Source organism: Solea solea, chromosome 7 (genome assembly GCF_958295425.1).
Source record: "Solea solea chromosome 7, fSolSol10.1, whole genome shotgun sequence".
NCBI lineage: Eukaryota > Metazoa > Chordata > Actinopteri > Pleuronectiformes > Soleidae > Solea > Solea solea.
In genome coordinates, this window is record NC_081140.1 from 13,656,637 (window position 1) to 13,800,815 (window position 144,179).

Here is a 144,179-nt window from a genome sequence, read left to right on the forward strand (position 1 = left end):
GTTGACAACAAGTCTTTAAAACATGAGTTCATGTTCAACAGATTGGTACTCTGGAGACCTTTAAAATCCAAATGAAGCAATACAGCCAACCCTACAGAAAAATGAGTCAAACCAGCACCTAATAGCAGAGTAAAGGCAAAATAATAGGTGACAGATCTAAATGGAAAGAGGGTACTCTTTGAAAAGAGCAACAAAACAACCCTAAATCTAGCAGACAATCAGTCTGATCCAGAAGTGTTTTTTTTCCATGATAACTAAGGGAGTTAGTCAGGACAACAGCATTATTATCTGAATCTCTTTTGTCATGACAATATTTGACCATGCTCTCCTCAATAACTGGACCCACCTGACCTTCACACACGGATAGGGTGGTGTGATTTGACAAACCGGATGAATGAAAGGAAATCTACGGGAAAAATGGTCCACTTCTTACTTGATTTCTGTCGCGAGTAAACATTTTACTGAGAATCAATCTCAATTTTCAGCTCCTCTTCAATAGGACGTGATGCCAATTTTAAAAACTATGTTCCTGTTTGGATGAAAATAGATAAAGAATGGCACATTTGAGTGGGGACACATTCAAGTGATTGACTGCTGTAACATCGAACAGGTGCCTGTTTGCAGGTGACATCTGTGAAATTCTCTACTCGCCTCGCCTCACAACGGCACGACAAGGTTGCATCTCCACTACAAAAAAGTACCTACTTCATGTGGGCGGTGTCATCACTGCACGGCTGAGTGAAACTGCGGTGACTTTGTTTTGTACGCGACACACACACACACACAGGAGTGACTAGTGACTTTACACCAGACTTCTATTGTTTAGGTTTGTTAGGTAGTTTTAACTTATGTACAATTTGGTGCTGTTCGGCTTGATTTATGTCCACACGTCTCCACAGACGTACAGCCTCTTACTCCACAGACTACAGTGGCAGCGGTCTGTGATGCCGATGACGGCACTGTCCCTAAATACAACACTCCAGTTTAAAAGACTCCTGTTAAATATAGAGGTTTCCCTGGTAGTTGTTGGAGATTAACCCACGTTTTTACGATTGTTAAGTAGTTTTAAGTGATCTACAGTTCGGCGCTGTTCGGCCAATCATCGCATAGTACCTACTACTAAGCACGCTTGGAACCTTGCCGGAGCAGGTACTAAAAATAGTACCTGGTACCAGGTACTATGCTTGTGGAAACGTTACTTAAACTGTGCCGTGGCGAGTAGAGCCGGTGGAAATGCGCCATTAGCCAGTCATGAGTTGCCACTTGTTGCAAACAAGTCTGAAAATGCAGAGGTGGTTGGAGACTCTACACTGTACGATCTACTGTGCATAACAACAATATGATAAAGAGGCAAAAAATGGCTCACAATGAAGCTGTGCATGCAATCTTCCCTTAATTTCTTTAATCATTTTGTTATTTTTCTTAACTTCTTAACTTAATTGTTGTGTTTGGACTTGGAACCTGTCCCTGAAAATGTCCTAAAATGGAAAGGTTGTTGACTATTCAACCCTCATAATAGCTGCTATTATTTATTGATAAGGATGAATATCTGCACAGGGGAGAGAGATAAAGCTCATTGCACTGTAGATAAAGGTCATGAAAGGCTAGTGACTTCTCCCACTGCTCACAGTCGGTGCTCAGTCTGAGAGTGAGAGAGAGAGAGAGCGGGGGAGTGAAAAAGGAAGATGGAGGGAGAGATAGAGGTGGAGTTACTGTCACATATAACGAAGGAGATGGTGGGCATTGGAGAGAAGAGAAGTTGGAAGGGAGGAATGAATGAAAGAAGGGGAGGTTAAAGGGGGGGATAAATGGAGCTCTTAAAAGGGACTTGAGAAATGGAGGGAGAGATTTAGTAAACCAAAAGAGAAAAAAAATGGGAGGAGTTTAAGAGAGAGTGCTGATTTCACGCAGAAGACCACTGACGGATGGTTGGCATTTAGCTTCCCACTACCTCCGGAAATAACTAATTAAGCATGGTCTGCTGTGCGTGTGTGGAAGCTGACGTGTTGGTGCGGGAGGACACTGCGAGGAACTGTGAGGGAGAATAGGTGCATTCATTTCAATCACAAATGTCCTGATGCTTGTAATTCTGTTCAGCTTATTTCAGTTATTTGCTAAAAGCCGTTTCCTTAAAATGGTTGTTTTTTTTGTCATAGCATTTTCAAAGGAGCATGTGTGAAGATGATAGATTCGGCTCTTTTAAGGTGCTTTATAGAAACAAACAGGGCTGTTTTCTGCTTAGGTCGGTTCACACTTTTATTGAACACTGAGGTCATTGAATGATGTCTTGAAAAAGTGCGATGTGATAAAAAAAAAAAAAAAAAACATGGACAACCAAGAGCAGACAGTTTTGCAATTTCAAAATTGACTCACAGGAGAGGGTTAAACTTTTGTTGCTCGCGCCTTACACATCAGATTTAGTTTTGATTACTTCTCCCATCCATTCCACCTTTTATATTGTCAGACTGTCGCCCCTGAAATAAATTTTCATGTGCCCTTTGCTTCTTTGCATGCACTGCACATAGTTTCTCTAATGCCACTGAGCCTGAGAGCTGTGGGATTGCTTTTATGGAAGTATTCCAACACTTTTATTGCCAGCCAATGGTGTATAACCTCCATGCAAGTGCCGAGATTGTTTTGGAAGGGTATTCTAATATTTTTCGCCCCTCTCTTTTCAGTGTCCAATCTTTTGCTCATCTAAAAGTATCTCAGTGAAGCAAGGTGTGCTGATCAAATAAGTAAAAGTGGAAAAAGTTGAAATAAAAATACTGATCATGTTTGAACTTGGGCTTTTCAAAAACAACCTTAACACATGTTCCCAATGGAGTCAAGTTTCTTCTTTATTATATTTGATTCTTTTTGATTTCATATACAGTATGGATACATTTCCTTTGTACTCTTTTTGTACGTCTCATTTGCATATTGTATATTCCTTTTCATTGGAATATTTGTAAATTATATCTGGCTTTTTTCAACCAAAAGTATGTTATGAGATAAGTGTAAGGTGCTTTTACAGATTCATTTACAAGCCAATGTTTCCCTTCATCTTTGCATTTATTATTTATCTTGCAGTTTTGGTAGTTAGTGATTGTATTTAGTTTGTGGCCAAAGAAGAGAAAAGGGTCCCACACTACACATATCAGTGGCAGCAGAGGAGAGGAACTACCGGTTTGTCACAGCGGTCACTTGGTCAGTGAGTCTGTGGCGTCTCAGCATTCCCCTCCTAATTGACTTGTTCTATTCTATCCTTTTCTAATATTTCATGCACAAATAAAGAACCACGTCCAGAATATTATAGTTACATTAGTTTAGATGCTCACTCTCTGTATTTTAACACAGTATGTGAGTTTATGTGAGTCCGCTCACCTTACCCAAACTTATTTGATTTAACACCCATATTTTAGTCATCACACGTAATATGAAAACACCAATGAAAGCATCAGATTGCCTCTTAGAAAGACCCACTGTTTACTTAAAAAACAGATTAGCTCACACTGTGGCTGTGAGAACAGAGCATTTGTATGACACTCAATATTCAGAACAGTTTCACCGACAGGAATGGCCCCTTGGCTAGATAATACAGGACAGTTTAATGTTGACAGTATTTATGTTGAACATTATGTTTGTCACGTTCGTAGAGTTAAACCACAAGCTTTCCTCTTAAATATATTGCCTCCTCTAACCTACTTGGTATGGCTCCTTTTAGCTTTTTTTTTCTTTTTTTTATCCTGTTTAATTTTATGGAGGTTTGCCAGTGAGCCAAACAAGAGATGCAGCTGAGTGAAGAAATGAATCGGGAGTGTCTTTAGTGGATGATGCTTAATGTTGCACCTAAGAGCAGCTCCTTAGAGGCCACGCAATCTTTTCGTGAATACTCAGATATGCAAATGTGCAGTCACTCGGCTGTGGAGCCAAGTAGACAAGCTAATGGACCGATATCACAGGGCTCCTGTGTGTATTGATACTTTGCATTTAGAAGCGCAGTGCAGATGCAGGTACACCTTGAGCAAACATTAGCTTGTGTCGTTTTGCATTCATCCAAAAGGATTTTAGGATAAATGCATCCCGTGATGTCTCTTTCTACGGGACAGACTTACAGTTTCTGCTCTGAACTCAGAGGCAGAGTCAGAGTGTGGAAACAAGAATAGAGACATAGAGTCAATTGAGAAATGAAGAGATGAAATAGGGCTCTTGAGGCAAATGGCAGAGTGACAAAGTGCTTTTGAGATGGAGAAAATGTCAGACACTGCAGAGAAAAAGAGCCAGCTATAATTTCACTAGACCTACTAGACCCCACCCACAGCCTGAAGCTTAACCTTTACCAGCTAATGCCTAACCTTAACCTTAACCTTACCATAATACAAATCTTAGCCCTGAACTTAACCAGTTCTTCGGAAAGGAGGTTCTCTCTCTAGTGTTGTAGTCAAGACCACCTAAACCGAGACCATGTCGAGACCAAGACCACAGTGTATCAAGACCTAGACAAGACCAAGACTTTGAGGGGTCGAGACCGAGACAAGACCAAGACTTTGAGGGGCAGAATTTACACGTTTTGCTGTTTTCTTTTGGAGGTATTTATGCCCAAAAAGTCTTTGTGGTTCAGGTAACCAAAGTTTATTATAGATGAGTTGGCTGACATCTTCTCACGGCCTCTTCTCCTGTCACTCACATGCACTTTTGTGGGGGGCGTGTGAAAGGGGGCGGGAGGGGTGACAGCCGTTAACGGTGACAAAAATTTCAAATGATAAATGAGTCTAGTTATTGGTTGTACCCGAAGCAATACGATTTACACAAACTCACAGTACTAATATTAACAAGTTAATCCAAAAATGCACAGGCAATTTATTGATATCCCCACAGTTGTGGTCTTGACCGGTCTTGAAATAAAATCCCGAGTCCGCTTTGTCCGAGACCGAGACAAGACCGAGTAAAAATGCAGTAGATTCCGAGACGAGACCAAGACCTTCAAAAAGTGGACCGATCTTGAGTACTACAACACTATCTCTCTCATTAGGACCAGGTTTTGGTCTCCATGAGTTTTACGGAGATTTTTGATTATCAGGTGAGACGACCAATGCTAGAACCTCTGGAGTCAGTGATGAGTTAAGTTGAAAGATTTTATTGAAGACAGCTCAGATCCGAGTAGAACTTAGACAATGCCTGACATCTGAACAGTGAGGCATCGTCGCAGATTCTGGCGAGCAGCGTGCCAGGTCTGATACATATAGTTTGTAAGACTTGAGGTAGTATCTGGTCCAGAAGCCTGGCGCCTTGGTATCTAGGGAGGGAACCTTGAAAGGCGCCTAGTTTGTGTCTTATCCTACTGAATTTTAGAATTTTCTCTCGCAATGAAGACTACTGGTCCTGATAAGGTTAGTGTTTATGCCAGAAAAGATCCTGAAGAGGCAACAAATACAAGCACACACACAGAGCTAGAGAGAAAACCTTCACTTTTAACCCTGTCACTGCTGTGTTTGAAGTAGCTCGTCATATTCCAGGAGGAGGGTCAGAGAACTTGCATCACACATACAACTACAAGAAGCAAGATATCGCAGCTAGGGCTCTATATCAACATATTATAAGGTGTGCATGGCCTTCTAGGATGACTTAAATATTGTTTCATGTTCCAGTTTGACTTACTGAACCACTCAACGCCCTCCCTTTCCCACCCAAAGCCCACTATTTCATTTTAGTTTAATCTCTTTGCTTTTAATTGATGCCCCAGTCAGAACAAGGGCCTTTCTTCATCGAGTTTGCATGTTCTCCCCGTGTGTGCTTGTTTTTTTCTCCGGGTTCTCCGGCTTCCACCCACAGTCCAAAGACATGCAATATGGGAAATAGGTAAATTGGACACTATAAATTGACCATAGGTGTGAGAGTGAGAGTGAGAGAGAATGGTTGTTTGTCTCTATATTTGGCCCCGAGATGAACTGGCAAACTGACCCCGCCTTATCGCTCTATTTCAGCTGAGATTGGCACAGCACCCGCCGCGACCCTCCTGTGGAGGATAAAGCGGTAGAAAATGGATGGATAAATATGTATATAAGCCTTTTTATTTTTTCTCTTGTTATTTGTTTAATTTCTCTGCTAATTTGTAGTCAGGAGACACACACACACACGTGTTGAGGTCTGTGTTTAATGCAGACATGCATTTCTGCTGTTTGCAGAGAAAACAAACAAGTGTTTCATTATTCATGTTGATTAGGCAAAAGGCTCTGTTTCTGTGTTCCACTAACAAGCCAAAGAGGAGGACAGGAACAGAGTGAGGACTGCATTTGTCTTCATTCCATCAGCACATTCATAGACACACACACACACACACACACATACAGTAGAGTAAAAAAGACACACAAATGCGACCAATTATGGATAAATGCTTACTATTCATAAATGACATCCTACATTGTTGCACTGGATTGTTCATTTGTCTTCATTTTGTGAGATTTTCAAACTGTCTCACTTTAAGCTGCATGTTCTCAGGTATAGTGTTTAGTAAATACATGAGCAGTTATGTGACGTCCAAAACCAACTGGTGACACACATTACTGATGATTTAGTTGTATCTCAAGATTCTGTGTGAAATATACATGTTTTATTTTCTATTTCTAAGACACATGATGGATTATATTTAAATCTTTGTAAAAAAAACCAACAACAATATATTCTACTTTCCCTTTGACATTAAACTGTACTTTTTACTTCCTTGTGATAATTTTTTAAATGCACTTTTAATACCATTTCATCAATGTCGTGAAGCAATATTCATTTAGAAATCTCCAAAACCCACTTCTGAGCAACTGTAGTTGTAGTTCCAAACAGCAAGATGTTTGGAAAATATACACGTTTTTATGTATTATATATGGAGTAAGTCACACATGTGCAAGTCTCAATCAAGTATGGTCAAGCAAGTCAGGTCGAGTCCCTGCTTTAAATCAAGCAAGTAACAAGTGAAGTCGTATGAATTCAGAAGATGAAGATGATTTCCCTCAACCTTTATTATTCAACATCAATAAAATGAAAGTAAATAAAACTACAGAGCCTAAAAGGTAAAGAATATTGACATTAGGTCTACATTAAAAAAATGGAAATTAATTTCTAATATTTGGCAAGTTTCACACACTTATTATAACCAACTTTTGGCCCACTGAGACGTTGTATTGTATTGTATTAAGTCACGTGACTCGAGTTCCCCACTGCTGGTTCACTGGTATAAACTGGATGATCATAGATTACATGAAATGTTATTAAAGTGAGAGAGGGGAAGCATTTGTATTTAGGTAAGGTCTCCAGGATGTGATATATTGTAGGAATAAATCTACATGAAATCAAATAATCAAAATAAATAAATAAATAAAACCAAATGTTAATTTGCAGTAATAAAATATTTATTGCAAGTGTAGAGAGTGTGTGAGAGTCTCCTTGCTGCATGTTGATTGATAATCCTAAGAAGTGAATGTGCAGTTTTTCTTTTCAGAGTTTTATATGTAGACTTGAGACTATAGACAGCTATACATAGCGCCTTTTTATCACTGCCCTATATACACTAAATGCACCTCCACCCACACACATGTATGCACACGGGGGAAATGTCTGTTGGGTTGAAAAGCAGACATTTGGACCACTTCCCCTCTCTTGAATATTCATGAGCACCTGCTTTCTACCAAACACTCAGGAGATCAGCAACACAGCATTAGCACAGGAATGTGCCTTCGTACTTTAATGTGTGTGTGTGTGTGTGTGTGTGCATCTGTGTGAGGACCAAGTTCTGTGAAAGATGGAGAAAACCGTTTCAACACCTAGTTTTATGTCTTTTAAGATAAAGTGATTTCAAAATCTATTCCTGTGCGACTCCAGAGGAAATGTTATAGCAGAAGACTGGGGCTTTACCTATGCCAGAAACACAAAAATGACATACAATTAATTAACCTTTAGGAAACCATATTTTTGGTTCTTTCTGGTTCTGTCCACTTTTTTTTGGATGATGTTGATATTAAAATAATATATGACTTTATTATTTTAACAGTTATATATTACAGTTATTATATAACAGTTACCCCTGTGCATTATGGGTAGTATAATGTGATGTGTAATATGCATAATCTGGAACAGATAAACATTAAAGGAGGCACTAAGGAGGCTCATTAGACATTTATTGAATACCAAGAGTCGTGATAGTCAAGCTGTTCTTGTCTATAAGAGTATTGTGGTGTTGGCTGTGTGAGAGTAAAGCTGCTATTTCGGATGTTATATGTTGTACATGTTTGGGTTTATATTAGATGTTTACTGTAATATCATAAGAAAAGTAGTAACAGAAAAGCAGAAAAAAGTATGTTTTATCCTTTGCTTACCAATATTTAAGGAACATTTCCAACAGTCTGATTAGTAAACATCACCCTCCGTGCTATTTTTTAATGCGATGTCACTTCAGATGTTCCGACTTCCTGACATATTCACTAAGTTGTGGGATGTTTTGCTCCAACAGTCATTAATTCACAAATGTATGTTATCTGTGTGCGGCAGCTGTGCTGGCTTCAGTTATCAGACGTTTAACTGCCATGTTGCCCATTTTAAGCTGTGATTTGCTGACAAGGCATGTTTTTAAAAATCCTAAATTATTCAATTATTATTATTACTCAAAAGGGACGCTACACCTATTTATCTGTGTAATTGTTTTTGAAAGGCCTGTGTTAGTTATGACCTTTGTGTACAATCATGATGAGATTTTGTCACGTTAAAGGTTCGGGATTCCGGCATTTCATGATAAATACAAATGTGCGTACAATGGCATGTACTGATACTGGAAGTAACATGAAACCAACACTCATGTCGTGAGGACATAACATGTGATCTATGCACACACACACATACACACACACACACACACAGCACAGGTCATCCAGCTGACACATAAGCCTTGATATTGACACCCACCTCCCCCCTTCGAATCCAATATGTCTTTGGCAAATTCTCTCCACACACACACACACACACACACACACACAAACGCGCACACACACACACACACACACACACACACACACACACACACACACACACACTAAAAGAGAGAGAGAGAGAGCTGTATACAATGACTGTGGTTAAGGTTATTATTAAGGGACACACATGTATGAGGGTGGTGTGGGTGTGATAGGGGGCATAGGGGACATATTTTTTGTTAGCAAGGAGGTGGATGATTTTTTTTATTTGAAATGCAGTTTTTAACTAAAAGACTAAAGATTTGAGCAGATGCTTAGAAGGTCAGGCTAAATCACACAGGAGTTAAAACTGTGAAGGGGTTGAAAGGGGAATTTGAAGAGATGGAAAGACTTTAATTGAATCATTGTAATCACAACAATCTTCAGATATTGTAGATCCTAGAAGTAAAATTCTTACATACTTTTATTTTAACAATCAGACAAATAATAGATACAGCAAATATGATGTTTCGTTTCATTCCCTGTCCCAAAGGATTGACAATTTGAATAGCATATACATATATATCAATAACATTTAATCCTTGTCCTGGAATGAAACATAAGGTAATGTTATTTGTTATTTGAGTAATGTAAGTTGCTAGCATTTCAACACAACAACATACAGTAGCTACTAGATCAGTTTGCATGACAGCATGCTGCAGTCTTTATATCGCTTGATACAATCAGCTAATAGTATAGATTACAGGGGTCTGATTTAGAGTTAATTGCTGCTTAAGGTGAAACACACAGAGTTTCATGAAGGCATTCTGTATAACCTACATGTGAGAGACAAACAAATCTGTAATTGTATCAACATTGTCAGTGAAAACTGAAAAGACATCAGGTAAATGATATTGTACAAATTACACTTACTGTCAGACAACTCAAGTTTGAATGTTAGACATGCTGGTGTGCAGGTGGCGCTACAAGCACGAGCAGTAACACCAGCATAGGGTAGCAGAGATGGGAGAGATGGGAAATTATGCAGCTTAAATACCCCCCCAAATTAAGAGGGAGTGGAGTGTATGAGAGGCGTGTCTTTTGGATATTAAAATGCAGCTTGAGTCGACCGCCTGAACTAGCTCACAGGCTCGCATCATTAAATGTTTGTCCTCTATAATTATTAAAGTGGTTATTAAAATATGGAGACTGGACTAAATGACATATGCAGTATTCATAATGGTAAGTTTAAGCATTTAAGTTACTTGAGTGGAATGTACTTGCATACTCAGCCAGAAAGAAACGACAGCACAGTGAATGTGCCACTTTGAACTCATAACAGAGCTGAGTCATGCAAAGGACATTAAATTATGTTCCTAATTTTAGTACAGGAAAAAAAAAAAGCTTTGAATAAATTCATGCCGAAGGTGAAAAGAGAAACATCAGGGAGATGGAAAGAAAAGCAAAAGCAGGGTGGATCATCACACTAGCAGGGAGGGAAAAGGGATGAAGGCAGAGGTTTTTGACCACTACATTAGCCTCTGTGCTTGTCTCTCTCCAGCACCATTAGCATATCATTAGAAAACATCTGAACTCACAGATGTTGGACTCTTAGCCTGGCAGGCGTGCTGAGAATCCAACACACTAACACGCATACACACACACCCATCATAGGCTCAGGTCTGTACATGCACGCACACACACACAGATAGACGTGGTGTGAACTCCCAGATGTTTTGTGTTGGCTCATGGCAGGATCAGAGAAGAGGAGAATGGAGCTGGCACAGATCTAACTGAGAGAACTGGCCCGGGAAATGCAGAAGAGGTTCCGTGTGCATCCAATCAGTAACAGCATATTTAAGTACAGTATATTAAAAAACACGAGCCAAAGTCTGCGTATGCATGTATGCTTTTATGTAAGCACAAATCAGGGCTCGGCTCTTGCATTTGTTTTTAAATGGACATCTGTTTTCAGAAAGCTAGGTAGTTGGGCACTTGCTGAAAAGTTCTTTTTTTCATGTTGTTTACAATGGCAGGGCCTGCCATCTTGTTTATATGCTTATTGTCAGGCTGTGTAAATCTCAAAAGGGAAAATCAAAATTTAAGTTAAAAAAAAAAATAAAAATTTGGTATGAGAAAAGTGAATGTATTTGAGAAGCACAAATACATTCACTTGTGTTTAGCTCTGTATTTATACACATAGGTAAGCATTCTTTGGCTTTATTGCACATTTGTGTATCAGTGTGAATACGTGTTCATACACTCATATTATCATGGCGGTTAATAGCCATCTGCCAGCCTGTGGAGACTGAGCTGTCTCTGCTCTGTCAAGCAGTCTGTATTTAGCCTCCCTTGCGAGAACCTGAGCAGATCATTTAGACAAGGTGAAGATGCAGGACCAACGCACAAGGGTGTAATCATTATCTGACAGGCACACAGGGATGGTATTTAATCGTTTTGGCAACTAGCCCGGCAAAGGCGTCTGTCAGCTTCATACCATCTCTGCAAGGATTGATCAAAAACAAACAACATGAAGATCATGTAAGGTGTGGTGCAGAAGGTGTTTTTTTTTTTTATTTATATAAGTGAAATTTTCTTTCCCGTACTTGCGCGACGGTTTGAGCTAGTGGAAAAGTTTTTTACGGTAATTTCACTCACACTGTTGTAGGAAGCCGGTGCATCAGTGTCTTTGTCACCAGAGAGAGGAGAGAGTTGGAAAAAACACCTGTACATAGTTTCCATTTTGTGGCCTGTGTTTGGACATTGAGACAAAGACTCAAACAAATGTCATTTTAAATGTGTTTTACACTGTTCACATTTCAAAGTTAACACGCAACATCTGGTGTCTGTGTACATCTTAAAATAAGCATAAAAGAATTCCAGACGGACATTTTGAGGCTTAGGTGTTAAAGGGTTAAATATTTGTATTTCACACGTTTTCACAAATTTGCCAAGTTAAGAGGATCATTTTGGGATTTATGGTGAAAGTGAAATTTAGGTGACAAAACCTGAGAAATAAAAATGAGAGTTAAAAATATACTGCTGGGATAAATGAAAAATGAAGAAATAGAGAATGCAGTTTACACTTTAATGGGTAGAATCTTAGTATTATACAATGTGTTTACAGAGATAGACAAAGGTCTCAGTCGAGTGTTTGGCAATAAACACCTGACACCCACATTTATACTTGAGTGCAGCTCGCTGAGTTCTCTCCATGAGCTCCAGTACTTTAATATTTGCCATTTTCAGGGACAGAGCTCTTTGTGCAAGCATAATGTTGTAGAGATCCTAGAGAGGCTTATACATGCATATGTATAGTTGCTTTTAGTGTATGTGCCATTGCTTCACATAACATATAGTATGTCATTTCATGTACAAGCAGTAATCCCCAGTCCATACAGGCAAATGCTACAGTAGAGAGCCTTTCAACTATAGAAGTACTATAAAAAAAACAACAACATTGTTAGCTCCTTGTCTGGTTTAGCTGTTTTTCTTTGAGGTTTCCATTTTATTGATCATTTTGTTGATTGAAAAACCTTTTATTCTCGTTTTGCGTGCACTGGGAAGACCAGCGCCCACCCACAAATAATAAAAACATCATTCAAGCTTATTATTATTCTATAAATCAATGTTCAGATAGCCAGAATATGTGTATACTAACATAAAAACTGAAAATAGACAGAAATATAGTTGATTAGATCAAAAGTTAAAGAAATTGGAGTCATAATTTGCTCATGAAATGACTAATTCAGTGGAGTTAAACTGTACTGTTGTAGATTTATATTTTTTATTTACTTTTACACCAATATATTTGTTCGTAGAGCCAGGAGGAGGATTTCCTCTTTGACAGGTCTTTGACATATTTCTTTTTCTTCTCATAATTCCCAAACAAGAGACATTTGAAAATGTAAAGATGAGAGATCAGAGAATCACACTTAACACATTCTGTGCCTCTTTAAGTAGAGTCTTTCCAAGGTTATTTTGAATTCATTCTATTCATTTGTGCTATGGCTCATGATGTGTATGTCAAAACACAACATTACTAACACCGCCTATCTCCATCTGTCATCCGCTGTACATCTAACCCTCGCAGTTGGCCTTGAGACATCAGCCTGAAACCACAGGGACGAGATAAAGTGTGAGCCATGTTTTAAAAAAAACCCAGACACATGGGAAAAGAAAAACAAGAAAGAAGGAATACCCTTAGCAACTGGCAGGATTGTGTGTGTAAAACATAAACAAGCTAAAATCAAGTCAAAGTATTGTCCATGTGTCTATCCATCCATCCATCCATCTCCATGTCAGCTTTCATCCTGGCATCTTGTCATCACTCCTGATTGAAACGTTACAAGAATAGCCATCACCCTCACCACTTTCATCTCTGGTTATTCATCCGTCCATTCTTCTCTTTCCTGATTCCCTGGGTGTGATGACTCATCAATCTAAATGTCTTCCTTCTCCCCATGACCTCGTCCATCCTCGCCTCATCATACTCTTCAGCTCTATCCTCCACCTCTTCCATACGCTCCTTGTCTTCTGATTTTTGACTGCATTCCTTCAGCCCTCCTTCCCTTCCTTAACCCTCGTGCATTTCCCTCAGCACATCATTATCATGATCCACTAACCCTTTCGTTATCATTCCTTCACCTTTATCTTTTCATCTCATTTTGCCTTTCTTCCCAACTCAACCCACTGCACCAATCCATATTTTCCTTCCTCCTTATTTCTGCTAAAGCATATCTTTTTTTGCCATACCCTCAAGAGTCAATGCTTACGTTCGCTTGACGTCTCTCCCTCTGCATAAGCCCACCAGCTATCTTGTATCTTATTGGAAACAGACAAAAGGAACATTAGCAGATACAAATCAATTGATGGTGTTACATTGTGAGGTTGCAGCTGGGGACTCATCACATTACTCTGAGTAAGGTGAGGATCAATGCAAGTCAATGGCGACGAGCACATTTATAACATGCCACAGCAACAGTTCAGCCCCCGTGACTTCGGGTTGATTTTGTCATTGGGACGACGGATGGAATATTTTAACAGTGATGACCAGAAGGCAGAGGGCACGCCACCGAGTCATGGAGGTGGTTTTTTTCATTGTTATGCAAATCCTTGTCCCTCCTCGTTGGGAACATTTTAATTATATAGCTGCAACTTTCATTAATTAGGTCAAAATACAGCGTTCTTTTTTTACCATTTCTATTAGACACTAATGGCCTCTGTGTTTCGGAAAGACCATTTAAAATCTGAGCACAAATAAAGAAAGAAATCATTGTCACATGCTCGGCAAGGCTGCAACACTATCCCACACGTCCTCATGTTTCCTAAATCCTTTAGGGGCTTTGAAAGTGTTTGCAGATCACGCTCATGATTGACTGAATGAGCCCGCTCATTAGGGTTACAGACTCACAGAGCACCTCTGTGCCGATAAACTGTGACATGTATGTTTTGAATCCGTGTACACACACGATTGCACATTGTCACATTGTCACATTTTCATTTTCAATAAGTGATTTTTTTCTTGGACTGACACAATGGCCAACCAAAGCTTCTGATTTTGGTCTGGTTTCAGAGGAAATCTTTGCTGGTTTAGGAGCTTAACAAGCAAGGAATTTCCTGCCTCAGTGGTGAAAGGTTTTTGCCACTGTTTCATGATCCAACCAGGTTTGGCAAAGTCTTAAAGGCAGTTGAGATGCTGGCATTGGCCCCGATGAGCCATGAATACGGTCATGTTTGAATTCCAGCCAGAAGAGATTTGGCATTGGTCTCGTTAATTTGTTCTCCAAACACGCACTGTTGCAGTGCCATATGGACTGTAATCTTAGTCTAATTAAACCCATTTTGCACCATGAAATTGGGCAAGAGAGTACAGAAATGAATGGTTTAATGTGATTGACCAAGAAATATTCAGTTGAAAGGTAGAAATTCCCTCATTAAATCACTTCCATGATGCCAGTCTTCACTCAGTGTGGTTTGTGCAGAACACAGAGCTCGCATCAGACTGCCAGTGTCCACATGCCTATAGGCCTCTGCTTTGATAGGCCTTTATTACCAAGGTGTGACTATGATCTAAGTAAGTGACTTTGGCCAATTCAGACAGAGAATGCCTGTGGGGGAAATGGGTGTATAGAAGAATGGATAGAGGTAAAATGAATACAGATCTATTGATTCAAGGTTCTGTGAGGTATTGGTAAAACAGCAATATAGTTTTTTCACTGCGTGCCACCAATGGCTTGGTATAAAAGTATTGCTGTGGAGTATTTTTGAATTCATGCCATCACTGAATTGACTAATCATCCTATAGTTTACACTCGAGCCCATGAGGCTTTTAGAAGCTGCCTTTTACCCGAGCTTTACGACGTGTTGTTGGAGTCCTCTCTCACATGACCTTCTACCTTTGAAATACAATGTTCGAATTCTCTGCATTTTCCTGTCGGAAATAAACGTGTATTTCTAAGAGGACATGTATAATATATGTGTGCAGAATGGCTGAAATCGTGAAGCAGCGTACACTGCAAACACTTCCTGTATTCTGTCGCCTGATATGGATGCTATGCATGTTTCTTATGCATGTTATTCAGAAGGGTTTTTTAATGATTAGTTGTATGGAGTGCTTAAATATGCTTGATGAGCCACCCTGTTGCCCTTTAAAACTGAAATATAACATTTTTTTTGTCTTAAATGTACCATTTTTAATGTTAAAAAAGCAATATAAAATTGCAACATCTGCCTTTGTATCATATCTTTGATTTCACTACATTATATTATCCTGGTGGCAAAGAGCCAACCCAGCCGAAGACACAAAGGAAATGAATTATTTTGTATGCAAAACATTCGCCTGATATCTACCTGATAACACCAGCTCGGATGGAAAACACTGCATGAGCCGTATCATGCAAGTAAAGGTTTAACAAAGTAACTGCTGTGTACACTGGTTTTAATGAAATCCATTCTAAAACAACAATAACACTATAGAAACTTACTTTGTCATTTTAATTACCATCGCTTGATGGCTTGACAAAGTCAAAATTCACTGATCTGCCTCGACTTACTGGTTTTGATGTTGTTGTTTGATCCGTGTGTACACCTGCGCTTTGTTTGTTGTAGCTCATTATTCAAGCTTGTGTGATTCTCTTACAGCCCTCAGCACAATTATTTGGCCCACTCACTGTAAAAAAGCCTCAGTTCCCAAGTTGGACAAGCATGAATTACCTCACAGTTAAGACGCAGCCGTACAAGATATTATCATACTCGGTGTGCATTCAAAAATAAGTAAGAGAACGGAGTGAATGGACTCCAGTTTGTTCATTTTGTTCATTTTGTTTATTTATTCATTTCCATTTGCAGCAGTTGTGAGATAAAGACACACTATAGTGCTTTATCATTATCAAAACAGTCACACACATAAATGTTTTGTTGATGCCGCACTCTTCGTCCACGTTAAATGCAACTCAGAGTGCTTTACATAAAACACCGCCACCCAGCCCACCCACTCACACATTTACCCACCCAGAAACATTCACATACCTCAGTATATCCAACTGAGACATAAAGACTTGAATGGATCATGCATGACAAAGGAGCTGAGGAAACACCAGAGGGGGATTTATAGATAGATAAATATCTAATCCTAAAAAGGGTGATCTAAAAATATATATATATATATATCAAAAGATGAAAAATGAAAAGACACATACAAACAAATGACATAAAATGGGATAGGTTAAAAAGCAAATCAGAAGGGCAGAGAACATTAAGAGCTTTATAAAGAAAAAAAAAGTGGCTTATGAAACAAAAGCACATACTCTGACAATGTTCTTAAGGTGATAAAAAAATAATCTTAGTAATATTTCTAATGTGTGGATCAAATTGAGAATTCAAAAATAAATGTTTTAGTTGGATTCTAAGCCAGGGCTTTCAGTTTTGCATTCACTTGGTCTCTGTGGGCTTTGGTACGATGAGTTAAACTTGAAGAAAGCCATCCTTGACAGTCGGCCCTGGGTCATCAGGAGACACAGCCGTGTAAAGATGTGTCATCTGCGTAGCTATGGAAATTGTTGCCATGTCTCCTAAAGATGTAAAGATTATAAAGAGTCGGGCCTAAAATGGATCCCTATACTGTATATGCTACACTGCAGTTCAATCTATAGCTCTGAGAAAATGACTCACTTATGTTTACAATCGAATTTCTCTCAGTAAGACAGGATGGAAACCAGTTACCTGTTACTAACTTGACAGATGTTAACTCAGTGCTTCGATTAACCTGGAAACCATCATTTAAAGTGAAAAACAGTTAGAGCAGGCTGCATTGTGAATTCAAAAGTCCAAGCCCCTTCCTTCAGACTTCCCTCCAGAGCAAAGGATAGCCCTTTTTCTTAGTGGCTTTTCCCAAAAACCACCTTTCGTTCGCGACCAACACCTGTTGTTGTCACCTTTTCTGCCATAACGTTGCTGCAACCTGTCTTCTCCGCATGCATGCGCGATTAGTGCACAAAGAGGTATACGTGCATGGGGGGAGAGGGGGGGAGATGGCAGTTTGATTGATGCATCACGATCCAATTCATTTGTTCGGGCTGTTCAATATGATTGGACTGTGTTTTTACAGGCTTGTCCGTTCCACAGCTGACTGACATTTTTCATTTTTGTGACAATGCATTCATTCATTGGTTACGATCGGGGTTGTGAAGAGGATTTTAAGCAATACAGTAAAAAAAATGCTCCAGAAAATGATCTACCACAACTACCTTTAACTGATTTTTCAGGGGTTTATGGGTGGCAGTTTTCAAGGCAGTTCAAGGCAAAACATCCATCTGAAGAGAGTCATTTACAATATTAAGTGTATTATATTCTAAAGAGCTACTGAACTGATTTTAAAAATGATAATGCATTAGGATCTAAATCGCAGAGTGTTAATGCTGCATAACCATCAGAATCTTCTGGGCGGATTTATCAGGGGTGACGACAGGTATGACACGGTGCTTGCATGCTGTGAATTATATTGTGAATAAGGCCTGGCTCTGTATCTGCAGGACAATGATATTATATTTCCTTGGTAGTCAAAAGCTTTCCTAATTTCCTGTTACAGCCTGTTTTCTGGTGTAAATATCTGGCGGATTTTCTTTTTTACCCTCCATCTGATGAAATATAAGACTTTAATAACAAATACATAAATGTATACAAGGAAAAACATGAAACCGGTATTCAAAAAAATGAAGTTTGTAAATGCACTTTTGGGTGAAAAAATGTCTTTCAAATCGAGATGTCTTTTAACTCGAAGGTTGTGGGTCTGATTCCCGGCTCCGCTAGTCTACATGCCGATGTGTCCTTGGTCAGGACACTTAACCCCACGTTGCTCCTGATGGCTGTGCCGGCAGTGGTGAGTGGGTATGAAAGATGAGTGACAGAAAATGTGCTGCACATAGGTGCGCTGTATGTAAGTGTGAGTGAATGGGTGTGAATGGGTGAATGGCAGTGTACAGCAGCTTTGAGTGGTCATCAGAACTAGAAAAGTGCTATATAAATACCAACCATTTATGTGTATATGTGTAAGTGTTTTACAGTAAATAAATAACAACATACAAAGTGTAGTAAACACACAAGTTATAATCAGCTGATTAATTAAAAGTAATGAGCAGTAATAATCGGTCACCTGAACATCAAGTGTACATGTTTACAACATCTGAATTACTACAATTACCCAACTGTTATGATATTGTATATTTGAGGCACACACATGAATATCCCATGAATGCCAGTCCTGTCAGTCTGCAAAGGTGATTTAACTAATTAGCAAACCTTCAATTAAGAGAGAAGTAGCTAATGAGTGCGGCCTCCTGGTGTGGTGTTTGTTTTCAGAAATACCTGCACACTCTGTGCTCTCTGTGTATGCAGAACTCAGTGTGAGAACAGTGTGGAGCCTGTTTCCCCCCTCTCACCCCCTCACCCTGCTGCCAGCATGTATCACAGTTTGATTTCAGCACCATGGACAGAGTCTCTCAGTCTGCTGAGGAAAAGGGAAGTTTAAAAAGCACTGAAGTGATAAAAGAAGTGCTCTGTTGTTTAAAAGCAGCAAAGTCCTCATCAAGACATCAACACGTGTCTATAGTACGTTATTGTGTCTTCCACCAATAGTTAACACAATGATCAATGTGACCCTGTTCCTGAAGACATGTCTCTAAAGCTCTAAGTATTTCGTTCACTCACTGCATTATCTGCTATTTGGTTCATAAAATCAACTTAAAAACCGTCACTGTATTATGGAATCTCGTTTTATGATTATTCAGCACCCCTGTCTAGAAATAAAAAAAACAAAAATGCTATGAAAACTGTAGGAAACGTTGAACTCGCCCTTTCCCCAGCCTGTGTGATTTATGTTCTGCAGTGGACCGGGGAAACCCCCTAAGAGATGGACAGACCGCATCTTTCACTGGGACAACCGTGAAGCATCCCTTTCGTTTTGCCATCTGTACAAATGAAAGTGTGCTCTCCACCGTGTAACTACGCTCGATCCCCAGACCGTCTGTCAATTTTACCGACCTGCTATCGGCAGCATAGATAAAATGATTCCGGGAGGAATTACGACTACAACATAATGAACTCTAACAGAATAGAGTTCAAGCTGTGATTCTTTTTCCCCCTTTATTCTCAGTTTTATGTTCTCGTTTAAAGCAGCACAAAACAGCTCACTGTTCTTTGCTTCTTCTTCTTTTCTTTTTTTTTTATCTGTGTCGTTGAGTGATCGCACTTTATTTCTTGACCATCTCTTCCACCCCCCACCACCCCTTCCCCTGCATGACCAGATGTTTGCGCTCATAAGGTCGTGATGTTGAAATAACGGTGATTTCTAGCGGATCCCAAGGGCGCCATCATCACTGTCCTGCGGCTGTAGGTGGCCCGATGTCCCCTCTGTCTGTCAGCTGTCCTGCATGCTGCTGCTGTTGCTGCTGCTGTGGCGGGACAAACACGAGTGGAGTGAACCAATGCGCCAGGACGTTTACGCGCAGGCAGAGAGTCTCTGTCACTCTCACTTTAATCACCAAGAAAACGGATCAAATCACTATTCGTCACTTCAAACACTGATAGTGAAATACTCATGTATTCATTGCCTTCTTTTTTTTGCGCAAAAACGGAGATTTCTGTTCAACACACCATGGTGTGGGGGAGTGGAGACTGATGGAATACTGAGAGGTTCAATATTCCGTCAAGTGCAGACGAAGACCACTACTGCGGATCATCATTTGCGCGCAAAGACGCACGCACAATCCATCTCTGAAGGGCTTTTCCTCCTAGTCCGAGTTGACCAAGCATTATCAGCAAGAATTCAGTGTTACAGCAAGTTAGAGACGACAGGCTGGGAAACCAGTGATGAGGAGGGAGGAAAGCGACACACATCATCTCAATGAGAAAGAGAGAGAGAGAGAGAGATACATGTGTGAGTGGCAGAGCGAGAGAGGGGGTGAGAAAAAAGAGAAGGAGAGAGACGGGGATGCGCATGTCCAGTTCCTCCATGCAGACTGTTTTTTCAGTTCGCCAATCACTCTCTCTCTCTCTCCCTCCCTTTCTCTCTCCCTCTCTCGCTCTCGTATGTGCAAGTGCACCGGGCGCTTACTTCTCTTCTGAGCGGGCACTGCAGGGGAAGAAACGAACGAACCCACCATGGAATAGGAATAACTGCTGGACAAAACGGGGAAAGACAGCCTCTTTCATCTTTATTCTTTATTCTTTATTCCCCCCTTCTTTTCCCTGACACCCCCTTTTTCTCTTTTTTTCTCGCATCCCCCCTGTTTGCCTCTCTCAATGTCTCTCAACAGTTTCTGAAGGGATTGAAGGAAAAGGCAAAAAAAAAAAAAAAAAAAAATGAGGATTATTATTTTGTCTTGGCACTTTCTCTGGGTGCTTTCCGCCCTTTGGGAGGTGGCGACGGGGGCTTTCCCCAGCTCAGTGCAGATAGGTAAGTTGGATGATTACTGATTTTACGCACGGACGCTCAGATGTAACACACTGCAACGAATATCAGTGGGTTTATAGCAAACAGTCACAGAGAAGAGGGGGGAGTGCACCGGGACCACTGAGGCACCACAACACAGATGCCAAACTCAATAAATGGATGCAAAGATTATAGATCAGAGCACATAATTATAAAACATCTCCCCTCGTTAATGTTCTCTTCTCTTCACCCTCATCCTTTATTTATTTCATTTCAATTATTTTGTATCCCAGATATTTCACACCTCATGTCACCCGTTTGGTTTGAAAATGCACAGTAACTCTTTTACTTCATCTATGCTGTATGAGTGGATTCTGGACTCATGGGTGTTTTAGACCCTTGTTGCCTTCTAGTCTTCTTTTTTTCACTGTTTAGGTACTGCAGTACTCTCTCTCTCTCCCTCTCCCTCTCTCTTTCTCTCTCTCAGTGCTGGGGAAACCTGTTTTTTTTGTCCATCTCATATATAAAGTTTGCAGTATCCAAGACCTTGATCACCGTTGGTTTGCTCAGTGCCTGTGGACCATGTACATAAAATATCTCTCCCTACCCCCCCACCCCCACCCCATCTCTCTGTCCTGCACACACACAGATACACAAACCTACAAGCATGTGTGTGTTAATGAATGCACTGCATCACTCCGTGTGGGGGGCAGCTGGGAGGTCCTATAATGAAATTCAGCTCCTTGACTCTGTCTCCCTACAGCTGCCAATAAACTTAATGCTAAATGTTTTCCTCATTCTCTCCCCCTCTCTCCCTCACACACACACACACAAACACATAAAACATAAACATACATTCACATGCATGTACAGCATGCGGGTGCTCACTGATACACGGGCATGCACATGTCATGTGTGCACACAGTGAACATGTATATGCGTGCACATACATAATGTACTGTACAAAGCATACGCGCTCATGCAGAAGAACACACACATTCATACTTTATGTGCCACGCTCGCTTGTCTGTGTCTGTTAAACACTCACACACGTCTACTCCATCGTTCTCTCGGCTCTCAGGCAGTTCACTTGAGGAGTTATTTGCATATCTGCATTGCACACGAGTCTAATATCAGTGGAGGCAGAGGCGACGTCTTTTTGGTCTCTGTGTGTATGTGTGTGTATGTGAGACGGCGAGCAACACAGATTAAAAATGTTAGTGGAATTTCTTTGAGCGCCTGGTGCAGTATGGGACATGGCCATGTCTGTCAATGTGTGTGTGTGTGTGTGTGTGCACTCTGAGGTGGAATTCTAACCTAAAACAGGATGACTGGATTAGATCTGCAAGCCTTAACAGGAGACAGTGAGGCTACTGTTTAATGCAAATTGCGCTTTTGAACATTCACAATACATGCTCAATATGCGAGGTCTCTGTGTGTATACGCGATTTGCTTCGTATCGTGCTGTGATCTACACAGAGAAAGCAAAGGCAGACACTTAGCATGAATCAAAACACTTGCAGTACACATACACATACAGATAAGTGACATGCCTAGACTTGACAACCTGCATGGTAATCTTAGTCTGACTAAATTAAACTCACATCGCACCAGACATCAGTTTACCGTTCTGTCAGTCAAGTATTGGCAGAGCAAACACACGTTCATTTACACAAACACAACAATTTAACCCAACAGGCTAGTGTTGAAGCCGATGATGACCTTTATTCAGGGATACAGGTGGTCTTGTCATGCTTCAGGTCTCATTAAGGATCAAATGTTGCTTCTGTCATTTTTGACCAAACAGTGCCTGAACTTTTGTGCATTATTCTGTGTCTAATCACTGCACTGATTTCTCTGGCAGGCCACCTCTCCTGGACTATGTCACACATTCAATATCCAGTTAAACATGTGTTATTTGTGTATTATTAGTTCCAGCAGGATTTGCCATTCTTCTTTTTTACCATGTTGCTTCTCTCCTTACCTCCTCCTCTAACTCTTTGAACTCTTTAATGTCACATTCACTGCTTCTTATCATCGTTTCTCTTTCCTTTCATTCTTCTTCCATCAGGAGGACAATATTGAGGGGTATTCTCATTTTAAAGGCCAACTGACACTTAGCACTCACCTCCCACTCCCTTTCTTTTCCATGACCCGTGCTCCTCCTTTATTTAGCCAACATTTTTGATCTGGCTTCCCTCCTCTGATTTCTTTTATCACCTCTCCAGCTCATTATCTCTTTGACTGCTTTCCTGTCAGCTCGGTTGTTTCTCTTGTATTCTCTCTCTTTGTCTTTCTTCAGTTTCATCATTGAAATGAACAGTGTGGGTATCTGTGTGTGTTTGTAGTCATGTTTATGAGTTTAAGAGAAGGAGGATGTGCTGAAAGACAAATTATCTCTTGTGACAAAGCTAATGAAGATCTTCTCTTCCTCCCTCTGTTTCCCTCCACCCTCCCTTCTTATCTTTCTTCTTCCTGACTCCCATACTACCCCCTCTGCCCTACAATAACTCACTTCCTTTACTCTCCATCATGTTCCTCTCCTTCTTGCCCTCTCTCTCTTTGTCTCCCTCTCCAGGCGGGTTGTTCATTAGGAATACAGATCAGGAGTATACAGCATTTCGACTAGCTATCTTCCTTCACAACACCAGCCCTAATGCCACAGAAGCTCCTTTTAACCTGGTCCCGCATGTCGACAACATAGAGACAGCCAACAGCTTTGCTGTCACCAACGCATGTAAGTTTAAATGTGTGTGTGTGCGTGAAAGTGATGCTCAAATCTATCTATCCCTCTCTCTTGCTCTGATGTTAGTTTCTCAGTCTCTGTCTCTGCTCTCCTCCCCAATGCTATTGAATAAGAAATGTTTTTATGGAGCTGAACGTCTTCTTGCACTTTCATCACGTTACAGCAGTTGTAACTGTGGTCGTCAACAAAATGTTTTCTTGGAATACGGAGTTTGATGCTGTTATTTAAAGTCAGTGTCACTATTCATCCCATTTGCAAGAAAGATAATGTTACCTATCACAAAACTCAGCAGCCTATTACAGCCATAAAATGAGTCTCAGAACTGTTCCAGACAGTGGTGGAAATGAGTCCTTTGTGTTCACAGCACAGGGGAACTGTTGGTACTTGTGTGTCTTCTCTGTTTTTTTTGTCTTTTTTTTGAAGGTTGACAGGTAATCTTTCACCATCCCTGTTTGTCCGCTGAGAAGTGAGATCAATCCTTCATATTCCCTCTCAACCCGGAAGCCTTTGAGGAGGTCTTTGTGATGTTTGCACTGGCAAGTCAGTGGGCTGCTGTGGGCAGCTAGCAGAAGTGCTCACCATGCAGTAGGCGCCTGTGTGTTCAAATTGACAAAGCATCACAGAATGAGACAGATTTATCACAGTGACCATTATTGTTATTATGATTGTACAGGTGTTGTTATTCTTGCTGGCATCTTTGCCTGTCACATTTATACCGGTGTACGTTGGGTCAGCTGCAAGGTTGTCAGCCAGGGGTGCCAGGGATGCAGTGGCTAGATGGGGACGTCTACATGTCACCCCTGTAGCTAACCCAATTAATAACCCAATCCCTCTTGTGTAGCCACAACCCAAATCTAGCCTTCTCCACCTTTTCTGCCAGCTCTTTAATGGCCCTCTGTGAGTTCGCCCCTGTAGTATCTGCTGCACAGAGCAGTAAGATTGCTGTCTAGGCCACAAAACCCTTAAAACTGACTTCCACAGGGTGGATAGTTTCATAGCAGCCAGCCAATTCGCACTCTTCTGCCAGCTCAGAGTACTTGAGGCTCTTGGCCTCATGTGCTGGTGGTCCTCCGTCCCAAGGAACTGTGAGATCGATGCTGGGGACACTCTTGGCAGATGTGGACCACATCACAACATCTGTTCTGAGGGTTGTTTGTGTGATCTCAGCGAGGAAAACAAGCTCCCTCCCCAGATCAACATGCATTTCACGTAATTTGCCAGGTGTGAGCAGGACAGAGATGTGGTCTATCCCGCTGCTATCTTCTGTTGGTCCTGGCTTCACCAAGGCAGCGTGTTGCTGCGGTTGGTTTGAAGAATTGTTAGCCCCAACTCTGCGCTTCTCTGAACAGCTCTGCCAACTTCTGTGTCAGTGCAGCTTTTCCATCCTGACAGGATGTGCTGCAAGCCACTGTTGCTGCTGGTGCTGCTGCTGCTGCTGCTGCTGCTGCTGCTGCAAAGTGTGTGCTTCTCCTTCCTCCCAAACCACTGAGAGAAACATTACGGGGCATGGAAGAGTCTTGATCAGGTAGATCTCCTGTTCTATCCATGTGACCTCCTCCAGAACTATTATCTTCCTCTGCTCCCTTGGGTTTGGGCCATAAGGGAGTTGCTTTGTAGAATTTCACTGTTCAGCCTCCTCGGCTTTCTTGCACGCTTCCCACAATTTCTTTGTATTGCAGCCTGCTGAAGGCCTGTGTTCTTCACTTGTGACCTGTTCAGACATCTACCTCTGCGCTCCTTATCAGCTGTTTCTTAGACTCTCTCAGCTCCATAACTAGTCGGGTCTTCTCCTGTTAGTATCAGAGAATGATGGGTTTAATTAGGTACTGTAGGGCATTTTTTTCTCAAAGAGGCCAGAGTCAGAGAAGCAGCAGGTTAGACCTACCCACTTTATGATTTCAGGCCTCCTACCAATTGCCTGGCTCCAATAAGGATTACCTCAACAGTGTGTAATTTTGCTCACAGTGTCTGAAATCCATTTTCAAAATGACTACAACAGTGCATACGTATCTCTGACATAGTTTACAATAGTTATTGATCTGATTTGTGTTAGATCATGAACATTGAAAGAATAAAAATATCCAACCATATCATGCTGGGGCATTTTTTGCAAGCAAAATGAGATGTAGTTCTGATTTTAACAACATCCTCTCGTCCTGCCTTCTGATTTTGGATATACACTTATGCTCTCTTTTTGCACTGTGCTGAGCATTTCTTCACAATGACCTAGCTTTATTTTCCCTATGATGATACGATTTTTTTTTAGCACTTTGCCTGCACTAACCCCAACCTTACTGAAAATGAGTTAACTGATCGTATTATTATTCTCTTAACTCCCAGGACCACTGAATGTCCTGTCTCTTGCATCATGTTCCCGGGTTGCCGAGCTGCAACTGTCTGTGTCTTCACTTGACAGAACAAGATTTGCTTTCTGACATCGTCTCTGTGACACTGGCAAAAGTTGCAGTACTCCAAATGCCTTTAATGTGATTAGATGCATCTGTGTGTGTGTGTGTGTGTGCATGTGAGTGTTTTCCCCAGTGTGTTTATGTTCAAGATGGCAACAGTCTCTACAGGACACCCTGCAATTCTCTAGCTCATCTACTTCCCGGTGAGAGGAGTGTGTGCAATAATGTCACTGCATGAGATGCAATGAATGATGATCGACCTCTTTTTTTAATGTTAGTCAGGAAGTTGTTTCTGAAATCAAAAAGTGAAGTATTAGAGTTGCGAGTATGTGATGGTCATGTTGATTAACAAAAAGCAGAATGTGAATATGGGAATTAGCATACTCAGCTGATGTTATAATATTTCTCCAAAAATATCAAGGTGTGTGGTGTATTCAGTGCGGCGTGCTTGTATTGTCCTGACAAGTCAAATCTCCCTCAAGACTATCATGTCATGTTGTTTCATGACGTTTTGTGCGGTCTTATTTTAGCGACATTTTCAAGCTATAGTGTAATATTTTACCCCCTCACCTCATTAAACTTTAACAATTGTAACTTCTAGCATGACCAAACTCAATACAGTACAATACAAAGCAATACTTCTCCTTATGGGATTTGATCAATATGTTGAACAGGATTCTGTAAATATCCCAGGGTAGCAAAAAAAAAGAAGCTCTTCTGTTCAGCAAAGTAATGAAAAGAGCAAAAATCCATCCCTCCATTTTCTACCGCTTTATCCTCCACATGAGAATCGCAGGGGCTGCTGTGCCAATCTCAGCTGACATAGAGCGATAGGCGGGGTACACCCTGGACAGTTCACCAGTCCATCACAGGTCCACATATAGAGACAAACAACTATTCACTCACACTCTCACACCTAGGCCTTTGTTCAGACGGGGTCCTGAACCCGGGTCTTCTTGCTGCAAAGGCACGAGTGCTAACCACAACACCAACCATGTGACCCTAGAGCAAAAATCAATGAATAAAAATAGTTCTGAAATTCAATAACAGACATTTGTTGTCTTCCTCCTACTTTATTGTCAATCCACATTAACCTACATGGATCAAGAATCAATGATTACAAAGTTAGTAATCCAGTCACCTCCTCGCAGCCCAAAATCCCATTCTACGTCTACTGACAAAGTGAGTGACACATACTGAAAAACACATCTGATGGCTTTATTATGTTAGAGCATGAGTAGGATTTTATTTCCCCAGTAATGGCAAAACGGGTGTGCCGAGGAGAAATGGTTAGACACACTCATTTCTCAGGGCAAAAAAACAAGCCAGCAGATGTTTTCTATATTCTCAATGCAAGCACTGACAGCAGATTTGTTACAGTGGTTGTCAGAAACCTTGCTCCCACTTTGTAATCTTATTCCTATTTCAGCTGCAGTATATCCAGTTTAACCCCAGTGACCTGTCAGTGCTTTAGTTATAACAAAATCCTGCTGTGATGTGTGCGAGATATCTCGAATGTTTCCCTCTGGCAGAATGGGGCGGCCATAAAAAGATGGAGTCTTGAGTCAGAAGATATGAGGCGGTGCGAACATCACGGTTCCTAAGAAGAGCATGGAACATCTACAGAGTTTATATGTGGCACTGTCAGATCCTGAAGAATAAAACAAATGTTCTTATTCTTTCAATAAAAAAAATAACGCTGGTAAAGTATATGTTGAAGGATAAGGCCATCATTTGTTATCATTAAAAGACAGTCTGACACACACAAGCATACACAGATACTGGACCTTGGGTGTCATAGAGCTTCTTTACAATACATGAACCGTCTGCTGTCTCTCCACAGGCTACACATACTTTCTTTCTAGATGTCTCTCTCTTCTCTGTTTTATACACTCTCCCTTGTTGCTGTCATCTCCTCAGACTCTGCTCAGTCTCCTTCCTCCACTCCTTTATCCGCAATCATGTTTTCCCGTCCATCTTCCCCTCACCGGCGTGGTGAATGGATCTCTAAATTACTTCCTGACACTTGTTCCGAATGCTTAGCAATGCACTGAATTAGAATAGGGAATTCTGCTTGTGACCTTGGCTATTTCCTCTCCTCTCACTGCTAGTATTCAGGGAGCGTGAACGGATCATAAAAATCCCTGGTCCCCATTGTTTTCCGTATTCACTGCGGAATACGAGCGTTTTTCCTCGCTGGGTCACATATTCACATAATAATATCCACTGCTGCTGTCTATCTTTCTTTGTCGCTTCTTTTGTGCACGTGCACACCTTTTTTTTCTGTTTTGTGGTACGTAGATGTGTATATGTGTGTACTGTCGATGTGTATTTGTGTCTTACTGTACTTTCTTGCTTTTGTGTATACGTGTCTTTTTGATGTACCTCTGCCAGAGAAGCACAGTATTTCCCGGGCTCTGTTTACTGGCTTACAGAAAATAATGCACATGAATCAGCACAACCAAAAGCTATTTAGTGAACTTGGTGTGTGTGTGTGCAGTGACATTTAAGTCCATGTGAAATGCATGCGCACACAATTGTGGCGTCACTGAGGTGTAGATAAGGAACGTGACTGTGCGCTGTCACAAACAAAGTCTGCTGAAACAGTGTGATGAAGACAGACTGAGAGAGAGAATGTGAATTAAGGACAGAGGGGTAGAAAGGATTTTTTTTATTTATTACAAAGAAGTGTCTATGCCTGATTTGTGGTGTGAGAATGGTGAGCTGATGAAAATGATGATTATGTGCTGCCATGGCTGTGAATGCAATTCTTGGTATGTGGGATGTAACCCCCTTTTTCAAAGCATTTTATAATTTTGTCAGTCTAATCAGATTAAATTATGTTCTATTCTATTCTATTCTATACTGCACAGCAGTGATTATAATCATGATGGTGTGTAGTGTTGTGGTTTAGATGGTTTGATTATTGCAACGATGCATGACCTCGTTTGTCATCTAGAGTTAACATAGATTGCCCCTATAATGAATCATTCACAAATCAATACAGTTTATGTATTATTGACTGCCACAGATTGCATTTAGATGAAGGCTGCACCTGATTATCTTTGCAGCCTGACTGAGTTGTCAGGCACTTAGAGTCAGAAGAAGAGTTCTGTCCCTCGTCGTTTGGGGTTAAGGACAAAATCAACTCCGAGATGTGGTGGAATACAAGGTTCTCAGTCAGGTTTAGGACGTTTAGGGCTGCACATTTTGGACAAACAGAACCAGTGTGTAAGAATTAGTAACGTCTAAAGGTGAGACTGCAGATTGCAACAAACCGACGACTCTCTCGCTCACATCTCACTTTCTCAAGTGCATTAGGGAGCTACAGTGGCCTTCACATACTGGAAAGAGTGTCATTCCTTTTTTTTTATCCGTGTAGTAAGCTTCCCCTTCAAATGTGAAACACACCCTCTGGCTGATTTGTCGATTCTGGCTGCTGTAGAAACATGGCAAAACAAGATGACGGCCTTTGTAAAGCAAGGCCCTAGCCTAAAGTGCATTAACATTTTTATTTTAAAGGCATTACACTTTTATACAAGCTTTCTTATGGGTAGTATATGCAATTTCCAATAAACCCTCCTAAATTTTACACACTGGACTTTTGATTAAGCAAAGTGAGCTTTTCCTTTTTGATACACCAACTTTCATGTAACACAGACGGTGCCCCCATGTGTTTGGAGTATGAATTTGATATTTGACCAATTCTTATGCATTGTCCCTTTTAACAAACATCTTACTTGGACACACACGCACTTAAAGAGTTCATCTGAGTTCAAGCATGGACATTCCTTCATGAGATGTTGATCAAATCAGCGACACCGCAGCACACACTCGCACTAACTAATACATCCTTCCTCACATATAGCCTCACATATTTCCTACCTCACTACTTAAACAGCTCAGTTTAATGGCCTTGTACAATCATCTTGTATAGAAGGTTTGAGATGCTCAATAAAAGCACTGTACTATCGTCTTTATTGTTGACATTTGGCGTGGGTATACAGTATGTCCCCGTAATGGACACACTGAGGGAGATAGAATGAAATGATATCCACAACCGTGGCAAGTAATAGAGATTCATACATTTTAGCAGCATAGTGAAGCACAGGATGACTCTGACCAGGCCCTAAATGCATTTCCTGGCATCAAGATATACTGTATTTGGATATATGGTTCAGTTTAACTACATAGTAATAATAGATCAATTTAAAACTTTTCTCATTCACGGGTGACATCACCGGAGCATTGTTTGCCAAGTCACCAGTTAGTAATTTCACTGCCTTATTATAGTGTTAACAAAACACAGCTAAACAGCAACACCATGGTGCATTGCAGTACTGTATACATAGTGTACTCCATATCATGAAGTCTGTGCCTGCTAGCTGTGGAGATGGCAGTGCCACTCATCAAAAGGGTTCAAAGCTGCCTCTTAGAATCAAATGGTTCTTATTTTTCGTCAAAGTCAAGTTAACCACTCGACTGCAGAAAAAAATGTGGACTCTTTCTAAAGACAGTATTTTCTCTTTCTTACATTGTAAGAGTTGTAACAGAGTGTAATGAGACACGAATGCCTTGGTTGTCTTATGAACACAGCCACACTGCTGCTCGTTTTTTCAATCAGGTTTTGTTTTATCAGTAATTGCATTGAATAATAATTAAAAAAAAAACGTTCTACTCCAATTCAACTTCCTCATTTATGGCGCATCTATTATCATAACATGGTAACAGCAGCAAGCATTTAGTTAGTGAAATGCATGTGTGTTTGCAGAAGTGATGTCTTTGAATGCATCATGTTAGCCACTCCTCTTAGCTCAACATGCTGTGGTCCCTGCATTACTTACACTGACTCTTATGCGCTGGAGTTTAGGATATTCAAATATTTGATGAATAGTCCTGTTTTCAATTTAAAGATAATTTTTGCTTGAAACCCCCATCCCTAGTAAGGACTGGGGCAGTCATTCATTTGAGCATGTTTTCTCATAATCAACACTAATAAAAAAATTACGAATGGAGTTCTGTGTCAAAGTGAAGCCGTGAAAATGGTTCGTCAGTTGTGTTTGAAATGAAGAGAAATCTGATTCTGCAGAGAAGTATCTTGGTTTTGTGAATCATCAGAAAACGTCTCGAGTTACTCGCTAATGATTTTTGTTTCAGCAGCATGAACTTGAAACCCTTCTCTTGTAACAAGGTCAAGAGTCGATGTTCACAAAAACAAGTCTCACATGTCAGCAATGTAAAAAGGACAAAAATCAAGGTCTAAGTGTATGTCATTTCAGAAAACATTCTTGCAGTCCAATGTAGAGACATGGTGTTGGTTAATACCATTTTGGTTGTCATTATTGCTTCGGGTCAATCAGGACTAAATGTGATTTCTCATCACTTGACACAGGTTTGTCTGTCTGCACACATGTATTTGTGATAGATTGCCTCATTAAATCACACTTAAAAAAAAAAAAAAAAGGCCTTTAATCACGAGTGTCACTGAATTGCTGAACAGTATTGAGTGTGTGCATATCTTTATCTTGGCTTTTGCAAGTGCTCCCGGAGGAATCACTTAGTTGCATCACTTTATTCAAGCCTCAGCATTAATGACCAAACAGCAAGCAATATTGTTAGCTCAAGCAGCATGTGGCAAAATGAATCTGCACATTTGCTCCAGGTAATCTGATTTCATTTAGTGGTACAATAAAACAGTGTGTCTCACTTCTTTCATTAAAAACTCCACCGCCGGGGTGTAAAACTGACAGCTCACTGCACTAGCATTAGTGAGAGGGTTTTTTAAGGACAGTAAATATTCTTGCTTTCACAGATAGTGGTGATGCACAGGCAGACTATTATTAGGGATGCACAATCCGCTTTTTTCACCTCCGATACTGATATTGGTAGGTTTTTGAATCGGCCGATCCGGATCCGATACGGATACAGGAAAACAGTGCGGAATTTTGGTAACAAACGAAATGTCTCATTGTTTGGAAAAGACTGGCATCATTCTTTTGTGCAAGGCAACATCCGAATTGACTTGAAGTGACCAGAAGGAAAGTCAGAGCTCCAGATATCTGTATTGAAACTCGGAACTTTGACATCTTTTATCTTCTCTAATATGTGATTGTACACTTTACCCTGCACACTGCAATTCAGGTAGAGCCGTCTCGGACAAAAATTCTCGCCGGAATCCCTTGTCCCCGACAACCGTCAGCGGTTGCCCATCCATAAACGATGACGGCCCCTCGGAACATTTACTGCGCAGGTATTGCAAACAGCCGTCGAGTTTGTTGCTGAGCTAGTGTGAAAAGGTTCCAGATAATTGATCCTTTCGCTCAATTCATTTTGAAAACAATGTGGGCTTCTGCACTGTGTGTTGCTTGCGTATGACGTCACTCACAGTGTGCAGCATAGAATTAGACTGAATGGAATAAAAGCTATGGATCGGCCCATTGTCACGATACCCAATCTTGAATTTTCTTCAATATCAGGGGCCGATACTAGGTACAAATATCGGATTGTTGCATCCATAATTATAATATTTAATAATATATAGAGAATTGATATTCGGTCTTACAATTGTGCAATTACAATTGTTATCCTTTTTTTTCAGCACAACCTAGGCAATCTGATGAAACATGACGTGACAAACATTATTTTTCACTATATAAACACACCTGAGCAAAAAGTACTCAAAATGTTTAAAATCGGATTGAAATTTGGAATTATGTCACAGTTCAAAGTTCACTTGGCTCGTTTTTATGAACAAAAAGAAAAGGAAAACGGTCTACTTCTGCACAATTATTGCTACTTTATATGACTACTAAAAATGCAATATAAAATGAATCATAACTTTCACTCAGCAACACATAAGAAGACGAAAAAAAACACTTTTTAAAGCCTGAATATGTGACCTATAAACACACACACCCCTAGGATGTCCATATACGGAGTTGTGTATTATTCCCACTGCAATTTGCACTAAGAGTTCAGAGCCAAACATGAAAAACAGGCCTAAAAGGTGCATAAAACATTTTTTGTATATCATTAGTTAATTCCTTTCTGTGGATCTGCAGTGCTTTGAGGCAAGATGAAAGGAGACGGTCTCTTTACAAGTTTCACAGATGACACACCCTGAAGCTGGAGTTAAATCCTCCAACGACATACTGTTTTGCTTTGTCTAGTGTTGCCAAGCAATATTAACTACCGGAGAGGTAAAACAAAAACGCTTTAATCAGGGTTTCAAATTCAAGTGCCGAATGTGCTGACACAGCTTAAGCTGGGAGGGCGACTTGTGAGAGCCACTTTGTTCATGACGTGCACTTTTATTGATTTGCAGCCCGCTCGGCATCTGGGATCTTGGTCAAAGTGAGTCTTTGTAATTTTCTTTGGGTGAGCCAGAGATCTTGGAATTTGCATTTCGCAGGCATTGCCTCATTTGCGCTCTCTTGCTTAATGTTCCTCGCTCATTGTTCTGCATGGAATCTCGCATCAACGACAGAGAAAGAGACAGTGGACAGTGTCCACAACTCAACTTGGAGTTTGTTCTGCATTGGCCTAGTCTACGTACACCAAGCAATGCAGGGCGCATGAAGCATTAGGTGGAGACATTTAGACAAATATCAACTTTTCAACCACTTTCAATGACCCATGTCTATTTATTTCACAAACGTTCAAGTATTTCACTTCCTGTAGGATCCCTGTTTAATGTTGTGGTAGTTTGGTGCATTTATCTGCTGTGGTCAATCAAAATTCTGTTTTATTTCCAGTCTAGATATAAAGTCGAGGTCAGTGTTGTTTTATCTGAAAGCTTTTGTCATAATAAACAGTGGATAATGATATTATTACACTATGGCTCACTGTGAACCCGTGTTCCGTCAAGGTAATCTAACTTCACGTAGATAAAAGGCAGATTGTGTCTCTTTAAACCATGCTGGCCCATACCTGCACACTTGCATACACACAAACACCCCCACACACATTAAAGCCTCTTCTTGTCTAATGAGTTTCATTAAGACCCTCTATTTTCCCTCTGGGCACGATAGCTCTGCTGTAAACAGAAAAAATGTCTGTTTCCTCTTTTGTGTTTGTTTTTCATACTCTGTAGTTTGGGAGATGAAAAGCATGAGAAGGGATGACAGTGGATTTTAAGTGTTACGCACTGTCGTACCAAAACACAGGGGTGATTATAGTGAATGGCGCACTGCTCCCTGTAATTGTGTCTGTGACGTCTTTTTGTTCTTCTTCAGTCTCGGCTTAGCTGCTGTTGTTTTCACGATCTGATCAAAGGGGTTTTTTTCCTCTTCCTTTGCTTGTTTTTTATTTATACTTATGTTAGCACACACATGCAAATGCACATCATGACAAATGTTGTGCATTTCCGCTGTGTGTTTTTTCTGCTTTGTGGTTTTCTGACTTTCTGAATATGTTGTAAATCAGTGGTTCCCAACCTTTTTCCCTTGAAGCCCCCCTTGCTGTGTCCAGGACAAACCAGGCCCCCCCGACCCGAACCGTTGTCCAGGGCACGCACACAAAAAAGAATAAAGTAAAAAGTTCATATGCAAAAATAAACAGCAGTTGTAGGTTTTTCTTCCTATTCTCACAGTGTGTATTGATAAAAACTGTCCTGTGCTTCCATTAAATCAAAACCAAGGTATTGCCTTGTTTTCTTTTTTTTTGATCCCGGTGAGTCTCTGGTACTTTGACGTTTCTCACACAACAGGAACGCGATCAAGTGTTGGTGATAAACAGCTTAATAAATTGAAAGGTGGACCAAAGAAATATATAGTTTTTATCTGGGTGATACTGACTTCTAATTATCTAGTAGAGTGTCTGTTTGGGATGCACAAATATAATTACATTAACCTCACAAACTCAGAGCAGTCAAAGCTCTGCGCCCCCCCATGTGATCTCTGGCGCCCTTTTAAGGGGGGCTTGGACCCCAGGTTGGGAACCATGGTTGTAAATGACACTTTTTTGCTGGATTTTGCTTGACATTTACCTCTTAATTCTACTGATCACCATACTGTTGCATTCTATTTATGTATTTATATGTGTATATATGTACATATATGTATATGTATATGTATATATATATATATATATATATACAGTATATATATATATATATATATATATACAGTATATATATATATATATATATATACACACACCTTTTCCGCATGTTTCCATGGATTTATGGTGCGGATGAAAGGAAGGGCATTAGTTAATATTGATGAGTGCTGCCACTCAGGTCTTTCTCACTGAGGCTCACTTAGAGATGAGAGGCATGACCTTTACACACACACACACACACGCATACACACACTTTTACCACATATCAAACAAAAAACTCCATAAAAACCAACAAAGGTTAAGGCCATTAATTGTGGATTTATGTTTGTAGCACATGCGTTGTATTTTAACAGTGATTTAACAAACCCCAAACCTTAAAGCCAACGTCAGCCTTGGAACGATTACATTTTTGTCTCATTGATATTCTGTCGCTGTAAAAGAGTCCAAGGTAACGAGCACATAATTCATCACACCCACAAATAAGAGACAGAGCAGGTAGTGAAACAGCTTCACACTGATCAGAGGGGCAGTGGGCCTCGTACGAGGAGAGAGAAGGAATGAAATACTCTCATGAAGGTAGAAGAAAATAATTCATTAATTAGTTAAGCGCTCCCTGGCAATTATCATGGGGGAAATACACATGAAGAGGTGGGGAGGGCAGACGCTCACGAGCACAAACACACAGACAAACGGTTTCCTCCTGACAGCATTGGTATTTATCTCCTTACATTTACCACTGTGTGTGTGTGTGTCTGTGTGATGTGTGCGTGTATGTGTGTGTGTGTTTCAAAAGTCACATCACAGTTTGCCCACTCACATTCTGTCTTCCTGAGGTAGTGGAGTGCATCACATAACACACACACGCACACACACACACACACAAACGCACACACACGCTATCGATTTGGCTCTTCAGACAGACAGTGATGGATGGACGCTGCCTGGGTTCTATTTTTACCTCTAAGCTCTCTGTGTGTGTCTGCTTTCTCATCTCACCGAACAGAAACAAGAAGAAAATCGCGATACAAACCACTAACTGGTCTCTGTGTCTGCGTAAGGAGGATATTTGCAACAGTCCCCATTCCGATGACGAGTGTGCCTTTTTTCACACCCTGTGGTTTTTCATGCCTGAGCCTCATCTTTCTTGTTCAGCCTCCTGACTCTCCTACATCTGAGGCAGCAGTGAGGCGCACCACCGCATGGCATCACTTGCTAGGAGGTTCCTCTGTATTATTCCTCTCTGATCATGCAGACACGCGTAACACAGTGAGCAGTGATGGAATGTGAGACAGCACCTCAGAAGTATGTTGCTCTTGGTGCTTGGATATGCAGTGTTAATGTTGCAGAGTGCGGCTCGTCGGACCCTCACTTCAGCTTGTGAGCATCTGCGAGGCATGTGCATGTATCTTTTCCCGGAGGTTGACTGAACATAAAGCCCTGGGTCAGGCTTCCATTTCGGGTTTTAGCAGTAATTTTATGCTGTGGTTCCACTCCTGTTTTGAAGAGTCACGATTTGACCAGTGCCATGTTGAGGTTTTACACCCAGAAATTCACCAGCTTTTGATGTCCTTTTGGAGGATATCAGCTGTCAGTCACACTGGTTTCCACTTAAATCCGTAGTAGGACTGGTAGTTAAAATCCCTGGCGTATCAGCACATCAGTTGACAGGGTTGGAGATGTCATCTTGGGTGGGGTGGGTGATGACCACAAGTGTTTCCACCTTTTATCACAATACACACTCATCTGAGGCTGGCCCACCACAGGCTGATCAGACCCCAGGCCGCACTGGCCGCACCATAATGGAAGAAAAGGAAGGAAGAAAATGATAATTGAAGTTATAAATCAACTGAGAATTCAACACATTTTCCCACAGACTTCAATTCAAGTTCTTTTTGCAATGGAGTCGCCCCGTGGTGGCCATTCAATATATTGTTAATTCCTGTTTAGCATCATTGGCAACATCAATTTTTTTATACTGACTGTCTGTCTACACACCATGATTTAAGTAATCTTTCTTTCTCTATTATCTCTTTACAACTAAAACACCTAAAATAGTTTACGGTATAAATTCAATCCAAATGGTTTAAGCTGTGGTTAATGATTATGGAATTTCCTCTGTTTACACTTGTCCAATGTTATGAGAAATGTTTCTCCTCATGCTGAGGCAGGGACAGTATTGTTATTTATTCATTATAATACCTGTTCAAATTCAAGTGCAATATTCTCCCACTTGATTAAGGGGATAATGTTAAATTGTATTATGTCAAGGATGGTTAGTCTGGGTGATAATCACAGTGACACACAGTTGTGTCTGTGATGACTCCATTTAGAGAGAATAGGGAAATGCGAACTAGTTGAGCATCCACAGAACCTCTTGGCAGTGCTGAAAGAGTTCATAACAAGGTCAAAACCTTCCCATCTGGGGTCCTTTTGGTTGGAGGAGTCACCAGAGGGTGCTCACTAAATGGGATCACCAACTGCCTGGAGGACTCTACTGCTGTTGTTTTTTCCCCTCTGATTTTTTGTCAAGGTAGAGCGTCTAAACTGTTTCTGTTATATTCTAAATTATCATCAGAAAATTCATTTTTTTTTCTCCAATTTGGTCTCATTTTCCCCCTCTGTCCATCCATCCATGATGCATTTAAATTAAAGGAACTAAATACTGTTCATTAGCTGCTATTAGTGTCTGTTGACTGAGCAGCGGGAGCGAAACACTCCACTCTGAAGCCAGTGATGCAACAGCTTTCAAAATGCAGTTCGTAATTACAAATGCAGCAGTCCCACAGGTGAATGTCAAGTTATGTGTTTGGTGTGTCAAGACAGTCTTTCTTCCTTTCTTTCTTTTCTTTTCTTTTCTTCGTTTCTTGTGAAAAGAGAGGAGAGAAATATTACCTCAGACAGCGTTTGGTGTTTCTAAGGCAGTAGGTAAGACTAGAAAGGAAAGAATTGGGTCAGGAATGTGTTTGGTGTCTGCTCGCGATCAGAACAGCTTAACACTGTATTTATTTACATGCAGATCTATGTTGCCATTAAAATCACATGTGTCTCCTTGGTGAAACAGTGTGTCACCGTCTGCATTTTCAAAGAAAGGATTGTTTTGTTGCCGGTACTATATGCCCGAAAACGTATAGTTACAGAGTCATGACCACTGTCACACAGACCAGGAGCATCAACGATCAGCTCTAAATCGGGATTATCATGTCAGTGACTCTATCTGTGAATTATTGGCACCAATGCACACACACTTAAACTCTCTCCCCATCTCATTCATTCACATGAGTACAGATATGCTCTCTTTCTCATTCTCCCACAGGCTCAAGTCCACACACATTCTCTCTCTCTCTCTATCACACACACACACACACACACACACACACGGTCATACCCTTAAGGGGATGATAGTACAGATGGCATACTGGAGTAATATTCTCCATATGGGACGGTAATTTCTTCAGAGCAGTCGCATGGGGAGAAGGAGAGAGAGAGATTAGATCTGCAGAGAGAGAGAGACAGGTTTAGCCTCTGTAGTACGTGGCCAAAGGATCATGCAGGACTTTAGTCATGTAGAATAATTGCTGTTTATTTTATAGTAAGTAGATCGTAGTAAAAGTACAAATATTTTAGTGTCACACTCATGACATGCCATGTATAGGTCTATATGCTTTTAGTAATCAGTAACCATTATCTTTAGTTGTTTTGTTGTTTTTTGTACATCACAACATATTTTGGCATCGATAACATTGGAATTAACCTTGTTTTGAGATCTATAATCATCATTAAGGATGAGCGTCATTAAGATCCTGGTCTAAATCAGTGGATCTGATATTGAAAAAGATAAACAGCACAAGCCTTAAACACGTAAAACATGTGAACGTCCCAAAAAGGCTTCTCATGTGACCAGAATGTGAGTGAGGACTGCGACTGTGAGTGTGTCTTTCACACTGTTGCAGCATTATGTTTTTTTGTATTGGCTGTTTGTGGCTAAGTGGTAATTGCATCAGCTCAAATGTGTTATTAGCCCCACGTTGTTGAAAATGGGTAAAGAGACTTTTATTGGACTGATATTGATGGATACTTGAGGTTGTGATCTCGGGTTTCAGGCACGAAGAATCGGTTTTGAACCATCAAGTAGAATACCTCAAGACTAAGGGAATTGGGAGCACTCAGAGTACACAAAAGCACATGCACAGCTGGAAATAGGGCGAAAAGCTTGATAAATTGGACGCACACCCCGCCCAAATAAACAGCTAAAAGCATGTTCCGTGAGCTACGGTTTAATCATGACCTAGACGTAGGAAGGCAATGTTCCTTTTATTACCCTGTAGACTTGTATTTAACTAGATGCTGTGGCAACAGGGAGAGGGTAAACAGGATAAGACTGATGACCTCGGTTAGTGTGGTGGTTGGTTGTGGTTGTCACACGTACCTACAGGCAAGAATACCTGGGAGAACGCTGGTGCATTCCTGAGCAGGTGCCTCTGCAAGCTGGGTTATAGAGTCAGCACCATGGCAGTGCTTGTGACACACAGCGTCTCCACTGCTCCAGCCAGGCGTACAGGAAATCCACTTAATTCAAGTAACTACACATCCTATAGGGGAGTGACCAGATATGTAAGGCTATTCTGTTTTGTCTTTACACACTTATTTCCTTCTTTTTTTTTTATATTTGCAAAGGGTTACAGTAAATCTGATTTCATATTTTGTCCAACTTCACATGACCCAGAATAACCTGAAAAGGTTGTTATTTTGTTAGGGATACCTATTTCTACATTCAATGAAAAACAGGAAACCTCCATTCTGTTTTCTTTTTTGTTTCTCTGTTTTTTTTTTTTTGGTTCTACAGCCACTCGCCCACTCAACTCTAAACTTGGCGAGCGGGAACTTGCGTAGGTGCAGAGTCAAAAATATTCAAATGAGTGGTTTTTGTGACCAGGACCTGAAGTCATTGGGTTCCAATTTGTATTATCTTATTATCTTGTGTATCAGAAGATATGGTGGTGTTTGCAAACTCTGGCATGGATATGAAAAACAGTTCAGTCGTCGTGTTTAGTTTTACTTTATCTACAATGTATGTTCTTGTCCATTTTATATGTTTCTTTGTTTAATGAAAACAAATCATGTTTAATCAAAGCCTAGATATTTTTTTCATTCCCCATCATATAATGTATATAATATTTTTTTTTTGTTTTTTTTTTTGTTACAAAATACAGGCTGTTTTTGACAAATGACCCCTACAAAAAAGAAACCTCTGCTTCATTTTAGGTCATATATATATGTTATAGGCATTAAGTGCCATTATGCACACTTATCCAAATCACTTCCACTTTTGTAGGAACACGTTGAAAGACTGGGGAATATGGACTGTAGTTTCTTTTTATAGAGCAAATGTATTTTTCATGAGACGACTTCTGCATTTTGAGCTCCCTAGACTTTCTGAGTGTTTGCCCGCTGTAGATGCTTTAAACAACTAAGAGACGAGGAAACAGAATAGACACACATGACACTAACAACGCATTAAGTGCTGAAACGTGTCTTGTATTATTAACTGTTACAAAAAAGCATATTTTCTCTCAGGCACATTATAGGCGGCAGAACACGGTCTTCATTAAATCTGCGTTCCTGCATTTGTGCTCATCCAACCATCCATCTCGCGGTTGCTCCATGTCCTGCACATGTCTTTGCACATTCCTCTTCATATTTCATGTTGTGTGTGTAATTGTCTGCCCTGTTTGTTTATGGTTATGTGCACACAAACAACTTAGCCTCAAGAAAGCAAGAGATTGAGTCATTACTAAACACGGCCCCTGAAAGCTTGATGTGTGGATAAGGCTCGCAACGTGTATCTGCACATGCATGAAGATGTGTCTATGGGGTACAAGTTCAGTGATGTATGTAAGTACTGTTTTTTTACCATAGGCAAATGATGTCACTATATAATACATGATCACAACAAAAGGCACTGTACATAGTACGGCAGAAACCAGACAGAACCAGACTCAAGTAGTGCTATAGTCGTGTTTGTAGCATCAGAGATGCGGCCTTATTCAGTGGTGGAAAACCCTGGATTTAAACATTTAATTAACGTACTGGAACCACACTACGAAATGCCAAGCAGGTCACATCTTACTACAAAGACGTTGCCTTCCATGTATCATAATGTTATCAGAGGTCAGAGCAGATTTAGTTGCCTTAACAACAGATTGCTGGACTTTCAGAGCAACACAGAGCTACATGACTCTCTATGGTTTCTCTTCTTTTTACAGTTAGTTTCCAACTGACTGTTTATTGTTACAAATGATGGGCATTATATCACTCATGACACCATGTAGACAATCCAAAATGGGAATTACAAAATTAGAAGAGTTACCATGACATAAAACCAATGATCCTCAACTAGAAAAGTCTAAAAATGTCAGCTCCATCTGCGCTAAAAAGAAGAATCAAATTGAATTGAAAATCAAAATTGTTAGAACCGCTGGTGACAGAGGAGAGCTGAGGGACAGGAAGGGAAGGGAAAGAAAGATGCGAGGTAGACAGAAGAGAGAGACCAGGAGCAATGAAAACATTTATCTAATACAAATTAAAAAACTATTAATTGAGTCCTTGTAATTAAGATGCAAAAGATAATGAGAACAAAAAATAATGCTGGTACACGGGCTCTGTGGCTATACAACTATTTAAAAACTGCAATGGCATTTGTTGTTATTGACGTCAAACCTAAAAAGAAAAAATACAAAAAACTACTTTGCATGTTTTTCTTGAAGGTGACATAGACCGGAAGCTCCAATTAACGCTGCGTTTGTGTGTGTATCTGCGTCATTACCTCGTTTATGAAACCCTAAAGTTTCAGAACAAACAGTTCAGCCACTGCTGAGAAAATAGTTTGTATTGTTTTCCTGGGCTCTGCGAAGCGGATCGACACTTCCTTAATTTGATGTCGTCATCAGAAATCCTCACCACTGTAGCGCCTCCCGGTGCGGGCACTAGTCCGGGCACATCCGGTTGCGTACATTCAACCGCAGAAGAAGAAGAAGAACTACTCTCGTTGTAGCTGCTGAGATGCAGAGCATCCACCGTGCCAGAGGGGGAGCTGTGTATCTGAGAGCTGGCCTATCTATTACGTCACTTCCAGGTACCTGGCCAATCACAGGACAGTAGGAAAGCTCTCGTTGGCTGGCCAATCACAGCAACTGTTTGGTCTGAAACAGCGCGGCTGACGAGAGTGTCAGTGAGGAGATATTTTGATCGGCTTGTTTACAGCGATTAGGAGGTTTTTAATCATGAAAACAAGTTAATATATGTAAGTAGACCTCCATAACTAACATATATGTGTGATACAAGCATTCTATGTCGCCTTTAATCATTTCTCTGTCAAGGACTAGGACAAGGAGTGTTTCAGACACTTTTCTTACCGGGACATACTGGTGCCGTGCATCTCTAATTTAGTCAAATCTAGTTTTTGTAAAATTTTATTTTCTAATGTCAGGTCATAAAATAAAACGGATAAATAAAGCACAAATAAAATCATCTTCAGTACTTTCACTATGAACTAGTCTTCGCACAGTTTCCTACAGCTAACTAGTGAAGATGATTATGACCACGATGACCGAGAACCTTCATAGACGTGTGTACATTCCTCAGTCTTTCCCTCCTGTTTTGCTGGTGTGTGTTTCACTCACTGACGTTCACACATGCAGCCACTGCTGTGTTTTACTCAGGATTTGACCTTGATAAAGCCATAATATCCACCTCATTCCTTTCCCCCATAATACCTTGCGTGATTTATGGGGGCGACTTCTGGTGCGTCCTGTCTCTGAAGCAGAACTGGTGTTTCCCACGGTGACTGGACTTTAATCACAGAGAGCGACTGTGAAATTTAACATGTGGGAACATCACCTGTCACACCTCGAAAAGGGATGCTGTGATCATAGATGTGTCCTCGTCTACACAGTCAGCTCTGCAGTGCTAAAGTGACACTAAAAGTGTCAATTTAATACCAATTCTGATTAGGACAAAGTGTGTTACATTTAACTCCTTTAGTGTTTACTAGGCATTAATTATAAAGCATTAAATTACTGTTACCTTTATTCTAGATATAGACTTGTAAATAATAATAAATGTAAAGGTGAAATGGGACTTTATTTAAAGGCAGACATATTGTCCTACATCACCAAGCCTGGTTTTGTGTTTCAATATCAGGTGATGTACAAACTGCGGGAAGCTTATGTATAGCAGGAACAGCACAAACCCACAGTTACGCAGACACAGCCCCCACCGCTGCTTTTTGCAACTGGAGAGAACGACTGTAGCTTACAGGTGGAAATGATTCCACCTGGAATCATTTCTCCCACCGTGCCTCCAGGAATAAAGCAGATACTATATGCTTTAATACTGCTCTAATGAATAACCAGGACTCCCCCGTTTGAAGCCGCTCGTCTGTCAGTCATGCAAACATTTCATAATAAAAGCCTTGTTTAGAAAAAAGATGAATGGATTCATGGATTCTGAAACGGTGAAGTGCCCAAATGGCTGGAAAAGCTGTGCCTGTTACATATGCTCTAGCAACACATGACAGTTATCTGTGATTTATGGAAAAGGATCCAGGTCTGGATAGCACAGCTCCTGGGTCCGCCATTTTATGACCCCTAGTATACATGTTGTAGCCTCTGGATGAACATGGTGCATTCTGCACATCGATATCTGCATGTTAATGGTTATTTAAAAACTGGGGACTGACTTTATTGCTTAGCTCTCATAAAACTGGTGAGGTGCAGCATTTAAGACAATTGCTTTTGTTCTCTCATCTCAATTAAATTTCATGAACACTGAAGTGCTCTGAGAGAGTTATTCATTACAACAGTTCACTAATGGTTTTGAATTACTTTTCATCTATTATGTTAGCAGCTCATAGAATTGATTCTTTAATTGTCACAGTAACTGCCATCTCATTGTCCGAACATATACCAGATGGACACAACATATGTTCACAGAGAAAGATTTTTACTGACAGGATCTAATTTATTTTTTTTATTTTTTTTTACTGAATTATCATAGCTTTTGTTGCACCCATTGTTGGTTCTTGTGGAGTGTTCTCAATGAGGGTTTTAAATATCACGATTTTATGTTGTTGGGAGTATGTCATTTTAACTCCATAATAAAGGTTTTAGCTACGTACACTCAGTCTTGTATAAAGTTCCTTAAAGGGACACTGGAGTAAAAGGACAAGTATCTTAGCAGAAAATGACTTTGGTTTAAGTTGAAGTCACTTAAGTATAATATTACTTAAATCTTAAAATACATGACATTTAATGTACTTAAGTATCAAAAGTCATTTTATGATATAAAATGTACTTAAGAGTTTATTTGGTAGTAACGAGTAACAAAGACAGTCCGAGGAAATATAGTGGAGTAAAAGAACAAGTTGCTTGAAATATAAGTAACAAAGTTAAGTACAGATGCGTGAATTTTGAACTTAAGTACAGTAACACAGTATTTGTACTTTGTTACATTACAGCACTGTGTACATTCAGGGTAAATTATATTATTCAAGATTTAAACATTATGTTCAGTGGTGTTATAAAAGTGATCAGATTGTACTGTCCCACACAGAACTTGAAATTCATTCATCATCACAAAGTGGTCTGAATATTTGACCTTATTTGAAACTTTCATCATTGGCCTAAGAACAGTTTCACTGGAGTTGTGAAGGTTGAATTCCTTATTCAAGTGCACCTCAACAATGATTGTTATGCCCTCACCAAACCAAACTTACTTTGGAATCTATTTGCAGAAATGTTTGACCACTTTGCAGAAACTCACGAAGTAGGAGGATTAAAAGGCATGCTGCTATTGAAATGAAACACTTTTTAGAGCCAATTCGTTATTGCTTCACTGAGAAAGATCAACATGAACTTGCACTCACAAACCAAGGAAACCCTACCAAGTGGATTTGGTTACCTGTTGTGTTGTGTTTTAGAGGTAATTTTAATGACTTTTTGTAAAATTTGTTCTTGTTTGATATTCAGTAGTGTCAGGCTTGAACACAGTGTACAGAAATGCCCTTTATATTCACCCTTTGTCAAATCTGACTGACGCCCCACACTAGAGGATAATTGGCCTGATCTTAGCTCGGTTCTGATCTTGCCCCTCCTACATCCGATTTGAACAGACCTTTATGGCCAAATTATCCTGTAGAACGCGGCAATAACCAAAGACAGCGAGTTGACCAGGAAACGGATACTTTTGTTTTTCGAACCATAACTTATACAAGCCAAGTTCATTGAATTCTTCTCAACCATGACTTCCTCCACAGTTTTTTACATTTCTGAAGTCGCGTTAAATCACACGAGTTTCTCTGAGATCCCAAATCCCTGGAATCTCCTCCCTGAAATTGTTTGATTAAACCCCAAGTGTGTGTTCCTGCGTCTTGACTGGATCATCTGCAGTAGTCTGTGCTTTCTCAGGATTAAAACATTGAAAATCTGTTACAAGTCTGTGGTCGCCCACATTTTTAAAACCACGTCAGATTTGAAAATCCTCTGGTGTGGGGCAGGCAGGAGGGAGCGTTTGTGTGTTCTACACTGGCAGCGCAGGGGCGGACGGGGACAAGAAGAGTTGAAACTTTCCACGGATGCTTCTTTGTGTTTTCAGTCATACTTCAACCTGTTTGAAATATGACTGAAGCGCTTCAACTACAGCTCTAAGTTCCAAGGAATTAAACATCAATGAAACGTCCCCGGAAGCATATTGTCTAGACTTCTGTGGCCTCTCCATCAAAGTCCCAGCTGAATTTTAAAATACATAAATATGTGTGTGTGTGTGACGCACTTCTCCATGTCGTCATCTGCCGCACTGGAATAGGGATTAATGATGGTACATCATAAATGAATAAGTATTAAAATAAATTATCCTTATTATTATTAATAATGTGCGTTTAGCCTTCATTTGCAGAGACTGACTTTGTACTTGGAGACAAGGACAGTTCACTGTCCCTGCCCCCCTGCAGTCTGTGTTTGTGTGGAGGTTCCCAGGGGGATGAAATTGCAGTCACACTCACAGGAACAAGAGCAGGAAAGGTTGTGTTCTACACACACACAATCGTGTCTTTTTAGTGCCCCCCCGCTCTCATTTTCAATTCAGGTGCCTTACTAAGCCCTTGAGCCAAATGTTTTATAAAAGTACAGGAGATGAGAGACATGTCAGGCACCCTTGCAGACTGATCATTTGAACTTGGAGGTATTGCTGATTACATCATGCTAATCACTCCGTGTGTTTTGTGTTGAAAGTGCAAACCAATTAGAATGCAAGGTAATCACAATGTTTGGTAAACAGGAAGGCACGAGACAAAATGTTGTTTTCTCTCATGCTTCCTCACAGCGCCTATTTGGCACAACATAAACTGTAAAATCAAAATTTGAATGTTATTTATGTTCCATCCGCTGTAGTTGCCTGATTTAGAATTTAGAAAATCAGTCATCAAATGATTTTGCTTCCTACAGTTACACGGCATTCTGACAGAGTGACAATAATTAACTTCCCAGTAGTCCTGGTTGTCTTTTGACCTGTTGGAACTCAAGGTTTTATTTTAACAATGCTCGCACATATCGTGGGGGGAAAAATATTTTAAAAAAAGATTGTACTTTACTATTAATTATCTTCTGGAGGTGGCTTTAGGCTACAGCACTTTAAGAGAGAGATCCAGATATTTAGCCTCTGAAAGCTGCTTATCTCTTCGTGGGTGCAAGTCAGGTACACGTGCCTATCTTTGAATTACCTCTATATAAAAAAGGAGACATTTTGATCAGACAGTCAGTGTCTGTAACAAGCACAGTGTAGACTTGCTGTACACCCACTTATATAGACACAAAATACAATCCTGACAATGCACCTTTAAAGTAAGAGTCACATGTTGCACATACTAGTATACGTTGTGATATTACACTGACAACATTTGGAAAGGCCTTCATTGATGTCACGTGATTTGAATGAGAAAGCATGATCACGTACAAATGGATCCACGTTAATAAAAATACAGTGATATTTAACTGAAATGCCATCTTCTCATCCATCTGTTGATCAGAGGCACTCTTCAGATACAGTGTCTGTGGGAGCAGCAGGCTTCACTCTGATTTGGAATAAATGAAAACAAATCGGATTTGGTTCCCCTAATTAAATAGTTGCTGTTGTTCATTCCAAGAGAAATATGAGACACTTAGGGCCTCTGTCCACCAAGCACCTTTTTGTTTTTTTTATTTGCTCGGAGCAACACTCAGCAGATGCTTGGGGAAAGTGCTAGTCATGGTTCCTACTGTTGCTATGCGACAATATGAGAGTACTGGAAATACAAAGCTCTTTGGGTAAAATTAGTTTTTTCCTGTAATCACACATTGCCACATTGACAAAAAAAATGTGCTCAGCTCTTAGTACGTTGAGAAGCAAACATCATTTTTTTTTTTCTGCAAACAAGACCTTTAGCAGAAGAGCTGCACTCATTTCAAACATAGGACATGGTTCTTAGATTACTTCACCTTGTGCATCACTTGCTTTTTGTACAAATTAAATTTGGCATTAGTAGACATTAGTAGACAATGAATAATGATCGACTTTTGACCCAAGTAGTTTAAAAGCAGCAGTTGACCAAAAAAAAATTACAGATGAACTGCACTTTTCTATCACAGCAGGCAAAGCACTTTTCAGTTTGCCTCACATTCACCCACCAGTGGTATTGGAGGGTGAATCCAATTGTGTAATGCCATGAAATGGCCATCAGAATTTTAGGAACAGTGTCTTGACCGAAATGTTTGGATCGTATCTGTGGACAAACAAATTTAACCGGCTTGAGATTTATTTACATCTCAAAGGAGACTGCAAAATTTCTACTTCAAAATGTAAAGTACTGAGAGGAGCGGGGGGGAGTGGGGAAGCAGAAAAAGACAGAGGAGACGAGCAGGAGAGTGGAGTGGATAGAATGAGGAACAGCAAGGTGAGCAGTGAGACAGCAGGAGAAATGGTTGGTGGGATGTCATTTCCTCTGTTAAAATTACTGCTCCGTTTATCTTGTGAGCACACTCAATCACCGTGGACCCACTCAGCTGCAGCTACACATTATACCCAGTGATGAGGACCATAGGACATTGTATTAAGTAATAACGTTCATTCATTGTGGTTGTAAGGATGGCTCTGCAGAATTGTCCACAAATGCAGGTTTGCAGGTCAGAAGTTTCTGTCTCATTGTTGGCGTACACTGGGAAACCACATCCCCTCTCCCTTCACACTCTCTGTCCCTCTTTCTCTTCCTAAACACGACTTCTTGTTCAGTTCTGAAAGAATAAAAAAAAAATTCTAGGTGGAGAAATATTATCCTGCGAATTCCCCAAACAATACTGGAAATCAGACAAGTAACCTTCTTATCTGAGTTATCCGTCTGACTTGCGGCTTCTTAAGAGTGAACGACTACACTATTGTTTTGCTAAGCACAGCACGCCGGATGCAACTAGACACAAATCCAAATCATTGCTGCTGCAAATGTTTCCAGGCATTGCTCCCTGAAAGAAACAAGAGATTTCTTCTTCTTTTTTTTTTCAGTGAATCTTTAAAAAAAAACCTGGAAAAATGTAGTTTAGGTGAAGAGATAAACACACATAATGAATCATAACTCGTGTCTAGTGTGAGCAAAGGATGAAGTGCCAATCGATTTACAGTGAAGGGAATTGTTCAGCATGTCTGAGACTGAAGAGCTGCTTTACGATGCTTTAAGATGAAGAATAGAGACCGTACGTATGAACCAGCCCTGCACTGCTCACGCTTCTCCAGTAACATTATCAAATAGATGCCCTGTGGTTAGATTCCCTGTTGAATTACTGCATAAACATTTTACATTCTAAAACATACCGGCGTTCAAACAGGCCTGTATGCAAACCATGTCGAGCAAAAATGGCTTTATGCACCTGGGGGCTGTGGTCCCAAGTGTGGAATTGACAAGTAGGAAATATTTGAAGGGTTATGCACGGTTATACAAAACTGCAAGGAAAATAAAAAAGCATATCAAAAGAGAGCAGTGCAAGTGTGGCATGGCCGGCCACTGGAAAGCAGGTTCCTCTGTATGAGAGGAGATGAAAGCTCAGTACTTACATACACTATGAGCCAAGCATAGTGAGTGAGTTTCTCCTCCCTTCCTCACTTTCTTCTCTTTTCCTCCTTTTCCTCTCCCTTGTCTGCTGTGATGAATGGTTTTGATATTGGCCGTGTGTGCCTTTCTCTCCTTGCTCTGCATGCATGTGCATGTGTGTGTGTGTGTGTGTGTGTGTGTGTGTGTGTGTGATGAATGACTGTGGTCATACTGGACAGGCCCGCAGGGCTTTAGCTACTGTTAGTAGTACTTAAAGATGACTGGAGTAAAAAGGCTCTCTGTCACATCTCTCTCACTCTCTCTCTCCCTCCCTCCCTCCCTCTCCTTCTCTCTCTCTCTCTCTCTCATACACACACACACACACACAGACACACACAGAGGGAGAGCGAGAGAAAGATTAGCCCTGCTTAAAGGGCTGTGTCCTAAGGGTATGCAGCACAGCACAGTGACAGGTGACATGTAGTTTCCCTCTCTCTCTCTCTCCCTCTCTCCCATCCTCCCTCCATCTATCTTTTATCTCTGTGGCTGCAGACCTTATTGGCGGGACAAAGCTTCTGCAGCACATTGTCAATATTGTATAGTCAGCTTCAAACATGTGTGTGTGTGTGTGTGTGTGTGTGTGCGCATACATGTGAGTGTGCAGGCATGTTCATGCTGTTAGCAGATACGCTTTAAAGACACATTTTTGCCACAAGCTTCTTTTTTCCAGGTTCAGTATTACAAGGTTTATAACACGCTTCACTGAACACGGGTCCTAGGGACATTTTTTTTTTTTTTTTAGTACTGTTTGCCTGATAAGAATTTGTTTTATTTCTTAAAGGGCAAGAGATTTGGAAATTTGGCACGCTTAGTGTAACTGCAGTCAAAAATGACTGTTTTCCATGATGACGCATCCATTTTCTGAATGTCACAAACCTACGTATTTACATAACAATGTCAGTGAAATGTGTAAAGCAGCCACTGTCAGTCTGCCGGCTGACTCATCGTTTGAAAATCTCAAATAAGTACCAATTTTTATTATCCAGTTTATAAGGCAAAAGATCATCTCATCCTGCTGTTAGTGGGCTGTAGTTTTCCAATGGTGCGTACAATTTTTATGCCAATTAAGAACTACTGTGGCCTGTTTTATGTGGTATTGTCACTGGAATATTTTTGCTTCATCTGATAATGATGTCACAGGTGCATGTGCAGGTGTAAAATGCAGTACAACTCGTGATGGCGCCCACTGCGATTCCAGTAAACATCTAGAAAAGTCTGCATCTTCAGCAGTTTTGTGTGCATTATGTTTTTTGTCGTCTTGAAAGGGCAACTGAGCCCAACTCTTGTCCCTGTGTGTGATTGTCAGTGCGAGACGAGTCTGATGTGCCAAGTAATGTGCTGAGCTAAGATATATGAAGTAGAGACACTAATGAGATGTCACCAAAATGTGTTCATTTCCCCATGACTTTACAGAAAAGGAAAACCGAAGTGCTGATTGTTCATATTCATGGCTCATTGGACTGAGATAGCACTAGTCACAGCCAACATCAGTGTTCAGTGGTTTTTGCGTGTAATTCCCTTCCTCCACATTTCCTTGTCACGCTCCATTTTCACCGTTGACTAATGCAGAAATGCCACAACGTTGATATTGAGGTGTGAGTTTTGAAGAATTTACAGACCTTTAAAAATTAAATCAAAAATCAAAAGCACTTCAAAAACTAGATATTTAATATAATCGGCCTGGACTGTCTTACTATCATATACATTTTCTTGTGAAAAAACAACGTGCAAAATTTAAAGCTACAGTGCATAACTTTGATGATTGTTGTTGTTGCTGATATTCTTCTGTTTCTGTTTGGTCTTAGTGAACAGAAAGGATGTAACATTATTTGTTTTCTGTGTCAGGAAAGTCAGACGTGACTGAGGGAGTGTTTGTGTGTATACACGAGCGGAACAGGTCCAGCTTCTTTTATCTTTATATCAAACTCCTGCACAGCTGGGTTAGTGACCAGTAGAATTCACTTCTGAAATTCTTTGCAGCACCTCGTTGTTTTCTGTCGTCCCCTTTACCTGTTGAAAGGAAGTGAATCACCTGTTTGCAATGTGGAAAAGTCGCCAAGTGACAGGAGACCTAAGCAACCCTATAATGAGCAATTCAGAGAGAGAGTCGTGTGGAGCTGATGGGCTTAATCAGCACTGTGTGAACTCATTTGACAAAGGATTAAATGTAACAGACGTTTATTTCTATTTTAAAGTCAAACACTCCTGTTTTAAAGCTCAGTTTGGAGTTGTCAGTTCATCTAACGTGTGTTTGTAGATGATTTAGGCACAAAAGTTTATATTTTATTTAACACATTGTGTCACGGATAATAGTGTTGTTACATGGTTTATTTGAGTGAAGTGCTGGCTCGATGTTATCAGTTATGTAGAGTGGGAGTCCAACACTCGACACGTGACCCCAGTCTTATATCTATGTACATATTGAGGATCAAAGCTAGTATTATCTATTATCTCCTCAGATTGGCCTATGTGATGACCTTCGAGGCAGAATAATATGTGTGTATGCTTTTTTTATTTGATGATCCTACTCACACACAGAAAGATATAGAGAGAGAAAAGAAGCTAAGGACTAATTTGTGTCCTTTTCCTGCTGGGCAACAATTGCTTCCTGCTTTTTTGTGTATATTTGCTGTCAGTTTTCAGTCGCCCCTGCTTTCTCTGTGGTGTCTGCTTGGCAAAATCACTGCCATCAATGTCAGAGTCCCTACTCTCTTCCTTTCTTGCTCTTTCTTTCTCTCCTGCTCTTCCTTTTCAGAGGCTCCCCTCCCTCTGTGTGATGCAGTCTGGTGGGGGAAAAAAGGAAGATAGACAGAAAGCAGAGAGGAGGCAGACAGGGGGATGAATGGACTCATTCACAAGCACAGCAAACCTGACACACACACAGAAACAACACAACACACAGCACACAATACTCCCTCTCAACAATCAGTGCCGTATCAATGGCACTATTTCAGCTCTTGTAAACCATGATCAGTGAACAGGATCAGATATGAAATCCATAAGGTGGCTGAACTCCTTTGCCAGGCTGTTGATTGACCAGGAGGGAAACTACATTTAAAAATGTTTATATATCGGGGGTTAAATTATGGAACAGTATCCATCTATCCATCTATCCATCTATCCATCTATCAGGTTAATCTTTATGAGCACACTTGAGGCCTGATGCCAGTGCTAACCCTTCATCAGTTACAACAGCATGCTGTCATGTCGGACATGATAAGTATATCATATTAAACGAGCACCCATGAGTATGAGTATCTTACACAGAAACTACACAATTATTTAAACCCACAATATGTCATTTCTGCCACTAGGTGTCTCTCAATCAAAACAGTAACAAAAAACGACAACAAAGCGGCTTTTGGTGACATTGGGACTCAGCGTAGATTCATGGAATTATTGTTCTGCCTGCCAAAGTGCTCACACTTCACATGAAGAGCTTTGAGCTGAGTAGTCGTGATGCTTTCACCAAAAAATAAAGTCGCTTAACTAAAAAAATAAAAATAAAAGACAGCACAATGGCTAACTAGCAGTAACAAATATTTCATTGAGAAGCTCAAGCAGATGACATCATTATGAGGTGACCTAAATGACACTAAATGTCTGCTAGTTTGACTAAAAATACAGATTTCTATGGGTTAAGTGTTGCATATTACATATAGCTGTGATTGTGCTCTTTTCGGTGTCCTTGACTCAAAACACTTGTCTTTTGCTGTCAAAGCTCTGCTCTGTTCCTGCCTTTTTTTTGCCTGTGTGTTTATGAAATAGCATCCTAACTTGACATATATTGATCTGCTTAGGATGGCCGGTCAGTTGTTATCAAGGCTAAAAATAATTGTCCCTATTTACCGAGGAATGGGTGAAATTGATGTGGTTGCATAGATTGTTTCAGATCTAATATGAAATGTTATTGAAAAACAAATAATTGCTCATTTTCAGTCAATTCATCATTTGTGTTTGCTTTGCCGCTGCCTCTGTATTATCAATATGATATTTGGTAAAATTCCCTTCGTACCTTCTCTTGCCCATATTTTTCTTTTTTTTTTATCTTTTGTTCCATTGTGCCGTAATCCATGTTATAAGATAGGAACAAATATGAAATCCATACAGGGTCTGAGGTCTCTGCTAGATATTGATCCCCAGAGTTTGTGTACATAATGCTTCTCTTTAGATGGTGTGCAGGTGCCATTGTCACATGACACTATTGTTTCAGTTCCTCTCAAAAGAAATCCTTCATGCGGGTGTGTTTCCATGGAGCACACTCATCGTAACCAACCAGCAATTTAGTTGTAGCTTTGTTGTTCTAAAGTATATAGCAAGAGCCGGAAACAGCATTTACTGCATTTTTGTGGTGGACAAAATTGAATTCATATTCACAAAAGCCTTTGTTGTGAGTTTTACTGTAGTGCTTTAAGTCCTTAGCCCCAATTTTACATTGTTTAAAAGCCCCATTTACTGTGCTGTCCCTGCTCTACTGCTGAACTCCATCCTTGATCTTTCATCTGTCTTTACAAATCCACTGGTTTGAAAAGCAGAGAGCAGCTATCAAACTCTCAAGGAAAATAGGCAGCCGGTGAGCAAGTACCATCCACCCTAGTAAGAGCTGAAATTACTGAAGCAGAGCAAGAGAGCTCTCCATTTATCTCCAGTGAATGTTCAACAAACTACAGCTTCTCAGAAACCCAAGAGTGGCTCATTTGAAGCGCCGCCCCTCACCAAACTTTATGGGAAGATCATGCTGTGTCAGTCATTTTATTTATCTCACTCTCCTCTTTCACGCCTCTGTCAACTGCGATAGTGAACTATGTGAAACACCCAATTTTATACGTAGAATTGAGTTAGAATCAGTCCATTTTTTTGATTTTCAAAGCCTTAAAAGAAGCCTTTTGTGTTCATTAGGCAGGGATCTTGCGTTGCGAATGTTTCTACAGCAGCCCAGACTGACAAACCAGCCATACTAATAATGAATAAATAATGAATCATTTCTGGTACATGCAGGCCACCATAGTTCTCTGACGCGCATGGGAAAGGGAAGGGTGAGCAGAGGGGTATGTTTGTGACTGGATATTTAAGCTTAGCATTTAGCTTCCTGTGAAACTGTATTTGTTCAGTCATAAACTTGCTTTAATGGTTTAATGCCATTCTTTTATTTATTTATTTATTTAATCCCAAGAGGTCAAATTAATTAAGACAGGGTCAGTAAAATGTGTGTGCAACCTGTTACAACTTCAACTTTAATGAACGTGGTTTACAATCTTCCAGGGCACATATTTGTTGTTAGACGTACAAAGACTGACATAAATGTTTTTGGCGGCCTCAGGGAGAACTGATTAATTTTTGCCATTTGGAACAAATGTGCCAGATATGTCACAGATAATTTGTCATTCATGACAGATAGAGTAATTGGTGAAAAACTCAGCATCTGTCCCTGCATCCTTTGCCTCTTTTAGCTCCGTGCAGCGACTCAAATATGGTCCAATATTCACTCATTTCTGCTATCTGACTTGGCCACTTTCTCTTCCTCGGTTCCTTTGATAAGGATCTTTTCGGTTTCTTTGCTGTCCTGATGTTCTCACTGAGAATACTAAGCTCGGTTTTTCTTACAGCAAGCGGCTAACTCAGTACACCAGAGTTATTGGAAAACATTATGTTTGAAAACCACTGTGGCAATGACAGACACACAATTATTCGTTTCTGCACCATTTAATGATGATCAGTGATCCCACTGATACCAGTTTGAGTGTATTATCAAACGACTTGGCTTTTATTTTAGCATCCTGGACACTATTTGTTTCATGGTGCATTTGGACAAATCAGTCTGACAAGTTAATTTACTCATTTTTGGAATCAGCAAACTCAAATTAGGCCAATTATCGTTTTAAGAAGCTGACCATCCTCCTGGAAGTCTTTCTTTGAATCGGTTGTTCATAGAGTTCAGTGTTTTTAAAAAAAAAAAGAAACTGTGTCTCCTCAGAAATAGTCGAAAACGACACAGTGTCATTAGTTTACCGTCGCCACAATTATACTGATAAATAAAACAATAAATGAAACAATTTTCCCATAAGCCTAAGAAAAGGTTATTGTAATTAGGAGCAAAATGTGCCCACATTGCAGTACTCTGGCCCTGCATACATTTGTTCTTGCAAAGGGAATACAATATATTTGTAAGAGAAATCTGACGGTGTGTGAGCCAAATGCTGCAAAGCTTTTAGTCCGGCAGCCCAATTACAATGAAACATTAAAATAATAGTAAAAGTAATAGTATTTTAGCATGTGTTTAGGAATTCCACTGTAAAGTATCCATCTGACTTTTTTACTTTTTGAAAATATAATTCAGACTTTGTGTAAATCTGTTTTTTCACTTTTGTTCACTTTCACTCTGCTACAGAGAGATACTTGGTTCTGTTACTGTTGCACTAGTTAGTGTAAAGATTGACCCATCCTATCTACAGCACACCTAGTGTGTTTCAGCTTGCTGTGTGTCAGGCCGTGTTATTAAAATCACCTCGTCCTCTCCTCCATCTCGTTCATAAATCAAGTGATTCAAACAGCTGTGCATACAGTGAGCAATAGGTTATACTGATAAGCCGGATTGAAAACGCAAACTACATCAAATAAAGCACTCGTTCCTTTGTCATGTTTTACGGGGTTAGTTTTCATTTATAATGTCTTGAAAAATAAAACAGCGTTATCATCCATCCATGCATCTTTTACTGCTTTTTCCTCCACATGAGGGTCACGGGGGGGTTGCTGTGCCAATCTCAGCTGACATAGGATGATAGGGGTTGTATAAAATGTTATAACATAAGCTACTGTACCTGGTCTGAATACATGGCTGTTTCTACATTATAAGTCTCAGTATCAGATGTGCATTTCCCTCTGCCACATTAGAACCTGTTACCAGTATTAATGCTGTGGCGGACTGGTGTCATGTTACTTTTTAATGTATGTTCTTGTTATTGTTCCCCTATATGTTCATATTATGCGACCACAGGGAAGCACATTGTGAGAAGATATTGCACACTGAGAGACAAAGTGATATGGACATGATTAAGATGCCTTTCTAAATGCACACGTGCAAAGGAAATAAATCAGATCGAGGCAGAGAGCTGCAGGGGAGGCTGCTTGAGAAAGATGGAGACTGGATAAACTATGTGCAACACTGCAGAGTAATCTGTATGAGGAAAGATGGGTTCTTCAAACGGGCAAGCAATTAAGGACCCGAAAAAAATTGTGCATGAAAAGTCAAACATATTGAGATGCTGGGAAAAACAAGTGAGGGGAGTAATGAAGGCGAGAGGTAAAGAACGTCCCAGGAGACCTATTGTGTCCGATGCTTTTACTGTGGTGATGATGCACCATGCCGCTGGTCCTCTCCTCTCATTAAAATTTTATGAAGCAAGCTTAGCATATGTTTTATTACAATGACGCCACTGCCTGGCACATTCCAACCTTGCGGCGAGGTGGTGTTGGTGAAGTGGGCTGCAGTGAAACATGCCCATTGGGTCATACATTAGAAAGCGATACATGGAACAAAAAAAGAAGGGGCAAGTCTGAGAGGCAAAGTCAGAATTAGAATGACATACATTGCTCTGGGTCTGTGTGTGTCTGAATTATGGCTGCATGTCCTTGCATTGTTAAGAATAGGAAGGAAGGATTGTCAATATTTCCATTAGTTTTGATGGTGAAAAATACAAATTGCAAAAAGGTGATGTCACAAACTGCATCTAGGCTTTAAAAGTGTTTAAAAAGTCAAAAAGTCAAAAAGCTCAGAGCTCAAGTTAGCACTGAGCTGCACCCCTGAATGTTTGTCTTTTTTTGATTTTTGCCAAAAACGGGTGATAACAAAAACTAATTAATTGAAATCGAGGGAACTGCATTTGCAGTGACACTGTTGTCAAAGAAATGCAATTGTATTTTGATTTTCATTTGTCCTTAGACAGTTTAATGACATAATTTCCCAGAGCCATTTTTCTCCGGAAAGCTGCCGTCATAAATGCCAAGTATGATTTTCCCTGCGTGTTTCAATTTTAATATCTGCCCCTGCTTTCTATTTGCTACACATCTTGTCATCCCCTTGTTACTTTGGTTGTGGGTGATTCTTTCCCTAACTTCTGAGCACTTAATTACAGTGTCAGCTTCAACGACTGGGCATAAACATCATGTATATTAGACTGAGTTAAATATAGCACCTGTCGTTATGTAGTTTGTCACACACACACACACACACACACAGGCTCATCTCTATAGCCATCTTTCTGTCTCTTCTCTGCTTGTGTGCTTTCAAGTATCAAATAAAACCTGCAAAATGCAGTAAAAGAAAATCATCTCGGAGGACACTACTTACATTGACTTTGAGGACACCGTGACTCAGCTCCTTCTTCTGAATGACGCATGCTAAGTGCATAGTATGCTAGTACTCTGAATTGAAGACATTTAGCTCCTGTCATAATCAAAGACTAAATCCCTGCCTTATTGCCTCCTGGGTGCAAAGGCCTCAACTCTGTTTAATTGCCACAAGCCAAACCATCTAAGCTGCATCTCCCTCAGTGTTTAGCCCCTCTGAGGCTTACGGCTGACAATGGAATTACTCTGACTCCCATGGGAGAGGGAGGAAGAGAAAGATGCTGCAGGAGAGAAGAAGGATGGATGCAGCTGTCTGTCCCGAAAATGAGAAGAGACAGGAAAAGGCACGAGATGACACAAATCACAAGGAGGTCAGAAAAGAAAAGGTTACATGGTGAAGACCGGCTGTTGCCAAAAGCGAAGCCTGCAGTTTGCCTGTCTAAATGTTTACTCCACTGTGAGATATTACATGCAGGCTGAACGGGGCAATATGATATAGAGCTATATGAGAAGAGGGAGAGGTGGGGCTGGACGGTGACACTTTTAGTCACTTTACTCGTTTAATTCTTGGAAAAATTGTGTGTTTTTGCGTTCATTTACAGTACGAGAACAAATATATATCTTTTTTTTTTATGTTCAAACACAGTTTTGGTCAACCACCAGTCTGGATGACTGACAAACCAAATCAGGTTTTGCGGAAGCAAGATAGCGGAGGATGTCAGTGCCTCTTTGTCACAGATGAAAGCTTTGGGGTATTTGAAGACTGAGTTGCGTCGTTGTAGTGGAAAAGGATTTCACATTTGATGAAAGGGTTTTCTCTCTGTCTTTGTGTGTGTGTGTGTGTGTGTGTGTACAAGGTTCTTAAAGATGTTAAATTCTGATCTGGTGGATTTTTGATTACCAGCAGCTTGGCTGATCTCGACATGTGCATGGAAATGATGTGGTCTCATGCTTCATAGCCATATGTATGTGAATTGGTAGAGAAGGATGTGGGGCTTTTTTTTGTTGTTTATTTTTCGGGGAAAGAAATCAACAAAAATAAGGCATAGATTGTTCTTTTTCCTGTAGAAGTGTTTGGTAAATGAATCACCCTTATAAAGGTTCACACACACCACATAGAGAGTGGTGCTTGTGGAGTTTTAATTGGGAGTTAGCTGACACATGCTGAGGCTGTAGCTTAATAAAATGGTTGACAAAATCCGACAGAGTAAATGCACTTTTCTCCGTTTGTACCACTTGTTTTTGCAGAAAAGGCTTTGAAAGCAGAGTGGTGTGTTCCCTATTAACTTTCATTTAATCTCCTTCTCTCCTCCTTCCACCCTGATCCCTCTATCTGCAACTCCATCTCTCCTTTCCCTCACACATCCTTGCAACAGTCTGTTCTCAGTATTCAAGGGGAGTCTTTGCCATCTTCGGCCTTTACGACAAGCGCTCGGTGAACACGCTGACGTCGTTCTGTGGGGCCCTGCACATCAGCCTTGTGACCCCCAGCTTTCCCACTGAAGGCGAGGGCCAGTTCACCCTGCAGCTGCGACCGTCCATCAGAGGGGCTTTGCTGTCACTGTTGGACCATTATGACTGGAGTCGATTTGTCTTCCTGTATGACACAGACCGAGGTAAATCTATGCTTTAAAAAGACTTGCTTTTGCAATTTGGTTGCTTTTCATGTATTACATTTTTTCTATGTCTACGCTGAGTAGTGTATTATTAAATTTGGACTTCAAAACTAATTGGCTCTTAAGTGGAACAAACTGTTGTTTTTCAATTGGGTCTGAGATTGAGGAGAGCTGAAGTTCATGTGATTTTTAAATGATAGCGGCTTTGTTGTAACCAAAACCTCCCTTGTTGTTTTTTTTAAAGAAAAGGACAAAGTGGGGTTTGTGAAAATAATGTAAAAGAAGCTGTAAGTCAGTCTTGGTATATTCTACACTCTGTGTAACGGAACTGTTCCTGAAGTATTCATGAACTCCACTGGGAACGAGAGATAACTGAAAAGACTGTCAGACCCCAAGCTGAGAGCCCAAAGTCAAATCAGTTATGGAAGATGGAAATAGATTTCCAAATTAGTTTGGTTCACAACACTTTTTGAATGAAGAATTAGCCTTTAATTTGGATTCATTTTGGAAAGGCACGTGGAGAACAGCGTTACAATACCATCGATTTGTTATCATCTTGTTAAAAGGCTGTTTCACTGACTCCCAAATTTAGCCCAGTTTTCGTCTGGATAAAGTTCTGTACAAAAGCGACACCTGTGTTTTGCCTCTTGTAATGTTTGCCCGGGTTTTTAATCGCCCCATGAACCATGTGAAGCAGACACAGCTGATGCATCAACCCCACAGCCACTATTTATCATTTATCTCTTCCACTCTACCGTTCTCCGTTTTGCTCTGTCACAGATATGCAGACACACAAACAGAGACAAATTCTCTGCCACAGGGAGAGAAAAAGAGGTCAAACATGACGCGGCATCCCCAGACCCCTGAAAAGTGGCATATTAGTGAATCAGTGTGTTGCGCCTTATGTATATATACTTATACTGTATGTGTGTTTGCGTGTGAGTGTGTCATTGTGTGTGTCTGTGCCTCCTCTGCCTTCCTCTGGTCCAGGTTGTCTGGGTTAGAACCCAGGGGAAGAAGAGGTAGAAAGAGACAGGAGGGGAGGTGGTGGTGGGGGGGGGGGGGGGTTAGCAGGAGAGACAGGTAAGGTGAGTCGAGCCGGTGGAACTGCCAAAAAGAGAAAAAAGCAGAAGAGACAAGTACAAAACGAAGAGAGGAGGAGACACGCAAGGTGGCAGAGGAAGAGGCTGAAAGAGGAGATTGGGGAAGTAGATAGGAGGCAGTGGAGGGAGACAGGGGAAGATTACAGAAAAGGCACAAAGGGGGGGAGCAAGAGAACTGACAGGATCATAAGCCTCTGGGTGTACATATAGCAGGGTGAGGAGGGGTGATGATTGAGAGAATGAGGAAAGTATGAGGAAATGGAGCAAAGGATGGATGCATGGAGTTTGGGCTGTGTTCACCCATGACTTGGCCAAGGCAGACCCTTCATTATAGGCTCCCATCAGGCCCTGCTGCCGGTAATGTGCTAGAAAATGGGCAGTAACATTGTGATCTTTTTTTACGCTCCCTGCTCTGCTCCAGATACACGCATGCACACACACACACAAACACACACACACACACAGCATGTATGTGCATTTCTTAAATAAATGCATGTACACATGGTGCAAACAAAACACAACACCTTACTGAGATGTTCAACCCTTGACACGAATACAGTGATTTAGGCATCGTTTACAACCGGTTCAAGAGTAAATGCACAGTGTCACAACATACTGCACACGAGGACAGATGTCTTTGTCAAACACAATACGACAGACATTCACGTCCATGCACATGGTGATAACTGAGGCTTCAGATGTACATTTCGCTTCAATTGAACCAATAAATAGCCCCTACACAAACACAGAAAATAGAGGGCAAAGGTTAATACGCTTTGAGGTATTGTATACACAATATGTGCCTCGGTTTACATCACTGTCTTTATTGCAGACATTTGCTCTGTGAAGTTTGTAATTGTCCTTGTGCGTGGCTGTGACTTCAAGCTAACTCTGACGATTTATTTTTACTCACAATTTGGATGTGATGCAGACTACAGAAGATGTCAACTGTGTGTCCATATTATAAATACATTATCTGGGTAGGATTTAGTTCATTTTCATTCTAGTCATTCCTACACTTGGTTTGACCCATGTTGAAAGCTGGTCAATTGTGCACATTCTAATCACAAAAGAATCCATTCAAATCATCAGATATAACACTAAGAGCTTAAAGCTCTACTCGTTATTCTGTGGAAAGTTCCTTTCTCTGTATTGTTCCAGCCTATAAAGCTGTCTTTGTTCTCAGATGAGTTGCACTAGAGTCAAAGTTCACTACTAAAAAAGACACAATGCGAAGATCAATTTAAATTAAAATGTCACTCGAAACGATTTCCCTTTCAATTAAACTCACAGCCAGTTTTGTCTGCTCATTCCTTTTGTCCGTAAGAGCTCTGTAGGTGACAGTCAGAGGAGCGTCTGCAAAAGTTTAAATTATAATCAGTCGGTGTCTCAAGTACAGGCTCCACTTAAAGCTTTAAATCTCTCTCTCTCTCTCTGTCTCTCTTTTTGTCTTTGTCCCTCCATTTCCTCTGTGTTGTCTAGGTTATGCAATACTGCAGGCAATTATGGAGAGAGCGGGACAGAATGGATGGCAGGTCAGGACACTCACTATCACACACACTTTTTTTGGTACCAGGCCAAACAACAAGCATGGAACACTCATGATTACTTCAGGCATACATATGTACTTTGTAATTACACACACACACACAGTATGCACACACACTTTGGTTTCTTTGCAGGAGCAAAACGTTAGTTAACTTGCTTGTGGTTAATTTGCCTCTTTATTTGCCTCTTACCTTACTTTTACATGGTGTTTCATAGCACATGCACATTTCCCGTTTGTGTGACTGTACAGAAATGTATACATATACGTTATCATAGGTGAGTGCAATCTGTGTGGAGAGTTTCAATGAGGCAGCGTATCGCCGGCTGCTCGAGGATCTGGACCGACGTCAAGAGAGGAAATATGTCATCGATCTGGAGCCTGAGCGACTACAGAACATCCTAGAACAGGTAACGTTGTTGATTAGATTGCCTTGGCACACAACATGAACCGTGCAGCTACAACTGACAGTATTAGAGCACAGTGGTACACGAATCGACCGGGTAATCAGACGATCAGAGTGATAACTCAAAGAATGACCAGTAATTTTACTTTCATATTTTATATTGCTGTATTGATACTTTTATTTAGGTGAGAATCTGAATGAAACTTCAAAAGAAAACATCTTGGAAGGTGACTCTGTTTGACATAAATATGCATGTTTACATGGGGCCTAATATGTCTATCATATTAAATGATTAGATTATGAATATCTTGTTACCAATAAAAGACAAAATAAACCAAAATATTACATCAATATATTCCCCATGTGCCTTCACCACAGCTTCCTAAATGATGGGAGATAAAAGATGGGAAGTAGGCTTGCATGAAGTGTTTTTACAGACCGTACTGTTCACTCAAAAAGACACGGAGCTAAAGAGGAGTAAAGAACAGTGTAAAACCAGGCGTGACAACCTGCAGCAGGAACTGGGTCAGCGAGAGCTGATGTTCTTACTTTTAAACAAATAAGTTGAACTGAAATCGTGCGTAAAAAAGACGTGCATCCAGCTGGAGCTGTTGCACTTTGATGTAGCTCTGTTACATTACTAGAGAGAGGGCAGCGATTACATCACTAACCTGAGTTTAATAGCAATTAACATCTCACGAAGAGGTTCAACCACAACACACTGAGACATTAAACCACATCGTTCAGGACAGGCTGTGGTAAGTAATGGAAACGAGAGTCTGTGAGCAGATTTAAAACAATTAAAGTCAGGATTACATCACATATTATTATAGAATGCACCTGTTTTTTTTGTTGTTGTTGTTGTTTTTACTTGTGTCTGTCTGCCTGCTGTCTGCCCCAGTCAGCTCGCTACAACAGCACTCCTTATGCTGTCTGACATCTGTGAAGCAAACACAGTTTGAGATTTCCCCTGGAGACATTGAATGAAAAATGTGACTTCACAAACAGACACATCAGAGTGGGACACACAGTGTGGGGTGTTTGCTGCAGTGCCACATCAGTGTAGGGCTGCACCACCACACTGTCCACACTGTCCACTAAGATACAGATTTTTAGCCTACACACACACGCACACACACACACACACACACACACAAAAGCTTATCCTGACACCTTACGCTTGTCCAAGTTCATTAGAGGATTTCTATTGCTTGATGATTAAGTCTTGAGCTCTGTCAGATGCTACAGCGTGCACGCATGTGTGCCTGTGTGGCCTGTGACTCAGGTTCCAGTGTAACGTTCCATTGGTTGTGCCGCCTGTCATCACATCCGTCAAACTCAATGACCAGCACTTACACACACACATTTGTACTTTTACCTTTGTGAGGACACAGATTGACATAAAAAAAAAATCTGGTCTCTAGTCAAAAATGTGTTCCCAAAAGGCTGGTTTGGGCTGACGCACACATATTTATACACAAATCATGCAAAACAGAAGACTACTTGTTACACATAAACACACAAATGCAACCACAAGCAAACAAACAATTATAACACTAGTACACACAGAACTACACAAACTCACACTATTAACAGCATCCCAGAGACAGACTGACAGACTGTTTCTCAATTGGCTTCTCTGGTGTGTGTGTGAACAGACAAACGGACACACACAGTCTCCCATCATGGTGGGCTGTGTAGTGTCTCTATTGGCGAGTCTCCCTGCTTTGAGACAGATACTGCTTTGTTTGTGTGCCCCACCAGCTGCAATCTATGTGTGTGTGTGTGTGTGTGCACCAGTGTAGAGACAGGAGGAAGCAAAGTTTAAAATTAAATGTATTGAGTAGGTTTATGCGCCACGTTAATACAACCGCATGTTTCACATTTGATCCCATCCCATTGTACAGATTAAATGAAAAAAAGATGACTGACTTTAGTGTTTGAGCAGAATAACAAGTTTGATTTCTCAATGCTGGCAATGCTGGCAGGTTGCTAGGATTGTCTTTGCCATGTCTGATCTTAAGTTTTTAATCATCTCTTTCTCTCCCTGTTTACTTTATTTCCAGGCTGTCAGTGTGGGGAAACATGTTAAAGGTTTCCATTACATCGTAGCAAACCTGGTAAGAACTCTTAATGTCATTGCTTTTAGCTGTTACTTTGATGTACGTTTGTTACTGTGCTTTAACATGCAGAAATATGTTTGGACCCACAACAGACACTGCACTGAGGCAGTCAATGCTCTACTTACGCCAACATTTAACCTTAAAAAATTAAATTAAAAAAAACTTAAAGGTAAATAAAAGGCTCTGAAGTCATTTGTGGAAACAAACAACTGTAGAACTCGCTGTCAGAACCCATGGCAGTAAATGATCTCTGGTATGGTACAAAAAAAAGAAAAAAAATGCTCAGGTCAAGCTACACAGAGCTTTTTGCAGTTACCCAGTACAACCTTCACATGTCTTTACGCTCTGGCTCTGGTCCTCTAACACATTGATCCCTCTTCACAACTACTTTACTGTGAAGTGACACTACATGTGGAAATCACTCCACATTAAGTACGGGTGCAAATGAGTATGATCAGTATATGAACTTTCGCGAAATCCTCCAGAGGATTAGGTCACACACTTCTGTTCTGTTCCCTTAATTCTGTCTTTCTTTCACAGGGATTTAAAGACATATCTTTGGAGAGGTTCATGCATGGAGGCGCAAACGTGACCGGTTTCCAGCTGGTGGACTTCAGCAAGCCCATAGTCATTAAACTGATGCAGCGCTGGAACAAACTGGATCAGAGGGAGTACCCTGGATCTGACACCCCACCGAAGGTAGTAAAACATGTCCTTAAATACTAGCTGTATATTTACAGATTGGACTATCACTGTCCATGCCATGTCCCTCCCACTGTCACACACGTTTGTCCCTATTTAATCTCTCTGCCCTTCCTTCCTTTCTGCCTGTCCATTTCCCTCTTTCCCTTATCCAAACCTCTATTGACTGAATACTGACCTGCAGCCAACTGCAGCTGATTTGAGAATATATTAACTGGAAATATGTCCACCTACCTATTAAAAATACATCGCTATGCAGCCTTTTTCCCTTGCTCCCTGGCTCATGCTCACATGCAGTCAGTTGCACACATACACGTCGTGTAGAAAAATATGAACGGTGGCGTGGTATGTTGTGGTCATAGTCCTTCATCATTAGCATGTCATTTTTCACCCAGGGACTTGTGGTAATGAACTAATTAACATTCTTAGACTGGCCTGATGAAATCTCATGCACATGCCGGCTGCATTAATTGTCCCTTAATGTTGACGTACCATGTGCTGCGTATACTGAGGTGTAGTCTTATGAGGCATGTGTGAGTACTTTCTGTCGTGCCACGTAAATACCTTTGATATAGCGCTTTCCACTGTTCTCCCACAAAGAATTGTACAAAGGATTTTGGCCTTCCCCAACCATGGGAATACCTTTCTTTGTGATCTAACAGAACGACAGAAAACCAGATATCTCTAGTGTCAACAGATGTCTTTAAATTCTTCTAGGCTAATTGGTGCTATGTAAAAACTGTGCTCAGTTAGCCTTGGGCCAATTCACACCCTCAGGCTAAGTAGAACTAATAACGTCCAGTGTGAAAAGCACTAATGGGACTTGTCCCTTTTTGCACCGAAGACTGGAGTTTGAGCGAGCCGCTTTTAGTCATCAATCAAAGCGGCTCAACCCAGTGATTCTAGACTTGTGTTCCCTGAAATGAGCTCTTGTGTGCCAAGAGATTTTGCTGAAATGTAATGAAAATGATCAGTGAGCTGGCAAAGTAATATTTCAACTTCATCAAAATACACAGTGCTTGTGATCACACATACTGTATCTTCTCTCTGACTTTTTCCGGATCAAAACCTTAGCATATTTGTGTTGCACTAGGAATATATTTACAACATTGGTTAACTGCATTTATTAACTAACATGACAACCTTTATCGATATTTGGCCATGAGTAAAACATGTATTGCTTGCCAGACTGGTGCAAATCTCAATCAATCACTCACTCACTCACTCACTCACTCACTCACTCATCTTCTATTGCTTTATCCTCCATATGAGGGCATGAGGGGGCGCTTGCGGCAACAATCTCAGCTTACATAGGGTGAAAGTCCATTACAGGGCCTCATATAGAGACAAACAACCATACAACTAAATGTAGTCTCTAGTGCTAAGGACTACACCAACCAAGGAATTGGGCCCTCTCTACCCTGTGATATTTATAAATGTATAAAAGATGTAATGTCTTCTAGTCAAACCTCGACAGACCCCACCACCAGGTACCACTGAGTGAAGCAGTATTGATCGATATCATCAAGTCTCAGTATTCGCAGGAGTTTAATCCTGTTTCTTTATAAAAAAGACAGGTGAAATGTCAGCATACACACCTTTAGGACAGGAACACGTGTGGACATACTGTACGTTGAATGATTGTACGTGGCCTGTTACTAATGTGACGTCTGTGGTTTCTGTTTCTATGATTATGTGTCCTGAAGCTGTCGACAACAATGATAATGTAGCATCCAGTCCCATCTCCCTCACATCCTCAATCCCCTGTCCTCACAAATGGCAACAGACATACACTCCGTAATTTGACACTAGCATGGTCCTTGATTAGCACAACTTTTGTGACCCTCAAAAACAGTTCTTTGAATGAATGAATAAATAAATAAATAAATGATTTAGCATGAGTAAATGTAGGAATAAAAAGTGTTCCTTATGCATGCAACATGCCTTTATCTCACTTAGGTCTGCTCACTCCCTGAAGTCAGTTCTATAATTTATAGAGGAAATCTGTTGGGACTGGATTTATCTTTTCTAAAAGAATTGTCATACCGGAGTAAAACAAAGTTTAGAAACAGACTGTTTTCTGTGTTCCCAAGTGGTTCTTGCGTGACCCTGACAGCAAATAAGGTCTGTAGTTGGCTCAGTATTGCTGTTTTCTCCTTGATTTAAATTCTATAGTCATCATCTGTCAGTTACCCACCCTAAAGGCTTCTTTAGTTTCAAAAGGGGGGGATGAAAGGAGGATGACATGCTTGTGCAGCCTTCCAAAACATGCCTTGTGGGATATAAATCAAGGGATGTCAGTATGGAGAGAAAACTACCTGCAGAGGAATGGAGCGCGGCAGCAGAGTTTTTCAGATGACTTCCTTCTTTCCTCCCATTTTCATTTTGCCACTTGTTTCTGCCGTGATGTGAAGGCAGCCTGCTGTGTGTTTGACTGCCTCTGTCTGAGTGGTGCTGTGCGTGGTGTGGGTGGCGGTGTTATTGCTGAGTGCGTGGCATGGCTCCCTGCTGTGCCTTGCTTTACCTGTAATGAATTTGTCAAACAATCTGCCGAGATTACCACCATTTAAGTGGTCCTGTTAAAGAGCAGATACTGATGATTACATTGTCTTCTCTTTTATTCATCCTTTAAAGGTCCCTTCTAGCACTGAATATATGTAATTGACTCCAAATGACCTCTGGTGTGCCACATCCATGAACCAGTTATGAGATAATGAGTCTCTGGGCACAGACATGTTGAGGGCCAGCACTGCTACATAAGAGAACTGTACCTTTTGTTGTTGTGGTTGTTTCGCATCTGTTTTTATTCATTCTGGGTATTTTTGTTGTCGTTTGATTGTATTTCTCACCAACAAGTAATAGCAGTCACATTCAAACAGTAATGAAGAAATGGTCATAGATCTTGTGATGTAAACCCAAATCTCACCATTAGTACTCCAGTTAAGTGCAGTTAATAAATGAGGTGACAATAGTATTAAAACATTTTAACTTTATTTGAATGGCTTTCAGACTCCAGCTTGTCTTGTTACATTTACAGTGGTGTTGACGGATGCTCACTGGAAGTCAAATAAATCTAAGAGTGGTGAGATAGAAAGGGACACAGGTCAGCATGTCTGCTGGTGAGGGTTAGTATGGACTTCAGATGGTCAGTGGTCCAATGCAGCAATAAAGCTGGGATTTTCCTGGCTCTCACATAGTTCTTCACTACAGCTCTGCATCAAACCTGTCATGGTCTGTATTTACACTATTTAACTCTTTTCAGTCTTGATGGCCATAGATTACACCACAGTCTTGCCCCCATGCACACCTGTTTATACACACACACACACTGCTTTTTTCTAACACACATCAATAACAACCATTCACACACTGCCAGCAGAGCAGCCAGACGCAGTTTGGAATTAAGTGTCTTGCCCAGGGACACATTTGCATGTAGACATGTAAACTAGAGGAACTGGGGATTCAAACCCCCCCGACCTTCAGACCCACTCTGGCTCTGACATCCAACTTTTCAAAAATGTCCTCTTTTCATTCTCTTCCCTAAGTCTGCCTTGTCCTGTTGTCTTGTCTTTTTCTTCAGTATACCTCGTCTCTAACGTATGATGGCGTCCTCGTGATGGCCGAGGCCTTCCGCACCCTGCGCCGTCAGAAGATTGATATCAGTCGCCGTGGAAACGCTGGTGACTGCCTGGCCAATCCGGCTGCTCCCTGGAACCAAGGAATAGATATGGAGCGTGCACTCAAACAGGTGGAGACACGCGCCCTGTACTTTTTAGACTGGCAAAGACATAATGTTCACAAGTGTACGACAAAACGCAAACATCTAGACATAAGTGCTCAGCACAAGCTTTTTTACGTTTTTGTATTTTTTTAGTTCTGTTGGGAATTTGATGGAGCAACCACGAGTCAAGAGTCTACACACTATGATTCTGGGGACATTCAATTCCTTCGATCTTAAAATTGTAGTGCAGGTCTGATAGTATTGCTTGACAGAGCCTGTTTTCAGTTGAAGGACAGAGTAACATCAACAAAAATAAAAATTAAAAAAAAAAAAGCTTTAAGCTTAAGTTGTAATCACTCCATTTTACTTATACTGTTATGGTCCATATTGTTACTGCCATAGCCAGTCAATGTATAGACACTTAGTAGTTACTGCATCATTTAGCATAGGGTTGTATTTCACTTTTTTCCCACTCCTTTCTGTCATTGTTCCAACAAATGTAACACAGGTACGCATTCAGGGCCTGACTGGGAACATTCAGTTTGATCACTATGGTCGAAGGGTCAACTATACCATGGACGTGTTTGAACTGAAGAGTAACGGACCACGGAAGGTGAGCTCTCAAATATTTGAGCAACAAAAAAGACGTATGACTCATTGTTTTCACTCTTTATATACTTTCTTAAACTTCACTGAAAGGATATGCTGTGATCTTGCTGTAACAAATGGACGATTTATGTCATTTTCAATGTGTGTTGCCTTTATCTTGTTTTATCCTGTTTACTGCATAATTATTGCACTTCCTTTCAAATGAATAAACTCTCATTGCATTTGTAAATATCTTAATAAGTGAAATCACACCATTGCAGCTTTTAAGCGTTTTGGAGACACTCATGCTCACACAAACTGGAGATACATAAAACTTTGCATTGACAAAAGGAAAGTTTAAAGATAATCCATCTTAACCATAGTAAAACATAAGATGGTAAATTTCAGTGGTCATAATTTGTGGTAATTGGAATAAAAGCACATGTAGCAGCAATAACGAGGAGAAAAGACCATGTTCCAGGTCCTGAAGTGTTCCTTGGACAGTAATGTGTGCTTATTGAAAGTTCCTACCTCACACTCAATATCTCTCAATATATTCTACAGTACCGATGGGAAATTTGCTGAAGTGAGCTCATTCCAACAGTTGACTCTTTTGTTTTTGCTTTTCTCATCTCACTTATACCCCCTTCTGTTTTATATTACTTTTTCCCCCCTCTATCTTGAGTTTATCTTACTTTATTTTAATTATAGATTAGTGCCGTGAAGAATGATTGAATGAGTTACAGTATATTCATCACTCTAATTAATGCACTTCCTGTCCTTTTTTCTATTGTGTCTTACAGATTGGCTACTGGAACGACATCGACAAACTTGTGTTGGTCCAGAATGAAAATGCTCTGTCCAATGACAGCTCGGCGATGGAGAACCGAACTGTTGTTGTGACTACCATCATGGTAATGTACCTTCATTTCTATGCCTTTCCCATTAATTCCAATGCATAATGAATAATAGTTAGTTAATTAATCATAAATCTGGGATTAATTTGCCTTGATTGCCTCCAAATTATATTCAGTGATTAAAAAAAAATCAGTGATAAAAGTATAATGGGGGGGTTGGGGGGGGTTCTTCAAGCTGAAAAAAGCTTTCTGAGCACCCAGGAGCCAGTGGCACTTATCCAGCTGAAAGATTGCACTAATGTCTCATTAGAAAGCTAAAACTAAAACTGACCTCAAATTACCATTTAGAAGTGACCTAAACCTAGTCTCTTTTAATGGCTTCCACATAGACAACAGTCTGTAGCCCAGTTTAATCATTCCTGTCTCCCACAAACAAGGATAAAGAAGGGCTAATTGGTGAATTTGTGCACATCCTCTACTTACATTTGATTTCACTTCACCCATCTGCAGCCTTTTTATAGTGGCCATCCCCTTCCTGTAAATGTAATCAGGCTAATTCAATTGGGCATGCAAAATGATGCAAGTGAAAGCAACTCAAAAGACTAATTCCAGCCCAGAGATAAAACACACCACAGATGCTCGCGCTTCAGTGGTTTTTGGATTTAGTTTCAAGGCACATTGATTTATCCAGCAAACTCATACTCAAGCATCAACAAAATGTCTGTAGTCGTTGCAGTTTCTGTAGTGTGAACAAAGATCTAAAAGATTGTCCAACGATTTCTGCCGTGATTGTAAAAATACTTGAGTGCCCCCGCTGGTTAGACACGGCGGTCATGGTCAAGTCTGCATCAGAGAGAAAACAAGCACACGCTGCTGGACAGAGTTCAGAAAAGATGAATTCATCTGCACTAAATGTCCCCAGTGACAACTCCACCTCCAGAAATGCGCACTTCAACAGGCAGTGTATTAAACCATGCTGCAGTGTGCAGTGTGCAGTGTGGTGCCGAGGGCCAGGTTCAAGACAAGCAAATACAAACACATCAGCACAGTCAAATAAATGAAACAGCAACCCCGTAAAAAATCCTCTTTTGATTACATATGTGCAATTCATGTATATCAAACACTGTACTTTGTGTGGCTTGTGTGGCGTGTACATCTTTCCGAAGTTTGTCCCTTCCCTCCCATGTCTATTTTTCTCCCGATACTGCTGTCCCGTCTCTCCTCTCACCATGTCTTGCTGTCTTTCTTTGACACCAACCATCTTGTCAATTCCCCGCCCTTCCCTGTTTTCACCTCCATGCTTTTCCCACCTGCATATTTCTCTGTGGATGGTGACCTCAGCAGGCCTTGGCTAATGTTAGCTCAGCCGCCTCCTCCTCTTTACAGCCTCTGATGATGAGGAAGCCTCTTCTGCGACACTGATGCCGGGTCTGCAGACAGGGTGACACGCAGACTCACCTGAGTCGTAAACCCTCGGGAAAGAAAGACTAAGGACAGACCTTTATAGACTAAAGTCTATAAAGATCGGCACAAGGATGCACTGTGCTCTGTTTTTGTCATGATGCCTTTTCTTTTTTTCTTGCATTTTGGTTGAAAAAATATTTTTTTTCTGTGTAGAGGCGGTTTGACATTCATTAACATGACAACGAAGGCACCGAGCCTCACAGGCTCATGTGCTCATACGTTGGACAAGAGCTCTGCGAGGGATTCTGTCGCTGTTTGTCACAGCGTCACAAAAATCAATGGACCTATGGACAGCCCGGATCGTTTAGATTGTTTCATTCTTTTTATGGACACCACACTATTATCTGTTTCTTAACACATCACAACTTCCCTTTATCACAATTTATTACCATGTCTTTTCATATTTTCTTTCTTTCTTTCTGGGAAAAGAGAGACACGAGAGCCCTTCATGTCACTCTTCACCCTGTAAATGTACTCAGCCAAGTTTCCTTTGCTTTGTTTCAGTGTCTGAAGACCAATTCTTAAGCTTATATTGAAGAGGTTCTTTTAACTTTGGGTTTTTAACCCCACTTATTTTCAGAAGCAAAAAACATGCAGTGTGAGAGATTTGTTTTTGTATTAACTCTTGAGGTTAATTTCATACTGGTATATACTGGTTGTTTGTAACACTAACTATATGACAGTATATTGTGTTTAAAAGCTACATTGATGTGACACGGTTGCTCAAATTTTTGCCACCCAAATGTAGCCGACTTTAAACCTTTACTCAATAATTCATATACACGTGTGCATCTAGGGCCACACGGTTGGTGTAGTGGTTAGCACTCTTGCCTTTGCTGCAAGAAGACCCATGTTAGAGCCCCGGTTTCTGCATGGAGTTTCCATGTTCTCCCCGTGTGTGCGTGGGTTTTCTCCAGTTTCTCTGGCTCCCTCCCACAGTCCAAAAACATGCAATATGCAGATTATGTAAATTGGACGCTCTAAATTGACCGTAGGTGTGAGAGTGAATGGTTGTTTGTCTCTGTGTGGCCCTGTGATGGACTGGCGAACTGTCCAGGGTGTACCCCGCCTATAGCCCTATGTGTGCCCCGCGACCGTCCTCTGAGGTGAGGATAAAGCGGTAGAAAATGGATGGATGGATGTGTGCATTTACGAAAGTTAAGTTACTATCAAAGTGCATTGGCGCTTGTTAACTCCTAACAAATGATGGTTATGGTTTTGCATTGACCTTGGTTTGCTGAAGCAAGCAAAATGTACAATTGTTGTTATATTAAATATAGTTGACAGACTGTCTGGATGGACACTTACGACGGTAATGCCTTTCAACAGCACTGATCCAGGAATTAGAAGCACAAAAAAAAAAAAAAAACAGCCCGGAATAAACACTCTTACATGCCCACAACAAATGTAGAACCTTTTCTGAAAAATGAGGGACTTGTTTGCATGTTTGTCTGACGAACTGGGTGTAAAGCTGTTTTACTGGCAGGTTGACTCAGTGATAGACCAAATGACACGGTGACAATCAGACAAAGGCTAGTGGAGTGACTGACTGACAGCTGGTCACTGGTTGACTGGTGTAAACGACTGGCTGGCCATCTGGCTGCAGAACTGCCTTTTCTTCTTTAATGGCTGGTAAATAATCATCTTCATTCACCGGCCAAACCTGTGACTAGATATGATTATGCACTGTAATTGTAGTAATTAATGAATAAATGAACTGATTAACCAACTGAGTGACTGACACAGGTTGTGACTAAGTCACTGCCTGGCTCGGCTCACTGACCATGTGAATGAATGCTTGCAGGCTGATTAAATGTCTTAGTGGTTGGCTAACTCTTTATGTGGCAGTCTGGCTTTTAAAACGCTGAACTGATTGAGTGTCCGGTTGGCAGGCTTGATGAATAACTGGACAGTTAGGTGAGTGTCCAGTTGGATGCCTGTCTTTTTTTTTACTGGCTCACTGAGTGGCTTACATAGCAAGTCCTCTCTGCCTTTTTGGCTCCAGTGTGGCGTGTTTCATGTCTTATCAGCCCCAAACATTTGCTTCTACAAAGCTGCTCTCCCTCTTTCACCCACTCCTTCCCCCTCCTTTTAGCTCCTCCACTTAGTCTGTTCTTCTCTCTACTTTCTTCGCCATTTTTCATTTTTGTCACATTCTCTTTTTTCTCCTCATCTCTCCTTTTTACTTTCTACTTTTTGTTTCTCTGTATTTTTGATCTGCTCCTTCATCTTTCTTTTATAGTTTCCATTCACACACCTCTCTGCGCTCGATTTTCCACCTGGTTTTCTTTCCAGTGCCTGAACTTTGCTCGTCTTTTTCTCCCCTCTCCCTCTTCTTCCGATGCCCAGATTGGTACAACTACAAGTTATAACATCCAGTACAAGCACACAATGATGGCATTAATCCTCTTCACATTAAGACAGTGTCTGAGGCAAACTGATAACAAACCTTAAGGAGGCTTTCAAGATAAACTGTTGGCAGAGCTTCCATTAGTGAATATATACATGTACAGTAGATATAGATGTCTGTGTGTGTGTGTGTGTGTGTGTTTCTTCATATATAGTCATTTCCATTATTCTAAATCAACTAAACGAAGCAGCCTGCTCCGCTTTTAACCATGATAAACCGATGGAGGGTAATTTCACACACAAAATTAAAAAAGATGTCTCTGATATGACAATCTCCCACTGAAGGGTCAAGTGTCCTATTTTGGATCCGTGATCATTTCAGTAAATACAAAACTGATTAATCGTATCACCGAGGATGGATGTTAAAACCAAGTGTGGTCTGAGTATTCAGCAAGGAAGTTCATTACCATATTTACTAAAATGTCAAAATATGTCTTTGAACTGTTTTTTTTTTTGTATTGCCCAATATTTTTTCTTTAGGTTTCAGTGCCATAAAAGAGAATTATTGAATAAACAGTGACTGAGTTCATGTTATCTGGGTATATGGATAGATTAAATAATATCTGTACATATTTTGTTTTAAGTCTTGGCTCAAATGGCTCCAGATTCATGAATCCTGAGGGTTTTTTCATTGCATCTAAAAGTCTGTCAGTGTTGCAGCATGTTAATAATTCCCATTGAATATAATCATGTTCACATGGTTACAGTTCACTCTTTTTGATCTGTGCTCAAGATTTGAAGCTTACAATATGAGACTGATTCTGTTTTTTTATATTACCTCTTCATTGTTTTGGTAGCTGTGTTGATGTGTTGACACTATGATTCATGATTTGCTCTGGGAACTATTTGAAGAACTGTGATTGTGTGTTCTGACTCACAATATGGCCACATTTGTGTATTCGATGATGACAGTGATGATCATGATGGTGATGTAAAGTGTTTACAGAATGAATTAGGAACTGAACTCTTGTTTTTTTTATTATTGTGTGTGGTTGTTTTTGAAAGCAATATTTTTGTTTGCACACATTTTATACTGATGACTGAATAATGTATTGTTCTGTTTTAGAAATAATGTCAACATGGTTGTAAATTCATTTATATGTAAACATGTTAATTTCACACACGTTGTTATTAATATTTCAAACAAAACAGAACAAAATCAAAATGACAATATAATATGTTGATTGTTTATCAGCTGTATGTTGTTTACTGTGCATGTGGTACAAATTAGATTTACAACTGTGTCATAAATAGTCATTAACAAATATTAAAACAAAAAGTGCTGCTTTTGTCTGAACATGTAAACTAATTGAATAGTCAAACAGAAATTGAATTCATTTACATATTTGGTGTACACGAGGAAGCAAAGAAAGGCCCCCCCCCCTTTTTTTTCTTACTGAAGAAAAAGAAAATCAATCTCCAAATCCATCTTCTCGCTCTAGGTCTTGTTTGTATTGATTTGAATGCCTCAGCCTGACTTGTTTTCAGTGTAACTCAGTTTCATGAAATATTACTTTTGTCACTCGACGACACCTTTTAAAGCATGTCAGCGTAAAACCAACATTGGTCCAATTCATGAATGAAGAATCTATAAAGCAAAAAATGTTATCATTGTGCTTTTTGAGCAACCTGCTTAAGTAATTAGATTAGATTAAAATAGTTTGGAAGCATTTTAATAGGCTTGAATTCACTTGGATTACAGGGGGAGCAGCCTCGGGCATTATACAATAACTCACTACTGCGGATGCATACGCTGTCAGAGGAAAACAAATTTGTGCTTCTTTTCTCTGTGCATATGCTGTAGCTGCTGTTGTGTCTGTGGGCATGTTTTTCTGTTATTGTGCACATGCTTCAGTCCGTGTGTGTGTATGTTCGTCTTTCCTAATACAATCACCATTTCACTAAAGCCTTTCATCTTTGTCGACTGCACGCAGTGATTTCATCCTACATCCATTGACACGTCTTGTCTTTCTTCTCTTCTCGTCTTCCTCCCTTCTCCTTTCTCTCCCTCTCTCTGTTTCTCGTACATTTCTCACTTCTCAGCAATAGTGTTGTTCTGAGTTAGATGAAGGTCCCTGTGGTATCATGTAGAGTCAGACGAAGGCATAAAACAAGACACTGCAAGGCTATAAAACATCTACCTTAAAATCCAGCTCTAAGTTTATGAACGTATACCTGTGTACATCCATTCTCATTGTCTAACATATACTGAGTTGTTTTCCAGTTTCTGTTTTGAATTGTCTGCAACATTGCATTGTTATACTGCAGAGCTTTGCCCCATTAGGTATGATAAAGAAAAAACTAGTACATATTTCTTTTAAAACTGTATATGGTGCAAGGTTTCCAACCAAACTACTTCCTCCTCTTGATGAATTATCGTGTTCCGTCTTTCATTTATGCATTTTCTTGCTGTCATGTTCCTCCAAACAGATGTGTTTTTCTTCCCTTATGCTGGTTTTGTAGGAGGGTCCCTATGTGATGCTGAAGAAGAACTGGGAACTCTACGAAGGCAACGACCAGTTCGAGGGATACTGTGTGGACCTGGCGTCAGAGATCGCCAAACACATTGGGATCAAGTATAAGATCTCCATCGTACCAGATGGGAAATATGGAGCCAGAGATCCAGAGACTAAGATATGGAATGGCATGGTTGGAGAGCTTGTGTATGGGGTAAGTTTGTGGACTTTTAATCAATATTTTTTTCTACTATTTGGTCGATCTAATGTCAGATCTTACTGTATTGTCTTACGCTTTGCCTTTGCAATTATCCTCATGCAACTACTACTACTAATGCTTTCCGTGAAGCAACTTGAATGTGTGTCTGCCCATGAACTGCTTTCCGATTTGTCTAAAACGTTGATCATTTGTCAAGCATCAAAAATGTTGTACTGTTTCTTTAAAATTTTGTGATCATAGATTATTTTGAATGATCTTATTTTAGAGCTCACTTGGAGAATAGATTCAATCTGAAACAATATTGGGTACACAATAATCAATGAAGTCACACTCCATGTTAAAAGCCGTATCGCATACCATTTAAATATTATTTATAATTTGTCACAGCAACATTGTACTAGTGAAGTCTCTTGAATTCTGGCACTCACAAATCAACACATATTCACTCAAACACTCCCTCGGTCAGGTCTGATAGTGTTGCTTGACAGAGCTTTAGATGAAGGACACATTGTTTCTGTCCATGGAGACCAAACAATACCAGAGGTTTTGCAGCTTTTATGACATTTAGTGAATAACATAACAATATCAATCTACAGTAATTTACTTCAGAACCACCACATATTTTGAGCACAGTCAATGTAGTATGTTGCCTCAACATTACCTCAATATTATAATCATCATAGGGGTCAAACTGAATATGCTGCAGAGCCGTTACACTGCAGCTCATGTGATTCTGCCACTGTGGCTTTCACCATGGGCCTTCACACGGAGCTGCTCAAAATAACTCACAGACTACAGAAACTTGTCTGAAGCTCTGTGTCCGTGTCAGTTTCCCATAGAAACGCTGCGTCTAGGAGGCTGCACGCATTTTCTTCAGGATTCAGTAAGCTGCGTAATCACGCTGCCTATAGACGGCCATACAGAGTCTGAAAAATTCACAAGCCAGACTCTGTGCGAACTCTTATCAATACACAGAAGACACTGTTGAAAGTGGAGTCTTTGCTGCAGAACAGAGGGAAATGACAGAATTAATTAGCCTCCAGAGTGTGTGGCCTTCAGTGGAGGGTGACACAGCAGAACCACTGCATTGACTAATCAGGTTTGATTTGTTCCCAAACACCCGCAGTCCTTTCCAATGGCTCTCCTGCTACACAGACAAGATTTCAGCCCTTTGTCCTCTGTGTCCTTTCACAGTTGCTTTTATATATGTATCCCTTACTCCGTGCATAACTAAGTGTTTTTTTCCCCCTGTTCTTTCATGTTGTCATGTTGTGACACTCTGTGGATCTAATTCATTTCATCACTCTCTCTGTGGTGCATTGTGGATTTTCTAACGCTCCTGTGCCCTCTCCTTCACCGTTTTCTCTCCATATCACTTTTGATTTCCTTTTCTCTCATGCGGGGTTCATTCTCCTTGCACTGTAGCATCTTCAGTCCTTGTAGCAAAGGATGTTATTTGATATGCTGTTTATGTAGCCTCTTTTACCGATAAGACTGCAGACGTTGTTTAGACACACTTAGCTACTCAGACAGATACTCACTGTGTGCTGAATGAATAATGTTTCCCTTGCAGATTTTGCCAAGTGTGTCTGTGCACACATGCAAATGTGTAAGAGGCCCGACTTATATTCTGGCAGCGTCATACAAATGAATTACTTCTCTGTCACCCCTCTGGTTGTCCCTGTAGCTCTGTTTTCTTTTTCAACTCTTCAATCATCTCCTTCTTCTTTCACCGACAGCACACCGTTGCTTCCTTTTGTTCTTTCATTTCCTTCCCTCTGCTGCTCCTGCTTCAAACGCCACAAAATCCTATACAGATCACCTCTACCTGTCATTTTGTTTTTTCTCGAGTTCTCTTCACGCCTCCCTTATCGTTCTGCTCATACTCTCTCATTTTTGCAGACGACACAGATCACAGACCAATCCTGCTCACCTATTTGTAAGCTACAAATGCTACAAATAAATAAATAAATAAATAAAAAAGACATACACCTCTTATTTTGCAGAAAGCGGAAATAGCCGTGGCCCCTCTGACCATCACCCTGGTGAGAGAGGAGGTGATTGACTTCTCAAAGCCCTTCATGTCTCTGGGTATATCCATCATGATCAAGAAGCCGCAGAAGTCTAAACCAGGTGTCTTCTCTTTCCTGGACCCGCTGGCCTACGAGATCTGGATGTGCATAGTGTTCGCTTATATTGGAGTCAGTGTTGTGCTGTTTTTGGTGAGTGATCGCCAAAAAAATAGAAGTCAGTGATTGACTTCAGTTACAGGGCTGTCTGTGTCATTTGGAGATGATATTGTAGTCCTGGGTTTTAGAACAAAAATAGCACACTTTTTTCTTTCTTTTTCAATGTCATCATCATTCTTATTTACCTGCAACCTCTTTTCATGGCTACGTGTACTTTCCCAAAGATTTAATAATTCGGAGTGCCCACCATCATTTTGATGGGAATACAGCGTCTGGATGTTTTTATAGATTCCTGAAACCCTTCCATAAATGAATGTAGTTAATAAACATTGTTACATTGCCTTTATCCTCCCAGCTGGAGTGTCTTTTTACAGAGATTATATTATTTATTTATTTTTATACACATATATCTTCATTAGGTGAGGCTAATTCATGTTGCATTGTAATGCAAAATAATGTATTATTTTAAACCTTGTGGTCCAAGCGGTGAAAATGTGTCTTTGACACCACATAAAACACAACATAAATTGCAAACATAAAGACAATAGTTAAAATTTAGTATAGTAGCTTGTCAAGTTCACCATTGAATTGCACTCAGTACAAACGATTTCTTGCAGACACAGGGTTCAAAATGTTGTTCTTACTTTCCTTTGCTGCCTCAGGTGAGCCGCTTCAGTCCGTACGAGTGGCACGCAGAGGAGCCAGAGGAGGGCGCCACAGAGCAGGGCCCGACCGACCAGCCTCCCAATGAGTTTGGCATCTTCAACTCTCTGTGGTTCTCACTGGGAGCTTTCATGCAACAGGGCTGCGACATCTCACCACGGTAAGGCAAAGGAAACAGAGTGTATGAGGCGAACAGAGAATATCTGTTGATGCGTGTGCCAGACAGACGTAGAACAAAAAGTGTGTGAGTCACTTCGTTGGATGAGTTCAGAGTGTGTGTGGGCTGGGAATATTGTGTGTGAATGTCTACTGTCTGCAGTTTTAGAGTGCTATATTGTGATTCAGACTGTTGACAATGTTATTTACCTCTCTTAAGCTCTTAAATAGTTGAAGCAGGACAGAACAGGACTGCTAACACTAGACACAGCATGTTACAGAAGATGTCCTAAAAAAGGCAAACACAATATATGCAGACAGGGAAAACACAAGTGAGAAGAAACCACCTGCACACACTCCCGCAGTCATGTCTGTATGGGTGTACAATGGTGGGAGATTTAGCGGTTTTCTAGGTGTTTATGAATTTTTAATGCACAACTGAAGAGGCTGAGTCCAGCGGTATTTTTAGAGTATTTAAAGGAGTATGGCATTTTATTGTTGCGGTTTAGTAAAATATTTATGGCCGTCATCCTCGAGACCTTTAGGGAGCAAATCTAAGGAGAGACAGAGCGGCGAGAGCTTCAAAACCAAAACACAGGATCAAAAAGAGCTGATAGATGATGAGCTGTGAGCAGAAAAAAAGTTTTAGCAGTTAACTAAAATGTGTGTACGAGAAAGTTTTTGCAAGTATGTGAGCAGACACCTCCCACTTTATCATCGAGGTGTACAGAAGTTTTGTGTTAAACAACAGAGAAGAAATGGTACAAACTGTGGGTTTTACATTCTTGTTTTATCAGTTTGTTGACATCCTTAGTGGGAAGTCGTCACGTGCTGTTGTTTTGCCGCCAATGTAGGCACATGTCAAAATCAAATTATGGAAAAGGATTCTATAATCCTTTTTAAACATTTCTGCAACCTCTTTTTGTTCATAAAGTTATGTGTGAGAGGAAAAAACCCCAAACTTTACAACTATACCCTATACCAGCTGCCCTTAGTTTTCCTCCAGATGTTTAATTCTCATTTATTGCTTTCACTCGTTCTCTTGTCCTCTCTCCTCCAACACCTGACATCTCACACTCCTCCCCATGTTACTGTGAGTGACAGGTCAATTCTAGTCCCAAAACAGTGAAAGACCAGCTGCACAAGCACAGACACCCAAGTTATACACACAAACGCACCCCTTATAGATCTATGTACATAATGCCATAATGATTATTTGATATGTAGTCAGTGTTAATCATATAAAGCACCTCACCCTGTCACTTAGACCCAGATCACTGCAGTTATAGACACTGAATTATCTTCCGATGAAGTGAAATATGTAACTTTTACACTTTTTACTCTTCTCGTTTTTCTCCTTTTTTACTGCTTTTTCCCCACAAGTGAAAAAGAGTAAAAGTTGTCAGACGCAGTTTTCCAGTTCTAGCGTTGCGAGAGAGGGTGTAAGACATTGTTCAGTGATTTAATATGCACTTAAAATTCTGAAGCTCTGAGACTCTGCAGGATACAGTAAGTTAGATCAAGAGGGTTTATGTGAACTTACGCGGTAATCATGATTTGTCCTGGTTGAAGGCGTTGTCATCATTGATGGAAAGCTCCCCGCCTGAACAACAGTGTCAGTGCCTCTCGGTGCTTATGAGACAAACAGAAACAACACATAAATTGAGTAAAGCCTCGTGATTTTACACTCTCTGCTCTTTGCACCACGTTCCCACCACAGTTTTTAATCAGTCATGCTCTGCTCACTGTTTTTGTTCCGCCTAAGCTTCCACTGCTACACCCCTCACTGTGAGCATCGCTGCATTATCATCATCATCATCATCATTGTCACCACAATCATGCTGCTGGAGTTATTGCACTTAATCACTACACTCCTCTATCATCCACCTGTAACCACTGATTGCAGTCTGGAGGAAGGGACAGGTGCGCGACTCTTCTTCACACAGTGGAGACATCAACTAAAAAAAGCTGCCCCTTAATTTTGAATGGGGCTGCATCAACCATTGTGGGTCTGTTGCTCCACTTTACTCGCATTGCTTGGGGCAGAAGTTGAGAATCACTTGATGCAAATATTCCTGCACATAAACCATGTTTATGTGTTTCAGCTCAAACAGTGCACCATCCTAAAGGAGCTCTCAGACAAAAACGTCCCTGTTTAAAGTGTTTTTGTTGGACAGAGTAAATCCAATGAGACCATCATTTTTTGCATTTTCTCTCTAAAACCAACTTTTAAACAAATACCCATTAGTGTTTGACAGGATTACCGCTTCTAGCAGCTGCCTCTGTACTGTCCCCATAGACACTCGAATGCTCCCTCAGTCAGGTTTGATAGTATTGCTTGACAGAGCCCCTTTTCAGATGATGGACGCAGCATCCAAGTCACCAAGCATTCTGCACTGCAGCTTAAAATTTATGCTGCAGGGAGGGAAGTCTGACTCGCTGAGAGATCAAACATTGTACTCCATCGAACCATTTCCTCATAAACTGAATATACATGAGTAATGACACAATTCATGATTACACAAGAAAGGGGAAAAAAAATTAAAAGAGCTAGTGATCAGAGAGTTAATTTGTTCATTAAGGGTCATTGATGAAGAAATGAAATAAGCCTGCAGACACGGCTTTCTGTCATAAAAAATCAGGTGATGGATGAGCCCATACTGTGAATGTGCTCTGCAGAAATTGCTCATGGCCTTAAAAAAGGGAATGCGTGTCTTGGGTATCATCATGTGCTATCATTATTCTCCCTGTTCACTACTTCTTTGATCTCCAGTTCTTTGGTTTACCTCTGTGGGCTGACAAAGCCATAAGCCTAAACTATCAGTACAAATGTGCAAAGGCTGTAACAAAGGAAAATACATAATTAAATCACAAGACAGCTTCTTCAGGTTTCCTCCTTATCCTATAGCTGCTCAGCCAATGTCAACAAACAACACAGTGAACTCATTAATCATAAAGAAGAATACATAACCGAGCCGGAGAGAGCGTCTTGCGAGTGTCTCTACTTACTTTGAGTTTCTCCAGTCCACAGGGTCCCAATTACAGAGCACATAACTCTCTTCTATGTGATGTGTTGATTCAGGCCAATAAGGCACATGCTTTTTTCATGGAAATTGGGCTTTGTGAAGTGTAATTTCTCGACGCATTTATAACGAAATACTTTCCTTAGAAACACATAAAAGGTGGATCCTGTGGAGAGGCAAGCAACGCTGTGTTCGTAGAGAAGTTTGTAGAGAGTTTGAAAGCAGTGGTCGCTGAGCATCAAAGTTGTGTTTTATCATGTCTTTCTGTGACATTGTCCACTGATCTGAAAATTCAGAAGCACACAATGAAAATATGTTCACGCTTCTCAGCACCCAAACCTTGGTTCGTTTGTGGCTTTTGTCCAAATGGTTAAATCATGGTCACGCTGAATACACTGACTGACTTACACACAAACTGACACACACTAACACATTGATAATGCGCCCATTTGTGCAGTCCGACTGGTTAAAGACGACACCACTTGGCGTTTGTGAACAGAAATAACATCTGTTGCTGCATTTGCATACCGAGCGGAGAACGAGGTACAAGTGGTCACTGGAGACACGCTCAGGACACATTTAATGCCAGGTGTGAACACATGAACGGAGCTTGTGATCAGTTGTCATCAGATCTCTCGGGGACAGATGTTAATGCGGGGCCTCAATGGGACCATTAATTTCTATCAGCACCTTCTCATCTACAAGTACCTTAAAGCACTGCTTCACTAATGAGCTGGGCCTTTGCTGTGGAACTGGCAATAAAGTGTCGGAGGCACCGCCACCAAAAGAAATTGTCTTCTACATAAGCTGTCTGTTTACTATTTATGTTTATTTCTGAATGTGTTCATTGCAGCTGATGGTCCAGCTGGTGTCGATACTGTGTGTGTGTTTGTGAGACTGTGTCTGTTGTGTATTGTATATTGAGCTGCCATAGTCGGCGCATTGGTATTCAGCGTGGGTCTCGCTCTCTCTCTCTCTCTGCTGCAGTCATCACTGCAGTCTGAGAAACAGAGTGTAACATACTCCTGTACTTCCCCTCAATTCTCTCTCTCACGCTCACGCTCTCTCTATCTATTGATCCATCCCTCCTTCTTTCTTTTAATTTCTCTACTTAAGATTTTTAGCATACCAGCATGTTATAGATTACATACTGTGCGTACATTCACGCAAACCACGCGGCCTTGTGTTTCCTTCCCCTTTCCAATCAAGCATAAAATGAAGGCAATTGCAGACGGCGGACATGACATGATTCACAGTCTAACACTGTGTCAGAGTGACCTTGACGTGGCAGTTACACCACCCACCGTTCATCTTTCCGCCTGGGCTTGAGGATTTCTTTTGTTTGTGATTTGGCCTGGTCACAGTACAAAGGCTGGCAGCGAGAAAGTGACAGACAATTGGGTGATGGGAGGGGATTTAAACAAAAAAAAAAAAAAAAAAAAAAAAGCAGTGACGAATAAGTGGCAGTGAAGTGACAGGGTGTGCATTGAGGAAAAGCCGAGAGTAAGTACGAAAGATTGAAAGAGAGGTAAGCTGATCGGTCGTGAACATCCCACAGGGATTGGATCTGTCTCTGTCAATAAAGATCTGAAATTACAGCTTTCTTCCTGTGTGTGTGTGTGTATTGAGTAAAGAGCTGTGGGTGTGTTGAATAGTTAATGGCAGCATCAGATCCAGCTAATGGCATGGCTTACTAACACTGAAGCGTACTGACTAATTCATGATTACTCAAGGTCACCAATTAAAACTTAGTCAATACTGTGTTTTGATACTTCCGCAGTAATAGTTTTCGTTAATGCCCTGAATAATCTCTCTAATCCACACTCTAATGTGTCTTTTCTTCTTCTGTGTTGCTATTCAGATTATGTTTCCTTATCATACCTTCCATTATCTGCCTGCTGCACCTAATCTCGTATCTATTAATCAAATCTTCTTTCACATGTGTCTGTTTGCCTTCATTTTCCTGCCTTTGTTCTGCCTCAAGTAACCGTGGAGTCTCCCAAGTTGTTTCAATCAAAATTGAATTCACTTAATTTCACACTTGGTGTCCAAGTAAGAGAATGAGGGGAAGATAAAGGACAAGTAGAGCAAGACAAAGACTTTTCAGTGTCCTTCTGTCCTTGTTTGTGTGTAATCGCACTGCCACGCTTCAGTTTCACAAAACATCCGACACATAAGCAACTGTCACCCTCAGCATTTGGTAACATGTCTGTCACTAACACTTAGAATAGCAAAAACAGTTGCTTTTTGCTCTTGGCATGTTTTAACAAACTAGGAAAGGAGATTCTAACAAGCACATGATTTACATAATCAAATGGAACACATGACATCCTTCATGTCTGCTTTGTTCGGAGAGGTTTGGAAATGTGATTTCTCCTGGATACAAGAGAGGCAAGGTTTTCTGTCTTTACATCTGCTGCTCGCAGTGATCCTAAAGCTTGTGGGATTATCTGTGTTAGTGGATCCTTGAGACTCTGTCATGTACGCACAGTGGTCTTTGACCATTTTAGCACACAAGTGTGTGTGTGTGTGTATGTACATTCATGCGTGTGTGCATTTTGCAATTGCATCAAGAGATTTTTTTTTATTTTGGATCAATAAGATCTCATGATGAAAAAAAGTAAAAGATTACATGTATTAACTTGACCACACACCTATCCTACAATTGCAGACTCTGCAGAGAGAGAGAGAGTAATGGAGAGGTAGTGTGTGTGTGTGTGTGTGTGTGTACACCTGGTCTTCCTTATGTTATTGGGACGTAAATCTGTTTACACAGTCACATTATGGGGACTTGTCTTCCTTGTGAGGACATAAATCAAGTCCCCATAATGTTAATTACTACATTTTAAGGTGAAGACATGTTTTAAAGTTAGGCTGAGGTTAGAATTAGGTTATGGTCAGGGTCAGGGTCAGGATTAGGCCAGTAGTAATTATGGTTATGGTTCTAGTAAGTCTCCAGGAAATGAATGTAAGTCAATGTAATGTCCTCTGAAGTCATGGAAACCAGTGTGTGAGTGCGTGAGTGGGAGAGAGAGAGAGAAAGAAAGAACCAGAATGCCATTAATCTTTCACACAGAGGATTGCAAAGGCAATCTGTCTGCTATCGTAGATGATACATGACCTGCTATAGAACAACTCGCCTGTTGCATACCAACACACACAGAACAACAACAACACACATTTACACTCCCCACCACAGACACACTCACACAGGCATACAAGAAAAACCAAGAACATCACTTTTAAGCTCATCCACATACACCGCAGTGCATGTGTGCTAAACCGTAGCAAAAATGCTATTTGTTCACAACATGCACCCAAACATGTCCATGCTGTCACAGATGTAACGTGCTTGATTCAGCACGTTACATCTGTCTCTAGTAAGTCACCATTTTCTCCATTTTCTCCATTTTCTCTTTGCTTCTAAAGCCAAACACCGCTTAATACCACACACACACACACACACACAAATCAAGGACTTCACATAAACAAGTAGACACCATGTTGTTCATCATGTTGTCGCCAGCTAATTCATTTTCCTGTCCTCTGTAGGGTATCTGTCATTCGTGCTCCTGAGACATTTTAAATGCTCTGTGTGAGATTAAAAGTGCCAATCCACATACAAAAAATAATGTTTGGATGAGTCTGGTGTTGATGCCTGCAGGATGTACTGTGTTTGTATTTGATATCAAGTTCATTCTTAAAACTGGATCAGGTTTATTGCAGTGAGTATTTATACATAAAAACAGTTTAAAGCTTTGTGGTTCCGTAGCCAAAATCCAGCCTCATTTTCACAGCTGTAAAATTCTGTGTGATTGCATGTGTGTTTTGTTTCAAAGCTTCAGTCCTGTAGCTTTAAACAAAAAGAAGCGAGTGCGCGTATCCACGTAAAGATATCTAATTTAATGCTGTTTATTACCAATCAGGCTGTCTATACAGCACACCGCCACTTATCACAGTCAACCAGAGGAGTAGTAGTTTACAAGTACTAGTAATAATCTTTATTTATTGAGCACTTTTCTAAACCCATGTGACAAAGTGTTCAAATAAAAACAACAGCCCCTGTATTAAACACATAACCGCACAAACAAATGGTTTCTGCATATGCTGCTGTTTATAAATGCTCAAAAATAAGGGGTTACAGTTTAGTTTTAATGCACTGACCTCAGAGACATTTTTACAGCCAGGTAAAAGTTACACTCCCGTAATGTAATGTTCCCAAATAACTACATGAACCCTGCTTTCATGCTCAGCAGGTTCATCAGGTAGCAGAAGTGTGTTCTGTCACATTTTGAAAGCAATACAACAGTTAGGAACACACACACACACACACACAATGAAGTGGGAAAATCCACTGCTGCTGAATGTCTTTTTTTTTTTATGTCTGCATTGTTGTTGTTGTTGTAACCTCCTTTCTCATTCTAATTCTCTTTTAGCATCCAATCAAATCACATACTCACTTCATCAGGTCACATTACAGTCAAATGCTGCCAAGGCTTGTTTACCGGCTCACCAATCACTTCATACCACACACCCCTGCTCACCCTTTAAGAACCCATGAAAATTGGTTTCTAATGATACCAACCCTTTCAACCCTCCCTGCTTCTTTTCATCTTCTTTTTCCTTATGTCATTTGTATAGATTGTATATATATTTGATATTATAATCAAAACAAAGGGTAGTCTAAGCTTTGCTTTCCTCTTCTGAAAAAAGTGTTTCTCCTAATACTGTAAGTTTAAAGCACACAGCAGCTCTATCCATCATAGTATATGCCTTTTCATTAATTCAGGTAAACAGATCAATACCATAAAACCAAGGACAAACACTATCAATTCATATTTACGTGTGTGTGTGTGTGTGTGTGTGTGTAAGGATTAAGGAGTTGTGCTGGATGTGGAGTTGCTCCACAATTTATGCTGAGTCAGATGACAGTGCATCTCACACCTTTCTCTCACCAGCACACACTCCTTAAAACAAAAATCATCGCATGTCTCTGTTTAGCAAGAGAGAGGAGGTGTCACCCAACAGCTGTGATGAGTCAGCCATTAAATAGGAGTTATGCAAGTTTGCAGTTTACTGCTGCTGTTTGAACATCATTTAGCAAAAATTGAATTTTCTTCACTGACCACAACTTCCTTCAATCTCATAGGTCTGATGTCAGCAGGAACCACAAAAGCCCACCGCACTACGAGCACTATCTGTGCAGCAGCAAACAACAAACTAAGCATCAGGCTGGTGAACATAGTGTTGCACTTTGTAGTTTCCCTCAGGATCTAGTGGGGACAAAGAAAGCATTCGCCATGGCCTGCCAGAACCTTGAATCATTAGATGTGAAAATAACCACTTAAATCACAGTTTGAGCAGTTATGTCTGCTGCTGGGGGTCTCTCTCTCTCTCTTTCTCTATCAGTCAAGACCATAATTGTAGACTAAGATGATGATATTTGTGAGCCGCATGGGATCACGAACTTCAGCTCACATCCTTATCAAGTGACTGATCCTCTTAGTCTTTTTCCCAAAGTCGATTTGTGTTTCCAGCTTTTTTAAGTTGCATACCCCACACACACTGATCAGCATTTTTAAAAGTGTGTCTCGGTGTCAGTGATGAAGAGAATGATCACATGCTTCACTACAGCTGGGGAATCTGAGCTCGGCTGAGACGCCATCAGCATCTGTATGCCTGTCGCATGTGTCACCAACACAACACAACCTGTGCCTGTTTCAGAGTGAAAGCAGAGTGTCTGTGAACTGCCTGAGTACAGAGAGCATTTAGAGCATTTCAATTGTATTATTTGTGGCGATGTGCAAGGGCAAATCGTATCTAAAACCCAGCAGTAGGTCTGCAAAGCAAGGTGACCAAAACGAATGAAGTTGTTTGTCCCTTTAATATAACTATGGATTTCTATGAAATCAGGAAGGATGTAAACACTCTCTCGCAACAACGTTACCTTCTCCGTTGGTTTATTTGTGGGGTTTATGTGGTTCAAGTCACTTTTCTTGGCTTGTGTAGTAAGCTTCTGCTTCTAAACATGAAGCACAGGTTTGTTTGGGCTGCTGTGGAAGCTTTTGAAAAGCAAGACTTGCCTAAAATACATATAAATAGCCTATTAAAGGGCTACGAAAAGCAAATGATTTTATTTCAAACCAGAACAAAAATACTATGAATGTCTTCCTGGACTTTTTTGCATAGAAAGTTAAAGGCAACAAAACATGTGTTTACTCACTGTGAATGCAATTGCTCTTTTACATTTTTATACCTTCTATATAAGCTGAGCATATGTTTTGCCAGATATGCTCTTCACTGTCATCCTCCTTCCTTCTTTGGCGTGGGTGTTTTCGTGCCCATTAGAATTTCATGGTCTTTTATTGACCGCAGCACAAAGAAAACTTCAAGCATTTCCCCACCTTCTCCCAGCTTTCTCTCATTTCCTCTAATGTGCTCACTTGTGTTTGCTCTCCTCCTTTTTTACTGAGCGAGAACAAGTTCATGTAAACAAAATGAATTGCCACTTACTCTGGTGCTTCCACACACAACGGGAAGCTAAAGAGAGTAAATATGGAGAAAAGTGAAAGAGACAATGAAGTTAGAGATGGAGGAGGAGTGCCCAGATTACAATCTGTTTCACGTTGCTTTTGTTGTTATTGTCGGCGCCGAATTAGTTCAAGGATTGAAAGACAATTACGTTGGCAGGAGTGTCACTTTTGCAGTCATCCACAGTAGTGCTGAAAATGCTTTGTAAAATTACAATGTATTGTGTCGCATATCTCCCACTCAGGAACTAACCCCAATTATGCTTTATTCCTCTGTGTTTTTCTGCTGTCTTTCATGAATTTTTGTAATCCCTGTAATTTTCACCCCTCATTTTCTACTTGTCACACTGTCAAATGTATTATCTTCAAATCCTCTCCTTTATCTTTGAAATCTTGTCATATCGTCTGTTTTTTTTTCTCTCTCAAATCTCTCTTCTTCACATCTTGTTTCTTAACCCTCTGAATTGTTTTGCCTCCATCACCCTCTTAAATCTATCAACATCCCCCCCCCCCCCCCCGTCGGCTCCATCTTTCCTGTTTCCAGCTCTCTGTCAGGACGCATTGTCGGAGGCGTGTGGTGGTTCTTCACCCTCATCATCATCTCCTCTTACACAGCCAACCTGGCTGCCTTCCTTACTGTGGAGAGGATGGTCTCACCCATCGAGAGTGCAGAGGATCTGGCCAAACAAACAGAAATAGCCTATGGGACATTGGACTCCGGCTCCACTAAAGAGTTCTTCAGGGTAAGGACTCAACACATTCTGCTCACTCACTTGACTCCTATAGAAGTTCCAGGTTTAAACTATGTTAATGAATGTGCCGCTGAACTTAGGCTTCAGAAGAGGCAGAAAGGCACATGCTGCGTTCACACCAAATGTGATTTTTTAGTCCAAGCTTTTTCCATTTTTTTAACGATAGCAACAATTAACAGCTTTTAGTGTCATAGAGATAAAAGCTTCTTCTCCATCGTGAACCAACTGAGTCTGGCTGGCCACAGGATATGAACGTGATGTCATGTCATCAGTCGGAGAACCTCAGCACTGATTTGTCACAGACGTGCATTGACTTTGTTTGTAAATGTACCACACGATGGATGTCACTGTGTCTGGTGTGACCGCAGCATTAGAGGATCAAGAAGACAATTTCCCCCTTGCTGGTCTCTCTGAATGATAAAAACTGAATCAGTACTGCGAAACCAGGTTTTCTTTTTCATGCACTTTATTTGAAATTCTACACTAATCTCCAGGTTTCAGGTTGTGATCATTTGAAAAGAAATGTTATAAATTGTGACATAATTTGCCACGGGGAAACCAAAAGATGTTTAAAGATGACCTGCTGCTAGGATGGATTGTCAGACTGCTGTTAGAAGAGGGGAGCACAGAGACAGTGTATGGACATAATCTTAGGGTTGCAAAATGAACCCCCGCTTTGAAGCCGAGAGAATCATTTGTGCAACCAGGCTGCTTTTTGGATGATACCAGCTGTCAGTCATCCTGGTATCCATTTATATGTGCTGTGCTTTATCTTCTATTTTTCTCTAAATGGGAACATGATTTACAGAATTGACATCATGTTCTATAAAAGAAGACCTGAAACTAGCAAATGAGGCCATTAACTCCTTGGGATTTTTTTTTACTGACCTTATAAATCAAGTAAGAGTTTATTTTCTCAGAGACTTGCATTCAAATCTTTTTTGCCACCAGCGGAGTTAACTGCTACGTCTGGATCACTTTTTAAACCAGAAGATCCGTAAGGTGGAACAATCCAGTCTATACATGTTTGATGGCATTTCTCTTTTAAATAAATGGTATCAATACTGTATTAAAAAAAAACACACAGCAATGTCCATGCAAAGGCTAGGGATTTTTGTTTACATCGAAATAATATCAGAAGCAAATATAAAGAAAAAGTGAATGTAAAAAGGGAGACGCTGTCTCCTTAGAATAAAAGAATAAAAGCTAAGCAGCAGACTCAGACGGAAGATATTTGACGGCGTACAATGATTTGAAATAGTCTGGGTGGGAGGTGAGGAATGAATGTCTGACTCTCCTCGTTCTGAAATGAGAGAGGCTTTTGAAAGAGACAAAACTGTTGCTTCCCTGAAATGTCTGACTTTCATCCCCAGTCAATTTCTATAAAAGTTGATAGAGTCACCTGGGCTGACACAGGTTTTGGGGGCGTTTACTGAATAGTAATGGCAAGCAGCTTAGGATATTTATTCTTTTGATTACAATTCTCCAAGCAGCTTTACTGGAGTGGATCAGATGTCAGATGAAGCAATATTGTTGACGATAAAACATAGTATAGAGCGGTGAAGCAGAGGTGGACTGCATAAGCAGAGGAGGTGGACAGAGCTGTAACAGAATATAACGACTACAGGGAGCTGTTGTATTAAGCAGTGACAAATAAATTACAGCAGAGTGGAGTGAAGTGGCCCAGAGGAGACCTGTAGTGGCTTCACTCAGTGACTTATTCACCCACGTTGACTGCAATTATATAAGTTCTCATAAACAAATGCAAAAACACACACATACACACACAGTGCTGATGGAGACAGAATTTTCTGCTGACACTGCGGGGGAAAAAACACCAGTGTCAGTACTAGTTTACAGACAAAGATGCTCCTTTACGTTGTTGGCTTTGTAGGAATATTCAAAATCAATTGGGTGCTCAAGCATTTTGTGTGTGTGTGTGTGTGTACCAATTTGCCATAATGCTTTGTAAAGACGTGTGAATCAGTGTGTGTGTGTGTGTGTGGGGGGGGGGGGGCGTTTTAGCAGACAGTTTGTGCTTTTGTGAGCGGCTCTGGCATCATCAACGTAACGAGCGGCCTGAAGTCTGTGGAGGGTGAAAAAGCAATTTACTCTCCCTCAGCTGAGGGGATTCACCACCACCACCACCATTAATTATCTGTGTGAATATGCACATGTATGCGAGCATGAATGTATGCATATTCATCAACATATGTGACGGTGTTCATCTCACGTGAGCATAATTGTGTGCTGATGTATATTTAAACGTGTTGTCTATTGTGTGGGCAGACCTGAAGGTGACTTACAGGGTCCATTTCCTCCTTCACAGCCTCACTCAGTGTTAGAAAGTGTGGAAAGGGTCACGCAGTATCATCACATATCAAGCCCTCTAAGGCCAGATGCTGCTTTTTATGTGCACAGTCGTCATCATTACTGTCTCGCTCACTCTCTCCTTCCAACACACATACTCACTCTCTCTCACACACACACACAGACTCATAGGTTTGCGCAGCTATCCTTTTAAGGACTCTGCATTGACATCCACTCAATTGGACAGCCTAAATTAAGCGCATTAAAATCTTAACCAGCTCCTTGGAAATGAGGTTCTGCCTCATTAGGACCAGGTTTTGGTCTCCATGAGGACTACTGGTTCTGACAAGGTCAGTGTTTATGCCAGAAAATGTCCTCCAGAGGCAACAAATACAAGCATGCATGCACGCGCACACAAAGGTGGATACATGATGAACACGCTGCACCAAAGCAACGTGCACGACACAAGCACACACAGACAATTTGTTTGGGTCGGATAAATAAATGATCGGATAGAAGAATATGAATGGATGGAGGGATTAAACATGGGGAAGGAAAATGATACTTAGCCAGGGAGTTTAAAGACAGATCATGTTGGACTTTCTCAGACAGAGAAATCGAAAAAGAAAAAGCAAGGCGAGAGATAAATGGTAGGATGGGAAGTGAGGGGGGAACCTGTTGGTCCTCTTAGATGTGAGTTACATTACAATGGGCCGGGTATGCGTCACGCACTGGTGACACCCCTGGGTGCTGGTTTTGAGTAGCTGAAGCCATGGCTTGTCGCTTGCAGAGTGGCAGAGTAACACTTTATCACCAGGAGAGAAGGGGGAACAGAACTCTGGTGGGGGTTGACAGTTTAACTCCTCCACTTGTTATTTTCACTCTTGAGTACACACACTCACTGTTGCAGGACACTTTTGCGCACATTGCATAGACTTGCATTGATTTCCTGCAGCTTTTCCCCCCAAATATAGACAGAGCATAGGTCCCCAAACACACACACACACACACACATATAAATATATATATAGAATATAATAAAATATTTTGTATGATACCAGACAAATTGTTCTCCTCGGTCAGACTGAATTCATAACTGCACAAACAAATCAGTATTTCACTATTCCAGTCATAAGCTCATTTAGAGTAAGATTGATGCTTGACTTTTAGGAGAGATGTAGTGTTACATTTATATGTGGTTATAAATGTCATTATATGCCAGAGGATAAGAATGGATGATGGAAGATACAAACCCTCCATCAGCTGTGCAATGTTATTCAAGGACTATAATAGTCAGACAACTCTTCATCATACAAAAATGAAATTTAAACTCTTACTGTTACTATTTTTTTCTATACACAGGGAAAAAAAAGTGTCTAATCAATAAACAGTGTGTCATGGTAATGAATAGGGCCTTTTGTTTTCATCTCCTTAGATCTCATATTTACAAATATTCCAGATATTTCTTATTTGTCTCAGTGAGGATGGCATGATAATGATGATGATGTGTATAAGTGAAAATGAGAACATTTAGAGAGGCTGATTTGAGCTTCATTGAGATGTGATTGTCCATCCATAGACAAACAGCATGAATACTTAAATGAAACCATGGTCGTCTTAAAGTGCCTTTAAAGGTGATACAGACTTCCTCCTCTTCACACATTATACAGCATATATATGTATATATATATATATGACTGCCTTTGGTTTGTTAACTAGCTAGAGCTGAGATGCCTTCTTCAAAAACACACAGAAAAGCTCTGCCACTTTATTTAAATTTCCTACAATAAGTATAGAAGAAGGACAAAAAGAAGAGCAGACTGTGAGGCTGCAGGTACCACTGATAGAGGAAGAGAGAGATAAATCCCTCAGATATATATCTTTTTAAGCAGATTTATTCCCAATAAGATTATTTGCTCTCTCATTATCCTCCTCTTCCTCACATATACTTCAGACACTGGTATAAGGAAATTAGATTAAGATGGCGTGATAGATAAGGTGACTCTAATTAAACTCTAATTTGTTTTTTTTGGTTATTTGTTTTTATCTAAGCACTCTGATCATATACAGTAGAACAGTATTTCTGATTTTCCTTCAAGTGCCACCAGAGGAAGCTCATTTACCCTTGTTGTACTCGTACCGCAGTTTGAGTACCATGGGTAAATACTTCATATACTGGGGACACATTATTCACAGCAGCATGACAATATACAGTAAATCTCTAGAAATGACAGAATTCAAAAGTTTGGACTCACTGATGTGTTTTTAAAAATGAATTCCTGCCACAGAAGAAGAACATATTCGGCTACATGGGCTACACTTTCTCATCATGATAAATTATAAATGATTCATTCATTATTGTGTGCTTATAATTATTATTATAAAACCAAAGCCGCCCGCATAGATCTTATATAGGCATCCTAACATCCTCTCAATCTATCATTTCTTTTCTGTTTTACTCACTTGGCACAAAATCTATACTTATCTAGCATTGTATGTAAACAATTCTTAATTAACCTCTGCTCTCTCCTCTTCACCCCAGAGGTCCAAAATAGCTGTGTATGAGAAGATGTGGTCATATATGAAATCTGCTGAGCCGACGGTCTTCACCAAAACCACGGCGGAAGGCGTGGCGAGGGTCCGCAAGTCCAAAGGGAAGTATGCCTTCCTCCTGGAGTCCACAATGAACGAGTACACGGAGCAGCGCAAGCCTTGTGACACCATGAAAGTCGGGGGGAACCTGGACTCCAAAGGATACGGCATTGCCACACCAAAAGGCTCACAGTTAAGGTGGGTGGAATAGTGTAACAATAGGAGACAGTAACAAAGCTGATACTGTACTATTGCTGCGATATTCCACCTACCCTACTGTGCCTTTTATATTACATGTAATTGAGCCTGTCCCTGCTGTCAGGTGAAAACATCTCATATCCAATTGGACTTGGTCAGAACTTGTTTCGATCTGACATTCAGGAGTTATGAGGATAACTCACTCAATCTAAGGCATCATTGCAGTGTTTGGAATGTAACAGGTTTTCACCCATCAGCAGCGATGGACGAGCGCATTGAGAATGCAAATTTCATCATGTTTCCTTCCCCTTTTTGATTTCTTTATCCCCCTGTTTCTGGCTCTTTCCTTTCTTGTGCTACCCACCTGTTAATTTAGGGCCAGTTAGCTCCACTTCTGTGTCCTGTGTCATGTCGTTTGTCCGTCCTCTACTGCTTGTGCCCATCCTCATTGTCCCTGCTCTTTCAGTCGCTCTGTTTCTCCACAGGGCCACCTTACAGGTAACTCTTTCCATTTGTCTGTTGTCCCGTCCCTTTGTTTCTTTCATGCTGAGAAATGGTAGTCATGATGATGATGATGATGATGCTGATGATGATGATTGTAGGTGCATTTTATTAACTGGATGTGACTGCAAGGAGGGGCAGAACCTCTGACTGCTGCCACTACAAACAGGGCCACAAGGGGGAATTTATAGATGAACAGCAAACCAAAAGTGAGAAATGGAAAGTTGAGGGGCCTGGCCAACGGGGGGAATAGAAATTCATCACAATACAGGATCCTACACAAAAAAATACTGAGACACAAATGACTTCAATTGAACAATGTCAAACGAAATCAAACCCAAATCGAGCAGTACTCGGTGGTCTATTCAAAGAAATGCGTGACAGTGTGTGTATTTGTCAGACAGTGTACGGTGGAGGAAGCAAACATGGAACTGGATATTGGCACCAAAGTTGGTCCTTTTGTTTTGGTTTTCCCTCAGAAGCCACTTGTTTATCTGGCTTGTTAACATGAGCCTAAAGAAACAGTCCCAGAAGGTTTCCCTGAGGTATACTGGCAATGAAAGTAATTATTTTTCTACAAGTGACTGTGACATGCAGAGACAAAGTCTTCACAATGTGACAAGTGTCTCTTGAGGGAAAATAATTGAATAAATTCAGTAAAGCTGGACCACTCTCTCTCTCTCTCTCTCTCTCTCTCTCTCTCTCTCTCTCTTTCTCTCTCTCTCTTTCTCTCTCTCTCTCTCTCTCTCTCTCTCCCCCTCCCTCGCTTCACCTCTCTCTGTCAGCCAAACCAGAACGTTACATCAGCCTCACATCCTATCCCTATAACTTCCCCCTGTGTGTGGTGCAAACGAGCCCCTTAAAACCACAGTCACTGTCGTTTATCTCTTGTTACTGACAAAATTGGTTTTTCCGTTTATGGGGGAAAAGTGACAGACAGCGGGTGGGTAGGTTTCTTTCCTCTCCCCACACCAAAAAAAAAACAAAAAAAAAAAAACATTTACTGGGACTATCCACAGTTGTCTCTGACTTCTCTCAATCAGCGGAAAACCCTGTCTACCAGGTGCACGCATGTGGCTGGGAGTGTGCACGTCAGGTGAGCCTGCCTCTCCTTTCACTGCACTAATCACAGTGTTAATTTGAATTGATGATGTTGATGAGGAGGATGGCTACCCTGATAATTAAAATGAATGCTAGGGATGTATACTTTCTGAAGTCTAGCTACTTTTTGACATGATTATTGATGTGTGACTGTAGTTCTCATGACACAGATATGTTTGACCTGTTTTCATCCATACGATGAGTCATGGCCTGTAGCTCTGATCACCCCAGAGAACACTGTCTCTCTCTCTGAATCTCTTGATCGTCTTTACTTCAGAGAGTAAAGACGATCTTTGACGTCTTTCAGTCCGGCCTTGGCAAAAATGTGAATATAAATTGTATATGTTGAAAAGTGCATGCATCATTTGTTTTGAGTATCGATCCTGACCTGAAAAGCTTTCAGTCACAATCTCTGAGTTGATTGGACGTGCAGACAGACAACGAGACAGACTCAGAAACATGCAGCCAGTGACTGTAGAGACTTTTTTGTGGCGATTAGCTGGAGTGATTACAATATCTCATGAACGAAAGAGTAGGTAGTAGAAGGTTAATAGCTGCAGAATATCCATCCATCCATTTTCTGCTGCTTTATCCTCCACATAAGGGTCGCGGGGTGTGCTGTGCCAATCTCAGCTGAAATAGGGTGATAGGCGGGGTCAGACCCTGGATAGTTCGCCAATCCATGTCAGGGCCACATAGAGACAAACAACCATTCACTCTCACACTCACATCTACGGTCAATCTAGAGTGTCTAATTTACCTAATCCCCATATTGCATGTTTTTGGGAGGAACCAAAGAAGCAAGAGTGCTGCTGCAGAACACGTCTGTCTTAGAAAGTGCTTTTAAGGATGAATCCACAGTTGCGGTACCAAAATCAATTCAGAGAGATTTGAAAATAACTCCAGATCTGATCCTTTTTCTACATCCATACTTTTCTGTTGAAGCTATTGTCGCATGATAAATTGAGGGTATGGATTCATCGAAGTCCTCTCACTGACTTCCTGACTGCTGAGTGTTTGTTTCCAAATGTCACAGTCATAAGTATGTTTCTGAGGATGGTTTCTTTTTTGTTTTGAAGTGGACTCGAGTGTTCCATCAATGCAGAAGCTGTTAAAACCTTTTTAAAAATCCATGCTTTTAACTAGATTGCAATCAATGAGGACGACAGATTTACCCCCCTTTCAAGTGGGTTTCAAATATTGGCTATTTCATTTTAACAATATGCTAAAAAAAATATATATGTTAATATCTATAGGGAACATACAAGAAAGAATGAAGATGAGTGTATTGTACAAAAGTAGAATTTGGAGGTCAGTGCCTTCAGGGGTGTGAGCAGGAGGCCTCACACACACACACACACACACACACACATGCAGACAGTGGGGAGGGCAGAACACCATGGTTAACATAATTGATACCCACAGTCTGACACTTAACAGTGGAGCTTCCTCTGTTAGTCTAACCCTGTACAGGAGAGCGACACCAGAGTGATGCACAGAGACAGTAACATGAACTAATGGACGGAGAAAGTAAGATCAGAACAGAGATTCTGTGGAAAAACGTCTCTGAAGTAGAAAGAAATTCAAAGAGAAAGAGAAGAAGAAAATGTTGTCTGGGGTGCATCCATCCCCACTAACTCACCTTTGTCTGCTCAACCCCCTCTGACTTCTCCCTCTCCTCTTTTTTTCCCCTCCCTCTTCCTCCTGGCTGTCGTTCCCACATCCATCGTGTCCGTTTGTCCCTCCATCCTCTGCTCTGACCAAACTATCTTATCTGTCCCTCCTTTTTACTTAAAGAAATGCGGTCAACCTGGCCGTGCTAAAGCTCAACGAGCAGGGCCTGTTGGACAAATTGAAAAACAAGTGGTGGTATGACAAAGGAGAATGTGGCAGCGGGGGAGGGGATTCCAAGGTTAGCCCTCTCTGTCTGCCCACCCCACCACTAGGGGACAGGGGCCGTTCACCGGCTGGGCAGCCTGCAACGGTCCCCGTCCTGAGAGAGTAACGCATGCATCTGCCCTGGCAAAGAGTCGAGCTGCAAACAGGGAGAGCAAAAGTGACACATCACAGCTTCAAAAATAAACACAGTGTTGCACTGATGTCAGTGGTGTGTGCCCTTTTTATACATAAAAGGTTCAGACTCAGTGACAAAGGTATAACACTGCTTGTTAAAATACAGAAAGAGTGAACTTTATTTTGTGGTGGAGCAATGGTTTGAAAAATAATAACAATTTGGCTGAGTTTGTTACAGACGGCAAAGAAATAAAAGCACTGTTTTTAGATTATTATATTACATTACTATGTGTAATATTTGGGGATAAGGAATTTATTTTTTCTTGTTTTTAATGGAGTGAAATTTCTTCTTTGTGTATGACACAATCTGACAAGCCCCTCCAAAAAGGTCAGAGTGCAAGGTAATGGGATGTTAGTTCAGTTCAAGGAAGGCAGTTACTGTCAAGACAGGAATATTCGCCCCCTAGTGGTAGCTCTGGGAAGAGGAGTGATGAGATGGCAGTCTGGAGTTAAACTGATCTTCATCGCCCCTTCAGCTGTATCTCACAAGGATAGGACAGACAAAATATGTGATAAGACTTTTCTTTGGAAAATAAAGTCCAACATTTTGTTATGCTCGTGGATTATATATTGCAGCCTGTATGATTTAGACAGCGTTGTTAAAACCCCTTATTTCATTTATTGTGTTCAACAATAGACCCATCTTGTTTGGAACAAAGCAAATCACAATGCTGTTTGTCATGACATACAGCAAACGAAACAATTTGACTGTGCTTACAGCTGCATGACACTGATAGCAAGTTGCTATGCTTATATTTTATTATACTTTATAATAGTAGCATCTATTGTTACATTCGTTTCAGATTAGACCTCAAATCTGTAGTTCCTCTGTAGATGTAGATGTTGTGGAAAATCCTCAGCCACGTTTTTTTCCAGTTCTGTCTCACTTCATTCAGCTCACTCTTCCGGTTATAACACAGTGCCAGCCTTATATGTGCATAGTCCTGGCTTAACGGTACTTGCCTCTGCTGAGTGTAGGATGAGCTGGGGCAGTATGGGTGTGTTACCTGTCGTGACAAAGGTGGGTCCCACTCATATGTCTGTAGCTCGCTTTAGCTCCTCGCCTCCCCCCAGCCCCTCGTGAACGAGCATACACACATGTACTCAGTGGGATCCATGCTAGGTCACCTGATGTTGTTGTTATTGTTGATACATTTCTATGTGACTGAGCTGTGCAATGCAAATGTTAAATACCTGAATAACATAAAATAACATAACCTATAATGTTATTTATGTTATTTTTACACGCGAAGAACCCCGGTAAACCTTGCAGTTTTGAAACTGAGCGAAGCAGGCGTCTTAGACAAACTGAAAAACAAATGGTGGTATGACAAGGGAGAGTGTGGACCCAAGGACTCTGGAAGTAAGGTCAGTCTCATGCTGCTGCTGCGGCCCACAGACCGCTAGCTATAATCCCTCATCCCGAATACGCTCCAGATTACTGCAACTGCATTTTAAACACTGTAGCCTGTAACATCACTTGAATGTGCCAAACTAGACTAGACAATCTATTTAGTGGTTTCATTTAATTTCCCTATTTGTATTTCAGTGGTGGATCACATTTAGATGAATTGGCATCAGATTAAACTCTTGATTCTAGATTCTTCCTCAGTCTCTGTAGCAATCTGTGGCAAACCATCTTCATTACAGTCAGCAGTAGGACTCTACTGTAAACTTTGATTGCCATCTGCCAACTTTCACTCACATGCTTTTGTTTTGATCTCATACACTAGCCCATTTTTGGTAGCCTGAAACCCATCCACAAAGATGAGATGTGTCTTAAGCTGCAGCAAAAATTGATTTGAAAATATTGGCTTTTTCCTTCATGTTGAACATTTTGTCACACGACAGGCTGTTTAGACTCAGGCTTGGTAAGGCTTTATTTTACTGGTTCATGTTTCACTGATCCTTTTGTGGAACATCTAACATTGTGTACTAGTATTCAATTTGCACATTTACATTTAAATATTTTAACTTTAACATTAACATTTGACAGTCACGGCAGAACAGGTCAACTGACCATTCAGCTTTTCTTTAAAAAAAAAATAAAATATCAAATAAATTATAAATAAATAACATTATTCATTCAATTATACATGGAAAATGTATTATTCATCGCGTGGGCAGTAATTAAGCTATTACGTCCTGTGGAAATCAACATTTGTATGTAAGCTCAAACACAATTAGCCTAATTGTAGCTTCAATAATTACCTGTAATTAAAACCAGATTACGTTGCTCATCTGAAATGTATTTGGAAATGACAAACCAGTGAAATAAAGCGCTACCATATTTTATGATAGTGATGCTGTTTAAGTGTTATAGCTAATTCATACTGCATCTGCCAGCACTTTAAACACAGTCAGCAGAGTAGAAACACTTTTTTATTATGAAACTCCAGATGTTGAGAACAGTCTACTGGAGCCATTAAAACTACAGTGAAATGTCACAAGCCTGCTCTGTAATATATCACTCTATGATTAACTGTTAGGTTATTGTTGATTTAAGCTGTGGTGATATTATTGTCTTGTACTAGATAATGTAGTTCTGTAGTACAAAATGTTACAGATGTGTAGTAAAGTGTGTATATAAGTGTTGTGGTGACGGTTGTATAGTCGTAGCCGTAGATTGTAATACCATAAGGTGAAGTAGAATTCAATAGCACTGTAGTAGCAAGTTAGCACTGGATTTTGGCTGCTAATATTTTGTTTTCTTTGACAACCTCTATCTCTCTGTCTGCTTCTTCCTGCCTCTTATCTGCTCCCTCAACCCTTCTTCACACTCTTTTCTTGTCATCTTGTCCATCCTTCACCTCCCTCACTATCAAACATGTCTCCAATCTTTACTTCTACACCTCTCACCTTTCCCTAATATTTCCCATGCACGTACCTAAACTAACTCACCTAACTCCATACGTGGCATCGATTTCTCCCTCTCCACCTCCTCCCTATCTCTCTCTCTCTCTCTCTCTCTCTCTCTCTCTCTCTCTCTCTCTCTCTCTCTCTCTCTCTCTCTCTCTCTCTCTCTCTCTCCAGGACAAGTCATCACAGGCCCTGAGCCTGTCCAACGTGGCTGGGGTCTTCTACATCCTTGTGGGCGGCCTGGGCCTGGCCATGCTGGTGGCCCTGGTTGAGTTCTGCTACAAGTCACGGGCCGAAGCTAAGCGCATGAAGGTGGACCTTAGCCCCCCCCACTGCCCCAGCCCCTCCCCCAGCACCCAGAATCTAGCCACTTATAGGGAGGGGTACAACGTGTACGGCTCCGAGGGGGTCAAGATATAGGGGTAGGATTTAGAGGCTCCCATATATAGGTGGGGTACTGGTGGTGTTGATCATGGTGATGGTGCTGTAGACATTTGTACTGTCGATGTAGACGCAGCCACACGCACCTGTGCTGGTCTTCATGTAACATATGAGGATGTGGTCAAGCATTGTGGAACCAACGAAGCTCCTTATGTTTTGTTTTTTTTGCCTGTTTTATTTATATATGTATATATATATATATATTGGCCCCATTTGCTTTGTTAAAGATTAATTTTGCCTATTTAATTTATATATATTGGACTAATATTCAATAATCTTTTGCTAGTTTTGTTACACTTGGGGTTAGATACAGTGTGTGTGTGACTACAGCTTTGGTTCCATCGTCTTTGGCTGCAGATGATGATGATGATGATGATGATGCTCTTTGCCGATGACTTGGTTAGGCACCTGCATTGTAATCTTAGGTAATACCAAAATATTGCGGAAGCAGGGATGTACAACTCCATCCTCAGGGTCTACCATGGGATCAAACGTGGTTTTATATACTGTGTAGGGCTTCTAACAACACAATTATTTGCCAGTTTAATTGATCAAGACAAAGAAATAGACAGAGACAAAGAAATAGAGGTGGTCAAAGAAAACGAAATATTATCAGCCAAAATACAGTGTTATCTTCTTACTACAGTATACTCTTATGGTATTAAATTCAAAAAATAATAAAAATCACCATCCTCCAAAAGCCCTTCACATCACTTTATTTTCTGACCAGCTGTGAAAACCTCAAAATATTCCATCATTATTTGCAAAAGACTAATGAAAGATGCAAATACTTTTAGCATTTTTGTAAATCTATAAAATATTATTGTGTAAAAACACTCAGACTAGCTTGTATTGATGACAACAAAATAGAAATGGCTTCCTGATATTAACTTACCATATAAAAGTTTATCTTAAACCCATACAGTATGATACAAATCCGATCTTTTCTTGAGTGGAACGGAACATTCCTCAAATCACAGAAGTTTGTTAGTGCTGTGATCCTTGTTCAAATCAAACTGCTTCTAGCTACAAATGAATTAGCTGTCGTGTGGCAACCCAGATATCTCAGAAGGAGAGAACAGGAACAGAAACCTTCCTCTGCTCACAGGAGTTTGAGTGACCTGTTGTTGCCTCTGTTTCCTGTCATCTGTGTGTGTCGTCATATGATGGAGTTGTGCACCCCCGCTTGGAGATGCTCCAAACAGGCATTTCGACTTGTACCAGCCGTCACGACTGTATAACAGCCCAGTTACTGAGTGTTAACGCAGACCAATAATCAACAAAACACTTCATATAGAATGGCTACCTAGTGAGGCTGTTTATTAATGTTAAATTGCAATTAACTAATAGAAAAGGAAACGCCAAACTTAATTTTCTTCTGCTGAGCAAAAACCTTTAAGACGCTTCACAAAGCATCCGACGTCCGACGATTACCTTATTGTATGCTGAGGATGCAAGAAATAAAGTTAGCAAAATGGGATGCACTAAATATCAGCCATTATCTGTTCAACTGTAACAGCACCGACTTAAAATGAAATATAAAGTTTAGAACAAATAAACCACTTTAAGTGTGGGGCATTTTTGGACTGTACTCAAAAGCAATAACACAGCTCTTAACTGCATTTCCTCCTGCTCTGCAGTGCAACTGTCTGGACCTGTGCCATATTCCCCCCCAACTTTAATCATCTAAAGGAGTTTAAAGTTGTAAAAGTATCATTTAAACATCCAAGACAATATAGACTGTATAGAGTCCCTGTTTTTTGCAGTCACTTGTGTTTTTCTCTTTAGTTTTTAATTGAGCTGAACATAAAAATGACAGAACTCACGTCTCAGTTTCTGGCAGTGTATTACCATTCACCGTTGTTTTATATTATATTATATAGACAAAGAAAGGTATCTTAATAGAACTTATTCATTAGCTATAGTTAATAAGCAAAACAACATGCTATGTGTCAGAAAGTGAAGCATATTTTCTTCCCTGGCATCATTTACAGTGGTTACGTGAGTGATATTACAGACACTCTGAAAATAAAGCTTTCTGGCTGTGAGAGGAATGAGGTTTTCATTCTACAGCAGCGACTGAGCGTGAACAGAGAAATCATTGAGTAGCCTTTCTGTGTGAAGTGTCGCCCTACTCTGAGCAGTATAGTCAGTCACTCCCTCTCTATAAATCTGAAACCTCGAAAGAAAACTCCTCCATGTTTACCTTCTGTCTTTCCAAAAATCCTCACCTTCCAAATCCTTACCCGAATCTGTCAGATTATTGAAACCCACAACCCACAAAATGCATGGTCACCTATGAAATGCAGATGTCTACGATCTAAACCCACGTGTGTCTCTGTTGTCCGTGTTTGTTGGATGTTGCCTGCTTCTGCATTTAATTTACCGTGCTAGCATCGGAACAGTGTGACAGTCGAAGGATTGATTTGAATTTGCTCACGTTTGGGGTGAATTCACACCGCTCGCACGAGAGCATACACATGAGCAAACAGTGGGATTCACATCCTGCTGTGGTTACTGTTCCTCTAATTAACAGGTGGGGGCAGCACAACGCGAACAGACACAGTAAAACAACAACAAAGGCAGGAAAGATGACTTGATGCCAGTAAACATAGATGTAAACCATAGACATGAATACAGAGACGCCACATCAAGTAGACATGGAAACATTTTTTTTGCGACAAATGTGCTGTTTTTTTTTATTTATTTATCCTTTATTTAGCCAGGAAGGTCCCATTGCGATACAAGATCTCTTCTTCCAGGGAGTCCTGGTCAAGATAGCAGAATAGATAGTACAAATAGTTACAGATTTAACCCTTCAACACCGACGACACACTGCATTACCGTAGTTACACGACGGTTTGTGCTATCGGTAAAATTCCAACGGTTTGTGAAACCTGAGGAGTTGCATGTCAAAGCCAACATTAGTGCTTATTATAGTCAATTTACTCGTGCTGTTTCAGGAAGCCAGAGAATCAGCGTCTTTGTCTCCAGAGAGGAAAGAGTGGGATGAACACTTTACATAGTTTCCATTTTGTTGGACTGTTTTTTGCACATTGAGAGACAAAGAAACATTAAAAGACTCAAAAAAAATTATGTTTTATACTCTTCAAATTTAACATGCAAAATCTGTTGCTTGTGTACAACTGCAGAGTTTAAATTGTTAAAACTGTATTTCAATATGCAGTAAATTGTAAATAACTGCCAGATATTGGGAGTTATTCTGGAAAAATGGGCAAAAGCACTTAGTTACAGGACACTCTCTGGTCCTTTTATGGTTAAAATTAGTAATTAATTCTGAGGTTTAGCTGTTAATGGGTTAAGTTTTTAAAATGTAATGATTAATATTCATTTCATATTCTCTGTCAAAAAAATTATAGACAAATAAAATCTGTAAATTGTATGTATGAAAATTGTATAAAATTGTGCGGCATCGTTCTTGCCCTCCAAGAGGGCTGGGACATATTCTCCTGCAGTCAATGCAGTGTCTACATATACAGTATATATATGTCAATAATGTAAACAGCACATCTTAATTTCCGTGATGCGGTGTTTTCTTTTTTGGGGAAAAACTGAAAGAATATTTCTTTGGTTTACAAGAACACTCTATGTGGCATCTTTAAAATTTCAAATGGTATTGATTTCCAATAAACACATCATGTGATTGTTAATTCCAAACGATATTTTGATTATATATTACTTGATTACTGATACAGTATGTGTAATTGCACCTTCATGTGTACAGCGTGGATACTGGCACTTGCATGTGTAAATGTTTCAGTCGCATGTCTTTGCATGTACAGTAGCTGCAGCTGTTGTCAAATGTCTGCACAAGATGTCTTCCTTTAAACAAACTCTCCACTCTGCCCTCTCCTCCATCTTTGCCTCATGTAGCTGTCGTTTTCTGAAGCCATGCGGAACAAGGCCCGTCTGTCCATCACAGGAAGTGTGGGGGAGAATGGCCGCGTCCTGACGCCAGACTGCCCCAAAGCTGTGCATGCTGGCCACGCCTCCCTCAGACACCCCGGCCTTGCAGTGGTCTCCTCTGGACTGCCCTGAAAACCAAAAACACCTGCCGTGCCTTACTGACACATACACACACACACACACACACACACAGACTTTGACAAGGACACACACACACTTACACACATCTCCATATGTGCATACATACAGTACTATCACACACGTCACATCATAACACACACATGCATAAAGTTAAGCTCAAATACAAATACTCAAACACACATTTTTACACACTTGAATACACAAACATCATATCATCATCTCACTTTCCTGTTGCCATGGAATTATTTTACAAGAGACACGTAAAATACGACTATGTATTGACCAGCGGAGGAGAAAACATGAACAACAACAACAACAATGGCTGTCACAATTGCCTGCAGCATTTCTTTTTTCTTTCTTTCTTTCTTTCTTTCTTTCTTTTTTTGAGAGGATACCATACCACAACAGGAAAGCCAGCACAGACATACGTGACGTGAAATATGAGCTGTGAACATGAGAACAGAACAGATCATGATGATGATTGTGATCAAGGTGATGATCACAGCTGACGGTTAAAAACAAAACAAAAAAAACCACAACAACTTTGCTCTTTCTACATTGGAAAATGTTGGCCAATAAGCCACATCCCTTGACAACGCCTTACCAAGACTACAAACCTTGTTTTCATCATCATCGTCATCATCATGGTCTTTGAATCATTTTTGTCTTGCCTGCAAAGATTGAGTGCCAGGTATTTTTCACCCATAGAAGACCAGAAAACTGTAAGCTTGAAAGTTTGGACTGTGCGAAACCCACATCCCACACCATGGACTGTTTCGACTGAGTGAAAACGCTTTCTTACTACACACAATAGAACGATTTCTCGTCCCAAACCAGCGAGATAATCAGCCAATATAGAAACAGAAGTAACCTCGATAACACGTTTGTTTGGCTCATCTCGGCCATTAAATTCACAGGGGTTTGTAAAAGACAAAAAAAAAAAAAAAAAAAAGCTTAATAACCTGTAGCAATTAAAGCAGTCAGTCATCAAAAGCATAAACAAGATGGTAGAAATGCGAAAAAATAGTGAGGTTTTGTTTCTGCCTTGTGGCAAAGGCAAGGTTCAAGCTGTACATTCAGTGGTGGAAAAGAAAACTAAATGTTGGAAGATCTGAAAATGGCTACCTAACAAACTGCTTGTGAACAGGACGTCTTGGCCTTTTGCGGAACGATGGTGAAGAAATACGACGTTTAAACCATGTGGGATGAAAACCTTTCGGTTGTGCAAAAAAGATTCAGCCTCTGTCTCCCTATGAATAATTGATCCAGGCATAGGAAAAGAGTAAATTGGTCCATTTTTCTTTGCACATTTCCCACACGGGGGCGTAAACCATCCTTTTAAACGTCTGCAATAGAACTGCGAGTAATTGATCTATCCTGTGTGCGCCTCATTTGAACGGAATCATACAGTATAGACCGGTACAAATTGCAGTTTCTCTAAACGTATTGCGCTGGGCAGTTTGGTTGTCGTTTGAGATCCTCGGTCCTTCCCTGTGATCGGGGAGAGGCACCGTATCAGATCAGATCGCTTGCTTTTTAAAACTGTTGTAAATAACTGCGTAGCAGAACAGAGCTCACCTCTCTTTTTTAAATCATCTTAGATAACAATTCATTGCAATAATGAATATAAAAGAAAAATGCCACTACTTGTAATTAAGATAAAAAATCTTTTTTTATAAATCTACATATTATATATAATACAAATAAATAAATATATATATATATATCTATAGAGAGCTATAGAAACCATTGATCACTGATTGTCAGAGGCTGTGGCATACATTCTGTTATATGGCTGTTTTTTTGATAACTTGAGAATATAATATGCCACCGTCTTTGTGTGTCCTGCTCAACACTGAATGTCCATCTGGTACTCTCACACACACACACACACACATGCAGGAAATGCACGCGCACACACACACATTGCTGCATTCACAGGGTCAAGCGCAGAGCAGTCACTCTAGCACCAGGAGGGGAGAGGATTTGGTTATTTTGCCTATTTCGTTTGTCTGTTCACTGCTTTTCATTGTCTAACAGTGCTTTTTTTTCACCTCTCTGTCGTCAGCTGAAAAGGCCCCAGCGAAAGTGTACATGACAGTGTTCAACACTGATACTGATGCAAGGGGGGACACATTTGTGCCGGCCTCGAGAGGACGGGCTCCTGTCCATTACTGTACTGTCGGGGGAAACAATGCAGTCTGACATTTGTGTTGCTTTTCACATCAACTCTGCGCTTTCATTGCCGTTCGTTTCCCCTCATGAAATGTGAGTCAGTTTGAAAACTGAGAGTTCAAATTGGGGTTGGTGCTTTGTTCAGTCGTCGTTTATTCTAAATTCTATGGACTCGCTGTATTCTGTGTGACAGCCTTTTGGAACAGCGGTTTACTGTTTGGCCTTGGAAATAAGAAAGAAAATGCATCAGACTTGCAGGGATAGGGTCATAAAAATACAGTGTTATCGTGTATGTGGGAGGGAAATATTGTGTTTTCTGTTCTGCTCACCTCTGCTCTTCTTCTTTGTCCTTGTTTTCTACATTTCTGTCCAACCTCCCACCTCTCTTGTGTTATCTGCTCTCACTTGCCCTCTGCTTTCATTTCCCCTCCAGTCCTACTGCAAGTCAAAAGTGCAAATGCAAATGGATACATTTCCCGCCCAGATAATCTACAGCACCATGGGCAAAGATGAAAGAAGAATTCCAGTCAGATCATCGCATAGCTTTTGCAATGTGCAACATATCCCACAAAAAAAACCACACATTTTCTTGAAAGACACCCTGTCAAATTCACACGCATCGTTCATCCTGAATCAAATATATGTAGGTCAAATTCAACAGACTAAAGTTTAAATAGAAAATAAGATCATAAAAACAAGTATTTAAAACAGAATCTGAAACTAAGACAGTTTCCAGTCACTTCCTCTGCCTGCTGCAGCAATCCAGCATGTAACTAATAGTGGGTTTCTATAATGGATGCATTCGCAAAAGACAGTCAACACTGTTCACCAGACCAGACACACAGGCCGTTAATCGGTATATGACACTGTTGTTTATTTCTTTGCCAACCTCCAGCACATGAGATTTCATGCACAGACAGCAAAAAAAGGCTGACTGCTGGCTTTAACACTGTTCTTCTCTTCCTTTATTTCTCTCTTTCCATTTCGTTTGTTTTTCTAGTAAAACATCAATGCTGAAGCTGCTTTGTCCGTCTGCGTTTTTTCTATCCAGGTCATGTTTGTGCTGTTTGTAGCCACGTCGTTAATAGTTGGTGGGGGCACTTTGTCATTTCTGTGTTTCATTTAGTCCTAAAATAGTGTTCGTAAAGAGGGTTTTGTGTGAAATGGACCAGACACACAAGGTAAGTTAAAAAAAATGAAAGTATGGGTTGAAGACAAGTCTTATAAAATGTGTTGTATGATCAGGCAATTCTGCACTTCAATTCTAAAGCCTCAGATTTGCGATTCGGCTGACATCATGTTGAGGTTTTGCAAACAGAAGATCTCAGATATCACCCACACCCGCAACCAGGCTCCTATTGGCGTGTGCCATGTTTACCGTCTATTTTCCTCTTAAAGGGAACATCATTTACAAAAGCATCATCATGTGATATTGAAGAAGATTGCACTATAGCGACTGTGACCATTAACTCCACTGGAAAATGTTTACTGGTGTTACAAATCATGTGGGAAATAGACATTGTTTTATAGACTTTTTGCAACCAAGTTGACCCCTAGTGGCCATTCAAAATAGTGTTACTTCCGGGTTGGTTTCAGAATAGAAACTAGAAGACTACATCCTTTTTTTAAATATACGGTCTATGGTTTGTCTTTTGTATAAATAACCAATAAGATTTAATTATGCTTCTCTATAAATAACTATTTTATTCATGTTCCATAAATACCCCCCAGCCACCCTAAAATCAGTACATCTGGGTCTCTAAAAGTACATAGACACAGAAGAGAATTTAACTGGAAATAAAATTCAAACGACAGCCAGAAATTTAAATAATTTACTTGGTGGCTTTGAAAAGCTCAAGGACAGAGTATTTTTTATTATTGGGAGCTCTTTGTTTATGAGCAGTCTCTGCTGCTGTAGACCTACAGCCATGGGGCTAAACAAAAACAAAAAAGCCTCCCTGCTGTGATTTTGTCATCTGAGCTCTTTTCTTTGGTCCATGGAGACCTAACACTACTAACGCAGAGCCTTCAATGACAAGCATTTCCCATTATTTCCCATCGCACTCACACACACACTCACACATAACACATAACACTTACATACTGCTGGGTTTTTTCTGACAAGCATTTTCCATTTATCCAAAGATGACGCAAAGTAACACTATTGAGACAGTTTTGCTTCCCTTTTAACACAAAGGGCCTTTTCACCCTTTTGTTCAACCCCTCTTCATTTCCAAACACTCTTTTTCTTATTCTCCTTTTCTTTCCTTCTCCCATCATAATTCATCTCTCCATTTTTTGCATTTCCCTCACATGGGAGTGAATCTTAGACCCTGTTTTGTCATCTGCACAGTCCATCTTCTGTTATGACCACCTCTCCTGCTCCTTTTTTTGTTTTACTTTGGGGCAGTGCTCACGCCAATGCTGCTGGTACAGTCATTCAAATAGAAATAAATGTTCCGCTACTGTTAAATGTAAGCACTGTGCAGACGCAGGAGGCTGAGTCAAACTCAGTGATGTATTCCAAATAATAAATAAAATATATCTGAATCCATTCTTGGCCCTGCGATGGACTGGCGAACTGTCCAGGGTGTACCCCGCCTATCGCCCGATGTAGCTGAGATTGGCACAGCACCCCCCGCGACCCTCTGGTTGAGGATAAAGCGGTAGATGATGACTGACTGACTGAATCCATTCTAGAATGCCTGAGCTGGCATGTACAGAATTCAGTGGGAATGACAAAGATGGGGGAAACAAATCAGTGAAAGAGCAAAGAGAATCATGAAGAAAAGGTTTTAAGCTCACAAAAGTTGGCATGGGAGTTTACCACTGGAGTATCAAAAAGGAAATATAGCAAAGACTAGTGAGGAGTACATTATTTATGACAGGTGGTGATCAACATGATGAACAGCAACTGTGGTAGACAAGAGCAGGAAAGTGGGTCAGACTGACAACAGGTAGAATAGGAAGGGGAGGGGGGAAAATACCAGAGACAATACAAAGACATAGGTACTGCAGACTCCAACATCTACACTCATGAATGAAAACTAAAAACCAGTGATTGTCACCGCAAATCCAAAGTGAAGTGAATCAAATGGAACTTCTTAGAGGTATATTAAAATCAGGATTGGTGTCTGGATGGTGGATCGTTGATCTTTTCAGTCACAGTGAAAAATAACAAGTAATAAGTCATTTCTTCCTCCGATGAGAAAAGTATCTGAAAATATTTATTACAGACGTTCAGAGTCGGCACTCGCCCCCAGGCTGCATGTGCGGAAATAAATATTTCAACGCGCGCGCTTAAAATGTATTACATGATGATTTTGTTTAATAAAATGGATACTTATTTGACATTTACATGACATACATTACAAAGTTATTCAAAAACTCTTTAATAGTTAACTGAATAAACAGCTGACATGCCCCCCCCCCCAACATTTAAAACATTTGTGCATTTGAAAACATTGTACTATATAAAACATTAAACTCTGTGTTTTTTTGAATAACTTTAATTAATTAATGATGGACATATCCCTATAATGAAGGTAGAAAACTTAAACAATAAAAAATTATAAACTTCACGATGGAATAATCCATTCCAAACAAATTCTGAACGTAACAAATGCTTTTATAGTATCAGTCGGCACAGATTCTTGGGCACCGACGTTAAAGCTTTTGCATTTAGTCATCACCATCTTTCATTTATTTCTTTATTATTTATTTATTTATTTACTGAGTCTCTCAGCATAATTTATGGTTTTCTTACGTTATCGCTGTTCAATTCTAAGTTGTAATAATATAGAAGATTATACTGGATTGTTTCCCTAACTTGACTGTCTCAAATATCAGAACTTTGCCATGTATAAAACACATATGTCAGTCACATTAACCAAATGAGGGCTTTTCAAATATTGCTTTAGCCTTCAGGCAAATATAACAAAAACTTGCACTCATACAGAAAAGACAAACTGAATCACATTCTTATCAGTATTCTTTTTCATTAGTCTCTAAATCTCTTTAGTTCTGATCAAAACAGAATTTCTCTGGAAGTCACCTTTATTTTACTCCAAAAAATTATTTGGAAACCACCTCCAGTCTGCAAGACATTATATAAAAATGTATGTATACATATTCATGTAAGTCAGAGATAAAATATAATCCAGAAGAAAAAAACAAAACAAAAAATGTTTTTTTAACTCAGAACAAATCTATGAAATGTAATAAGGGAATATTGTGTATAACAGTTGAATTAGAGGAAAATAGCATCATTCAGTAATAGTCTGCTCCAGCTTTTCATCATGCAACGTCCAGCAGCAGCAGGAGCTCACCACAGATCTTCAGACTCTCCTCTGAGTCCACAAATCTAAATGTCAAAACTTAAATGGGCCTTTTTTTTCCCACAGAGGGGATTTTCCTCACGTCACAACAGGAACAGCATCAGTGTCACTAATGAAATAATGCTGCTTCAGTTTTATCATTGTCAAACTGCCATGACCTGCTGAGACTCTTTAACAAAAGGACACAATTATGAATGTCACAAGAAACACTAATTCTTTAACTGGCTACTGTGGAAAATAGCTATGATATACAGTATTAGTCAAAAGCATTTCCACTTAAATCAAATTTCAACACGAGAACCTAGTATTTAGATAAACACCAAAACACTGAATCTATGGATCTATGATCCCCTTTCTTTCATATTTAACATTTTCTATAATGTGTTGTATTGATGTATCTACACTGCACATTTTGTGCATGAGTGTGTTTAGTGAAAATCTGCTTCAGCCATTAACCAGCTGTGTGTAACAAGCAAATCCAAGATATTTATTGTCATGGCATCTTTTATGCCCCGTCACCCTTTTTAATGAAGACAGCATAAGGCACATGATGGTCATAAATATACCAGCCCTCTAACTCTGTCTTCTCCTCGGCCAAATGTTCTTCAGTAATAATCATTGACGTTACGCACACCCGCTTGCGGAAATGTGTGTGTAAGAAATAGAGTTGATCAAAGAGCAGTTGCTGTTGCATTAAAAAAACACCCCAGAAGCAAATAAAAATCCAATTTATTCTCTCTCTCATCAGCCTCGGTGGCTCTAGTGATCTTTGTGCAACTGCATTCTCTCTTTCTCCACCTGGAGGCGCTCTCTCTCTATCTTCAGTCGGCCTGATTCAAATTTGAAGAACTGCAGTCTCTCTTTCTCCAGCTGCAGTCTCTCCTTCTCCAGTTTCATTCTCTCCGTCTCCAGATTCACGACGCTCATCCACCTCTCACCTTTCTTCTCTCTCTCACACTGTCCGTCATGAGTGCAGGAGGAGGAGGGCATGGTGGATGAGGGCGGGCCCTGCTGTGACAGCAGGTTAAAAGAGGAGTCGACAAACTCTGACTGACTGCGGAGCAAGAGCCTCAGCCTCTCCCGTTCTACCTGTAACCTCTCTCTCTCCAGCTGCAGTCGTTCCCTCTCGACCTCTGTCTGCCGAAGTCGCTCCTTTTCCACCGCCAGCCGCTCTTTCTCCACACCCAGGCGTTCAGTCTCCACAGCCAGCCGCTGCTTCTCCAGCTCCAGTCGCTGTTTCTCAACAGCAGCCAGAAACTCCGTGCCCATGATTTCACTGTTGCTGAATCCTCCCAGAGCATGAGAGGGCATTCCCATCAGGCCAGCAGCCGGCGGCAGGTCTCTATTGGTGGTGGAGGTCGGAGTCTTGGAGGAGCTGAGCGTGCCAACGTCGTTGTGTGGATAAACATCACTCACATGCCCCTCACCATGAGACTCGATGTCACTGAGGAGGGAGGGCAGATCATCTTCGTCTACTTCCCCTTCTCCGTCTCCCACATCACCATCCAACTAGAATGAGAGAGTGGCATTATTAACACAGAGCATTTAGGCTGCTTTTTTCCATTACCATGTTCAAATGTGCAGTATATACAGAGGCCATAAGAGTGTGCAATATAATGTCTTTTTCAGCACAACCTAGACAATCAAAAAATTTATTTTCACCAACTATATAAACACACCTGAGCAAAAAAAAGTACTCAACATTTTTAAATCAGATTGAATATATAAAAATTTGAAAATACTTCACAGTTTAAAGTTCGCTTGGCTCGTTTTTATGAACAAAAAGAAAAAGAAGAAAAACGGTCTATTTTGTGACTTCCGCACAATCTTTGCTAATTTATATCGCTACCAAAAAACGTGATATAAAATGAATCATAATTTTGACTCAACAACACATAAGAAGACTCAATATGTGACCTATAAACACACACACCCAGGATTTCCATATAAGGAACGCGTCACATATAACATAATTCAATTCAATTCAGTTTTATTTGTATAGCACCAATAATAAATTGTATTGTGGCAAGCTGATTATGTTTTGGTGTGGCGACCACCTCTATATAACACTACAGCAGTTTAGCTGACTAATGATATGGCAAATTTGTAGATAATCAGTTTTTATAGAGCACGTTTTCTATGCTACTATTGTGCAACTTTTTGATTTCATGCACTTTGAGATGCACCCGAGATAAAAACAGGTTTATTTTTTATTTAAAATAGTTACAGCCAATACTGTGCACAGGTATGACCTAAATAATGTTATTGCTAGTTCTTTTATTATTTTTTTAATGCACTTTTTGATGTTGTTTTCAAATGTGTCCTCATGTGCTGCTTAGTGGCTGCAGAAAATGTCTAGCTAATCAAATATTTCTGTTCTATACTATGATGTTTTACTATGAAGAATACATGACAAGCAGCTTATTAACATGTTTTCCAATTAATGTAGTTAATGTTACATATTACCCCCTCAAAAAATACTGTAAATGTTAGTATTTCTTACAAATATCAGGGCTCCCTACTCCCTACACTTTTCCAACAGCTAAGGGAAAAGAAATTGCCATAATTACAACTTCCTGAGAACCGTCTCGTCTTCTTGCTTTCTACTCTGATGTTACCTTTACGTAGAACGCGGAGGGGGAGCGGGACAATTTCAAGAAAACGTTGAGTCTTGTCGTCCTCACACAGTGTGTGTGTGTTAATCATTAGTATCACGCTGATATTAATGTGGTGGCATTCATGGTCTAGTGAATATAGAGGAAATACTTAAGTTAAGACATTTTCAGATCTTAATGCATTCACAGTGAAATTAACATTTAAATGGAAATGGCACATCACAGTGAATTGGGAACAAGGAGTTGGTGGTGCAACATTACAGAGGGCAACAGCCGTACAAACATCAAAGAAAAAGAAGAAGGAGAACATTAAATATTAAGTTTAAACTTAATCCTCCTCAACTATATAGATGTGGAGCTGAACCTATTGAGTCTACAGTTTGTGAGTCCAATCAAAAGACTGCATTCACAAGAGCCACTTGAGCTATATAACGTGTCCATAATTCAATATAACTACCTCGGCTGAAGAGCACATCCATTAAGCAGTTTAACACATTAGCAAATGTTAAAATGTTAATATAGGCTACTTGTAATTTAATAACAGGAGTAGCATAAACAAGAGCTCTGTCTCAAAAAGCATGACAGTGTTTAAGAAAACAATTGTGCCTTCATTTGCATATAAATTGATTTAATATACTCGAAGGTTGAATCAGCACAACTAACCTACGGGGGGAGAATATGTGGTGTAAGGACCAAACTCCTGTCTTATGTTGTCATTTTACTCACAGGAAATACTCAGTGTGTCTTACTCTGTATTCACTGACATTGTCTTCCATCTTCATGTCCGGCGGTGCCATCATAGCTTGACCGCTGAGAGCCACCAGCTCCGGCCAGTCACAGTGACAGTCCTTTGGGAAGCCTGAGAGGTCCAGCAGCTGGTCGTACCCAGACCCCAGAGATGCTGCTTCGTGCTCAGGGGAGGAGGGATCATACTCAGTCTTGAGGGCCAAGGAAGAGGACGAGGAGGAGGAGAGAGAGAACTCAGCCTGAAGATGCTTTCTTTTCATGAGTGCACGGCAATCCAGGTAACGTCGCTTCACCTGTGGAGAAAACGGGAAAGTTAAAAAAAAAACAGCAATTGCGAGATTAGAAGGAGAACAAAGAGCAGTCAATAAAAAACTTTAATCTTTAATCTTGAATCAATGACAATTTTGTGTAAATGTTTTAATTCATCCATTTAACTTGACCCACTGACTTCCATGTCATGTTACCCCCAAATTTTATCAGATGTTCTTACCAAGAACATAAAAGACCACGTAGTTTGAATGTTATGGTTTCATTAATTTTGTATAACATTCACAAAACTTTTTTTTTTTTTTTTTAAATAATGATAAAACTGTGATTTGAATCAAAATCATACGGACCTCAGCAGCAGTGCGTAGCTCGCCCTCCCCCAGTGAGTTGACACCTCGTGCCACTTCCTCCCACGCCTGCCTCTTTAGCTCATTAATGGCTGTGTTCTGTTCAGATACAGAGACGACAAGAAGAGAATCCAATGATTTGATTGTTCTACCAGTACAAAGGTGTAGTGTAGTGTAGTGTAGTGTAGTGTAGTGTAGTGTAGTGTAGTGTGTAAAATTGTGCTGTGGCCAAAATACAGCATGTCATATACAGGACAACTGGAGATTATAACGTAAGAGAATGTTCTCTAAAGGTTGTATGAAGGTTGTGACAAAGTAATGTTAGAGGAAAGTTCTGGGAACCACATGTGTAACCAAAAACTAACGTTAGGAGAACGTTAGGAAAACTTTCCACATCAACCACAGGAGAAACCTTCAGGGAACGTTCCCACAACCAAAAGGTAACTTTCCCAGAAATGGTGTCAGTGACACAATGAGAGATAACACTCTTAATTTTTTAAGCATATCTTGGCAAGTATCTGCTCATACTGACCAATACACAGTATTAACCTGACTTATCATAGTGTGTTCATTTCCTAATTGCAAAATATGGCTTTAAAAATGTAATCTAATCTAATTGAATAGAATGACATAGTTGGCTAACTGGTCAGTGAGGCCACAAAAATGATGAGCGAAAAATCCACACCTGCTGTCTGGAGAACAAAACATCCCTCCTCTTGTGGATCTCCCTGATGAGAGTCTGTGTTTCTCTCACACTGTAGTTGCTCTTCCTCTTCCTCTTCAGATGTTTCACCTGCAGGAAATCCAGCTTGGCAGCAACGAGGGGCCAGAAACCCCAGAAATACAAAAAGCAAAACAGACAGACAAGGAGAGATAACTGAGGGAAAACGGAGGTGAGAGAGAGAGAGAGAGAGAGGTATGAAAGTAAAACATGTATTAAGAAAATGGGGGAGGGAAAACAAGGCCACAAAGACAGGTGAGAGTAAATCAATGGTACACTGTTACTGTTGTAAATAATGCAGCTTCCTCTAGTTTTTCTTTCCAAAGCACAACTATTTTCATGAGTTAGTAATTCCTCTGTGGCTTCAACAGCCCATGTTTCCTGGAAGAGTAAATTATCTAGCGCCTCCTTTTGTTTATGATTAAAGGAGGGTTCACATTTTTTGTGAATCAAGGCTGTTAAAGCCTTGATTCATGTGCCTAGAGTAATCTATTATGAAATGTTATACTCATAACTGGACTGGAACACTGCCAGGTGAGTGCACACAGGTAGATATGCAGCCAACATGGCTCTACAATTTTACTAGTAGTAACAACACAGCAGCAGAAAGACAGCTCTGTGTTAATAAAACACATAAAATTACATTATAGAAAATGCTGACATGTTTCAGTAACAGCTGAAAACTCAGTTTACACTAGATCAGATCATTGGTGCCAGTGCCACACAGATACTAGTTATTTAGGAAAGGTTAGTAGATTAGTAAACTAATTAATTAATTAATTAGCTAAATATTTGTTCATTACAAGGTTGTACATTTAAATAGTCATTCTCTAACCAGCAGTTATCTCTCTGATTTAGCCACTAACACCTGACAATGTCCAATACATACATTTTATGACATAAGGTGTAAAGATTCATTCCACGTGAATACATTGATTTCAAGTACATGTTGCATTAAAACCTGCATTCCTTTTATAAGCACACATGTAGACAAAAAACGTGTGTAATATGTGCTTCTGGATTATTTTTTGCCCCGTGTGTTTCCTCTATATGTCTAATTAAAACATGATGTGATGTTCTTATTTTTCTCACCAGACGAGCACAACACATTTTAAATCCAGCGATTATATATGTAACATTGCCCCGTGTGTTCCCTGCACCTCCACTGATGCGTGATATGTAATATATTGTGTATCAACTCACCTTGAGCTCACAAATGTACCGCAATCAAAACAAAATCGGAGAAAAGCAATTGTTATGCTGAGTTCAGGGAGCCTCAGGAAAAATCGATGTTTTCCGTGATCAGGTTTTGCAGAAAAATTAATTACGCTACTTGGGGGGAAAGCAAGGTAGTATTCTAGTAGTAGTATAAGGTGTAGAAGTGTTTCTATTTATTCTTTATTTTTTGGAACATAACATCGATAAAATGCGGTAGTCTACATTTATTCAGTAGCTGTATGCTAAGTGGTGCTTTTGCGCCAACCTGAAAGAGATACCGCATTTCAAACGTTTATCAATAATACCTTGTATTCTCCTGTCTATTTGAGCTGAATGTAGACTGTCACAGTGACAAATGTAGTTACAGAATCCCTTTTAACTTCAACTTGACTTGTAGTGGTTGACTAAATTCCTGAGAACATTTGAAGGCATCGTCAGGCGACGGCTCTTATTGGTCATTTTTCCACCGCGCCCACTTCTGACGACATTCACTCTCGCCGGGCGCCTCTGTGCTAGTTCAACGCTATCTCATTCAAAATGCCAACCGCGTGTTTGCGTTAACTGTTGCTTTATGAAAAAGCCTGACTTCAGTGTAACTGTTTACACACCCTGTGCAACACTGAACATGTGAGCTACAACTTTCCCTGGCTTTTGGTGCTCGTTCAAACTTCTAAATGCTAACGCGCGGTGCTAACGTTAGCTCCATGAGAGCCTGTGTGCAGTAGTAAGGGAGTCCAGATGACAGGGAGGGACCAGACTGAGGACATGCAGGGCTCTGTCCGGTGGGCTTTTCGCTGCGGGTCGTGGACACCGAGCAGGTGTGAGTGGCTGTTCGCGGCTCGCTGCATCCAGAGAGAGGAGAAAGACAGGATAGGACAGTTTGTATTTACCAAGGATGCCAAGTCAGCCATGGTGAGTACGACTGTCAACTTTCTGTGTCCTTAAACTAAACTTTACTAAACACCAGACTCCCTCTCATTAGAGATGTTACAATAGACCATTATTATGGCTGTAAAAAGCACCCTACATTCATTTTAACTAAATAGATGATCAGGACAAGGGGAAAATATGTAGTTATTCACGTGAGTGACGTTACCAAATATGTTTGGTAACGTATTATTTGTTTATGTTATTGTTACGTGACAACATCTGTAACACTTATTGTGCAAACAAATGATCATGATGGACATTTTGACATTAGTCGACATCATTAATTGTCATGCTGAATGTTAGATTTTTGCACTTTTTTAAACTTTTCGATGGACAGAATATAACAAACACATGTTAAACACAGCAGACTTAGACTTAGACTTCCTTTTATTGTCATTGCACAGAAAACACAGCAGTGAAAACTGGCAACGAAATTTCGTTGCTTGGCAGCAGATAAGAAACCAACACATAGCATTGAATTTGGTCACTCCTGAGTTTTGATGGGAATGTCTTATATCTTACTGTTAAATGTCTATACATGTATCCAACTCTTCAGCCTAACTATGATTAATAAAAAATAAATAAGTAAGTAAGTGTTTTTATGTATATAAATATATATAAAGTAGTGCAAAAAGAAAAACAGGGATGAAAACTGTAGCAGCAATATGAAAAAAAAAAGTTAAATATTGCACAGATAGTGTCGGAAACACTGCACATGTCTGAAAAATATGGAAGTATTATGTCTTAAAGTATGTTTGCACTATGCACATACTGAACCATTATTCCTTTTTTGTAACAGCAACAGCAAAAGTTAAATTAAGTAACTTTTCTGAAAAAAAAAATATTAACATAAATCTTTCTGAAGGCCTGTGTATATGAACTAAATGAAGGTAGATCATGTGTAAGAGGCGTTTCACAATAATATCGTGAATTGCAATTATTTGGTCAGGATAAATGTGACAGGACTTTTTCACATCATTCTGTCCACTCATAAGACGTTATGGTAATATTCTGTCTCTGTTCTGTGTTTGTTTGTTTCCTCATCAGGCCGGCAGGTTACTGCTCAGGAAGTTTGTCTGTGAAAGGGCAGGGATTCCCTGGTCAGAGATCAGACTGGAGAGATCTACCAAAGGGAAGCCTTACCTGGCAGCTCCACTGAAGGTTCATCATCAAACATATCAGTCGTTACGTTGTAGCAGTCTTCCTCACTGTATGGTGCTGGCACTTCTCTTTAACTGATGGTTTGTTACTGCACATACATGAAGGGGTTAGGAAAGGGACACATAGTTATTTAGTACATCAGTAACTCTGTACTCCCCCATTTAGGATTTTTAAGCTGTTTTGTCACAACAATGCAGTGTGTGTGTACTAGAGTATCATACGAGCATCCGAAAGTGGAGGCTGCTATATATATTACTGCAATAAACTGTTCTAATAAAACATAGTTTTATTAATATAAAATACTTACGTAAAATAAAACATGGCAAAGCATGTGTTTACCTACATTGTGGTTGTTGAAAGACTGGTATTTTTTTCTAATTCACTTGCCTTCAGCTCTTGAATAGTAAAATTAGCCGAGGCGGTCTTAGTATTTTTGAAATGAGATTCTTCCTTTTGTATAATATGTTTATTTTAATAAGCACGCATGTTTGTGGTTCTAATTATTTTAGTTGGAAATAAGAGTATCATCACAATTGATTCCAGATTAAACAAAGTTATTAATTTTGTGGTTATGAAGTACAATGTGACTGTTGTTGGGTTGACTAAGATGTAAGAATACATTGAACTACTTCCCTGAACTCTGGAGTCTCTGAACTCCCTTCTTGCTGTCTCTGCCCAGGTCGGTTCAGATTCAGGTGAGGCCTGGAGCTTCAACCTTTCCCACCAGGGTGACTACGCTGTACTCGCTGCAGAGAAGGGGTTCCAGGTGGGAGTGGATATCATGAAGAACACCATGCCAGGTAAATACCGAGGTCAACAGCTGATACAGCACTAATAAAAATCATACAGTTTCTGCAGACAGGGCAATAGTTAATAGCTAGTCTTTGAGAGTGAGTTCAGCTGTGGGCAGAAGAGTCTGACTGCAGATAAGTTAAAACCAGCTCAGTCACGTTTGGTTTTATGGCATGTTTTGTATTGTGTGTGCATTTCCCAAATTGATCACAAGGGATCACTGTTGTCTAATATTTGTGAGAGTTGAATGCTCTTTCCATTTTTGTTTGTTCAACTATTTGGATCTCTGTGTGTGTGTGTGTGTGTGTGGTTTGCAGACACAGCTTCATCTTATCTCCATTTTTTCTCTCTCTCGCTCTCTCTCTCCCATCTTGTCCGTCCTCTCTCCCTTCTTCCCTCCTTCCCCTTTTCTCTCCCTTCAGGTAGCAGCTCTGTGCCAGAGTTTTTCCGCATCATGACTCGTCAGTTTACTGCACACGAGTGGAGCATCATCCAATCAGCTGGCTTGGAGCAACAGCGGCTTGCTGCGTTCTACCGCCACTGGGTAACCACGGCAACCATAGTACTTAGTCGTCACATTGCATCGCTGCTCGGCCCTGCGGGCGGTGTTGTTTTTTTTATTTCTTATTTCTCTTTTGAAGACAACGTAGAGGGACATAACATTGCCAGTGTACTTACACACACACACTCACACACTTGTGTGTTTCTGACATGTGTGAACTCTGCTCAAGTCACATTTTTCTCCATGTCTGTCTTGTCCTCACATTGTCTTGTCCCTTTGCTTCTCATTCTAACAAGCAAATAAAAGTCCTAAAAGACTAGATATTTCATGTTAGTGGAGATTAGTGTGGACTGTGTCCTCTGCAAGATATGTCTCACACACATGCACACACACCCAGACAGACAGACAGACGGACAATGAAAGCAATGGTGGTACTAAGTAAAGATGTGAGATTGAGAGGGTGGCACAGAGACATCAAGCTCTGATATCATCACCACACTGTTGACTAATGGCAGAGCTCGATGGTTGCCATAGCGATTAGCCTTGTAATACTCTTATTGAGGCTCACTGGCTGTGGAATAAGGGTGGTTTTGCCCAGACTCACACACAGAAACACATCAAATCTGAGTTTTTTTTATATGGACACATTGTTATTCATGTATGCATAGATTCCCATCTGTTGTGGTTTCAAGTTTGTGTGTATTGAGCCAAAATAGAGTGGGGTCTAAAAGTCATGAGAGCCTCAGATTTATGAAGCCCTCTATGCAACACACACACTCAGAAGCACACAGGCTGTTCCTCTCAGATTTGTCAGACATTATAGCATTTTTTTTTTTTCTTTATGGGCCTGCAATTTATTTTTCCTGCTTGTAACTCGTCTCATTTTGCTCTCTTTCCACCAAGGCCCTGAAGGAGAGCTTCATCAAAGCCATTGGCACAGGTCTAGACTTCAACCTGCAGAGGGTTGAGTTCCACCTGTCCTCTGAACCCGTCACACAGAGCCAAGTGCTGCGTCAGACCAAGATGCATCTCGACGAGAGAGAAGAGGAGGACTGGATATTTGAAGTGAGTCTTTTTGAAGAACATCCAAATACATAAATGTCTCCATGTCTTATTTTTGTTGCACATGTTCTGATAGATGCCAAGTAGAAAGTAAATATGGATGCAATGGTTCAGTGAATACATTTCCAAAAAAAGGTGTAGGCAACATGTCTGTTGGAAGATGTCTGCTTTGTTTTCTCTTACTGATCAGTTGCCAGATATCAAAGGCATTCTGCCAAACTGTTTTATTTGTTGTGTTTTCTAATAGTAGCACAGCTTGTTTAAGACACAGCAGGCATTATTCACATTTTAGACATTTAATAATGTCTATTCAATTGTTCAGTTGGGTTCTTTATTTTTTTTTCAAATTTTCATTTTCATTGTCAAGATTCTTTAATCTTGTGGACAAAAATGAAGTGGAAACCTCATTGTATATGGACAAGAAGAAGCTCTGTAAATGAGGGAAACGACTTTAAACACTTGGGGGCAATTCCATCCACTGAGAAAAAACATGAAATACAAACATTTTAATTAGCTACTCACTAAACATTGTAGAAAAACTGTTTTATAAATGGCTTCAAAAGTATTGTACATTTATAATTTGTTGACAGGTTTTTAGAATAATAGCATGAATATGGCTGTGAAACAGTGATACTGTGGATTCCTCCCTGTTTTATTCACCACTGCTGGGTTTTTGGACAGAAAGTGCAAAGTGAAACACGTGGACCTACAGAGAAAACACACAAGAGACTGTTTTGGAGGGTCTCAATTAACCCTTCAGCTCACCTTACATCTATGAAGGGATTAAAAAAGTGCGCCTCTCTGTCAGAGCAGAGGAATTGTGTGTTGTCATCACTCTCTCTCCTTCTATATCCCATTTCATCCCCTTTTTTCCTGCTCGTCTTGTTTTCTTTCATCTGAATTCCCCTTCCTCTCCACTTCTCCCTTTGATGTTTTCTCCAATGTCCCCTTCTCTTTCTTCTCCCTTTTCATCATCTTCCTTCCTTAATGTACCTGCCTCTTCTTTCTTGCTCCTGTTTGTTTCTCCCCCTTTCCTCCTCCACTCCACCTCCCATGTCTTGCCTTCATGACTAGTGGCAGAGGGACTAGCAAGTAACTACTTAAAGGCTCTCTCGCCTTCTGAAAGGTCCAATACTGTTTTTGTGTCCATGTTTTCATGGCTCACTTGTATTGATCACATGTTGGTGGCAATATGTGTGTCCTCTTTAAACCGTTAATTGTAAGGCAAAACAGAAGTGACTGTATGTTGTACAGTATGTAGGGTTCATAAATGGTACAAAGGATGAAGAGATGCTCTCTCCTCTCTGGGTGTGTTTTGTGTGTGTGATAGAGAGATTGGGTAGGGGCAGGGGAAGAGAATACAATGTCATAGTGTGTACAGTTTTGGTAATGACTCTAAAAACATATGCTAAAACATATTTTTGGTGCCTAATTAAAGTGTAACCAAATCCCTAAACCACTTTTATCAGGTGTAAACCAGTGTATGTTGGTATCTAGTCGATCCAGGTGCAAATCTTCACAGTTTAATTAGAATTACAGATGTTGAGATAAAAATTGGCTCATCTACTACCCTTTCTGGTCAAACACTGGCTACTGCAGTCAGATCACACTATTCTTCTGTCCCTCACTCAGCTCACAGCCCACGTCTTGGCATGTTTCAAAATTGGACATTCGTTAGCTTCCAAAAGGGAGGTTTAGTCACCCTTTATTGTGTCATAACACAGACACGTGCACCAGACCGACCTGACAACAGGTCAACAATGGGAACAGCGACACACATAAATATTTGTGATCAGTGAATGAGTGCAGTGACCTCAAGAGGTGAAATCAACCCGAAGTGCATCGATTTCTATCACAGAGACACTTTAAGCTCTGAGGTTTACCAGAGAGAGAAGATGAGCAGCAGCACCGTGTTGTGTTTTGTTTTTTTCTGCTGACTTCTGGTGTCACTCCCACAGGCCTTATACTGAAGTACAAAACACACTAGACACACACAAAACAGACTGTTCTCCTCTTATCAGCAACATGTAACAAATAATAATACAATAACTAACTCTCCACTACACACACACTGGTTTGCACAGCTATTCTTCTTGGGACACTGCATTGACTTTCAATCGTTTGGACAGCCTAAACATTGTGTTGTCCCTAACCTTAGCATAGTCGTTTAATGCCTAACCCTGACCACAATTCAAATTCTTAACCAGTTTCCTCAGAAGTGAGCTGCATAATTCCAACAATATTTTGGTCCTTATAAGGACTACTGGTCCTGACAAGGTCAGTGTTTATGCCAGAAAAGGTCCAACAGAGGGTAACATGCACACACACACGCCACCCGTTACTCCCACATACTCTTTCAAAAAGTTTTGCATGAGCAGTTACGAAAAAAAAAAACACAATCATGGTTTGAAAGAAGTTACTGTGGACATAAAGTTTAACCTCGACTGGACTGGAATTGATTTACAGTGGGTGAGAAATGTGTGTTTGAAATGTGATGATAGGATACAAATTAAACCTATTTTATGTTAAATTTAGGATGAAAACATCTGATTAGATACAAATTAATCATATATTGTAATATGAATTTATTCAAGCAACTGCCAAAACAATTGTGAATATCTGAATTTGCTTGGGGTTAAAAGTGATGTTTTTATTTACTGTGAAATGCCAGTTATTATGTATATGTGTGTGTGTGATTCTGCAGGAAAGTTTGCTTGATGCTGACCATCATGTTGCCGTAGCGCTCGGACCTGCAGACAAACCAGGTGTTGCTGTAAGGACAAATCATTTGTATCATTTTATATGTTCAGTATTTACTCATACATTAGGTTTTACACAGGTCTGTGTTCAGGCTAAAGAGATGAAATGATAGAATCATTAAACGGATTCTTCTTCCTTGTCTTTCCTCAGTGTCGTCCTTCATCTCTACCTCCTCCCACCACTTTTACACTGCTGTCTTTCAGTGACCTCATCGCCTCAGCCTCACCCCTGACAGAGGAAGACTCCACCTACTGGGACAGCTTTAAGATGAAGGCTGACGCTCCACAGAGACAGAGAGAGACGCGCACGTCCAAATAACCACCTGTCTCTCACTGACACTGAAGCTGCAACACAACAAGTCCAGTCGAGTTTATTTATGAAGCCAAGACTCTTAGGTTTGTCTCAGAGGACGTCAGAAACTACGCGGCTTCTGACATTTTCTATTTGAAGTTCAGCACTTTTAAATGATTCAAGCGTTTTTTTGAAGCTTGATACACGATGAACACAAACACACTGGACTGTTTATCCAATTATTACGATTTGATTAATGCAGTGATATCTTCAGAATTTTAGTTGGCTGCAGCTTTCTTTCACAAATAAACAATAATAATACATCATTTACTGTAAGAGTCCACATTGAGCTCATTACTGACCGTTACTCTTGAACAGTATGCTGCTCCTCACAAAATATCTTTTCTAAACTCTTATCTTTGCTTATAGGTAGCTCAGTTTTTTCTTTTATATTTAATATCTGAATGCCTTTGTGTTTTCAATCCTCCTGCATCACATATGCATAGAGCAGGACCATAATTCATTGTTAGTTACTAGAATTCAGTGTCATTTTAGATCGAAATACATATATAAAAGTGGAATCAATACAGTTGCAGCTTATATTTTAATTTGCATGTGATTGTGTGTTAGTTTGCCTAATAGATTAGGTAAACTTTCTCAGTAATAGTATTTTTGATTTCACAGATTTTTCTATGTGCTATGTTCTAATGTGGTTGTTACAGACTCTTATGTTCTCTTATGGGGCCAAAAAGCAAATCTTCATAATGTATATCGATGGAAATAAGAAGACGTTTTTAAGGTGAGGCTCAGGGTTTCTCTTCTATTATGTCCAGCTAAATATCTTTTCCTATGGCTTCTGATTTTAACCTCAACCTTGAATTCATTTTAGATCAGATATCGCTACCGATTTGTACTTTTTTTGTCTCCCTTTTGTGTCTTGTCTCCATCATTTTTAGACCAAGAACATCGACGTCCTCTTAATCTCTCCCCCGACAGCTCTTTGTGTCAGTCTGCACATTTCTTTCTGCATCACATTATTTTTTAATCACATTCTATGATAAGTCTATAGAACATAAATGGTTAGTTGAGTCGTCCCACTGCCAAAACTAATGGGAATTAGTCATTATGTTTGAATTCAAAACAACCTTTAGCAGAGAAATAAGTCACTCGTATACTTTATATATTGCTGACATGACCCTGACTACATGGTGGGTTGTGTGCTTCATGTTATTTAAAATTTTACACAAATTATTTTAAAAACGGGGACAGGGTCACATACAAGTTTAAATTATTTGACCATAAAATACTAACTGACAAACTGATCTGATGTGCATGTCTGCTCACCTTCATGTCAGGTTATCCTCTCTCTGTAGTCTTTTAATCAGTTGTTTTCTTTGTTACCCTCACTTATTTCTTCTTTCATGCTTCTCTGTCTACACTACAGATTGGACTTTTGTAACCTTAGCATTTCAGTACAATTGAGGGGGGATTATGGGTATTGATGAAAGCGCAGCCTGTTGTCCAAATGGCTTACATGCAGGACCTCATGCAACCAAGTACGGCCAGTATGTCAGAGAAAGTGCAGGTCGACATGTGCATGTACTGTGAATGAAAGGAAAGAGCTTGAAAACGCACACACAGACATGCAGTCACTGCCTCCAGCTGGAGTGAATTAGTTTGCCTCCATCATGTTAGATCTTGGGTTTCTGTGCAGCAGTGAAGGAGGACAGGGAGGAGGCAGTGGGGTCAGACTAGTGTCACACAGGCTTTCCTCAGAAGAGAAGCCATTTTTAGATGCCTCAGGTTTTTTGTTTTTTTTCACGTGTGGGATAGAGATGAGAGATGAGAACCACCTCAGCTTACTGATGGTGATAAAACCAATTCTTTGTCTGGAGGAGGAGGGGGGCATTTAGACTTTTACTGGCTTTTTTTAAAATAGATTAAGTTTCAAGGTACTATAAATGTTTTTAAGCCTCATATAAAACAGGGGTTTCAAACTTCAAACATGCATGAAGGATATGTCTGAGTGATCTGAAATGGTCAGAGCTGAACTCTGTGGGGGAGTTAAAGTTAATTCTGAAGGATAAATCTCTCGGTTGATGTGACTGCTTCCAATTTGTTGGCAAGCACATTTTTTTAGAAACTACACCTATATCATAATTGTTTTTTTTTAGCTTGATCCTGTTTTGGTCGGATGCTGTGCTTTCACTTGTATGTTGTGCATGTGACAGTTGTAGCTTGTGTGAGGCTCTCTCCTCCTCGTGTGTGACACATTTACCTTGCCTTGCGTTGCTGTTTTTGTGCAGCTTTTCAGTTGAAAGTGGGGTTTATTTGCTGCACAACATCAGACAGCAACAAGCAATCTGTCAATTGCTTGAAATGTGCATAATGAAAAACTAAACCTAATAATCCTGATGCTTACTAACCATAATCCTAATCCCAATACCTAACCATAATTCAGGTCCACCCTGCAGCAAGTAAATATTCAGTACAGAGGTTTTTATACATTTTCACATCTCTGGACACACACACACATACACAGGACATTTACTCACCCATCTATTACATGTGCAAAACAAGCTGCCTTAAGACACACAAGCACATATTCACACAACTTAATCGCAACCGCCATCACTGCCCTATTTTCCATATGTAATTGGGGCACCTACATCCAGCCAGCTGTAGACCAGTGTGTGTATGTGTGTGTTCATGTGTGTGTGTGTGTTCTCAGCCATCTGCACAAATGCAATCTAATGCTGTAGGCAGAGTTTTAGCATCAGTCACAAGGGGGCTGATGCTGGGGAGTGGGAGGGGGGCACTAAGGGAGGGTTACTGAGAGATAGAGAGGGAAGCATGAGACAACGCAAGTGAGTAAATGAGAATCAAATGAGAGAACAACAACAACAGCAGGCATAGAAGTGGTAGATGTTTAATATCCTGAATCAAAAATGATTGTTGGGATTAACAATTTAATGACCAAAAACAAAATCCCCCATATGTGGTTTTGAGGAGACTCTAATTTGCATTTTTGTAGCCAAACTACTTCTACCACAGATATACCAGATCTGACAGTTAGGTCACCAAAGCCAAGGTCACACTGAAGTTGTGGAATCTTGACCAAATGAGACAAAATGAATGTAATAGAGATGGTGTGGAAAAGGATAAGGGTAAGGCAGGTGAAGCACGAAAAGAAAGTGACACACGTTTTTCTTAAAATTGTTGTTGGAAACATTGATGTCTTGTCTAAACTGATAACTTGATACAACTGCTATATATATCTTCTCCTGGTCTCTGTCGTCTGATGGCGGCACATCTTTGAGTCTGGTTCTGTCGGAGGTCTGTCTTTCTGTTAAAAGGGAGTTTTTTTTTCTCTCCACTGATGATTTCTCTTCTCTCTGTAATGTTGTTAAGGTTTCTGCCTTACTATGTATGTTAATGTATGTTTTGATTTGGCACTATACAAATAAATTTGAACTGAGTTGAATTTAATTTAGATTTGACCCCACCCCCAGGAGACCAATACACTTCAAGCTTACAGTGAAATCTTCATTGTATGACGTTAACTGTAGTTTTGGATGTCCAGATTGTCTTTACTCAGCTGTTCTGACAAATGCAGGTAGTTACAGTTGCCTTTGTGTGAGGTTATAAACGTCTGTAAAACAGAGGTCAGTGAGACACTAATGTGGACATAAAGAAGACATCAGGACATTATTGAGCTACATTTCTTTGTTTTTAGCAAACGTATAGATTGTCTCAGTCTCTGGTCTTGTTGTGATCAACATGCTACTTGTAGTGACCTTCAGTTTGAGGCTGTTATACACCAGTGACTATCTGAAATTTGACTTTTAGAGCTAGTTTCCCTCTGCCAATAAAGCTGTTTTGGTATTTACAGGAGATTTATAAAATAACTAGTGTAGATTTGATTTACCATAGCTGCTGCCTCAGTGTTCTTTTGTTTTTTTCCCATTTACATTATGAAGTTTGGGGATTTAACTCCCTGAAGCACTTTAAGGAATATTTTACTTAACTGAGTTTGAAGTTACCGTGCAGTAAATTGAACAGCTGTGTTTCCCCAAGACAAATCTGCACACACACACACACACACACAAACAGAGACCTTCAGAGCCATATCCACACACACATTATAAGTGTTATTTTATGACGCATAAAAGAAGCAAATAATACAGCCCCACTCGAGAAGCGCTTATCCTATCGAACTGCTAAATAACGAGGGCTTTTAGTAACAGAATTCACCTATGAAACTTTTGGTGGGTTCAACATTGTTGTTGCCTCTATATGTTTTGACTTAAACAAATGACTTCCTGGCTGCAGCGCACGAATGTCACCAGATGACACAAGATGCTGCTATAGTGAGAGGCACAGAGACACTTCATCAACACTGTAAATCACAGGCAACCTGAACCTCACCTGGATACTGGTGATGCTGTTTTTGCATCTTTATCCTTTTCTAATACTGTGTATTCATATAAAGATACATGTTTCAGCTCATGTTCATACTTCACACATGTCTAAAAACAGTGTTAACTGAGTTAAACATTAAAGGCTTGTGGAGAAGTTTCTGACTGAAGTTGAGTGTTTGTCTTAATGCTTTAACAGTGTTCTGTTTCTCTTACAGATATGCTGCTCTTGAGCAAGGCGTTTTCCATACATTGTCTGGTAATGCCAGCCAATGGCTGTGCTTGATATATATATTGTAGCTTGAAACAGCTTGAACTCGACAGCTTTACTATTTCACAGTATCAAAAAATCATGACCTTTAATAAAAAAAAATTAAAATAAGAACATTATGGAATTGATTTCAAACCTAAAATTACAAACTGTACATATTTGTGAAAATGTTCAGTGAAAAAAAGACGTCACAGTGCATTTAAAGCTATAGTTTGTAACTTTTAAGTATAAATGAATATTTGTTACATAACTTACTAAAGTAATGTAAAAAAAAAAAAAAGAAGAAGAATCAGCCCAGTTTCTCTCTCTCTCTCTCTCTCTCTCTCTCTATCTGTGTGAGTAGGGGTGAGGGAGAAAAACTATGTCAAATGAGGACAGTAGTGTTGTGGTAATTACTCAGAGGTCCACACAGCTTGAAGGAGGTTCCACACTGGAACATTAACATGAAAAAAAAGGGTTTCACACAGGCCTTGAAATAAAATACTTTTTTTTGCAACCACAAAAGGTTAAAAAAATGTATTAAAGCATCAATAAAGTCCGAACAGTTTCCTTTTCCGCATGTGTATAAATGCACGTACACTGAACACAGTCACTGCAAGGACTGGTTGGACTGTTGTTGCAGCTGAGGAAGACGAATACATCAAGTTCACAAAGGTCACATGTCAAACAGGTCGGTGGAATGTTTACTGTTTAAACTGTGTTTAAACTCTGCATGCTTGTGGGAGCCCAAGCATAGATGTCTATGATTTTACATGACACACTACATACAGTACCGCATGTGTGTTTACACTCGTCTGTGTGTTTATGCATATGTGTATATGCCTTCAATCTTTCGAATGTAAAAAGAAGCGGAGGAGAAGAGCATGGGTGAAAGATATGGAGGAACATTCCTAACTAATGTTTCCACTTGGATTTGCTTGTGATTTATGAATTTATGTTTGCAATCTGGTGAGAAAAAAAATATTCAGGCAAAAAACACACTTTTTGGGAGAGCTTTTAAATTCTACTGTGATGAGTCATTTTGCCACGTAGTTAAATTTTCCACCATATACGTGGCGAATACGTTTAGACAGATGGTAGGAAATAAGAGGTCACTGGGGTTCAAAGCTGTTGTTATAAGAGGAGAAAGGTGAGTTTTGTCTGAAACTGATAAGTTGTCGCCTCCAACACCAAACATCATTTATTCTCAGCTTCGTGAGCATGTTTTTTGATGTAATTCCAGTGGTTTGTTTCACAGGTAACTACAAGTTCAAGTAGAGTTATCGATCGGATTGTTGAGTTTATTTGACATTAGGCATAAAATAGATTTGTGTTTTTTGTTCCTCCCATTTATTTTTCTCTACATCTGTCAATTCTTTACTTCTCCTCTCCTCCATTCATCTCTCAATCCATAACTCTTTCTTTCTCTCTTTACAGGAGCTGGTTAATCATGAGGAGGTAAATGAGGACACACAGATACGAAACTACACCGCAATACACAGTGTAATAGCTTTCTCTCTGACAGACCCCAAAATTATAACCCAAACTAGTGCAGTGAAGAAATTGTCTGAGAATGCTGGTGTACAAACAAACAGCATGTGGTGCGTCCCAACTCTAATTAACTGTATGTTTGCAGTAATCATGGGTTTCTCTCATAATTTATGCCACATGATTTGATTACAGAGCAATCTGATTGGTTTAAATTAGTGTCTAATGAGAGCGTGGTAATGAAGTTACAGGATGTTCCAGGAAATAGGAGGTTACTGGGAGCGTATCCTTGAGACACACACACACACAGTGACATACAGTCTGTTTCATCAGATCTGTATTTATTTATGTTCAGCCCTCTGTACTGACTTACTTTAAATTTGCTTTAGACAAGACCCCTGCTTTACAGAGGCTACTTTATTGTGCTGCAATGTTTCTACGGCAACAAAAAAGAATGACTTCCTTTCTGATATACAAAGGCCACCGTATAGTTCCCTGACATGCTTGGGAAGGATGGGAGGGATGAGAGGAAGACTCCTCCATTTATTGCACTCTGCAGTCTCACCATTACATGTCACTAATTCTCACATAGTGGACCTGTAAGGTATAATAATTACACACACACACACATATATACACACACTATATATATATATATATATATATATATATACATATACATATATGTATATATATATATATACATATATATACATATACATATATATATATACATATACATATATATATACATATATACATGGAAGCTACTTTAAAATGATATTTGTAATGCTAAAATATTATTTATCATTGTTATCCATGAATTTCCAAATGTACTGTTTTACAAAAAAAACATAAAAAATAGTAAAGCACATATATTATTTATTTATTAAGATGTCAAATTATAGTTATTTACTTGTATTTCTAAAAGGTTTATGTTTAGTTTTCCATGGAATAAAAACACACATGATATTTACACCTTGTCACATTCTACATCAGTCAGAAAGTTAGCAATGAATCACCATCTTTTTTTCTTTTTCTTCAGTCAGTCACAGAGAAGCGCCAAATCCATGCACTTCCACAAATACTGTGTCTGTTCCATTTCTACCACAATCTCTTGCATTTCTTATCCAAACATGGCCAAAGTCAACACAGCAAAGACCGATGCTTTAGGTAAGTGACTTGCCAAGTTTGAAGCCCGTCAAGTGACCTGTTGGACATTTTATTCAATTAAGACTCTGAAAAATAAAATAGATGTTGCATTTATAGATACAATACTGTGCAAAAGTCTCAAGCTACTCAAGATCTGTTGTTTTAGCAATACTATGATGAGTAGTGAGACAGTACAATTCTGTCTCGTTCACTTTATTGCAGCACAGGATAATAAAGGAAACGTATGCAGTTTTAAAATTACTGAATTATTTTCAGGGAGAAAAACTGCTTCTCCAGGCTAATGTTTCAAATGTTTAGTCTGACTTGCCCTTACACTTGGCTGTCTTGGATCTAGAGTGGAACCTTAATTAATTGTATTGATAAAACCTGTGTTGTAAAACTTGTGTCTACCATGTTGGGAAATGTCTGCTGTGAAAAAGGTCTATTACACCAGGTGTGTTCAATTCATGCTTGTGCATTACAGGTAGACAAGACCCCTGAGGTAAACTCAGCTTGATAAGATTCAAGACCAACTTTCAGTCACATCATTCCAAATCCAAATGCTGCCAATGAACACATAATCTGACAGACATAAAAACAACAGCGCTGATGGTGCCCTGAGACTTTTGCAGAGTACGGTCAATTATTCAAATTCAGCTTCAGCTTCAGGAAGAACAATGCAAACATCTTTACAGTGTATTATTTCAGAATGTAACAGAAAACCAGGCTTTCGAGTGCAGTGGATTTGCTGCAAGACTTGTTCTAATGGGTCTAATTGTGTTTTTTCTAGTAATCCTTTAGGTAAGATTTCTGTCCCGCAAATATTATGGTCTGATCACAGATTAACAAGGATTACACACATCAGCAAACACACAGATATCTCAGAAAAAAATATATTCATGTTCCACCAAACAAAAACATAATTTTTGCTCTTCCTGTGAAGATTAAATGTGTGCATGTGTGTGATAGTGTTGGGAGCTCTTACTATTTTGTAGATACACACATAGAAACAGGCAGATTTCACGCAAAGGGCAGCCCACTCACACGGCCTTGTGAGGTTGCCTCTATGATCTTTTAATTTGCATGGATCAAGACTAATCCCCAATCACACTCATCTCTTTTCTACTCCAGTGACCCTTGTGGAAAATATCAGAGTGAGGGAGGATGTGTGGATTATTGCTTGTTTGGGAGGATGTCGTCTGAGGTTTCAGTTTGTCAGTGATAAATGTTTGACCATTATTTGTTCATGCTGTAGAATTCAAAATTAACTTTAATCCAGTGCTGTCATTTTAAATAAACTAGACTCAAACATTTATTTTTAAGCTGGCATGCAAACAAAGGGGTTAAAAAATAGTATGGATGTAAAATGGCAATAATCGAGGGTTCCACGGTGAGACAAGCATGTGTCTCTGATGAAAAAACTGATGTGAAAAAGGGACGGATTAAAGAGGAAAACATATGAGAGGACAGCAGCAGTCCATTATTGTAAACAACAATGGGGATGGAGTGGCTCAGTGGTTAAGACTGGAACCCTGTGTGTGCAAAAGACATCATGGTTGCAAGTTCAACTCCACCCCTGGCTGATTGTACTCAATTCCCTTGTAAGTCGCTTTGGATAAAAGCATCTGCTAAATGACATGTAATGTAATGTAATGTAATATAATGAACAACACTTAAAGAAAGGTTGATAGAGTGTGTGTATGACAGAAGCATATGTGGAGACGTCCCATCAACAAGACAAAAATCGTACCAAAATGACATAGTTTAGTATGTTGTCCAGACATTTAAAGGAATACTTCACTGATTTGCATGTGGCTTTGTATTGCTAGAATAGCAGTAGTATTTTTTTTTTAAAGTTTTCCACTGAGTGGTAAAAAATCTGTTTTTCCCTTACCAATTGTGGCCACAACGTGCCCACGACATGCCCTCGCGTAATTGGAGGGAATGGGTTCGTGGGCACGTCGTTCAAGGTCATAGGGGGATGAGACTTCATTCCCAGAATGTAAACACGGTGTCCGCCATCTTTGCTAATAGTTACGCTAACCAGCTCTTGCTTATCCAAAATGTGCTAAAAAAAAAAGTCATAGGTGAGTATGTCGTCCAAAATGTGACAAAAATATCATAAGTTAGTATGTCGTCCAAAATGTGACAAAAAAGTCTTTAATTCGATAGGTCGTGCAAAAAGTGACAAAAAAGTCATAGGTTAGTATGTCAGGCAAAATGTGAAAAAAAAAAGTCATAGGTTAGTCGTCCAAAGTGTGACAAAAAAGTCATTGGATCGTATATTGTCCAAAATATGACAAAAAGTTCAAATTTCAATATGTTGTCCAAAATGTGCCAAAAAAGTCATAGATTAGTATATCGTCCAAAATGTGCCAAAAAAGTCATAGATTAGTATATCGTCCAAAATGACACAAAAAAGTCATACTATAGTATGTCATCAAAAATCACCCAAAAAAGTCATACATAGTATGTCATCCAAAATGACACCAAAAAGTCATACTATAAGTATGTCGACCAAAATGACACCAAAAAGTCATACTATAGTATGTCGTCCAAAATCACTGAAAAAAGTCATACTATAGTATGTCGTCCAAAATCACTGAAAAAAGTCATACTATAGTATGTCGTCCGAAATAACTGAAAAAAGTCATACTATAGTATATCGTCCAAAATGACTCAAAAAAGTCATACTATAGTATGTCGTCCAAAATGACACCAAAAAGTCATACTATAGTATGTCGTCCAAAATCACCCAAAAAAATCATTCTATAGTATGTCGTCCAAAATGACACCAAAAAGTCATACTATTGTATGTCGTCCAAAATGACAACAAAAGTCATACTATAGTATGTCGTCCAAAATGACACATAAAAAAGTCTTACTATAGTATGTCGTCCAAAATGACACCAAAAAGTCATACTATTGTATGTCGTCCAAAATGACACCAAAAAGTCATACTATAGTATGTCGTCCAAAATCACTCAAAAAAGTCATACTATAGTATGTCTTCCAAAATGATACCAAAAAGTCATACTATTGTATGTCGTCCAAAATGACACATAAAAAAGTCATACTATAGTATTTCTTCCAAAATGATACCAAAAAGTCATACTATTGTATGTCGTCCAAAATGACAACAAAAGTCATACTATAGTATGTCGTCCAAAATGACACATAAAAAAGTCATACTATAGTATGTCGTCCAAAATGACACCAAAAAGTCATACTGTAGTATGTCGTCCAAAATGACACCAAAAAGTCATCCTATAATATGTCGTCAAAAATCACCCAAAAAAGTCACACTATAGTATGTCGTCCAAAATTACACCAAAAAGTCATAGTATAGTATGTCGTCAAAAGTCACCCAAAGAAGTCATACTATAGTATGTCGTCCAAAATCACTCAAAAAAGTCATACTATAGTATGTCGTCCAAAATGACACCAAAAAGTCATACTATAGTATGTCATCCAAAATGACACTTAAAAGTCATACTTTAGTATGTGGTCCAAAATTACACCAAAAAGTCATACTATAGTATGTCGTCCAAAATGACACCAAAAAGTCATACTATAGTATGTCGTCCAAAATGACACCAAAAAGTCATACTATAGTATGTCGTCCAAAATCACTCAAAAAAGTCATACTATAGTATGTCTTCCAAAATGATACCAAAAAGTCATACTATTGTATGTCGTCCAAAATCACCCAAAAAAGTCATACTATAGTATGTCGTCCAAAATGACACCAAAAAGTCATACTATTGTATGTCGTCCAAAATGACAACAAAAGTCATACTATAGTATGTCGTCCAAAATGACACATAAAAAAGTCATACTATAGTATGTCGTCCAAAATGACACCAAAAAGTCATACTATAGTATGTCTTCCAAAATGACACCAAAAAGTCATATTATAGTATGTCGTCCAAAATCACCCAAAAAAGTCATACTATAGTATGTCGTCCAAAATGACACATAAAAAAGTCATACTATAGTATGTCGTCCAAAATGACACCAAAAAGTCATACTGTAGTATGTCGTCCAAAATGACACCAAAAAGTCATCCTATAATATGTCGTCAAAAATCACCCAAAAAAGTCACACTATAGTATGTCGTCCAAAATTACACCAAAAAGTCATAGTATAGTATGTCGTCAAAAGTCACCCAAAGAAGTCATACTATAGTATGTCGTCCAAAATCACTCAAAAAAGTCATACTATAGTATGTCGTCCAAAATGACACCAAAAAGTCATACTATAGTATGTCATCCAAAATGACACTTAAAAGTCATACTTTAGTATGTGGTCCAAAATTACACCAAAAAGTCATACTATAGTATGTCGTCCAAAATGACACCAAAAAGTCATACTATAGTATGTCGTCCAAAATCACCCAAAAAAGTCATACTATAGTATTTCGTCCAAAATGACACCAAAAAGTCATACTATAGTATGTCGTCCAAAATCACTCAAAAAAGTCATACGATAGTATGTCTTCCAAAATGATACCAAAAAGTCATACTATTGTATGTCGTCCAAAATGACACATAAAAAAGTCATACTATAGTATTTCTTCCAAAATGATACCAAAAAGTCATACTATTGTATGTCGTCCAAAATGACAACAAAAGTCATACTATAGTATGTCGTCCAAAATGACACATAAAAAAGTCATACTATAGTATGTCGTCCAAAATGACACCAAAAAGTCATACTATAGTATGTCGTCCAAAATGACACCAAAAAGTCATACTATAGTATGTCGTCAAAAATGACACCAAAAAGTCACACTGTAGTATGTCGTCCAAAATGACACCAAAAAGTCATCCTATAATATGTCGTCAAAAATCACCCAAAAAAGTCACACTATAGTATGTCGTCCAAAATTACACCAAAAAGTCATACTATAGTATGTCGTCCAAAATGACACCAAAAAGTCATACTATAGTATGTCGTCCAAAATCACTCAAAAAAGTCATACTATAGTATGTCTTCCAAAATGATACCAAAAAGTCATACTATTGTATGTCGTCCAAAATCACCCAAAAAAGTCATACTATAGTATGTCGTCCAAAATGACACCAAAAAGTCATACTATTGTATGTCGTCCAAAATGACAACAAAAGTCATACTATAGTATGTCGTCCAAAATGACACATAAAAAAGTCATACATAGTATGTCATCCAAAATGACACCAAAAAGTCATACTATTGTATGTCGTCCAAAATGACACATAAAAAAGTCATACTATAGTATTTCTTCCAAAATGATACCAAAAAGTCATACTATTGTATGTCGTCCAAAATGACAACAAAAGTCATACTATAGTATGTCGTCCAAAATGACACATAAAAAAGTCATACTATAGTATGTCGTCCAAAATGACACCAAAAAGTCATACTATAGTATGTCGTCCAAAATGACACCAAAAAGTCATACTATAGTATGTCGTCAAAAATGACACCAAAAAGTCACACTGTAGTATGTCGTCCAAAATGACACCAAAAAGTCATCCTATAATATGTCGTCAAAAATCACCCAAAAAAGTCACACTATAGTATGTCGTCCAAAATTACACCAAAAAGTCATACTATAGTATGTCGTCCAAAATGACACCAAAAAGTCATACTATAGTATGTCGTCCAAAATCACTCAAAAAAGTCATACTATAGTATGTCTTCCAAAATGATACCAAAAAGTCATACTATTGTATGTCGTCCAAAATCACCCAAAAAAGTCATACTATAGTATGTCGTCCAAAATGACACCAAAAAGTCATACTATTGTATGTCGTCCAAAATGACAACAAAAGTCATACTATAGTATGTCGTCCAAAATGACACATAAAAAAGTCATACTATAGTATGTCGTCCAAAATGACACCAAAAAGTCATACTATAGTATGTCGTCCAAAATGACACCAAAAAGTCATACTATAGTATGTCGTCCAAAATCACTCAAAAAAGTCATACTATAGTATGTCTTCCAAAATGATACCAAAAAGTCATACTATTGTATGTCGTCCAAAATGACAACAAAAGTCATACTATAGTATGTCGTCCAAAATGACACATAAAAAAGTCTTACTATAGTATGTCGTCCAAAATGACACCAAAAAGTCATACTATTGTATGTCGTCCAAAATGACACCAAAAAGTCATACTATAGTATGTCGTCCAAAATCACTCAAAAAAGTCATACTATAGTATGTCTTCCAAAATGATACCAAAAAGTCATACTATTGTATGTCGTCCAAAATGACACATAAAAAAGTCATACTATAGTATTTCTTCCAAAATGATACCAAAAAGTCATACTATTGTATGTCGTCCAAAATGACAACAAAAGTCATACTATAGTATGTCGTCCAAAATGACACATAAAAAAGTCATACTATAGTATGTCGTCCAAAATGACACCAAAAAGTCATACTGTAGTATGTCGTCCAAAATGACACCAAAAAGTCATCCTATAATATGTCGTCAAAAATCACCCAAAAAAGTCACACTATAGTATGTCGTCCAAAATTACACCAAAAAGTCATAGTATAGTATGTCGTCAAAAGTCACCCAAAGAAGTCATACTATAGTATGTCGAACAAAATCACTCAAAAAAGTCATACTATAGTATGTCGTCCAAAATGACACCAAAAAGTCATACTATAGTATGTCATCCAAAATGACACTTAAAAGTCATACTATAGTATGTGGTCCAAAATTACACCAAAAAGTCATACTATAGTATGTCGTCCAAAATGACACCAAAAAGTCATACTATAGTATGTCGTCCAAAATGACACCAAAAAGTCATACTATAGTATGTCGTCCAAAATCACTCAAAAAAGTCATACTATAGTATGTCTTCCAAAATGATACCAAAAAGTCATACTATTGTATGTCGTCCAAAATCACCCAAAAAAGTCATACTATAGTATGTCGTCCAAAATGACACCAAAAAGTCATACTATTGTATGTCGTCCAAAATGACAACAAAAGTCATACTATAGTATGTCGTCCAAAATGACACCAAAAAGTCATACTATTGTATGTCGTCCAAAATGACAACAAAAGTCATACTATAGTATGTCGTCCAAAATGACACATAAAAAAGTCATACTATAGTATGTCGTCCAAAATGACACCAAAAAGTCATACTATAGTATGTCTTCCAAAATGACACCAAAAAGTCATATTATAGTATGTCGTCCAAAATCACCCAAAAAAGTCATACTATAGTATGTCGTCCAAAATCACTCAAAAAAGTCATACTATAGTATGTCGTCCAAAATGACACCAAAAAGTCATACTATAGTATGTCGTCCAAAATGACAACAAAAGTCATACTATAGTATGTCGTCCAAAATGACACATAAAAAAGTCTTACTATAGTATGTCGTCCAAAATGACACCAAAAAGTCATACTATTGTATGTCGTCCAAAATGACAACAAAAGTCATACTATAGTATGTCGTCCAAAATGACACATAAAAAAGTCTTACTATAGTATGTCGTCCAAAATGACACCAAAAAGTCATACTATTGTATGTCGTCCAAAATGACACCAAAAAGTCATACTATAGTATGTCGTCCAAAATGACACCAAAAAGTCATACTATTGTATGTCGTCCAAAATGACACCAAAAAGTCATACTATAGTATGTCGTCCAAAATCACTCAAAAAAGTCATACGATAGTATGTCTTCCAAAATGATACCAAAAAGTCATACTATTGTATGTCGTCCAAAATGACACATAAAAAAGTCATACTAAAGTATTTCTTCCAAAATGATACCAAAAAGTCATACTATTGTATGTCGTCCAAAATGACAACAAAAGTCATACTATAGTATGTCGTCCAAAATGACACATAAAAAAGTCATACTATAGTATGTCGTCCAAAATGACACCAAAAAGTCATACTATAGTATGTCGTCCAAAATGACACCAAAAAGTCATACTATAGTATGTCGTCCAAAATGACACCAAAAAGTCATACTGTAGTATGTCGTCCAAAATGACACCAAAAAGTCATCCTATAATATGTCGTCAAAAATCACCCAAAAAAGTCACACTATAGTATGTCGTCCAAAATTACACCAAAAAGTCATAGTATAGTATGTCGTCAAAAGTCACCCAAAGAAGTCATACTATAGTATGTCGTCCAAAATGACACTTAAAGTCATACTATAGTATGTGGTCCAAAATTACACCAAAAAGTCATACTATAGTATGTCGTCCAAAATGACACATAAAAAAGTCATACTATAGTATGTCGTCCAAAATGACACCAAAAAGTCATACCATAGTATGTCTTCCAAAATGACACCAAAAAGTCGTACTATAGTATGTCGTCCAAAATCACCCAAAAAAGTCATACTATAGTATGTCTTCCAAAATGATACCAAAAAGTCATACTATAGTATGTCGTCCAAAATCACTCAAAAAAGTCATACTATAGTATGTCGTCCAAAATGACACCAAAAAGTCATACGATAGTATGTCGTCCAAAATCACCCAAAAAGTCATACTATAGTATGTCGTCCAAAATGACACCAAAAAGTCATACCATAGTATGTCTTCCAAAATGACACCAAAAAGTCATACTATAGTATGTCGTCCAAAATCACCCAAAAAAGTCATACTATAGTATGTCTTCCAAAATGATACCAAAAAGTCATACTATAGTATGTCGTCCAAAATCACTCAAAAAAGTCATACTATAGTATGTCGTCCAACATGACACCAAAAAGTCATACTAAAGTATGTCGTCCAAAATCACTCAAAAAAGTCATACTATAGTATGTCTTCCAAAATGACACCAAAAGGTCATACTATTGTATGTCGTCCAAAATTACCCAAAAAAGTCATACTATAGTATGTCGTCCAAAATGACACCAAAAAGTCATACCATAGTATGTCTTCCAAAATGACACCAAAAAGTCATACTATAGTATGTCGTCCAAAATCACCCAAAAAAGTCATACTATAGTATGTCGTCCAAAATGACACCAAAAAGTCATACTATAGTATGTCGTCCAAAATCACCCAAAAAGTCATACTATAGTATGTCGTCCAAAATGACACCAAAAAGTCATACTAAAGTATGTCGTCCAAAATCACTCAAAAAAGTCATACTATAGTATGTCTTCCAAAATGACACCAAAAGGTCATACTATTGTATGTCGTCCAAAATTACCCAAAAAAGTCATACTATAGTATGTCGTCCAAAATGACACCAAAAAGTCATACTATTGTATGTCGTCCAAAATGACACCAAAAAGTCATACTATAGTATGTCTTCCAAAATCACCCAAAAAAGTCATACTATAGTATGTCTTCCAAAATGACACCAAAAAGTCATACCATAGTATGTCTTCCAAAATGACACCAAAAAGTCATACTATAGTATGTCGTCCAAAATCACCCAAAAAAGTCATACTATAGTATGTCTTCCAAAATGATACCAAAAAGTCATACTATAGTATGTCGTCCAAAATCACTCAAAAAAGTCATACTATAGTATGTCGTCCAAAATGACACCAAAAAGTCATACTATAGTATGTCGTCCAAAATCACCCAAAAAGTCATACTATAGTATGTCGTCCAAAATGACACCAAAAAGTCATACTAAAGTATGTCGTCCAAAATCACTCAAAAAAGTCATACTATAGTATGTCTTCCAAAATGACACCAAAAGGTCATACTATTGTATGTCGTCCAAAATGACACCAAAAAGTCATACTATTGTATGTCGTCCAAAATGACACCAAAAAGTCATACTATAGTATGTCTTCCAAAATGACACCAAAAAGTCATACTATAGTATGTCGTCCAAAATCACCCAAAAAAGTCATACTATAGTATGTCGTCCAAAATGACACCAAAAAGTCATACTATTGTATGTCGTCCAAAATGACACATAAAAAAGTCATACTATAGTATGTCGTCCAAAATGACAACAAAAGTCATACTATAGTATGTCGTCCAAAATGACACATAAAAAAGTCATACTATAGTATGTCTTCCAAAATGACACCAAAAAGTCATATTATAGTATGTCGTCCAAAATCACCCAAAAAAGTCATACTATAGTATGTCGTCCAAAATCACTCAAAAAAGTCATACTATAGTATGTCGTCCAAAATGACACCAAAAAGTCATACTATAGTATGTCGTCCAAAATTACACCAAAAAGTCATACTATAGTATGTCGTCCAAAATCACTCAAAAAAGTCATACTATAGTATGTGGTCCAAAATTACACCAAAGTCATACTATAGTATGTCGTCCAAAATGACACCAAAAAGTCATACTATGGTATGTCTTCCAAAATGACACCAAAAAGTCATACTATAGTATGTCGTCCAAAATCACCCAAAAAAGTCATACTATAGTATGTTGTCCAAAATGACACCAAAAAGTCATACTAAAGTATGTCGTCCAAAATCACCCAAAAAAATCATACTATAGTATGTCGTCCAAAATGACACCAAAAAGTCCTACTATAGTATGTCGTCCAAAATCACTCAAAAAAGTCATACTATAGTTTGTCTTCCAAAATGACACCAAAAAGTCATACTATAGTATGTCGTACAAAATCACCCAAAAAAGTCATACTATAGTATGTAGTCCAAAATGACACCAAAAAGTCATACTATAGTATGTCGTCCAAAATCACCCAAAAAAATCATACTATAGTATGTCG

At 39.7% G+C, this 144,179-nt stretch overlaps 3 protein-coding genes across 10 annotated transcripts; 2 read left to right on the top strand and 1 right to left on the bottom strand.

Moving 5' to 3' along the window:
* The first annotated feature begins 20,432 nt into the window (after window positions 1–20,432).
* On the top strand, window positions 20,433–106,578 carry gria4a (glutamate receptor, ionotropic, AMPA 4a). Of its 7 annotated transcripts, none has more exons than XM_058633416.1 (18): window positions 20,433–20,868; window positions 23,423–23,581; window positions 58,948–59,187; window positions 61,773–61,825; window positions 62,115–62,246; window positions 64,309–64,362; window positions 64,906–65,064; window positions 68,648–68,815; window positions 69,297–69,401; window positions 70,180–70,290; window positions 76,570–76,776; window positions 78,789–79,004; window positions 79,634–79,794; window positions 89,888–90,086; window positions 94,948–95,195; window positions 98,595–98,709; window positions 101,904–102,041; window positions 106,065–106,578. In XM_058633416.1, exons 1-18 carry the CDS (start codon window positions 20,775–20,777, stop codon window positions 106,227–106,229), a joined length of 2,724 nt encoding a protein of 907 aa, XP_058489399.1. In that variant the 5' UTR covers window positions 20,433–20,774; the 3' UTR covers window positions 106,230–106,578. The 7 variants fall into 7 exon arrangements, 6 of the variants coding, with proteins under 6 accessions (XP_058489399.1, XP_058489401.1, XP_058489402.1 ...); XM_058633418.1 differs by having other exon boundaries at window positions 101,904–102,151; window positions 106,065–106,159; XM_058633419.1 differs by lacking the exon at window positions 98,595–98,709 and adding an exon at window positions 100,124–100,238 and having other exon boundaries at window positions 101,904–102,151; window positions 106,065–106,159.
* Window positions 106,579–111,566: 4,988 nt separating this feature from the next.
* On the bottom strand, window positions 111,567–118,948 carry msantd4 (Myb/SANT-like DNA-binding domain containing 4 with coiled-coils). Its single transcript, XM_058634468.1, has 5 exons — window positions 118,931–118,948; window positions 117,412–117,603; window positions 116,730–116,825; window positions 116,115–116,405; window positions 111,567–114,259 (listed from the first exon to the last, which is right to left on the bottom strand). The coding sequence occupies exons 1-5, from the start codon at window positions 118,946–118,948 to the stop codon at window positions 113,510–113,512; spliced, it is 1,347 nt and encodes a 448-aa protein (XP_058490451.1). The 3' UTR covers window positions 111,567–113,509.
* Window positions 118,949–119,151: 203 nt separating this feature from the next.
* aasdhppt (aminoadipate-semialdehyde dehydrogenase-phosphopantetheinyl transferase) lies at window positions 119,152–126,489 on the top strand. 2 transcript variants are annotated; one of them, XM_058633183.1, is made up of 7 exons: window positions 119,152–119,577; window positions 120,643–120,756; window positions 121,436–121,556; window positions 121,971–122,092; window positions 122,954–123,115; window positions 125,817–125,885; window positions 126,023–126,489. In XM_058633183.1, exons 1-7 carry the CDS (start codon window positions 119,404–119,406, stop codon window positions 126,188–126,190), a joined length of 930 nt encoding a protein of 309 aa, XP_058489166.1. In that variant the 5' UTR covers window positions 119,152–119,403; the 3' UTR covers window positions 126,191–126,489. The 2 variants fall into 2 exon arrangements, with proteins under 2 accessions (XP_058489166.1, XP_058489167.1); XM_058633184.1 differs by having other exon boundaries at window positions 126,076–126,196.
* The last annotated feature ends 17,690 nt before the right edge of the window (window positions 126,490–144,179 follow it).

Excerpts from the sequence above, each read along its gene's own strand:
- aasdhppt (XM_058633183.1), top strand. The coding sequence starts at position 119,404 with ATGACAGGGAGGGACCAGACTGAGGACATGCAGGGCTCTGTCCGGTGG. Across the intron at positions 120,757-121,435 it reads ACCTGGCAGCTCCACTGAAG|GTCGGTTCAGATTCAGGTGA; the intron begins GTTCATCATCAA and ends GTCTCTGCCCAG. Across the intron at positions 122,093-122,953 it reads CTGCGTTCTACCGCCACTGG|GCCCTGAAGGAGAGCTTCAT; the intron begins GTAACCACGGCA and ends CTTTCCACCAAG.
- gria4a (XM_058633416.1), top strand. The coding sequence starts at position 20,775 with ATGAGGATTATTATTTTGTCTTGGCACTTTCTCTGGGTGCTTTCCGCC. Across the intron at positions 68,816-69,296 it reads TGGAGCGTGCACTCAAACAG|GTACGCATTCAGGGCCTGAC; the intron begins GTGGAGACACGC and ends AATGTAACACAG. Across the intron at positions 76,777-78,788 it reads TTGGAGAGCTTGTGTATGGG|AAAGCGGAAATAGCCGTGGC; the intron begins GTAAGTTTGTGG and ends CTTATTTTGCAG.
- msantd4 (XM_058634468.1), bottom strand. Across the intron at positions 116,406-116,729 it reads AGCTACGCACTGCTGCTGAG|GTGAAGCGACGTTACCTGGA; the intron begins GTCCGTATGATT and ends TTTTCTCCACAG. Across the intron at positions 114,260-116,114 it reads ACAATGTCAGTGAATACAGA|TTGGATGGTGATGTGGGAGA; the intron begins GTAAGACACACT and ends CTCTCATTCTAG.